We start from the raw sequence: 143,021 nt of genomic DNA on the forward strand, positions 1-143,021 counted from the left end.
GTGTTCGCTTGGTCGCCTAATTCAAACTGACTGGAGAGCGAGGAGCTCCCCGTGACGGGTGCTGTGGCTGCTGTGGCTGGCCGGAGCGTTCAGTGCGGCTGCTGCTCACCCCGACGCTGGGGCTGGGCTCCGCCGCTGCGGGGGAGGGTGTCGCCTGAATTAGCTGGCTGCGCAGCGGCTCGTGCTGACCCAGCGGGTGACGCTGTCCAGTGACCCGGGGCCTGTGCAGCACGCCTGACCTGGAGAACGCCTGGCTGGCTGGTGTTTCTTCGTGGCTGTGACTGACCGGCCACAGACGGCTGCCGCCTGGATGGAGTTTCACAGACAGAAACTCAGAAACTGACATTGCCCGGCCGCCTGGGCCGACGGGGGCGGATGATCTGCGTAATCGTTGAAAAGGACGGCCTGAGGTCGCCCAGGGCTCGGTGCACCCGGCCGGCTGGTGTGGATGGGCTGACCGACCTGCCTGCCTGCCTGGCTGCGGACACACTGAGTGGCCGTGTGTGACCCTGCAGCCCCGGCGTGGCGCTGAGTGTGACTGCGGCAGTGACTGGCTGGGTGGCGGAGAGCCGCCATGACTGGTATGAGCGGGTCCCACTGACAATCAGTCCCTGGCTGCCTGGCCAGCTTCTGTGGGAGCGGCCCCGCCTCCCGGTGTGGCCCTGACCCCTAACGGCGCGCTGGGCCCTGACGGTGACCGATGACAGGCTGCCTCGGGGGCACGTCACTGAGCTATGGGGGGTAAGGCTGGAGGGGAGGGAAGCAGGTAAAACCTATAAGGATATTGAGCCAATAACTCCCCAACAGCACTCCAATCCAGCAGCTTCGTGGGGGGGCGGGGGGTGAAGGAAGCCCGTGGCGGGGAGGGCAAGGCCACTGGCAAGTCAGGCCTGCAAGCTGGGCCGGAAGGACAACATACGTGTCAGCTCCCCGTTACCTGCGCCTCACGCAGCCCCAGGAGGCCGTGAGCTCCGCCTCCTTCGCTCCCCAGGAAGGCGCGGGGCTGGGCAGCGGGAAGCCTTTGGGAAGGCACGCGCCTCTCAGAGCCTCAGTTTCCTCTTTCGCCAGACAGATGTTTCTAACAGAAGGCTGGGGCAGAGCGCAGACAGTCACAGACGCCTCTGCCCAGGCAGCCCCGCTTCCTCCCCCACAGACGCGGCTCAGCTGTCGGCTTGTCAAGAGGAAAACCCCCGAATCCAGGTAAAGGCTTCCGCTTGGCGCAGGCAGCGAGCAAACAACCAAGAAATGTAGGCTCCCACGGTGAGCAGCGCGGTCTGGGGGGTGGGGGGGGCTGTGTCAGGTTAATGAAGGTGCTTGATGCAAATGCACCTGGGAAGCCACGAACCCCGCCCTGAAAGGGGAGGGAGGGGCGGCAGAGACTCCTTCTCTGAGCCTGGCCAGCCCCCCTGAAATGCTTACCTGTCCCCCCACAGGCTCCACAGGCTCTCTGGGGACACCAGCTGCTCCAGACACCACAGCGATGGGCTCTGGCCCCCAGGGACAGGGAGGCCCAGGAGGAGGGGTGTCTCTGGGTCCCCCTGGGAGGAGCGGGAGCCGGTTGTCAGGAACAGGCCTGCTGGGCGGGCCCTCTTTCCCGAGGCCGGCGCGCTTCAGGGCCAGGAGGAAGGCCATGCGGTCCTCTGAGTCGTGGGTGGGGCGGACTCTCCCCACAAGGCTGAGGACCCAGTGTGAGCCCAGGACACCCCTCCGCACTAACGCTGCCGCATGTCCCCGGCTCCGGAGGCCCTGAGCCTCACGGCCACCAGAGTGTAAACCACGGGACCAGGCGGGCACCCCGTCCACGGCCGGGGGCGGCGGGGAGCCTCCTGGGCCCCCTTTGCAGGAACTCCTTCCTGAGGCGGGGACTCAGCCCGGAGCTCAGCTGGCTGCTGGAGCTGTGACCTTGGGCAGTGACCGCCCCTTCGTTCCCATTGTAGCACCGTAAGGCCAGGACCTGACAGAATGCTCAGTCAGTGCTGAAGGATGTCGGGCTCGGCACTGGGCGTGTCCCGTCTGCCCCACAGCAGTCCTCCTCTGTGGCCTGCAGTCAGGAACCTCCAGCCGTGGCTCTGAGCCGCTGGCTGCCCGCCTGGCACAGCTCCGGGCGCGGCTCAGCCTGTTGGAGCAGCCGCCGCCGCAGCCCTGCTCACAGTGGCCTGCCCGGCACTCAACGAGGGCTGTTTGCGCGAAGAAGGAAGCCGGCACTTCAGCCCCAGGGTGAGCGAGGGCGCACGCAGTGCGGGGAGAGCGAGGGCGCGTGGGAAGTTTGCCTCGCGTGTCTGCAGGTTCCCTTGCAATCGCTCGCCCCCACGAGGCCGGCTGGGCCCCTGTGCTGCCATCGCCTGCCCTGGCGGGGCTATGGGTCTTCGCCGAGGGGCTACAGCACAGGCCTGTTGGCACCAGGCCTGCGGTCTCCCAGCCCTTCCTCACGCCTGCTCCCGCCACTGCCCTCACGGCGGGCAGAGAGGAGCCTGGGAGTCGGTGGCCACAGGACCCCTGCAGAGTGGCCGCACACCCCCTCAGCCTCCCCTTCAGGCATTCATCAGCCGGAGGGGGAAGCCATGTGCCTGGAGGATCCCTCCCCCCAGGAGCCCTGCTCGCTCAGGCCCCACCAAACGTCCCCCAGGTCCCTCCCCGGAGGCCGCAGAGCCCAGCGTGGAGGCGCAGGGAGCCCGGGAGAAGGCGTGTCCAGGCCCTGCCCTGGAGCCTGTGGCTGTGTTTAAACTGGGGGGTGCAGTGGCTGTGGCTGTTAGACCCTCAGTTCTGGGTGACCCGGTAGGTGGGCCCTGAATCCAAGGCACATGTGCTTTTAAGACACAGACGGAGGACAAGCCGCGTGGAGAGGGCGGAGAGGAGCACGGAGCAGCAGGAGCGGGAGGGAGCGGGAAGGCCTCTCCCTCGGACGCGGGGAGGCCCTGCCACTGGTCAGACTGGACTGGAAATGCGCCGGGACTGGAAACGCACTCCGTGGCCACAGCCCTCCGTGCGGGCAATCCTTGCAGCCGCCGCAGAAAAGGCTCACCCCGGATGGGACGGCGGCCACAGGACGCGCTGTGGGGACCACAGACCTGCCGGGAGGGACCCCCGCTGCACACACCACCTGCTGTCCCCCAGCGCTGCCTTCCAGCGGGCCTCTTCCTGCCGCACGAGTTTCCGAGAGAACTTTCTCTGGAGAAGGGAGAGCCAGCGCCTGGGGTTCCCCCGCCCTCCCCCTGGACTCACGGACAGGACGCCAGGGCAGCGCCCGTGTGGCCCACCAGGCTCTGGAGACCAGGAGGAAGCAGCGAGTCCCTGTCTTGGGGGCTGGCATTCTCATGTGAAAGGCCTGGAGGATAGCTGACCAGATAAATACAAAGCTGTGACCATCGAAAGCACCCATTAGCGTGTCCTCTAACATTGTCTGTAACCCACAGGGCAGCGGGGGAGGCAGCGACCAGGTGTGAATTCTGGGGGCGCCACTGATGAGCTCTGAGAGCCTCAGTGTACCCCACCCCGGCTCCTCGGCCCTCCTGCAAGCCTGGGGCGCTGGCGGCAGGGACGTCCGCGACTGGGAGCTGTGGGCAGACAGGCGGTGGGCCGGGCTCCCGGGAGCAGGAAGGCCCTGGCGCCTGGCCGCCCCGACCGCAGCGCCGCAGGGAGGAACCAGCATGGCGGCGAGGGGACGGCTCAGCAGGCCGCAGCTCCCCGCGGAGCCCGGTCTGAACCCAGGGCTGATCGTAGCATCTCGCTTCACCGCCTTCAGCTCTAGTTCTGAGTTTGTAAGGTGCTTATGGTACAAGGAGCAATATCCAGTTCAAACTGGCTGAGGCACACCTCCGTCCCCGAAAAGAATTTACTGTGAAGTTCAGGGCCTTCAGCACAGCTGACCGGATGTCAGCGCCGCCACAGCCCCTCCCACCCTCTGGCCCTCTGTCCTCACTCGGCGTTGCTCTGGGTCCCAGAGGTGGCCCGGCTGCTGCCTCCGTCACAGACTCACTGGAAACGTGACCCTCCGTCCAGCAGTTCTACCCAAGTCCCGAGTATCATCATCATCATCATCATCATCATCATCATCATCATCGGCCCAGCGTGGGTCACATGACCAGCCTCTAACCAACCATTTGGCCAAGGGGATGCAGTATTCCCATTGGCCGGAAATGGATCCGGTGTCACTGCTGAAGTCGCCAGTGAGGACAGCACTCACCCCCACATCACAGAGCCTGGGAGTGGGGCGAGGCGACTCCTCAGAGCGAAATCGAGACCGCTTCCTGCCGAACGGGCTCTGGGCAGCGGACCCGCGACAGCCTGGCTGCCTCTTCCTTCCGTCTGCGGTTCCTTCGCAAACTCTCAGCGTGCCGTCAGGGAAGGAAGAGACAAGCCCTTGCCAGGCAGCCGGCTGGTGCCCCGCGTGGCCTGGGCAGGAGTCGGCCGCAGCGAAGCGGATTGTCCATCATCCCACACCGGCGGACGCTGGCCGTTTGGCTGCGTGTGGCCAGCAGGTGGGTGGGTGTGCGGCAGAAGCGTCCAGCATGTCTGCTTCCTCTGTCCTGGTCTCTGTGCCCCTTCCCTTCATCATCATTCTCGGGGTGACCACTGGTCCCCAGTGAAGAAATACACGGGACAGGCCTGGTCACAGGCCCCAAGCCTAATGCAGACCTTCCCCGATGACCCACAGCCCAGAGCAAGACACCTGGGCCGCGGCTCTTGTGAGTGCCGCCACGTGGGGAGTGTTTGCCGTGTGGCTATATCCCAGCAGGCCTGCCCCACACACCGTGCCAGAGGGCCACTCCAGAGGGCCACGCCAGAGGGCCACATCAGGAGGGCCACGCCAGAGGGCCACATCAGGAGGGCCACGCCAGAGGGCCACGCCAGAGGGCCACGCCAGGAGGGCAACGCCAGGAGGGCCACGCCAGGAGGGCCACGTTGTGGAGTCACCAGTGTTCCCAGGGGGTCGGCGCTCAGGCCGCACCATCTGCGTTCGGGGAGACGCTGTGGTGAGCAGGAAGGCACCCGCGGTCCAGCTCCCAGCACCTTCTCTGGAGCCTGCAGTCCCTGCCTCCACTGGCCCCTCGGTCCGCCGCCGTGCCTGGCCTCCTCACCCAGTGTCCTCGCTGCCAAAGGGCGTCAGAACCATCCCGGGCTGGGACGAGTTCCGAGAAAACACACGAGCAGTCCCAGGGCCGGGCGACGCGCTGGCTGCACACGTCGCTGGACGCTCACGCGCCCTCCAAGCCCCGGAGGAGTGACGCTCCTGGGCGGCCTCTGCTCCTTGGGCCTCGGGGACGGAAGCAGCAGGCGTGTCCCTTGGGGAAGACGCCCGGGCTGGCCCGGGAGAAGGGGAACCGAACCGGGCAGCTTGCCTTCTCTGTTTTCTGTTTAGTTCCTAGAAACCACACGGCCAGTTCACGTGTTTGATTGTTCATCACACGAGTAAAGTAAACAGAGACGTGCGAACAGCGCCAGCATTCGCTACAGCTTAACCCGCGCCAGCGCAGCGGGAAGAAAGGGCGCGATTCCGTCCGGTGGGAAGCACCGGGCGCCCACTTCGCTTCCGTCGGAAATGCTCTGCGGGTGGAGACGTTAATGCCGATGGACAGGCAGGCCCAGGCCAGGCTGCAGGCTCTGCTCTCTCAGACGCGAGGGCCGTGGACGCAGGGATAAGCCTTGTTCCATGGGAGCAGCAGAGCAACAACTGAACAGGCCTGGTGCCAGGCCCTGTGGTGCATGCATGTGTGCAGCCAGGCCCTGTTACACGTGTGTGTGCAGCCAGGCCCTGTGGTGCATGCATGTGTGCAGCCAGGCCCTGTTACACACACGTGTGTGCAGCCAGGCCCTGTGGTGCATGTGTGTGTGCAGCCAGGCCCTGTTACACGTGTGTGTGCAGCCAGGCCCTGTTACACACGTGTGTACAGCCAGGCCCTGTTACACGTGTGTGTGCAGCCAGGCCCTGTTACACGTGTGTGTGCAGCCAGGCCCTGCTACACACGTGTGTACAGCCAGGCCCTGCTACACACGTGTGTACAGCCAGGCCCTGTTACACGTGTGTGTGCAGCCAGGCCCTGTTACACACGTGTGTGCAGCCAGGCCCTGTTACACACGTGTGTGCAGCCAGGCCCTGTTACACACGTGTGTGCAGCCAGGCCCTGTGGTGCACGCGTGTGTGCAGAGTCGCACTTGGTTCTCCCAGGCTCCTATGGGGCTGCACTCGTCCTTCCTGAGATGAGGAAATGAGGCTCAGAGATTCCCAGGCGTGTGCCCACATCCCACCTTGCATGAGAGGCAGATTCAGGACCTGAACTCAGACCTGACGACCAAGCTTGTGCCCCCAGTTCCTCTGCCTCATGGTCCTGGGCACTGCCAGCCCCAGGGGATGCTGGGTCGGGGAAGTCACCTTGGACTTGTGTGGAGCCCCAGAAAGAAGCTCGACAGGCCTTGGGCCCTGCCTCCAGCCCCAGCCTGCGAGTGCTGGGACGGGCGGGCGTGCTCGACTCAGACGCCCAGCGCACTGGCAGCCCAGGCCTGGGGGAGGCAGCCTTCTTCCCTCAGGGCCGTGGAGTGAGGGCTGCACACCCACCACCGCCCTGGGGGGGCCTCTTCCCAGCTGTGTGGCTCTCAGGCATCGCCCCAGGCTCAGTTTCCCCATCTGTAAAAGAGGGGCCCGCACTCAGCTCTGGGGTTCCCAAACAGTGACCTCCAGTGAAGGTCACCAGACCTCCCCTGCGGCTGTGCCGAGCGCGGGGCCTGGGCCCTGCTCCCCGGGGGGCGGGCGGTGCTGGCTGTGCCCCGCCCTGGGCCCCCCGCAGCCACAGCTGCCTGTGCCTCGTGGATCTTAGTGATCCCAGACAAGCTTTTCTTCCCCAGCGTGTTAATCGGACACTTGGTGGCAAAACTCAATTGAAACCAAGTTAAGCACAAAGGGGACCATGTGGACAGAGGCCCCAGCGTTCCACCTGGTTTTCAGCGTCGCGCTCCTGCGTCAGGCCTTCGTGAGCGGCTTCTCCCGGCCCAGCAGGGGGCGCCCTTCATCTGCCCGGCCGGCCTCGTTCTGAGCCTCACTCCGCTTCCTGGGGGCCTTTGCGCGCTCTGATCTAGCTCATGCTCCCCATGCAGCTTCCACTCAGATGCCACCTTCAGAGCCCCTTCCTGTCTGCTCCCCCGAGGCACCTGCAGCCACTCCCTCCGCCTCGTCTGGCCCCGTTTCCTCCCCGTGGCAGACACTCACCTGCATGCCCGGGGTGTGGTCCATCCCCCCACGGAGTGCCCCTCGCACAGGCGCTCTGCCGTGTGCCCTGCGGGCCTGGCGCCTGCGGGTGTGTGCGTGCACAACTCCTCAGGCACCCGTGCAATGAGCAGAGAGATGACCGCCACTCAGTCTTCGTGTTTGACCGAGTCTGGACTCCTCTGCCTCAAGTTCAACATCACCGGCTGTAGCTTCCCAGGGCTCCCCGTCCACTCCAGCCTGACCCCTCGGTGCCATCCGCTCCTGTGCCCTCGGCTCCACCAGCGGGAGCCCAGTGCCGTCTCGTGCTTCCTGCCTCTTCCTCTGGCCGCTCAGCCAGCTCCGGCCCAGCCCGGCCCACAGGTGGCGCACCGCCCGCTATGGCGAGGCGCGGGCCTGGCTCTGCCCCGCCGGCTCCTGGCACTTACACATGGGAAGTGAAGAGATGATTAAAGTGGTTGAACACTGACCATGTGGCAGACATTAAGCTAACGTGAACATACCTTATCCCATTTTCTCAGCAACCTCGCGATGGAGGCACGTTTATGTTAGACGCATTGAACACATGAGTGAGAAATGGACTTAAATGCGGGCAGAGCCCAGGCCAAGGGCAGCAGAGGCCGGGCAGTGCTGTGGGAGGCGCCAGGGAGGCCCAGAGAGGGAGGACACACAGCGAGTTGCAGGTTGACGTGTCCCTCAAAAAGTGCCTGTTGGAGCCTTAATGCTCAGCACCCCGGAACGCGACCTTCCTGGGAGAGTCCTCCCAGAAGGTGGGTGCAGACGAGGCACTAGGTGGCCCCGAGCCGGACGCCTTGTTCTTACGGGAAGGGGGGACTTGGACCGAGGAGGACGCGGCGTGCCCTGCGGTGGCTCCGTCTGGCGGCGCCTGGTCCCGGCACCACAAAAGTTGCGGGTTTGAGTCCCGGTCCGGGCACAGCCGAGGTTGCAGGTTCCGTCCCTGGTTGGTGCAGGTGAAGAGGGAAGACGATTGAGGGCTGCGTCTCTCTGATGTTGATGTTGTCTCCCTCCCTCCCCCGCTCTGTGAATCAGTAAAACAGCGTGTCCTCGGTGAGGGTTTTCTTCAGAGACAGAGGGAAGTGGCCTCCTGCGAGCCAGCGGAGCCGGCCCGCGAGCTGCTCGCCCAGCTGCAGAAGAAGCATCTCCACCTTCACCTTGACTTCTGGCCCCCGGACTGCGACTCCGTGAGTTCTTTGACGCCGCCAGGCTGGTGCTTCCTGAGGGCGGGCGCCTTGGCAGGCCCCGCAGCCCCAAAGGCGCTCACGCCCCGCGTTTCCCACGCAGCGGCGGCGGGCTCTGGGCAGCGGAGGGCAGACGGACCGAAGGGGCATTCGGTTGCCGCTTGGAGACAAGTCCGTGCGGCACGGACTGCATGAGGGCGGGCCGGAGCGGCCCGAAGCGGCGCTGCCCTCTCAGCTGGTGCCCCAGAGCGGAGGGATGGGCCGTTCAGACGTGACGGCCGCGAACACCCGCACTCGCCCTCCGTAACGCCGTGGGACTGCCGCTTCCGAGCACCTGCTGATGACTAAAGGGGAACCTACTTTTCCGGCTCCTTTTAGCCGAGAAACTTCATGTGACACAGAAGGCTCCCCCGGACCAGCCTCGAGCCCCCTTTGTTGGAAGTGTCTGTTCCAGTTTCTCCAAGAGGAGCCCTCGATCTCCACGCCGGGGAGTGCGGGCTCGCTGGCTAAGCAGACCCCGGCCCCCACACCCCCCTGCAGTGCCCCCGGCCCCTCTGGCCCCCACGGCCCCCACGGCCCGGAGCCGCCTCTCCAGGGGCCCGAGGGAGCTGGGTGAGCCAGAGGCTGCGCCGTGCCTCCCAAACCATCGAAAATGTAGGTTTTCTCGTTTTTCCATTTAGACTGAAGACCACTGTCCTTTTCAACCTGCTGGTCTGTTTGCAAAAGTAAGGGGTCTCCAGTCCTGGGCCCCAGGGAGAACCCGGGCACGCTCCGTCTTCTTGCTCCGACTGTGGGAAGGGAAATGGTGCGTCGCTGGTGGGGACACGTGCCACCTAGCCTTCCTCCGCCTCCGGGGAGCGCCAGGCCTCTCTTCCTGTGGTCGCTGGACGGCAAGCACAGAGCAGCCAAGCCCTTCCCCATCACAGCCTTCCCAGAATCCACTCCTCTGCTGCCAAGTGTCCTTGAAGATGGGGCAATGCTGGTTTCTGCCTGCGTCCTCTGCCCCTCCTCACCTCAGTGTCCACATGTGGTCACAGGCGGTCAGCACGGTCCCTGTCCTGGGCTTCGGGCGGCCGAGCCTCGGGTCCCAGCCCGGTCGGGTCAGGAAGGACACAGGCCCAGGCTCCCTCGAGCTGACAGCAGTGTGCGCAGACGGGCCTCCTGGTGGGAAACAGATTCCGTTCTCTGCTGTCAGGATCATGCCCAGCTTCCAGGACCAGCTTTCTTGCCGGATGGAATGGTTCTGGCTCTGCTGGCTAATGACAGAGATGATGATGATGATGAAGAAGAAAACAGTTAAGTATTGTACAGTGTTCCTGTTCCAAGCAGTACTCTAAGCACACTGCATACACTACCTCAGCGGATCCCACAGCTCTCCTCTTCCACCATCACCGGCCACAAGGCCGGAAGCCGAGGCACAGAAGGTGATGGAACTTGCAAAAGGCCCCATGACGAGCAAGAGTGAAATCCCGGCACCAGTCCTCACTCCCAACGCTCCGCCTCGCGAACAGGCAAGGAGGCAGCGACCCGGGGAAGCCCCGACCCCCGCGGCCGGAGCGGTATTTCCCAGTGACACAGCCAGTCCACTCCCTTCGCCCAGCGCATTCTTTGTCCGTCCCTGCAGCCAAAGGAGTCCTGCCTGGCCGGTCCCTGCCGGCATTCCCCCTGTGGCAGCCGGCGTCTCCTGGAGTCCATGCACAGAGTGCTGCCTTGAACATAAAGTCCTCTCTATTGATCTTGTTCCACAGACGGCAACTGAGAGGCGTTGTGATTCATCCAAGAGCACCTCAGGTCTGCCGGGCCCACTGTCCAGGACCGGGCCTCCGAACCTGCAGGGCATTCTGCCGATTCACAGCTCAGCCCAACCACTTCCTCTGCCACCCAAGGCTCACGTAGACCTGCAACGCCAGATACCCACGTGTTCTTAACACAGATTGATTTATATGTTACCTACTAGAGGCCTGGTGCACGAAATTTGTGCACTGGGGGGGGGGGGGGTGGGGGTGTGTGCCCCTCGGCCCAATCTGCACCCTCTTCAATCTGGGACCCCTCAGGGGATGTCCAACTTCCAGCAGTCGGACATCCCTCTCACAATCCAGAACCGCTGGCTCCTAACCACTCACCTGCCTGCCTGCCTGATTGTCCCTAACCCCACTGCCTGCCTGCCTGCTCGCCCCTACCTTGATCTCCTGCCAGCCTGATTGCCCCTACCTTGCCCTCCCCTATCAGCCTGATCACCCCAAACTGCCTGTGCCTTGGCCCCCAGTCTGGCCTCCCTCTGGAGGCACCACCCCCATAACCCCAATGCTGCTGCCACTGCAGCTGGTTATGGCTGCCTGAGCCTTGGCCTTTGTAGCCACTGCGGCTTTGTCTAGAAAGATGTCCGGAAGACAACCACTCTAATTAGCATACTACCCTTTTATTAGTATAGATTTGGGGACCATTACAACCACGCAGAACTTGAAGAAAACACATGGCCGTGGTCAGTTTGGCTTAATGGAGAGAGCATCGGCCTGTGGACTGAAGAGTCCAGGTTTTATTCTGATCAGGGGCACACATGCCTGGGTTTCGGGCTCAATCCCCAGTAGGGGGCCTGTGGGCGGCAGCTGATCAGTGATTCTTTTTTTTAAATATATTTTATTGATTTTTCACAGAGAGGAAGGGAGAGGGATAGAGAGCTAGAAACATCGATGAGAGAGAAACATCGACCAGCTGCTTCCTGCACACCCCCCACCGGGGTATGTGCCCGCAACCAATGTACCTGCCCTTAACCGGAATCGAACCTGGGACCTTCCAGTCCGCAGACCGACGCTCTATCCACTGAGCCAAACCGGTTTAGGCTGATCAGTGATTCTTATCATTGATGTTTCTATCTCTCTCTCCCTCTCCCTTTCTGAAATTTTAAAAATATATATATTTTAAAGAAAACACATGATCTTCACTTTGGGCTTTGTCATCTTACAATATCCTTTGTGCAGTGTTTTAACTTCCCTCAACTTTCCTTTACCCACCTTTAAAGTGCAATCTATTTTGGGGAAGATGATCAGGAAAGTGATTCCAGTGGGTAGAAGTTTTTTTTGGAGGGGATGGGTCATGAAGATATTTAAAAATTGAGCATGGTGATGGTTGTACCACTCTGAATTTACTTTAAAAAACCAGTTCATTGTACACTTTAGGTGACATGTACAGTATATGGGTTATATCTCAACAAAGCTGTTCTTTTATTTCTTTTTAAATAAAGACCAGTCTTATAATCAATTGCAGATGTTTTCAGAGGCCCCTCAAGATTTGCTTACCATGTCCCAAATCACGGCTGTGATTCCCAGTTGCCTCCAGTCCTGGTGGATCTGGATGGTGTGGTTTGCAAAGGAGAAGGTGGCAAGAGGCTTATGGAATTTCGGCAACCCCATTCCCCCGGTCTCCTCATAGGGCACCAGGGCCATTCCCACTGTGCCAGCTCTGCTCCCTTTAACCTGTTGGGCAAAAGAATCCTGCATGCTCTGGCCAGAAAGTGCATTCTTTCTTAGGTGGCCCGAATGCTTTTTTTAAGGTCGTTTTATGGATTCAAAAGAATAAACAGAGATGTGGAAAGCTTTTGTCAAAATCCTTTTACATGGTTCTTCCAGTCTCATGGGAAATGAGATGTGGCTCTGAATTCATCCCAAAGTGTGTCTTTGGGCAAAAGCACCCAGAACGGCACAACTCCTGCAGAATGCCCCACACACTTTGCTGTCAGGACTCAGGGGGGCTTGAGGGTGAGCGAGGTGGCGGTGCCAGCACAGGACCTGGGAGAAGGTAGCGCTTTCTACACTGCCCAGGCCACGTGGACTACAGCAGTACCCGCCCAGGTGGGCAGGGTGTTTCTGCTGTTTTGTTTTGGTCTGGCCTCCACCCCGTCAGCCATGGACCTGTGCCTGCACTGAGACTGAATGGTTTGATGGCCCTACTTTTTGGTGGACAGTGGATGCACTCCCAGAGACTGGCAGTTAGACTCTGGCGGCTTCTGAGTCCCTTGCGGGGAGAGCCCGGCCCTAGGTCAAGAACAGACTCAGGCGTCCTCGGCCAGGAGGCCTCCTTGGGCTAGGGGCCGCCACAGTTTGAAGGCTGGCCATGACCCCAATCCTGGCAGGGGTCTCCTCTGGGGTGCTGGCAGGCCTGGGCTAATGGCCGCCCTGGTTTGGAGACTGGTCACGCCCCGATCCTGGTGGGGATCTCCTCTGGGGCGCTGGCAGGCCTGGGTTAGGGTCACTGGCGGTTTGGAGGCCGGTCACATCCCCGATCCTGGTGGGGGTCTCCTCTGGGGTGCTGGCAGGCCTGGGCTAATGGCCGCCCTGGTTTGGAGGCCGGTCACGCCCCCGATCCTGGCGGGGGTCTCCTCTGGGGCGCTGGCAGGCCTGGGCTAGGGCTGCGGGCGGTTTGGAGGCCGGTCACGCCCCCGATCCTGGCGGGGGTCTCCTCTGGGGCGCTGGCAGGCCTGGGCTAATGGCCACCCTGGTTTAGAGACTGGTCACGCCCCCGATCCTGGTGGGGGTCTCCTCTGGGGCGCTGGCAGGCCTGGGCTCTGGCGCCGCAAAGGGAGAGGTTCCTGAACCTGCTTCCCACACACGTAGGCTAGGATACATCTTGTAGGAGGCGGCTTCAATGCCGGGGGTCGGTGACCAGATCCTCCGGAGCCTCGCTTTCTGGGCTGCAGTCCCACGTCTCCCAGTGCCCCAGCCTCGGATGCGCCCCCGCAGTTGCCCCCACCACAAGCCACCTCAGCGCAGGCCACAGCAGCTGAAGCCAGCCTCTTGGAAGCCAGGCCACCACACCCACCACCTCTAGTAGCTCTCTGCTGCTCGCTCGCTGTGCCCTGTCCACTGGGGTGGGGGAGTGCTCCCAGCCCAGAGGCCCTCCCTCCCTCCGCAGCCTGGCTTGGGAAGTTGGCCTCGTGCTGGGGCTACGATGCCAGCGTCCCCACTCGGCCACTATGGGTGCGACGCGGACCCCACAGAGGCCAACCTGGAGAACGCGGACCCGAGCTCTGCATCCGGCTGCTGCAGATGCCCTCGGTGGTCAACTACCTCCTGCTCCTTCCACTGGCCCCATTGATCCCTCTCAGCACCAGCCATTTAGGCCAATGTGGCCATCGCCCAGGGACCCCCAGCCCTGGAGCAGCTGGCTGGGCCCGGCCACGCCCCCCCAGGGTGGCGATTGCCCCCAGGACCCCCGGGGAGCGCCTGGCTGGGCACGGCCACACACCCCCAGGGTGGCGATCGCCCCCGGGACCCCCGGGGAGCGCCTGGCTGGGCGCGGCCACGCCCCCCCGGGTGGCGATCGCCCTGGGACCCCTGGAACTAAGAGGATTGTGTGCAGCCATCTTGGTCTTCCCAACGGCTGGATAGGCCACCCGGAGTCCCGCCTCCAGCCTCTGGCAGGCCCAATCATGGGCATAGCGGAGGTGCGGTCAATTTGCATGGTTCTCTATTATAAGGTAGGATAGTTCATACCACACAGCCCACCATGTGAAGTGTAAGTCATGGTCTTTCAGCATATTTATAGAGCTGTGTAAGCATTGCCGAAATAACCTTCAGATCATTTCCTCACTCCCCAATACACCCTGTATCAGTTGTTACCCATTTTTCTCCAACCCTCTCCCCAGTCCTAGGCCACCACTACTCTGCTCTGTCTCTATAGATTTGCCAGTTCTGGACATTACATAGCAATAGAATCATACAATATATGTAACAGAGTTAGGGCTTCCACCTATGAATTCTGGGAAATAATTCAATCATAACATTTAGCATTCCTTGTTGATCTAGGACAGTGGTCGGCAAACTCATTAGTCAACAGAGCCAAATACCAGCAGTACAACGATTGAAATTTCTTTTGAGAGCCACATTTTTTAAACTTAAACTTCTTCTAACGCCACTTCTTCAAAATAGACTTGCCCAGGCCGTGGTATTTTGTGGAAGAGCCACACTCAAGGGGCCAAAGAGCCGCATGTGGCTTGTGAGCCTTGGTTTGCCGACCACGGACCTAGGAGATTCTCTAGACCCGGGTGTTTTGAACAGGGTGTGTCTGGAGCATGGCCACGCGTCAAGCATCTGCTTTACAGCCAGGACGGGGCCTGGAGAGCCGGCTGACCATGGACGCTGTTAGGCAGACACCATGAGTCCTCGGGTCATCAGAGTCCCCGTCAAGAGCTACAAAGAGGGCCAGATTCACACGGAGCTCTGCCAGAGCAGAAGCCAGGGGTAAGCCTGTGGCTAAAAGCACATCTCTTCCCACCCCGAGCTCAGACCACAAGCCTCCCATCGCTGGTGACGGTTCTCCGTCTTGGCTTTAGAGAAGCTGAGGAGAAGCCGAATGGGAGCGGGGACCGCGGAGCTCTCCCCGCAGCATGGCCCTTCCTAAAGCCGCCGGCAGCCGCTGGCTTCGCCTTTCCTCCAGCGAGAACGGAGAAACAGGGCCCTGGCTGGGGTGGCTCAGTGGATAGAGCGTCGGCCTGTGGACCGAAGGGTCCCAGGTTCGATAATGGTCAAGGGCACATATCTTGGTTGCAGGCTCCTCCCCGGCCCAGGCCCTGGTCAGGGGTCGTGCAGGAGGCAACCAATCGATGTGTTTCTCTCACATCGATCTTTCTCTCTGTCCCTCTCTCTAAAACTCAATGAGCGGACACACGAGTAACCTGTCAGAGGCTTGACGGCCCGAGCATGGGTCGCTGCCCCTTCTGCCTGAACACTGACTATGACATCCGAGAGAGGCTGCTCCATCGGCCGGTTTCCAGAGCAAAGGCGACACGAGATGGAGCTGTGAGAGGTTGTCAGGGTGAGTGACAACCAACCTTTGTGTTGTCAGCTCTGGAGCTTTAAGGGCATTTGTTATAGCAGCAAAATATAGCTTGAGCTGACTAAGGTGAGGATTTCTTCCATTTGAAGCTGCCTCAACAGGTCCCCATTAACTCATACAGGCATCACATTCTCTGAATAATATAGATTCTTCCTTTTCATGGAGGACATCATTTAGAAGGAGAAGAGAGAGCCGTACCAAAATCATCTGGATCCTTCTTAGCCTGTAGTGGTACTTCAATTTAGGACCATGGAACCATTCTAGAATCCAATAAAACCTCTAAACACTGCCCTCTGCAGAAATGCATAATTGCAGTAAAAGACACACATTTTTAGTAAATAAATTCAAGGACTTCACCACACCTCTGAATCACCTCTGATTTAAGGTCTAACTTCAGTCTTTCTTCAAAAATCCCCAGCAGCAGAAGCTAAGTTGGAGAGCTGAGACCTGACACGGCACGTCAGAGCCCTCCGCTGGAGGATGCCTCCCCTCGCTGCAGGTCACCGTGTCGGCACAAGCAGACCATCTAGACAAGTGTGTTGAACTAAACACAACAGTGTATTGGGAGGCATTCATTGTACAGGAAAACTCCGGGCCCTCCAGCTGGCAAGTGAGAAGTGGATCTTACCCTAAATCCACCGGCTGCAGACCTGGCAGTGCCCACGGCCCGCCACTCAGACGCAGGGACAGGCCCCTGCGTGAGAAATGCAGCACATTTCGCTGAAGCACCATTTTCACTAGGAATATTTTTAGCATCTGCATATAACAGAAAACCCCAACAACAGTGTGTGATGGTCAGTTCTACTTGTCAACTTGCCTGGGCCCAGGGACACTCGGACAGCCGGTTAAATTATTTCTGGGCGTGTCTGTGCGGCGTGTCTGGAAGAGAGCAGTGGGATCAGTGACCGGGAAGATCTGCCCTCAGCCCCCAGAGGCCCAGCAGCACAGGAAGTGGGGGAAGGGTGCATTCCCCGTCCCTGCCTGAGCTGGGACACCGCCGTCTCCGCCCTCAGACACCAGCGTTTCTGGTTCTTGAGATTATGGACTCAGACTGACGTTCCTATCATCGGCCTCAGAGTCTCCCGCAAACTCAGACTGAGTAACCCACCGTTTCTCCTGGGTCTCCAGCTGGAAGATGGCAGATTGGGGGACTTCTCAGCCTTGTGAGCCAATTTCTATTACCCCCTCCCCCCAGGATGCAGCTTCCATCTAAGGTCACCTCATAGTCCAAGATGACTGATAAGAGTGTCAACCCTCAAGGCCGAGTTCTAAGATGCAGGCATGAGGAATCAGGCACAGCAACGGATGCTGCCCTCCTCCCACCTTCCAGAAGTGCGTGGATGAACTGCTAAGCCTTCCCACACCCCCCCACCCCGCGCCTCCTCCCCAAGCCTGCTGCCCTTGGGACGCAGCTCCCTGCAGGACGGGCTGGAGTGGGCGAGCCTGGGGCCCGATGAAGGTGGGTCTTCAGTACGGGCGGAGTCGAGGGAAGGGACGAGGGTATCAGCAAGGTCACTGCCTTGAAACACAGCCATTTTAACATCAAACGGTCAATGTGGTCTTCCTGAGGGGGGTCAGCTTCCTGGGGGACAAACCACAGAGGGCGGGAGGGCCAGCCTCCCTTTCTGGGGTGTTCCCGAGTTTCTGAGGCAGTCGGGTGGGAGTGTGCGAGGGCTGGGCGCGGCGATGCACCCGCAGGGCGGTGACCCGCCCTTCCTTCAATCACGTCCAGCCAGCTCGAGTTCGGCTCCGTGGGCAGGAAAGAGAAGGGTGCCCCTGCAGCTGCAGCACCCGCCAGGCAGGAGCGTACCGAGGTCTGTGCTTTATTTCTAAACCCAGTGGGTGGTCCCCCCCCCCCCCACTGCCAGGCCGGGAAGGACGGCCGCTCCCAGGCCCTGGCTCCAGCCCCTCCCCTCGGCTGGGCGGGTGGGGAGGGGGTCTTGAAGGCGCTGAAGTGTGGCTGCCACCGGGCTGAGCTGCCCCTGCTGTCCGGAGAAAGGCCTTGGGGTCCGGGAAGTGCCGTGGCTCTGGCGCCCGCAGCTGCCGGATCGCAGAGGCCGGGCCGGCACGCCGCGCTGTGGCAGCCTTGCCGGGCGCTCCTGTCCGCAGGGAGAAGCAGGCCTTCCTGCTGGTGGGTGTTGTCTTAGCTCCGACGGTCCTGCCTGCCAGGAACGGGCACCCGGGCTGAGCAGCAGCGGGCAGGGCTGGCGGGTGTGTGAGCCGTGTCCGCAGCGGCGGCGGCCACGCTTTCCTGGCGCAGGGCTGCCGGCTTCCCAGGGACGCGGTTTGGAACAAGCTCCCCTTCAGCCTCTGGGCAGAGAGGGCGGACTCCGCTTCCCGCCACAGCCAGCGGGGCGCCGCCACCCCTCCCGCGGCCCCTCCCCCGGCCCCTCCCGGCAGCGTGCAGCGCACTCCCAGGCCAGAGGTGCGTCTTACTTCGGGGCCAGGTAACAACCCAGCTGCGAGGGCCAGTCCGCCTCCAGGACGCGGGAAGCGCCCTAGACCATCAGTGTGTGAGGCGGGCGCGGGCCCACTGACAGACGCCCGTCTCCTCTGACCGCAGTCACGGGCCCGCCGCCGCTGAGGCCCCTCACAGGCCCCCGCCTCGCAGCGGGTACAAGGGGTGCCGCAGGGCCCACCCCACTCACGTGCCTCCAGGCCCGCGTTGGTGGATCTGTCAGCTTCTGCAGAAACGCGGGGAACCGGGCCAGATGCCCACCAGAGCGGTCCTCGCCTCCTGCCACCTCGTGGGGAGGTCGGCACAGGGGGACAGGTGGTGGTCGCCTGTTAGCTCACCGCCTGTCCGCCTGTCAGGATGACTCTGCAAGTGCCACTCGTCAGAGGGCCCAGCCGCTCGGGATGCCTCGCCGGCACCGATGGCAGGCGCTACCATCCCAGCCCCGTCCACTTCCCCACACGGTACCAGGCCCCTCGCCGTGAGGCAGAGAGCGCAATGCAGGTCTGCCTTGCCCACGCACGCAGCTCCTCCTGGGAGGCTGCTGGTGGCGGGGGCTCCGGCTGTGCATCGGCGCTCACCTGGGGCCACCGCGGGCACTGTGGCCGTCCAGCGGGTCTGCAGCCCAGACTTCTCTGTGCTAGCAGCTCGCGCCATTCACGCCTGAATTAACAAACCCACTGTGTGCCCTGAGACTCCTCGGGGTGACCACATTGTAAGGGGTATCAGTGTGCACCACTGCTGTACACCTGAATCTAACAGAACATCGTATGTCAACTGTAATTGAAAAACCAATTTTAAAACTCCCATTCTTAACTGATATGCCGCTCCCGTGTGTGTACACAAGCGCGTACATGTGACCCAGCACCCACTCACTACGCGCCTACTGTGCAGGGTGCCAGGCTCTCTGCAGGCCTCTCCTCTCCCTCTCCTTTACTCACACCAGGTCAGCAAGCACCATAACACACTCTCAGTGGAGAAAAGCCGTGTTCATTGTGAACATTATTTGCAGACAGACACACACCGGGCAGCTGTCAACAGTACCAGGGGCTTTATTTCCATGTGACCGACTGCCCCTCCCTCTGGGCCAAGAAAACAAATACGTAAATAAATAAATGACATTTGACCTTTGAAAACAGGATAAAACAATCGCAAAACAAAGTAAGCTCTTTCGTTCAAGCCTGGTGTTGACACCAGTTAAGCATTAGAAAACGTGTCCAGAAAAAATCGCCGCTTCCCGTTAAAAACCCAGCATTATTATAAGCAAGCACTGGGCACGCGCAGGGCCCCGGCGCAGGGAGGGCACGGGGAGGTGTTTCCGAGAGGAGCCAGTGAGCCGGCTGCGTCCCGCGCCCAGGCCAGCGGGTGTGGCTGGCGCCACAGGCCTGGTGCCGAGAGCCCCGGGGCTGACAGAACCAGCGTGCCGCTGGGGCAGGTCCCGTCGGGCCTGCATGGCTGGCAGGCCACGGGTCTGGCTTTTCGAGCTGCACCAGCCGCTTGGTCCGGTCCACTTTTGAAGGGGGGCCGAGCCTTCGGAAGAGTTGGGTGTTGGATACCGAGTTCTCTTCTTCCTGACCCTCCAAGCCGCTCGCCAGCTCCCTCCAGGGAAGAGCTGAGTAAACACAGCCGACCAGGTCCCAGGTGCTTTGGGTGGGTGTCCAGGGCAGGTAGGACACGAGTTGTGACTCACAGGAACATGGGGTCGTGGCACCAGAGCAGGTGGAGGGAGACACGCAGTGAATCCGCTGACCAGGAGTGCTGTGATTGATTGGTGCTGCCTGGCACAGCCCAGGAGGGCAGCCGGGGTGGCTTCCAGAGCACCTGCACCTGCCCTGGGAGTGGCCTGCCCCGTGTCCCCTCTGCACCCTGGCTGCCTCACAGCGAGCCCGCCCGGCCCGGGCTCCTGCCAGCACAGGCGGCTCTACCCCGCACATCTGGATGTCTCCTTTCAGCCCAGGCTCTGAGCCCACCCCGTCTTCCCAGATGTGCCCGAGGAACTCTCTGATGAAAGTCAGAGCTCGCAGGGGCTCGCCGAGTGTGCTTAACAGCCCTTCCTGACAAACGCCGTGACGGCGGCCGGCCCGGACTGGCTCCTTTAGACCCTCAGCGAACAGGAGTCTGAGCAGACGCTCCTTTCCAATCCCCACAGGGCGGCCCTACCCTTTCCTGGCCATGGTGTCCAGGTGTCAGCGTAGCCCCTCGGCACTGCTGGCGTCAGGGACCAAAGGCCCCGGCCGCTCTCCTCTCTTCGCGCCCGGGAAGATGCCGAGAGCAGAGCACAATAAGCTTGGGCACGTTCCAGCTGAAAACCTCTTCCGACCCTTGACCAAGACTAACCCAGCAAGAGCTTCCCCCCATGGAGCCCATCCAGCCAGGCACCCCGCAGGGCAGCTAAACGTGCCGGCGCTGGGGAGCCTCGCCTCGCCTCCCCCGGCACTGACCGTCGGCACCCACCCTGCGGCACGCTGTCCGGTGCGGGGACAGCTCCCGTCCTCCCCAAAGTTGAAGCCAGTGCCCAGCAAGCACCGACCCTCGGGACTCCCCAGGTGGCACAGAAAGCCTGCACCCACAACGCCCCTGGGAGACACCAGACACCTCCGATTTCTGAGGGGCTGGCCTTGGTTTGACTCCGGGAAATTAGGACAAGGACAAAGGAACGTGCCCACCTTCTGTTACCAGGACAAACTGCTTTCACATGAGGGTCCTGAGCCATTTCTAGTCCCTTCTCTTCAGTGCCGGTGGGGCTCTGGAGGCAGCCGCCGGGCCCCCGGCAGGGAGCCAGCTCTGCCTGTGGGGCGCCAGGTCTGACGCGGTCTTCTGCTTCAGCCGAGCGTTTACCTAACTGCAGGGCCAGAACCAGGCTGCCTTCTGAACTAACCACTGTGGCGCCCTCCCCACCGCCTCCTTCAGCTCACTGCGCCCCTTCCAAAGGATGTGCGCGACACATCGCTCGTTTCCTTCCAAAACTCGGCCATCCCTTGCCCAAGCACTTCCTGCAGCCACGTGCCACGCCAGCTCCCCAAACGCCCTTGCCTTCTGCTCCCAATGGGCATACTCCACCAGTTAACAAACTTAAGTTCGAAAAGGAATCATTTCCCACACAAAACTAAGATTTCAATGTAAATTTTACTATTTTATTTGTGAAAAAACTACAAGCAGAATTCATAAATAGACATTTCTATTTAAAGCAGGAAAATGATAAAGTGGCTTCTAATAACACAGTCGTGCACATGCCAGCAACAGGAATATATTAACATCTTTATTTGCTAGACGAAGAGCAGTGTCCAATATAAATTCCCCCAAACACTTAAGACCTGTGAATTTCTGACCAGTTCACAAAACCACCAACTGACACTTGCGCATGAAGAAAAATCAGACCTAAGACTCGGCTATCAAGACGGACAGAGCAGAAACCTCCGAAGCGAGACAAGCTGTCTTCCTGGGAAAATGAAAAATATAGCTCGTATAATACAGTAACAAAAATTCACAAGATTATGTTTGACATACTTAACAAGCATTCTCTATTTGTCTCCAACAAACAAAGCTAAGGAAATAATGTAACCATCTTTACACAGTAAATTAAGGTTACAAGTCATACACAAGAACAGAACTGCTTGCGCATTAAAAACTGTTCAGCTCCATTGTCATACTCTAAATGTTGGCTCTTAAACCATTTTCGGTTACATACAAGCAAAGGTTATTATATATTCGGCAATTAATAAATTTTCAATAATTTACGATATGGTAGCTTAGAAAAGGAGGCTGAGAATGGTCTTGATAAGGCAGGTGAGACGTCTTTGTGGAACGCAACTCCCAGAAGCTTCTGCCATTGTTTTCAAATATCCAGACTGGAACAGAAGGGCTTAGATGAAATGCTCTGTGGGTGTCAGGACACTTCACCTTTCAACGGCTCCAACAGAGCGTGTCAGGTAAGCCGTGTGCTCGCGCTGAAGACCGGGTGGTTAAAACCAACGGAGACTTGCAGGGTAACACTGTGCTTTTTGTTTTGGCTTTATGACCTGCTGACTGTGCTACCGGATACCAGGTTTCCGACCCTTTATATGTTCCTCTCTAATCTACACTAATGTTTGTACACACTGCCCACCCTGTAGGGCAAACTGCAAATGCAGGAGGTTCCACGGATTCTCCGTCTCCAGAGCACATGCCTGAGGGATCTCAATGTCAGTATTAAGCCTCAAGTGCCCGCCACCTCGGGCCTCAGCAGCCTGCAGGTGCAGGGGCCGGCCCAGGCCCAGGACACGGGCCCAGGAGGCTCCTGTCACTTGCAGTTCCACCAAAACGGCCACGCCATCCCACCGGTCCTAAAGCACCCTTCCATCCGTCACCTCCCGTTCTCTGCTCATCACGGAGGCAAAGCCAAAACACCAAGACATTGGCCATCACTAATTAGCAGCCGAGTAGCTGGTTCATCAGCTTCCCCACTAATGTAGGAGTCCAATCACTTTACAGGAGACCAATTCTGAAAAGTTACACAGTGTTTCTGAAATGCACACCAACACTTTATGGTTCGGAAAGCAGTGCAACCCACGAGTTTGGTGACATCTAATTTTTCTTATTAAAAAGGTAATTTTCAAACTTAGCAATTCCTTAAATCTCTGGAAAATAAATATGGCTGACTAATTTACCCTCCCTGAGACCCTTAATAAAAGGAATATTAAAACTTTAGAAGGAATGTCTTTGCAATATCCCACGAATATTAAATTGTGGATTTAAAATTCATAGTCAAATCACTATGTATTATATATTCTGATACTTACAGAAAGCATTTGATTTCCTTTGGTTCATTAATAAATACTTGAAAAAGGTGTCTAAAAAGGTGAGCACAGCCTGCATCCCAGATGCAGGCATCATTGTGAAGAGGGGACACGTCCGAGCGTTTGCGAGCAGGACCCCGGCCACCACGGCACTGCCTTGGACCCTGTGCTTGGAGGACAGACGGAGCTCACGCGCAGCAGTGCCGGGAGGGACCTAATGTCACTGGGAAGGAGCCTTAACTGTCGGCTACTCAATCAGGCTGTTGCTGTTTCCTTGGCCCTGTGGCCTCCAGACAGAAGTGACTTCTACTCTTCAGCATACCAGGCTCCTCACACCCACACGGGGGCTTCCTCACAGCAGCGGCCCTCCCAGGCACCCTCCAGGTGTGACCAAATAAAGGAAGGCGGCATCAAGTCCCCGACAGGACCCAAGTCTGGGACTCTGGACACGCGCGGCGGGAGTTACACCGAAGAGAGACCCTAATCCAAAGGACAAAACACAACATTGTAAAACGCTGGCGGGAGGAAACCTCAGTGGTCTTTGTTTTCGTCGTCCTCCCCCGCCCCCCCACCCCCCCAGTTAGTAAAAACGGGTGAAAAGAAACGTTCCAACAGCATTTACTCGTTTCCCTCAGGCCCAGGAAGGAGCCGCCAGCCCCCACAGGTGATCTTCCCAGCAGGGAGGTGAGCGCCTGCAGCTCCTCAGGACAAGAAAGGAGTGGGTTTAGGGAGAAAAACAATTCCCTCCACTGAATAAAGGAACACAGGAGGGAAAGGAGGGCAGGAGGCAAACCAATTTCAATGACAAAACCACCAGGGCAAGGCCCCATGCGGAGTGGAGTCAGGGATTTGCTTCTTGTATGGACCAAAAATGCAGTTTAGTCAGTTTTAATCCTAAAACTAAGCGACAATTTATAGACTGACCTCAGCCCCGAGCAGAGGCCTGGGAAGTGGTGGAATCGCGGACAGAATACCGTGTTTTCACGAGCGAGCGCCATGTAAGAACAGCACTGTGAACACTACCGCGTTCCGCATGTGAACACTAGCTCGCTGGGTGCTGCTGATGGACAGAGCCTCCCAGCCAGCACCTGGGTGGCAGCTATTCCGCTGCAAGTGCAGGCTATCGGGAGCAGTCCTGAAACGGGAGGTCACATTGTCTAAAATGTGTTTTCCTATCATCCAGTCCTCTTTAGAAGGAGAGAGCCAAGCTGCCCGCGGGCCGGAACACAGCTCGTGTAAGACCGATTTTAATGCCATGTCAGCGCTCCCGTAGAAGGGACTGTCCCGGGTCTGTAACTGTTCAAGGTTGTACTCACTTCACAGTGTATCAAGCACCAGCGTTGCCATGGATTGGTTTCAAATAACCCTTTATATATAATTTTATATTTATATATAGTTATATCAAAACTGATAGTACATAGTGTAACTGGAAGAAAGAAATAAACTTAGAAGGATATGCTGAGAGGATGGAGCTTGTGAACATAATAAATAAAAGTTCCCTCCCCCTCCCAGGCCACCCCCCAACAAAACAAAAACAAAAACCAGTTGTAATGTACATGGGAAATTGTGCACAGCAGATTTTTTTTTTTATATATAAAAAGTAGATTCAGGAGCACATCCAATTATAAATGATTGTTAGGAAAATCATATAAAACAATGGAATACATAAAAGTGTCAAGAGTAATCGTCAGGGTGCGAAATTCCTTGGTGGCCAAATGCCCACGGCAAGCAGAAATGATCCTGGCAGCATGCCCTGTAGGTCGATGTCCACAGAAGGCTCTCCAGGTGCAAGCAGCATGGGCAGGTGGGGATCTGAATTTCAGACCCTGATCCAGTTTTCACAATCCCATGTGCAATTTCAGAAGGACTCGTCGTTCACTGCGGACAGGTCGCCCTTGGGAGTGGAGGAGCGGGAAGAGCCCTTGTCTGTGCTCTCCGACCCCGAGCTGCTCTGGTGCTGCTGTTCGGACCCTGCACTGGAGGTCACTGTGGAGGAGGACGTGGAGGAGGAGCGAGTCTTTTCCTTAAAGTCTGTGATGATGACGGTGACGTTGCCCACAGTCACTGCCAGCTGCTGTGCGGTGCTCCTGTCCACGTTTTTCAGTCGGGGCCTGCAAGCACCACCACGGGGAACAGTTACATAAGCTACGGACTGGAAGCGGTTCTGGCAGACATCAACACACAGACTCCATGACACGCACCACATGCCACAGCGGACCACACAACCTGCAGCTTAACCTCAGCAGTAACAGAAACCACCGCCCTTAGCAAAGCTCTGGAACACTCAAAAATGATCATCAATGCATCTGTCTCCTGTTTGGCCACAGTGGTCTAAAGCAGCACGCACACGCATGGACACACACGCACGCAGCTGGCAGTCTCGGACCTAGTTCCCCACCCTGCCCCTCAGCCCATAAACCCATCTGGGTCCTGAGTAGGACTCGGGACACCAGAGCAGCACTTGAGCTTTGCATTCTAGTTTCGGTACCTTGAGGTGTGATTTGACTCGCTGGTCTTGGTTGTAGCATTTGCAGACTGTATACTGTTTGCTTCACTGGGAGGATCTTTCAGGACATCGGACTTTGGTCTAAAGGGGCGGGGGGACCAAGAGAGACATTTAAAAGGTATCTTCGATTCACCTGTAAAACAACATATCATGCCGAGTTACCCAGGAACTTACTTTGTTTTCTTGTTGGTATTTTTCTTGGTAACACTGGGACTAATTTCCTTATCTTTCTCGGGTTTCTCTTTGTCTTGCTTTTCAACTTTCTCCTTCTTCTCCTTCTTCGGGGGTGGTGGGGTGGCATACTGCTGTGCCACCTGCTGTGCCACCAGCTGAGAATTGATTCGAGGTTTTCTAAAACATTCAAGGAAAGACACACCATTACTTGCTTTATAAATACCAGTCTTTATTTTGGTCTTCTAATTTCTCAGGTATTTTATTATTAGTATCTGGCATCTCAGAACTCAATTAGATGGTGCTATTTCTACATTACTACTTCCCTGTAGCATAGGGGAGTCCATAAACCTTCTTCTCTTTCAAACTCACTACCTTTAAGGGCACGTACAGGTGCTTACACGAGCAGCGAAGTGTCTCTCAGCCATGAGGGCCCTGCGTTGGCTCTGGGAGTGCTGAGAGCTACTTCTTTTGAGCTGTCAGGATCACACAAATGCCCCCCCCCCCCGCCCCCGCAGAGAGTTCACCTCTCTTCATTACACGGACACTGGTAACCCCTTGAGAAGGGGATAAAATCACAAGTGTGACATTTCTCCTCAATGATCCCGACGTGGTCTGCTGCCTGCAGCTCTGTGATTGGCACGGACAACAGACAACACAGAGCAATAAAGGGGGTGAAGACGGAAAGTCACTATAAAAACGCTTAGATGATGACACGTCCATTGTGAGAGCAACCATCATGTCCTCACCAACCTGCAGCTGACGCTGGCTCTCAGCACGATTGTTTACCAATTGTAAGTGGTGCCAAACCCTTCTCACTCTGCACGACCATGCAGGCCCACGTGGAAGGCAGAGGGGAAGGAAGCCTGTACAGTACTCATCTTCAGAGACAGTCCACCGGACGGCCATGTCCAGCGTAATAAACTCTCCGAGCACAAGGCAGGGAACAAACAGAAAATGGATCCACTCTTGAGGTGAAACAACTAGCTGCCACCATTAATGATGCCCTCAGACCTACAGCTCCCTCTGTGCTCACCAGGATGGAGGTCTGGACAAGAGAAAAGCAACCAAAACGAGAGTTTGCTGGATCCATGGCTGCTCCGCGCTAGGCACGGTCTGCTCCGGACGGCCAGCGCTCAGTGGCATGTGCCTTCGCCAGAAACATGCCAACAAAGAGGCACGCTCCGAGCCGGTTCCTGGGGCTCCGGCAGCACAGGCCTTGGTACCATGGAAGCCAGTCGGGTACACCTCAGACTGGATCGCAGAGGGCCACACTTGTCACTGGGCCAGGGCTTCAAACACAGGTGGGAGCACCCCTAGAAAGGGAGGGAGGGACTTACCCTAAGCCACGCCCCCAGCAGGAGCCTCCTCCATCTCCGGCTCTAACCAAGGCAGCAGTAGCCACTTGGAGCCGCTCCTCCTTCCAGCAGAAGTGGGATACGGGCACCCTCATGAAGAAGGCCATGCATCTCACAGACGCTAGCTGGGGACACAACAGCTCGCTGTCCACAGGGATCACCAACCATTTCCGTCTGCGTGCCATCCACACTAACCAGACTCAGCCAGTGTCAAACCTGTGAACAATCCATTAAAACTCAGAGGAGCTCACCTTGAGAACTCCCACTACGCCAGTACGTGTGCTGTGCTCCAGGGAAATCTCACCCGAGAACAAGAAGACCTGTGGACACCAGTCCAGGAGTATCTTCAACCGAGTCACCAGGCGCTTGGCCACTCCAGGACGCCTGCCCCATCTATGATGTCACTACCACTGGACACTGTAATTGCCAATCAACTGTATACTCCTCAGTGGCAAAACTGCATCCTAATCATCTTTGTTAGTAAAATTATCTACTGGGTAAATAACGAATAAACAAACATTGCAGAGAAAAACAAAGCAGAATGAGGACTGAGGAGAGGGCCTGAACTCTGGTGGTGCAGGAAGTCACTGCTGACTTTTAGAGCAGGCCACATGGGAGCAGGCGGCAGAGGCCAGGGCACCGGGGACCACCAGGGGGTAACTCAGAGCCTTCTGTGAGAACCTACTAGAGAGAAGGGTGAGCAGGTTGGAGATTTCTATAGGAAAGGGAGACACACTGTGTTGTGCACTGAAAGAGGGAGAAAGACCGACGGCCATCGAGTTAATTCCGGGGACAGAGGAGAGAAAGAACACACTCAAGAAGTCCTGGGGAAGAAGTGGGGCCACTTCCTCTGAGACAGGAGAGGGATCGAGGTAAGGGGCTGTAGCGGAACATGGAAATGAAAAGGCAGAGAGGAGATTCAGAAGCCATGGGCACTAGACATAGTGCTGGTCTGGTGGGCAGCAGCCAGAGCAGCAGCAAGAGAGCTGGTGATGAGCAGAGAGAAGGGCGTCCTGCATCTCACTCACGGCCTGAATGGCCGAGGGCGGTGTGCTTTAGGGACGCGCTAAGCTGCCCGACAAGCTTATCCAGGATGGGCCATCCCCTACTCAGGCACTCCACTCGGCTATGGGCATCCTGGGCACCAGGGAGCTGCCCATCGCCATGGCTCTGCCACGGGCAATCCTCTAACATGCCGGCAAACACACCCCCAACATTCTTCAGCCCAGCACCACAATCCAGGATCGGTAGCGCAAACTTACACACGCAACAGGTGAGATGAGCTTCACCCCTTCACAGGCAGCACGCATGCCAGCCACGTGCATGCTCTCCCGTGCTCCTAAGAACATGACCAGAATGGCAGAATAGTCCAGTGCCCCTCTCCTCTAATGCTCAGCCAAACAAAATTTCACAAGTGAGGAGGAGCCAAGGCTATCTGGGATCTGCCTGTTATCAAGAAACTAGAGGCCCGGTGCACAGATTTGTGCACACTGAAAGGAAATTAATTAGAAGGTGGCTGGGGAGCAGGACTGGGTGAGATGGGCCAGACACACCCTGGAGCCAGCCTCCCGCGGTCCCTGCCAGGCTGGCCGCACCTGGGGCAGCACCGCAGCTTGAGGAGCATCTGCGGCCACCGCAGCTCAGCAGTAAACCAGACTGGGGGCTGACAGTGCCCCAGCAACAACATAACCCATGGCCAGAGGTGGAATCGCACGGCCCTGTGAGGAATCGGGCTCCCTCATCTCGGTTCTGGGTGCGTTACCCGAGAACCACTGATGCCAAGTCACTGCAGTTCAGCAGCTCCTGCATTGAGCATCTGCCCCCTGGTGGTCAGTGTTCATCATACCTACCGGACGGTCGAAGGGTCACTTAGCCTTTTATATACACTAGAGGCCCGCTGCACAGATTTGAACACATTGAAAGGAAATTAATTAGATGGTGGCCAGGCGGGGCAGGGCTGGGTGAGACGGGCTTGATATGCCCTAGAGCCAACCTCCTGCAGTCCCTCCCCAGTTGGCCTCACCTGAGGCAGTGCTGGGGCTTGAAGTGTGTCTGTGGAGTGAGCGGGGTTCCTCTGTCAGGTGGGGGGGTCCCTCGAGCTGGCCTGTGAGGATCGGGCCAAAACCGGCAGTCTGACACCCCCCGAGGGGTTCCAGAGTGCGAGAGGGCACTCTGCAAAGCTGCTGTCACGTGGCAGCTCCTGTGTTGAGCAGCTGCCCCTGGTGGTCAGTGTGTGCTCATAGCTACTGGCTGGGCACCCGGTCGCTTAGGCTCTTATATAGATTACAGCTGCTATTTCAAGTGAATTCTCCAGGACCGAGGGATGTGGGTGAGGTAGAAAAATACACCCGACTTGTTTGGAAAAGGCCCACAATGCTTCTGAGCAAAGAGCTACTAGCACTTCCTAGCTAAAAAGCAGCACAGCCCCTTGGAAGGGGAAGGTGAGGAGACCCCCTGCTCTTGCAATGAAGGTGCTACGTACCCCAACGCTCCGGCAGCTCCTGCCATGTGCCCCTCCGTGTTTCTAGGCTAGTGTGCTCTGACTACGTGCGACAGAATGGAGATGGCCAGCCCCCAGGAACAGAGCTGCACACACTTCACTCCTGCGCAGCCCAAAGCCGGCTAGCTTCCAGGTCAGGCATTCCCAGCTGCGCCTGGAGTCAAAGAGGCGGGGTGGTCCAGGCAGCCCAGACAGGCCCCCCACGCAGCTGGATGTGGCACAACAGCCTCTAGAGGAGGAAGTCACTTCCCCTTTCACAATGAAGACAGAAAGATTAAGAAACATAGCTAAGGGTTAGTTAAGTGGCTGAAGTGGGATTTTAAACCCAAATCCATCTGGAATTCCCATGGGTTCCTCTTATGAAGGAATTGAAAATGAGTCTCTCTACTTTGGAAGAGCCCAGACTTGATTTTAGGGGTGTGTGTGTGTGTGTGGGGGGGGGGGGGGGGGGGTACTCCGGCAGAAGGCACTAGGGATGAAAAGCCCAGGTCAACCCCAGGCTATGGTTCAGACACCTCCCGAGAGTTCCACTGCCCTCACTCGTCTCACCAGCTTTACTCTGACAAGAAGAGACCACTGGGGTGTCCTTCAGAGAAGGGAAAGGGGCAGGAGAAGCTGGCAAGAATGTCTCCCCTGTCTGTAAGGAATGAACCCCGATCCGATGGTGAACACTGCTGACCCTGACAGAGTCCTTCCCACAGATCAGCTGCTCAGTGAAGTCTTCCCCGCGTCACACAACAAACTGCCAACAGCTCGTCTGTAACGTGTTGTAGGGAAGTCAAGGCTCCACGGTGGGTCTCCACAATGACCCAAGTTTCCCAACTAACAAACCTTAAACAAGCAATTAACAGCCGCCACCGCAGAGTGGGAAACATTAGACGACAGCACATGGCTTACAGCTTTTGGTGCCTAAGCCTCCAATGAAAGCTCACCAACCACCACCACCAAACAAGTAAAAAGCCTATTTGACCAGAAATGCTATCAACAGGGGTCTGGTTTCCTGTATGAAGCAGTTTGGCACCAAACGAGTTTCTGTATCTTCTTCTTCAAAACCATACATTTTTAAACAAAATAAGCAGACAAGCAGAACAGAAACAGACTTACAGACACAGAAACCATTTTGACAGTTGCCAGAGAGAGGGGGTTGGGAGGATGGGTGCAAAGGCGAAGGAAGTAAGGAAGCTACAGAGCAGTCACGGGATGTCAGGCACAGCACCGGGAGTGTCCTCATGACACAGCGCCAACATGCAAATGGTCGTCACACCCCTGGGCCGGGGCTGGAGGACCTGAGGCTGCACCCCCACCCGGCGCGGGGCCAGGGGAACCGAGGCTGCACCCCCACCCGGCGCGGGGCCAGGGGAACCGAGGCTGCACCCCCCCCACCCGGCGCGGGGCCAGGGGAACTGAGGCTGCGCCCCCACCCGGCGCGGGGCCAGGGGAACTGAGGCTGCGCCCCCACCCGGCGCGGGGCCAGGGAGACTGAGGCTGCGCCCCCACCCGGCGCGGGGCCAGGGGGACTGAGGCTGCGCCCCCACCCGGCGCGGGGCCAGGGGGACTGAGGCTGCGCCCCCACCCGGCGCGGGGCCAGGGGGACTGAGGCTGCGCCCCCACCCGGCGCGGGGCCAGGGGGACTGAGGCTGCGCCCCCACCCGGCGCGGGGCCAGGGGGACTGAGGCTGCGCCCCCACCCGGCGCGGGGCCAGGGGGACTGAGGCTGCGCCCCCACCCGGCGCGGGGCCAGGGGGACTGAGGCTGCGCCCCCACCCGGCGCGGGGCCAGGGGGACTGAGGCTGCGCCCCCACCCGGCGCGGGGCCAGGGGGACTGAGGCTGCGCCCCCACCCGGCGCGGGGCCAGGGGGACTGAGGCTGCGCCCCCACCCGGCGCGGGGCCAGGGGGACTGAGGCTGCGCCCCCACCCGGCGCGGGGCTGGGGGACCTGAGGCTACGCCCCCACCCGGCGCGGGGCCAGGGGAACTGAGGCTGCGCCCCCACCCGGCGCGGGGCCAGGGGAACTGAGGCTGCGCCCCCACCCGGCGCGGGGCCAGGGGAACTGAGGCTGCGCCCCCACCCGGCGCGGGGCCAGGGGAACTGAGGCTGCGCCCCCACCCGGCGCGGGGCCAGGGGGACTGAGGCTGCGCCCCCACCCGGCGCGGGGCCAGGGGAACTGAGGCTGCGCCCTTTGCCCTGTGGGGCTTGATGGCGGTGGGGCCGGCTGCATCTGGGTCTCATACGATTTCGAGGCGCGCGTGGGGCGGGGGAGGGGGACGGGACTTGACTCTGGGTCCTGCAGCGTGCCCAGACTCTGAGAGGAGGGAGATTTTCATATACATTTCACTAATTTTCTTTCATCGCTGACACTTCTATTATAGAGAAAGGGCAAGTAGCAATATTAAAATATTTTCTCTAATTAATTCCCCTTTTAACGTGCATGAATTTCGTGCACCGGGCTACTAGTACTCAGTAATATTGTAATAACTGTATGGTGTCAGGTGGATACTAGACTTACTGGGGTGGATCCCTTTATAAGTTATATAAATGTCTAATCGCTATGTTGTACACCTGAAACTAATATAATATTGTACATCAAGTGTGGAAAAATGTGCCTTCTTAAAATTATTTTATAAGATCTATTTTTATTTCAATAGAGTTTACAAGTGAAAATCTGTTGTGAAATTGCAATAAACAGTCATCATCAGGAAAACGTCTATTTGCATTTAAACAGCTAATACTTCAGAAAAGTCTATTCCATAAAAAGGGAAGTAAATCTTTATCTGGAGACATCAATTTGAAAAGGCAAACTTTCAGAGCTCAAGCATATCTGAGTGGGATCACAAACAAGACACCTTCAGGTTGTTTTGATTTGTGTACCTGTCCACTGGGGAACACGGGCAAACCCTCCCTTTTAAAGAGACAGGTCTACCATATACCGTACTTTCCGGCGTAGAAGACGACTGGGCGTATAAGATTTTCCTGGGTTAAAAAGTCATTTTATATGCCGGAAAATACAGTAGTCCAATATATCTAATCCCATCAGTATAGTCCAATATACCGTATTTTCCGGTGTATAAAATGACTTTTTAACCCAGGAAAATCTTATACGCCCAGTCGTCTTATACGCCGGAAAGTACGGTACCTTTCCTCTCCCTCTTGAGCACTTGCCACTCGTTTCTCACTGTGATTCTCCATACCTCAGTGACCACAACAAGCAACAGGCATCCAAGCCCTGTGGCTCAGGCAGCCAAGAGCAACAGGTATCTCCAACAAATCCTGGCTTTTCCTCATGTTCAGCTCTTCCTAAATGATCACTTGTGCCTTTTTCATTTAAAATACACCAAAGGCGTTAAAATCAGACAATTCATCCATCAAGAAGGAGGGGGGCCCTAACCGGTTTGGACTGAAGGGTCCCAGGTTCCTGGTCAAGGGCATGTACCTTGGTTGCAGGCACATCCCCAGTGGGACTGAGCAGGAGACAGCTGATCGATGTTTCTCTCTCATTGATGTTTCTGGCTCTCTATCCCTTTCCCTTTCTCTCTGTAAAAAAAAAAAAAATCGATGAAATGTATTTGAAAAAAAAAAGAAAGAAAGGAGGGGGTTACAAACGGTGTTCAAGTTGCCCTAGCTGGTTTGGCTCAGTGGATAGAGCATCAGCCCGTGGACTGAAGGGCTGTGGGTTCGATTCCGGTCAACATCATGTGCCTCAGTTGCAGGCTCAATCACTGGCCCTGGTAGTTGGGGTATGTGCAGGAGGCAATCAATCGATGTGTCTCACATCACCGTATCTCTCTCTGTCTCTCTCCCTCCCTCCCACTCACTCTAAGAATCCGTGGGAAAATATCCTTGGGTGAAGATCAACAACAAACACTGCCCTGGAGTTCTCTGGACATGGTCTATACAAGGCCCCCAACCCCTCCCTGCCCCAGTCCCTGTCTGCTGAGGGGAGGAATGAACAACGTCAGGAGTTTAACGACGCCGTGAACGCCTTCCCACTGAGCGCTCTGTCAGGAGCCCGTGGTCCTTCATGCCACCCTGAAGCACAGGGAGCCTCTCCACGTGACCCTTTTCCTGTCCCCACTCCTATCCCTACGCTCAACAGATCGTCCTAAACATGTGCATTGGCGGGCTGGGACAGGGATGAATTTTGCATTATTGATATCCCAGAACATAAGTACTAGCTTGGGGGGGGGGGGGGGGGGGCAAAGTAGTCTGTGCATGGCCGTTATTTAGTAATACCCACTAAAACATCTACTCTAATATGCAAATTAACTGTCACTCCACCACAAAGATGGCGGCGTCCCGCGCCGCGGCTGCAGAGGGAGGGCGTGCGTCTGGGCAGGCAGCATGCCCCACCCCAGCAGACACAATGCAGGGGGGCCTCTGCGCGTGAGCTGCAGAGGAAACACCTTTTCTGACCGCTCATTGGCTAAGCTCCCGGTACACTCCTCACAGTGTTCTTGGTAACTTGGGTGATAAGAATCCAAGAAGGTGATCAGGGTTTCTGCACCACACTCCTGGAGGAAAAAACTAAGGTCCGCTGCTGGAGAGCTAAGAAACGTCATATCCTGCCCTAGCTGGTTTGGCTCAGTGGACAGAGCCTCAGCCTGTGGACCGCAGGGTCCGGGTTCGATTCTGATCAAGGGCATGTACCTAGGTTGCAGGCTCCTCCATGTTGATGAAAAGACCCGGAGGGAGCGGGCCTAAGCCGTCAGTAGGACATCCCCTGAGGACTCCCAGTCTGTGAGAGGGGGCAGGCTGGGCTGAGGGGACCGCCGCCAAGTGCACAAATTTCATGCACCGGGCCCCTAGTTCTAAAAATAAAATAGGAATAACAGTAAATTCAACCTCTGGAAACTGGGTAGGCCAAATGTGTAAAAATGCTTTATTAAGGAAACAAAATTTTTCTTTGCAAAAGTATCTTGTTAAACCACAATGAGGTTAATAAATCTGATCTTTGAACTAGTCTGCATACAATAATGCATTCCAAGTTGTAAACAACCAAATTGCAAATACATTTGTAGACTACAATCCACTTTTAACTTGGGTAAAGCCTGCATTTCTCTCTAAGGCAGTGTGAGTGTTAAACATGGAGGGTCTGTCCCAACAATCCCTTCCCCTGAACAGCATGCTCCAGGCTCGGATGACTAGTACAGGAACTGCTTGTTCTCTGTCCATTTACCCCGCTCCCAAGTCATTCAATTGTGGAAAATGTCAACGATAACGGAGAGGTGGGAGGAGAAATGCTGCGAGTGGAACCCAGAAGAGTTCTAACTCCAACATTAACAACCACAAGACCTTATGTCGAATGAATCCGAGATTTATCGAATGACCACTTAGTAAATTATGTAAGGTCAACCACTAGGGTGTATACCGGAAACTAATATAATATTGTATGTCATCTGCAACTGAAAAGTAAAAAATGATTTAAATTTAAAAAGTAAATCACACACACACTATGAGACCTTTAAAGGTGATACAAGACTTTTTAAAAATCTAGAAATGCATAGGACAGATTTAAAGTAAGCAGGCTACTTTTTGGGGTCTTTCCCCTCCACCTGTATTTTTTGTTAAATGACTAATGCCCCACTTTAGCCTCAGCAATTCTAAAAGATAAGTTAGACAGCTGCTAAAAAAAGAGAGGGTTAACTACCAGACCAAAGAGAATCAGAATTTCTAGACTATTAGTCTGATATCCTTTCAGCTACACCATGCTAGCTGAATGCTTCTTTTAAATAAAATCTTTTAATACCTTAAAGTTTTCTGTACCTTTTTCATATTTCACATGTTGTGGTGTTATAGTTCAGTATTACTAAGAATCACCAATGTGATCCCAATGAAGAATAACACATGAGGAAATACGGTACATAATTTGGTTTATAAGTAAATTCCCAGGGAGTTTCCAGGTAAGTGCTTTCTTTTTAGAGGGAGAGGGAGAGGGAGAGGGAGGGAGAGGGAGAAAGGGAGAGGGAGAGGGAGAGGGAGGGAGGGAGAAATATCAATAATGAGAAAGAATCATTGATCACCTGCCTCCTGCATGTCCCCTACTGGGGATCAAGTCCGCAACCTGGGCATGTGCCCTGACCAGGAATCGAACTATGATCTCCTGGTTCATAGGTCGATGCTCAACCACTGAGCCACGCCGGCCGGGCCTTTGCAATCATTTTAAAGGACTGAAACTTTGAGAACATTGGACAGATATTCATCTGTTCAGCTGTGGGGAGAGGAAACCACACCACAGCTCCAGCCTCAGTCTCCCCGATGCAGGAGAGAAGACCTCGTACTAGTGGTCAGCCCCCGTTCGGCGGCCGGTTCAGGCCCATGTCTCCTTGACTCGTCTCCTTGACTCACAGCACAATGCTCCTGCCATAGTGTCAGGCCACGAAGCCAACACCAAACAAGGATCACTCGGAGGTTCCCTGTCACCGTGCTGGGTCATCATGGCACGGCACGGCATTAGTATTTCCCTCTGCTCCCCAGTCTCTCGTGTGTGTGTGTGTGTGTGTGTGTGTGTGTGTGTGTGTGTGTGTCCTAAACAGTTCTTTCCCCTCTCATGTAAGCACTTGTCTTCAGGACATTTCTCAATCCTTTAGTTCGTCTTCTAGAATGAGCCAGTGGGTGATAGGAAGGGGTCTTAGTTTGTCTTCCAGGTCATTCTTCCCCATCAGTACATATCCTTCACTCAGGAGAACTGCTGCTCAGACAACGAGTTGTTTTCCCTCAAACTGACTACAAATTATTCAATAAAACAACAAGGTGGGGGAGGAGACAAGCCGTCCCCTTTCTCCCACCTATCCTTCCTTCCGCCACCTTCACATGCGAGGCAGGTATGGACTTTGAGTATGACAGCCTTTGGATTTTATCCAGACCTAGCTAACTAAGCGCAGGTAAATTACTCAAAATGGGGACACACCTAATTTAACAGTGTTGAAGTAGATTAAATAAGGTCAAGTTCACTTAGTTGTTGCAATAATGTGTGTACATACAGCATGTAGATATTCAACAAAATAATTCCCTTAAAAATAATGTACACATTTCCAAGCAGCACCTCCCACCGGCCTCAGCGCTGGGCTCCGCGGGAAGCTGCCCAAGCAGAAGGCGGGCCGGGCCGCGCAGGGCAGTCTTCCTCCCGGCCGTGGCTCTAGGTCAGAGCCCTCACATTAGCCAGGCTGTCCACAGCAACAGCAGCACTAAGCATGCTCACTAACTTAACCTGCTTTTCCTGCATGTTTCAGATAGAATTTTGGTTTTGCAGATATTCCTTTTAAAAAAGGATGCCTTTAGGAGGCCACCAGACTTCAACTGTACAATATACATGGTACCACATGCACACTCACCACATACAACTTGGTTAGGAACAACCGGCTCCAACAGAACTAACATATCATTCTTAACGTAATAGACAGCAGAATCAGAAATGTTCTACTCTAGGTTCACAATTATCATTTTGAATATTCAGATGTGTCTGTGTCCTGAAAAGCACACTTAGTTAACATACAACTGAGCACTACTAAGTGTGGGCACTTGACTTTTCTGCAACTCAGGATTATACATTCAGTAAGTAAAAGGAGCTACAAGTAGCTTAGATTCTTAAAAACAAAACATCTATTTCATAAGCCAACCTGGCAGCAACAGATAGGTGTCTTAGCCTCCTAGGGGTCCTCAAAACCCTCGGGGAGGGGGGTGGGGGGGGGAGAAGGGGAGGCAACGAGGCCACAACTACTTCCATAGTGATTTTGTTTTCTATAATAATTGTAAGACATTACTAGCCAGGGCTGAAAATAACAATTTTAAGCTTACTAAACACCCGAACAACATTCAAGAAGTGGGCTTCAGGTATTTCTTTTCTTTTTTAAAAAAACATTTTATTGATTTTTTACAGAGAGGAAGGGAGAGGGATAGAGAGTTAGAAACATCGATGAGAGAGAAACATCGATCAGCTGCCTCCTGCACACCCCCTACTGGGGATGTGCCCGCCACCAAGGTACATGCCCTTGACCGGAATCGAACCTGGGACCCTTGAGTCGGCAGGCCGACGCTCTTATACACTGAGTGAAACTGGTTAGGGCTGGGCTTAAGGTATTTCAACCAGAGTATAGATTTGGCTTCCTCTCTCCTGTGGTGCCTAAAAATAATTGTATTGTGGTCATTCGAATAGTTTCAGTAAATGTCCCATAATAAACACGCCCTTTGGATCTCACACAGCATTTCCCCAGAAGCCAGCCCACTGAAAAAGGACGTACAACGTGGGCCAAATCCTCAGAGCAAGGCCAGACCTCTGCTGAGGACTGGGTCTGGGCTGCAGTGCAAGGTCACTGGCAAACTGAGCCGGTGTGCGTGTCCCAGCAGCTACTTTCCTCACCTGCCATGTTTCCGAGGAGGAAAGCCATGGAGGCCTCCAATGTCTGCTCTGTCTGGGCCACGTCCCGTGCTTCTCAAACCCTGCTTGGGTAAAGAGGCCGAGATGTAACTGCCTTCTGCTGCCTCCTCTCCGTTTCACCTTTGGCATTCTGGCTTATGGTTCCAAATTCTTTAAAGAGACTTTTCCTGGGACCTAGTGTATGCTGAGACAGGTGCTGCTTATGGTGTGCTTATGAGCGCATGGTGTGGACATGTGCTCATTCTCCATGAAGTTGCTAAGACATGACACGATAGACATCAGTGGCCTCGGTCTCTGGTGAAGGGCCTTGTGTTTATGGGGTGCAGACTGCACACAAGCTGGACCATAGGACTTCACAGGCGAGGTGCCCGAGCTCTCCCCTCTACTTTCTGTCTTTCTTTGGGAATCTTACTCGGTGACCTCGGATGAGTTTTATGCTCTCCAACACTTGTGTTTCCTCACTAGTAGAGAGACTAGAGTAAGCCATTCCTACCGTTCCTTTAACTCAGACACTTGTATTCAACATTTAATAAAGACAACTAAATAGAGCATTTGTTCTTAAGGCACAACAGGCAAGCTTGCAGTTTATGCTGTTAGTAACTCATTTAGTCCTTTTTTTTTTTTAAGTCAGAAATAAGCATCATGAGGCACATTCTACAAACTAGAACTATAGTGTTGGTTTAGTGACTTTGATAGGACCTCTCCCTTGCCCCCCAAAAGATAATACAAAATCCATTTTTAAATCATGTCAATGATTTAGGAGGACTCACAGAAACTACAAATCTCTAAGCAAACCATATCTTCAAATAAACATGATAATGAGTCAGCTCTTTCTCCAAGAAACACTACACTAAAGCAATCCAATATGCTCTACAAATTACTTCATAGTTGTCAAAATCCCATTTAAAATGCATTTAACCATTTTGAAATAACAGCTCATGTCAAAAAAACTGGGCACTTGCAAAACACACAAAAGAATTAGTAATTCCTCAAGGAATAAAAAGCTCTGAGGTAATTCAAAGAAACCCAACGACTGAAATCAGCTGCTCTCTTCAGGTCCGGGTTTCCTCACCAGTAAAATGTAAAGAGTTCGACTCTAAAGAAGCCCTTCAATTCTACTGCCCCCAGTAGAAACATGCACACTAGAAAATGGCAGTTCTACCCCACACCTCGTTCATGGTCAAGGTATGTTATAATGGGCCCCCTAAATCACTGGGAATCAAAGCTTTCTTAAAGCCCATCACCACGTCAGAAGGATGTCTAGTTTAGGGGTTCTCACCCACCGTGCTGCTGCTGGAGGGACCCCACAGTCTTTGCTACGGGGCTGTGCTGACGCACTGCAGGGTGTTTCGTGGCAGCCTGGCTTCTACTCACTAGAAGACAGTAGCCCAACCAACCCCTAGTGGTGACAGGTAAGAATCTCTCCAGCCTGACCGGTTTGGCTCAGTGGACAGAGCGTCAGCCTGCGGAGTGAAGGGTCCCAGGTTCGATTCCAGACAAGGGCATGTACCTTGGTTGCGGGCACATTCCCGGCAGGTGGTGTGTAGGAGGCGGCTGATTGATGTTTCTCTCTCATCGATGTTTCTGACTCTCTGTCCCTCTCCCTTCCTCTCTATAAAAAAATCAATAAAATATATTTAAAAATAATAAAAAAAAGAATCTCTCCAGACATTACCACATGTTCGCTGGGTGGGAACATTGCTTCCGAGAGAGAACCACTTGTCTACACAGGCTACAGGAGAATGGGAATATTCACGAAAGTGTGAAGGCATCCCAGGAAAAACAGCACTTCAAACATTAACCCTGTAAGGCGTTCATCACTCTTACAGAGAGTAGGGTTTAGGAGGAGAATCCTAGAACTCTGAATATACTGAGATTGTGGGGGTGTTTTTTAAACACATATTAAGTTGTAAGATCATGCTTCTCAAAAATGTTGCAGTAGTTTGGAAGATGGCGGTGTGGGTAAGTAAAGGCTTGTACTTGCCGCCTCCCACAACCACATAAAAATTACAACTAAGACACAGAACCACCATCACCCAGACCCAGACGTCCTGCAACCAGAGAGGTAAAGAAAGAGGCGCACTGAGATGGTGGGAGGTGCAGAGGCGGAACGCCTGGCCCAGCACCCACGTGTGCGGCTTTCTCAATCGAGATGGAGACTGTCTCTGTGGAGGCCGCCCAGAGGAGTGAGGGGTCCCAGTCCCACACCAGACCCCAGCCCAGGGTCCAAGAGCTGGGACAAGAAGTCCCTATGGAAAGTAGGATCTACGGGCTGTACAAACCAGTGCAGATTGGGGCTCTGTGACACACAGGCTGCTGGAGACCCAGCTGTTCGTCTTAAAAGGCCAGTACCACAAACTGAACTTAGAAGGCCCCACTTCCTCTGAGCTCCCGCACCAGGACAAGGCTCTGGGGGACAGAGACACATATGAAGAGGTTTCAGGGCTGACTGGCAACCATTTCTGTTTGCTCCACCCTGGTGATTCCCTGAGACCCCGCCTCATCCAATTTACAGCCCTACCCAAGCGGTGCACAGTGGCTTTTGCATCTGAATGGTCTGTCCTGGCTGAGGGTAAAAAAGCTCAAACAAGCTGCAGCTGGGTCAGGGAACACCAAACCTATCAATAAAAGGCGCAAGGCCCGGCACCAGCACCAGCCTGTCTTGCTTCACAGCTGAGCCCTGTCTGAGCCCTTCCAAACTGATACAAAGAGGAGGAATCTGCAGATCTCTCTGTAGCTCCTGCTGGGTGGCCCCAGGCAGTGGCTGACTTTGCACCTCCCTGGAGACCCAAGAGCCAGTGTACCCAGTGGTCAGAGTGAGACCATCCAGATTACAACTCTTTACATCCATAAGCGACACACTCATGGGGTAGACTCAGTGAGCACCAAAGCCCCACTGAACCAAGTCCTGCCCCATAAGGGTGTCTCCTGCACAGCAGCTCTCCTACTGTAGTCACAGCTGGTCCCCACAGCCAACTGGCCCAGAGGTCAATTCCTCCCAGTGACACCAACAGCAATAAAGGCTCAACTGCGACAAGACTGTGTTCACAGCCCACAAAGGGGTGCATCTGGAGTGCCCAGTTCAGGTGACTGGGGAGGCTGAGCCACTGGGCACTATATGACACCTACTACAAAAGGACACTCTACCAACTCAAGGAGACATAGCAACTCTACCCAATACATAGAAGCAAACACAGGGAAGCAGCCAAAACGCAGAGTCAAAGAAACATGTCACAAATGAAAGAAATGGAAGAAAGCAAACTATTGGATATAGAGTTCAAAATCACAGTTATAAGGTTACTCAAGAATATTCCAGAAACCTCCCCCCCCCCACAAAAAAATAGAAAAGGACCAGTCAGAAATTAAGCATACACTGACTGAAATAAAGAATAATAAACAGGGATTCAACAGTAGAGTAGAGGATTCTGAGAATCAAATCAACGTTGTGAAATATGAGGAAGCAAAAAACACCCAAACAGAAGAGCAAAAATAAAGAAGAATCCAAAAATATGAAGATAGTGTAAGGAGCCTCTGGGACAACTTCAAGCATACCAACATTCGCATTATGGGGGTGCCAGAAGGAGAAGAAAGAGAGCAAGATGTTGAAAACCTATTTGAAGAAAAAATGACAGAAAACTTCCCCTACCTGGTGAAAGAAATAGACTTACAAATCCAGGAAGCACAGAGAGTCCCAAACAAGAGGAACCAAAAGAGGCTCACACCAAGACACATCATAATTAAAATGCCAAGGGCAAAAGAAAAAGAGAGAATCTTAAAAGCAGCAAGAGAAAAGCAGTTAGTTACCTCCAATGAAGTGCCCATACGACTGTCAGCTGATTTCTCAACAGAAACTATGCAGGCCAGAAGGGAGTGACAAGAAATATTCAAAGTGATGAAGCAAGGACCTACATCCAAGATTACTCTGCCCAGCACAGCTATTATTTAGAATTGAAGGTATGATAAAGAGCTTCACAGACAAGAAAAAGCTAAGGAGTTCATTCACCACAAAATCAGTATTATATGAAATGTTGAAGGGTATTCTTTAAGAAGAGAAAGAAGAAGAAAATGATAAAAAAAAAAAATGAACAGCAAAATGGCAACAAATACATACCACCTATCAACAACTGAATCTAAAAATAAACAAATAAGAAATCTAATGAACAGAATAAACTGGTGAATAAAATAGACTCAGAGGCATGGAAATGGAACAGACTGATGATTCTCAGAGGGAAGAAGGATGGGAAGAGATTAAACAAAGATCTTACTAGTCAGCACGCTCTTTCCTGGCCGGCCTCGCAGACCAGCTCCTGTGCGAACCCAGGGGGAGCCCAACAGGCCCCTGCTGTCCCAGCAGCTGCAGCCCGGCTCACCCGGAAGAGGCCATGCGGGTGCGGGGCGGGCTCCTCACGGGCGCCTAGCACCTGAGCATGGGGCTTCCCCAGCGCACAAGCCCTGGTGTCCTGGGGGAAGGTAGCAGGGAGAGTGAGAGCGAGCTCGGCAGACACCACGCATTATCACCCCACCTCCATCCCCTGTCACCCCCAGGTAGTTGGTGAGAGGTCGCAGCCCCCCGCCCAGGTGCCATGGGAGGCTGGTTGCCACCACCCACCCAGTTTCTCATCCCGGCCTGGGGCCCAGCCCAATCGGCTGATCAGGGCCTGCCAGCCACCCTCTGCGGGGCGATCAGTCGAGGCCAGGCCCCCCACCTGGCTCCCTCAGCACCTGGGAGCCGGGTGGCGACCCCACCCCATGCCACTGGTCGCTATCTGCGAGGCAGTCGGGCCCCTGCTCTTGTTGGGGCCCATTGGGGCTGGCAGCGCCTCCACTGCCGCCTGCTGCCAGCATCACGTCGCCAATGCCCATCATGTTCCGCGCTGCCCCCTGGTGGTCAGTGCGCATCAAAGCGAGCAGTCGAACTCCCAGTTGAACAATCTGCATATTAGGCTTTTATTGTATAGGACTAGCTTTCCCGTTGCAGGAAAAATCCTGCAATAGGATTTCCTGCTGCACTCTACCCCGCCTCCGTTCCTCCCTTGTTCGCCCGCCTCACCTTTTCCTCCAGCCCGCCCGCGTTTCCCTTCGCCCCCGGCCCCGCCTCTGCTCTGCCTTTATCACCCGCCTCACCTTTTCCTCCAGCCCGCCCGCGTTTCCCTTCGCCCTTGTCCCCCGCCTCCGCCCCGCCCTTGTCCCCCGCCCCGTCCTCTCCTCCCCCCCCCCCCCCGGCTTGCTTGCTTCTTTGAAGCTTTACTCCCTTCTGCAGCTGTTGGCTTCTTTGGACGCTGTCTTGATATGCAAATTAGCCGCCATCTTTGTTGGGGCAACTTGCATACCCATCCTGATTGGTTGATGGGCGTGGCTTGGCTGGTGGGCGTGGCTTAGGTGTAGCGAAGGTGCGGTCAATTTGCATATTTGTCTATTATTAGATTAGATATGCATTACCTATGGACACACTCAATAGGATGGCGAAGGCCTGGGGCAGGAACTGGGTGAAGGGGAGCAATAAAGGAGAAAAAGAGGGACATCTGTAATAATCTCAACAATAAAAATTAAAAATAATTTTTGACAGTAGTTTTATTAAATAAAGTCCTGTACTGCATAGCAGCACACAGACTCACTCATCGTAAGATATACCATTTACACTTTTTAAAAATGATGTCTTTGGTTCTTCTAAGCATCACACTTGGTCAGGAACCTATCAGCTGCTTAGATCTAAGGAACATTATTTTCATGTGCAGCACCTATTCTAGGGGAACCCAGGACAATGTGAGGAGAACCTCTGTGAATAAGACCTGAGACCAGCTGGGCCAATCACCAGACAGAGGCTTGAGGGAAGACTACTTTGATGATCTCTACACAATTACAAACTCTGACAGTTCATATCATCTATACCTCAGGCATTTCGGGTTAATCGTGTTCTTTATTTCCAGGAAGGGAAGGGGATTTTAAGGTGTCTTGCTACTTCAGATAGTTAAAAATTAGAAACTTGAGTAAACAGGAGAGATTTTGAGATTACTGTTAATAGTCATATCTAACATCCTAACAAATCACCATATCTCAGTGCCTGGAAAATCAGTCCTGCTAACATCAAAAGCCACGTTAGCTAAAGAAAACATCTGTGGGAAAAACTCGATAACAAACTTGGTGTGTACCTTTAATTCTGAAGGACCTACACAAACGGTGGTCCGGACTTGGCAGCCCCTGCCCAGTACTTTTCTTACCTCCGCAAACACGGAAGTGTGGCGAGGCAAGTGTGTCCTACTGCCGTGTCCCAGCACTTCCTGGGAATACTCTGGAGTTCGCGCTCTCCTCTTCCTCATTCTCCACCAGCCACGAGGTCTCCGAACACTGCCCCCCACCTCTATCGGTAAGTCTTCGTCGCCCTTTCCCGTTAGTCCAGGACCGACACACCTTTCTCCACGATGTCCTGGTCACTGTTGCTTTCCCTCTAGTTACCTTAGATGATACTACTGAGACTACAGGTCCAAAAAAGAAAGTGCAGCTTATTTCTATGCTTGGAACGCCTGCCACACCTGTGCTTACGGAAGTAAATCTTACCTCTCTAGCTGGGTATCACAGGGCTCCTACAATTCAGTTCCAACATTCCCTACCAGCTCACCTTTCCTCTTCCTCCACTTGCCACCCCACATTGCTTCTGAGTTCTCGCTCAAGCCACACAAGCCTGTATCTTTTCAGAAGGTAACCCGGCCACTTTCACCTGCGGACCCTACGTTTCTGAAACGTCCTTCTGCATACGGCACCTGCAGAACCCACACCTGCTTTAAAATCCCGTTCAAAGGCCAGCAGTTGCTCCATTTCTCCGGCCAGATAACAGTGTGTGCCCGGATCTGCAGGGTTCCCACACTACCCTGACATGCCTCTGCTACTTAATGCTCTTAGAACATCATTCGGCTTCTGTCTCTCCCTCTAGAGATGATGCACATCTCTGAGGCGACAGCGGCCTCTAAATGCTATGCTATACTCCCCAAAACCTGCTTCAAAATAACTGTTTCCTGACAGTAGCTCCTTTAATGCAGCTGCAAAAACGTGCGTCCTCTGGAGAGCAGTGCACGGCAGGGAACACCACACTGCACTGTAATGTCAGACTTCACAGTCTCTCTGGGCCTCAGAACGGAGGGACTTGGAGTAACGCATCTGTCATACTGCCATCCCCGAGCAAAAAGCCTAGGACACAGGAGGCTCTCAATGAACATAGCTATCTACCGCAGCGACAGAGGAACGCCCAGTCTGGAAGGGAGGAAAGAGGAACCCTCACAGGTAATGATGGTGCTCCTTCCTGGAAGGAGGCACTGGGATGGACAGTCTACCTTCTCGTAACTTTCTGAAGTTGCTGAAGGAACCAAAGCCTAAAGACGCCGCAGTAAAAAGACAACTAAGCAAGCGTTTAAGTCAAGCTTATGCTCTTTACACTAATCCACACTGCCCGCCCAATGAAGTGCGACAAGAACTGCTCACTTCACCCTAGACCACCACATCGCCACAGAATGGCCTCAAGGGAGATGCGCAGGACCCCAAGCTCCCCACTCCACGGATGTGGACACCCTGGGAAGGTGGTGCAGTGCAGACATGCAGACAGTTGCCATCGCTCTCATGCGAGGCTTTCAAGTTGGGATTCCACAATTATCTCTGGTGTCAAAGTAAGCCAATGCGCATGCCTTCCCAGAAGGCTGCACTCAGGTGAGGGTCCTATTGTGTCTCATGAACAACTCTGACATGTGTGTCTGAAAAAGACTGCTTTCCTCGTACGCTAAGTTGCTGCAAGCGCACTGTCTTCAAAGACTCACCGAAAGTATAATTCACTAAGTCGCAAGGATAACGCAGATGTCTCTAATGCCTTTTGTAAGTCTGAAGTTTTAGTCTTTTCCTTTTAACTGATGTCAGAGTTGCAAACAAAGTACAGAGTTCCTGTACCTCCTCACCCAGCTTCTAATGTTCACCTCTCATACAAACAGTATAATTATCAAAACCAGAAAATGAGCCCTGGTTTAGTTAGTTTACAACACTGCTAACTAAACACCAGCTTTCCCATGAACTTCCTGTTCTGTTTCAGCATTGTGACCAGGTTCCCATGTCACTTTCTGCTGTTCTCATTTTTGTCTCCCGTTTTTAATGGCCTTGACACTTTTGAAGACATTAGTTATTTTGTAGAAATGTCCCTCAATTTGGGTCTGATGTTTTCTTTTTTTAAAACTTCACCTGAAGATGTGTTTTTCTTGATTTTAGAGAGAGGAAGGGAGGCAGGGCATAGAGAGACGTTGATATGACAGAGAAACATGGATCGGCTGACTCCCGTAGGTACCCTGACCAAGGATCCAAGCCCATAACCCTTTGGTGTGCAGGACGCTCAAACCAACGGAGCCTGCTGGCCAGGCTGTGTGGTGTTTGCTTAGGGTCGAGAATGAGGTCATGCGTTCTGACAACACCACAGCAAAGATGTGTGTCCTCCTGGTGCTTTTAATTAAGGGGCTCATGATATTTCTGTCTTATTACGGGCGATATTAACCACGATCTTGGGCTATGGTGGTGTCTACCAGGTTCCTTCACTTTACAGTTACTATCCTATCTAATAAAGGAGTACTATGCAAATTAGCCATCACTCCACGACAAAATGGCGGCCCCCATAGCCACAAGATGGCGGCACCCAGTCCCCTCAGCCTCGCTGCTGGAGTGTCTGGGCCTGTCCGCTGGAGGGGTCAGATCCAGCCTTCCCGCTCCACCGGTGCTGCAGCGGTTGGGCCCGTCAGCCCTGCGGGGGTTCGCGCAGACCAAGCGGCGAAGCTGGATCTGCCCCCAGACATGGCAGACAGAGCCCAGACAGCAGGGTTTGGGGGCTTCTTTCACAGGGTGATGGCTGTGAAGCCCCAGGCCCGGCAGACAGAATCCGGACAGCAGGGCTTGGGGGCTTCCTTAGTGCAGAGGCTGTGGGAACACCCCCAGGCCCCGCAGACAGAATCCGGACAGCAGGGCTTGGGGGCTTCCTTAGCAAGGTGGTGGTGGGAACACCCCCAGGCCCTGCAGACAGAGCCAGGACAGCAGGGCTTGGGAACTTCCTTAGTGCAGAGGCTGCGGGAACACCCCCAGGCCCCACAGACAGAGCCCAGACAGCAGGGCATGGGGGCTTCCTTAGTGTGTCCCTGTCGGAGAAGCCCCCAGGCCTGGCAGACAGAGCACACTGCAGGGCATTGGGGCTTCTTTCGCATGGCGCATGGGGAGGCAGGCAGAGAGCGACAGCAGGGCATGGGGGCTTCATCTCCATGGCTGCAGCGAAACCCCCAGGCCCCGCAGAGAGCAGAGAACCACGGGAGTGGGCCTGAGCCATCAGTAGGACATCCCCTGAGAGCTCCTGGATTGTAGAGGGTGCAGGTTGAGCTGAGGGACCCCCATGCATGAATTTCGTGCACCGGGCCTCCAGTCTTTTAAATAAATATCTTAGAAGAGACATTTTGAGATTAGGATCCAAATGTAGATTCTGCAAACATTACTATTTGTTTGTTTTGTTTTGGCCTAATGGGGAACCCTTTCCCTCTGCATCTACTGACTGAAATTCTTGTGTAAATGTCTCTTCTTTCCCACTTACTTACTCATGAAGTGACTGACATGTACAAGATCACAAATATTCATTTTATCCCCTGGGTCTGAATCCAGCGCTACATGCTTGCTGCTCAAGGGGCCCAGCTTTTGGAGCTGCCACTTGGAGCTCTTCCTTCAGGTCAAGATCTTTTGATGACTCCCATCCTTGAGCCCTTAGAATCAAGAAGCTTTTAGGAACAAATAAATGTTTCTTAGAATATTTTACAGTCCTCAGCACTGTACTAAAAAAACAACAACAAAAAACCACCACCACCACAGCAAATACACTGCAGACCAGCTAGAGAAAGAATATTATAACTTGTCAGTCGTGAAAAATGATAAACCCTTACATCCTATCCTAATGGCATGACATCCCATTAACAGAAGCTGGGTGGTGTGGAAGACAGTGGGAGTCTGATCAAATGAGAGCATTTTCTCAGAATGCACACACTCATCTAATGCCCTTTACACACAGGAAACTACAGACATCATATTCAGCAGCCAGAGGTCAAAGTGCCAGGAGGAATGAGACAGAGGTCAGAGTAGCGGGATCCCGACAATTACTCCCTGCTTGCTTATGGCTGCGTGGTCTCCTGCCATACACACAAACAAACAAAAAAGAGGACTAGGAAGAGGAACAAACAAGTGCTGAGGTTTGCTGACTTGGCCAATTTTTGTCTAGGATAAATTTTAATGAAGTAGAATTCAGACATAAAAAACCACGCATTATTTGGTTAATACTCACCCAGGATATTTTTTTCACTGGTTTTCAGAGAATGCAAGGGGGGCTGGGGAGAGTAAGAAACATGATGCCACATCGGCTGGCTGCCCCCACACTTGCCAATCAGGGCTGGGGATCAAGCCTGCAACCAAGGCAGATGCTCTTGACTGGAATCGAACCTGGGACCCTTCAGTCCTGGGGCCTATGTTCTAGCCACTGAGCCAAACTGGCTATGGCAAGGACGCACTTCTATACTTGCATAGTTGATGGCTTTTACAATATTTGTGTAGACCCGTGGTCGGCAAACTGCGGCTCGCGAGCCACATTCGGCTCTTTGGCCCCTTGAGTGTGGCTCTTCCACAAAATACCACGGCCTGGGCTTGTCTATTTTGAAGAAGTGGCGTTAGAAGAAGTTTAAGTTTAAAAAATGTGGCTCTCAAAAGAAATTTCAATCGTTGTACTGTTGATATTTGGCTCTGTTGACTAATGACTTTGCCGACCACTGGAGTAGACCAACAAGCTTGTCGATATGATAACTGACAAAGCTGGATGACTGACAGAGAGACTGTTGTCTCTATTGTGTGTTAAACTGTGTTCATTATTTGTTTGTTTGTTTAATATATTTTATTGATTTTTCACAAAGAGGAAGGGAGAGGGATAGAGAGCTAGAAACATCGATGAGAGAGAGACATCGGCCAGCTGCCTCCTGCACACCCCCCCACCGGGGGATGTGCCCGCAACCAATGTACATGCCCTTGACCGGAATCGAACCTGGGACCTTCCAGTCCGCAGACCGACGCTCTATCCACTGAGCCAAACCGGTTTCGGCATAAAAAAACAAAAACAAAAACAAACTAAAAATAAATATGCATACCCAGGGGCTGTCTTAATGTCTGAACTGAGGTACAAGGGCCCAGGAAGGAGACCCAATCAGCAAGGTTTTTAGAAATCAGTGGACAGGCCCTGGGAAAGGGTGGCTTGGGGGCTGCCTGGCACTTCAGACAGCAGAAGGGAAATCTGAAGGGGTTCAGTGAATTGCAATGGCAACTTTGAGATGGCTACTGGCTTTACAGGATAGCAGTATTTAAGGAGATAACCTGCTTGCTGTGTTTCTTCATCTGAATGTAACTGGCCCCGTGAAGAGTGACGATGTCCAGAAAGCAGACACACAGCCCTAGTTCTTTTCATCCACCTGCAGGATGACTTGTAACAAGAACCACAGGCTGCAGCCGCAGGGTTCCCCGCTGATAAAAGAGAGCGAGTATCTGTCCTACGTGTGGTTGAGGATAAAACGCTGGGACCAGCCAAATACTTGGGGGCAAAGTATAGGAAGTTATTTTGGTTTTCACATTCACACATATACACATTCATAAGCAAACTAAAGTTTTAAAAACTTCGGTTTTAGTAAAAACAGAAGAATATTTTTCCAAGTTTTACACCAATATGGGTTGACACTACGTAAACACTCCAACAAGAAAAGGACAGACCTCACTGGCCGTCTTGTGATTCATGAGCGAATTTCCTGGAAAGGGCACTCTGCCCAGTGCCAACAGTGTTTTTAAACTGGTTTAAAAACCGGTTCTGCGTATTTCTCATATAACTGAGCACAACATGGAAAACGTCTAACCTCTGACTGCGTTAGGCTGCGATCACAGCGCGATTCTCTGGAGGAGCATGCAGAGCTACTGCAGCCCGTGGCGTGGGCACCGCTGCCATGGTAGGCACCAATGACACGGGCATCTATGATGCCCTCCTTACCCTAGAACAGGGGTGGGGGGCCTTTTTTCTGCCAAGGGACGTTTGGTTATTTATACAATGTCATTTGTGGCCCATACAAAATTATCAACTTAGAAATTAGCCTGCTCTATTTATTCAAACATTGAATTAACTCACCCAGACCAAACGATTTCTCATGGCCAGATGTTCCAAACCCTGCCCAGGAGCTATCCACTGCTCCTGCAGGTAATGTAGAATATCCACACCCACTCTCATTTTGGGAGACTAAAATTCACTTAAAATAATATGCTAGAATTGAGAATATAATTTTTCAGAAGCAGATTACAATGCTTCTGACCACTAATTCGGCATCGTTTAAAGAAAATTGTTCTTGCAAATGAGTTATTGCATTGAATCAATCATAAAAATATATTTTAACCTTTTGCACTCGGATGTCGAGTGTGACTCGACACGGTTAGCATTAGAATAAAGGAATCGAGAAAAAAGCAAGCGAGTGCAAAAGGTTAAACTTCCTCCATACTTAACTATTCTTAACAAATAAGCTACAACCATGCTTTCTCAATATGTATGCACATCCAAAACTGAAAATCCAGTAAGGAAAATTTCAAGACACAAACACATTAATAATCATATTCATTCTATAAGTATGAAATATTATCTCATGGGAATGACAAATACAGTAATTTAAGACCAAAGTCCTTCACTTCAAACACCAGCTAGGAAATATACAGTATTTCTGATCGACAGGGATATGGGTGAAGACGTATCAGACTAACCATTAAAATCTTAATCATAGAAGAGGTGTTTCCTACCTAGCAAATGACACATCTTCTGAAAGAATTAGAAAACTCAATCCCTAATTTTTACACAAGTACAAAGCTCTAAATAATATTATCATTTAAACTGATTTGTTGTGAATAATAACAGAATTAGTTTCATTCAACCTTTTTAGCTGCTGAAGAACATTATGAACCTCTGATGACTAAGCTTTGGCAAAACTGAACAAACTATCCCACAGAATTAAGAAAATAGAAATGTGTTTAAAACAGAGAATAAGGAGAGTAAGGGGTAACTGTGGGGGGCGGGGCAGCACGAAGCAATTTCCCACTCCAGCCTGTTGGGGTGTGAGTGGTTATCCACAGTCCAAGGTCCACAGGTGGCAGTGACTAGCCTGGACCAGGGGCTGACAGTCAAGCTTCCATATGGCACCAAGCTCCTGAAAAGCCCTTCTGTGGGCCAACAGGATCTGGCCAGAAGCCCCGACCCTGTCCCTGCACAGCTGCACTGCGGGGAGGGATGTAAGCAGTGCTTCAGAAAAAGCCAGAGAGATGCCTGTCTGTGTCTTGTGCTGTTTATCGGGAGGACAGGGTTTCACACCTACACACAGGAAGGGCCTCCTCTTAATGTACTGAATGCACAAGTGACCCCTACTAGATGCTGTAAGAAAATGACAAGACAGGACCATAGCTACAGCAGGATAAATACTAAAAAGCCAAAAAGTGTATCCGAATTTCATGTAAAGAGGAAAGTAAGTGTAGTTGGTGTGACGAAAAAAACACACAAAACCTTACAAGGGAAGGCTTCAAGTGGGTTTTAGGGAATAAACAAGATTTCAAACCCTTCAAGATTTAGCTTGGCCCTGCAGTCCTACTATGACTTACAGAAACCCAGAGCATTTGTCAAGCAGTGTTTGGCAAAGTGCAAACAGACGCTTCCTGAAGAAATCCGTTTGAGAAACACACCTCACAGAGGCCTCTTTAAGGTTCACAACAGACTTAGGTAAGCCTTTAAGACCAAGATCGATAGTAAACGTGTGCGGCTTTGTTTTACCCAGCGGTTCCACATTTGATCGCAGAACCTTCTGTGCTTCGGTTGTTTTCCGGTCCCGCTCACGGACTTTCCAGCTTTTGCCCCCTCGGTGTCGCTATCGAGCTAATCTATAGGACGTGCTTTTCTTCTGAGGGGTGGGATGGGAGAGGTTCTCAAGTTGTGATTCATTCTTTTCCTTTTTTCTAGTAACTCCAAAATGTGCTAAGTGTTTGTGATGAAAAGGCTGAGTTAGTAACCAAGAGGGTAATGAGTTTATGCGTTTTACTCATTACAATTCCAAGGGCAATCTCATTGCAGGTGCGTGATTATCACTGCTGTCCAGCAACGCTGAGTGCTGGCACCCTTCAGTTTTTGAAAGTTTGCATATGCCACTTGCTTTTAGGAGAGACCTACATCAGCACCTGTATTTCACAACTAACACCCCTTGTGAAGAAAGGCAAAAGGAAGTCTGTTTTGCAGCAGCCACTACAGAGGCAGCGTGCCCCCAGGGCTGCCCAGCTCCTCCCTGGGAACCACACTCAGCATCGCAGCCTCCAGCCGCCAGAGCCTCCAGCCGCCAGAGCGTGGGCCTGTGGGTGAGACGTGGGCTTTTCTCCCCTTACTCAGAGCACTGTCCTCACTATCACAAAGCCGGAGAGCTGGCAGGGGTGCCGTGCTTGGTGTAGAACTGCACGTAATTAGGTATTTTGATCTTGGTGTACGAAATGGACATTGTGTGTGCTTAAAGTGGTGTGCATCCACCATTCGCACTATTTATATTCAGAGAGAAAACTCTTGAAGGCTGCGGAAATTGCGGTTGGTTATGCTGGTAGCAAAGTGGTCTCTTTAATGGGCAACCAGTAGTGGGAAAATAGGAAGTAGTGTTTGACTAGGTTGATGGGTGTGCAAAGTATGTTGTTCCAGGAAGTTATCACTCAAAAATTTTTCCATATAGGCTAATGCAGTGATGGCGAACCTATGACACGCGGCCATTTCTGATGACACGCGGCCGCTGAGGCGGCCCATGCCGAGGATGAAACATCTGCTGCTCCTGAGGATGAAACATTTGCGACTATAGAGTCTTGGAGTTAGAGCCTAGTCGCAAATGTTTCATCCTCCCCTGTTAGACACTCTGTGCCGGAGGTCTGTAGGCCAAAACAACAGAAGTCCGGCACAGAGCGTCTAGTTCTGGGACTTCCGGTTAAGCCGGGATCTTTGCCCTCACTTCCGCCGGCAGAGCAGGGAGCAGCGGAATGCAGCGGGGGACGCATCTCTGGGGGCCCTGCCATTACCAGTAACCAAATAACAGTTAACCACAGCAACCATTATCTACTGTTCTGGGGTGTCATGGATTTCTAATCCATCATTACTGAGATAAGTGAGGGGGAGGCTGGGAGAGGCGAGGGTTTGTGGCATGCTATGGGTGCCGTTTCCCATTAGAAATAGCGGCAGGCAGCCATTTTTATTCACATAAGGAACACCATCTTGCTCCATAGTGCAGACTCCATTTCACCACTATTACTGTTGTGCATCCTTATTAACCCCTATTTCTGCTTATTAACCCTGCCCTTTCCTAAAAGACAGTTACATGCACCATTTTGTGGTTAGCTAGGCTAGTTAACCCCTAATTGCCTGCAGGCCTAACAAGCTATCTATAATTCTATCTTCTGCCACTGCCCCCCTGATGGAGAACCTAAAAAATAAAAAACTAAGGTTAAGTAAAGGAAGTGGTAGTAGCAGTGGCCGACCCTTTCAAGAGACATGGACCAAGATGTATGGCTTTATAGAAAAAAATGACAGATCATATTGCGTTCTATGTACTGAAATGGTAGTAAGCAGAACGTGGAATATAAATAGACATTTTGAAACTAATCATTCCCAGCTCTTGGAAAAAAGTGAGGATGAAAGGAAGGAATACATTTCCAGGCAGCTACACCTTTATAAGAGCCAATCTAATTCCATCCTTAAATTTATGAAAGGCTCTACAAATTTAACATCTGCAAGTTTGAGCATTGCTCACTCTATAGCTCAGCATGGAAAAGCGCTCAGTGAGGGAGAATTTATTAAAGAAACTCTCCTAAGATGTCCATCAGTTCTATTTCAAGATATGCAGAATAAAGATGCAATTATTAAGAGAATATAGAGTTACCACTCGGTAGAAATATCATAAAAGACCGAATAATGAGACTGAACACAAACATACAACATCAATTAAAGAGAGACAAGGAAGTGTAAATATTTTTGGATCTCTCTTGATGAAACAAACTACTGATGTCACATCACATGCTCAGTTGGCCATTATTGGTCGATATTCTGATGGTCTCACAATGAGAGAAGAGTTGATAAAGTTAGTATCAGCGTCAACAAGTAAATCAGGAAGCGAAATATGTAAGGTTGTTATACAAACATTTCGTGACCTAAGCACTGATATCTCTAAAGTTGTGTCAGTGACGACAGATGGGACACCCAATATGGTGGGGGGAAAAGTCAGATTTGTCAAATTGTTTACAGAAGCTATTGGACATCCGATTGTGCCTTTTCATTGTATTATCCATCAGTAGGCTTTATGTGCCAAGGCAGGATTCACCGACTTAAACGACTTAATGTCAGTTGTTACAAAAATAATTAATTTAATAGCTGCTCACCCCCTTCACTAGCGAGAATTTTCGGCACTTTTACTGGAGGTTGATTCCACCTACAGTGGACTGCTGATGTACAATAATGTAAGATGGCTGAGCCAAGGCAAAGTTCTTGAGCGCTTTGTGGAGTGCTTTGAAGAAATTAAGGTATTTCTTGACGATAAGGATCTGGGAAACTTTCCTCAGCTTAATGAGGATAAGAGGGTCAACACCCTGATGTTTTTTTTTTTACAGATCTCTCTGTTCATATTAATGAACTGAACTTAAAAGTTACAAGGTTTTGGCAAAAGTATTGACGTTATGTTTGGATACATAAAAGCTTTTGAAAGTAAAGTTAAAATTTTCAAGCGAGATGTAGAAACTAAAACTTATAAGTATTTTCCTCGAGTAACAAAGTATTTTGAGAAGGCCAGTGCAGCTGTACAAAATGAAATGGAACTCTTGCATATGAAGTACCAGCATGTTTTAGACTCGTTACTTGACCAGTTTAGTGATAGATTTAGTCAATTTAGAAGTCTAGAACAGACCATGAAAATAATTAAGTATCCTGATGTAGTAGTCTACAGTAGTTTGGAATTAAATGGTTTCCAATGGATGCAAATTGATGAATTGGAGATGCAACTTGCAGAATTTCAAGACAGTATCTGGGCTCAGGTGTTTGTCGAGGTCAAAGCTTGAGAATCTGGCAAGGTGCCGCTTGGAGAATCAAGAGGAGTGCCACTACAAACAGGAAATTTGGAGTGCCTGGAACCGACTACCAGACACTTTTAGCACCCTGAAAAATATAGCAATGGCTTTACTCACAATTTTTCCCTCTACATACTTTTGTGAGGCCTTATTCTCAGCGTTAAGTAATATCAAAACCAACAAAAGAAACAGATTGACAGATGAAGTTAGTAGCGCTTGCTTGGGCCTGAAGGGTACAAAATACCAACCTTCAATTGAAGATTTAGCCAATGAAACTCAGCAACAAAAAAGTCACTAATTGGCAGGTTAGTTAAAGAATTCCCCCTCCCCCTCACTTATCTTAGTTCACGGCACCCCACACAAGCTAAATAATATCAAGACCAACAAAAGAAACCGACTGACGGATGAACAAAGAAGTCACTAAGCCGGTAAGTTAAATATTTAGTTTTTGGTTTATTAAATACAATTATACATAACAATTATACATTTATGTTATTTAAACTATAAATATCGCAAAATAATGTTTTTTCCTCAAAGTGACACAGTACCCGAGTTATGCTCAGTTTTTTGGCGAAGTTTGACACACCAAGCTCAAAAGGTTGCCCATCACTGCGCTAATGGTTAGCTGCTTCTTTGTCTTACACCATTTATGCCATTGAGAAAGGTTTTGTCCTGGCTGGTTTGCTCAGTGGTTAGAACGTTGGCACGGGTTCAAATCTGGTCAAGGGCATGTACCTCAGTAGCAGGATGGATCTGATCCCTGGCCCTAGTTGGGGCACATCCAGGAGGCAGCCAATCAATGTGTCCCTCTCATACTGATATCTCCCCCCCCCCCCCCTCTCTCTCTCTCTCTCTCTCTCTCTCTCTCCCCCCCCCCCATCCTCTCACCCTCCCTCCCTCCCACTGTCTCTAAAAATCAATGAATCAATGGGAAAAAATATCCTCGGGTGAGGATTAACAACAACAAAAATGGGAGGGAGAAAGAAAAAAAGATGAGGGAGGGGAGGTTTCATAAGAACACTCTACTTTCAGATACTGGGAAAACTTCCTACACCCCTCAAGCCACCCCCAAATCCACCCCACACGGGCCGATAGATTCCTCAAATGCACATGCTCTTCAAACACACACCCTGACACCAACAAAATACACACAGAGATATACCACCCAAGGGACACATACCCACACACCTTCACTGTCACTTACCTAGAAAAGCTGCCAACACTTGATGTACTATATGTAATACATTCACACAAGAACGGATCCCATTCACACCTCCCAAAGCATATACCACCCCCATTTCTACCACTATCACCACTGAAATAGACGGTGCTGGTTTCAAAATCTGTCCAAATGCTTTGATACTTCTCACTTTACAAACACAAAACACCCAAAACTAGGGAGCCTAATTTTCTTCTTGGCTGTGAGCCGCCCTTAATGACATACACCTAACAAACAGAATATGACTTAGGTGATTTCTGAGCTTAAGTATAAAGGAATGAGGCTTTCTCCTGGCACTTCTTGGACCACAGGGGAAGCCAGCAGTCCTGTCATGAGGACACTTGGAAAGCCTTCAGAAGGGTTCAGATGGTGAGCAACTAAGAACGCCTGCCTTGCCTGCCAACAGCCAGCAAGGAACTGGAAGTCTCGGCAAAGTCCTGTAAGTCGTCTTGAAAATCCAGCCCTAGCCAAGCCTTCAGATGACTGCAGCCCATTCCAACATCTTGCTACAACCTCATTGGGGACCCTGAGCCCAAACCACTTGTAAAATCCTAACTCTTAAAAAAGGTGTAAGAATTAGATAAAGGTGGTCAAAAGGTACAAACTTCTAGATGTAAGACTAAGTAATTACTGGAGATGTTATGTAAAGCATGACAATGGTTAAACACTGTTGAATGGTACATTGGAATGCTGCTAAGAGAGTAAATCCTAAACATTCCCAGCACAAAGAAAAATAAAACTTGTTTTTCTGTACCTAATGAAGTGATGTGTTTAACTAAACCTACTGTGATAACCATTTCACAATGTATATGATGCTACACACCTTAAACGTATACAGTGCTGACTGTCAATCGTGTCTCAATAAAACGGAAAGAAAAAAGGTGTATGAGATAATATATGTTTTAATGGTTATTTGGGGGACTTGTTACACAGCAATAGATAACACATAACAGACACAAGTCTCCCACATTAATTTTTAAATAAAATATAGAAAAATGCCTAGAAAATGCTCCAGGTTATGATACATCTACTATTTTCTACAAAACATTCTGATCAGATCTACTATTGAGGGAGTAATGGTTAACTTGAGGAAGCCAGAAGTGAAACAATGTAAGTAATCCAGCTCTGACCTCACAGCCAACTCTTCAGACATTAAATCAAATATTGTCAATATTTATTGTATTCCTTTAGACTAGGGGTCAGCAAACTATTTCATCTTTATAGGCTAGAAGTCAAAATAAGATGATTATGTAGACACAGTAACGACCGTTTAAAAATACAAGTGTTGAGCCATAGTTTGACAACTAGAGTCTAGGCCATAAAAAGTATATGGTTTCTCATACTAAAGCAAATCTGAAACTTTCAGTGTCTATATTTCAAAGAACTATAGGTTGCATAGTATGCAAATCTTAATAAAACAGCAACAAAACTTGTAACTAGAATAGCTGCTTTTTCATGAGAGCAACAGCTGCCATTCCAAAGTTAATAGTATCTCAACACCAGAGTCCTAAGAACAAAGACCTATTGTATCAAACTGCAAAAATGCAAATTTGTTTCCGTCAGAATATTCAGGGCGAAATGGTGATGGTCATAATGTTCCAGCAAACAAATTTATCATAAGCAAGTAAGGGGTTTGAATAGCAAGCATGATATACTGGTTAGCCAACACAGCACGGAGTCATGCAGCTGACCATCAATTACTGCCATTATCACATGCTCTGGCTTTAAAACCCCACAAGTTACAGATTATTTTTTTTAAGGTACACACAACTCTATAAATTCAGCTGATTTGGACGAATGGATGGTTGGAATGAGAGTAATCGTTACATAAGCCCTCGTAGCGCTAAGAGCCAGGAGACCCCAGTGCCTAGGCCTTCCCCACGGGCACTAGCTGCTCAACCTCTGCTCAGTCGCTTTCTCTTGGTGTACAGACTTCACCTGGTGGAGCTAAAATGTTTATCTGAACGGCCAAAGTCCATGATTTATACTTAAAACAAACATGAACAAGCCTAAGATACTTTAATTCTGCCTACTTAAGTGACATTAGCAGTGCTCTTATACTAAAAGAGGCAATGAAAATAAACTAACGTCTGGAGAATATTTCATTTGCTTAGGTTCTCTAGCAAGAAAATTCTCTAAGAAGCCAATGAAATGTTTTCTGAAGGGGATGCAATTTCCTTGATTAATCTGCCTTAAAGGACAGTGTTTTGCCTCTGTCTCTAAATTATAGACCCACTAATCTTCCCAAAATTCATCCCTTCCACCCCCGAATAAAACCTTGTTAAATGTACTCTCTTCAAGTGAAAGTAAAGCACTTAAAATCAGTCCGTTGGGCCGAAACCGGTTTGGCTCAGTGGATAGAGCATCGGCCTGCGGACTCAAAGGTCCTGGGTTCGATTCCGGTCAAGGGCATGTACCTTGGTTTCGGGCACATCCCCAGTAGGGGGTGTGCAAGAGGCAGCTGATCGATGTATCTCTCTCATCGATGTTTCTAACTCTCTATCCCTCTCTCTTCCTCTCTGTAAAAGATCAATAAAATAAAATAAAATAAAATAAAAATCAGTCCGTTGGGCCAATCAATGACCCTGAAGAAGCTCCAGCTACCCCTGCCACAAATGAAGATCTGGATACTCCCTGAGCCGTACGAAGGCCTGCACTCACCTGGCGACATGGCCTCCTGTGTGCTGGCTGAGAGCATTAGTGAAGCCTCATTATCCTACCCGGGCATCTGGTGACAGGTACAGATCTGGTTGCAATGGAGGTACAAGCAGCGGTCGCCAACCTTTCGGACTTCAAGGACCACCAGGGGTCTGCAGACCACCGGTTGGTGATCACTGGTTTAAAGTCTTCAATATTTTAGACACACTTAGCATGAAGATGTGACTGTACATACTTAAGTGAAATTCTTTAAAAATGAAAATATTAAGAACCTTAAGAAAACTCAATGTTCTAAGAAAACTTACATTTTCTTAAATTTATTTAATAAATTTAGTGCTATGCCATGGCTAATCATCTCCTTGACAATAAATGCATTCCGTATATTACTTCAATGGGGTTGAAAAGAATAGGAAAGGTCTAAATGTTTCAAAGTATAGGGTGGACATGAAAGTAATATTTAATGGGCTGATTTGGTACATAAAAATATATAACCATTATTTTATTCTCCTTTCACTGTGTTCCACAAAGGGTGAGGCAGTTTGAAAATTTTTTAATTGCATGTACATATTTAATCAATGCTAATGAAAAATGCAAAAAATTAAGACCAGGGGAAAAGAATATGCATTGTTGCTACAGTTTAGCAAATTTAACCTTTTTCGTTCCATGGCACACATAAATAATTCTACAGCGCACCAAAAAATACATTTTTTGCCAATCTGACAAAAAATAAATAGTTGTAATTTCGATTCACTCACACTGGACAGCTATTGTTGTGTTGGCTGCTGTCATTTTCTAGTCTGACAATCTAAAGGGGAAGAGGTCAGTGCCTCAGACTAAACAGTCAGGTACTGCATGTTTTAAACATTCTTGCAGCACACTGCTGCAAATCGCTGCCCCAACCACAGAGGTCTGGCAGTAAAGGCGGACCCCACCCTTAGGGTTCCTTTCCTCCCTACTTCTCTACCTAAAATCCCTGCCGCACTGCTGCTGTCGGCCCTGGCAGCCACAGCAGTCTTCTTCTGTGAGCTCTCCTATTCATTCGGTTCTATAGACACGTGTTAGCTAGTGCAATTTTTATCCAGTTGCCCTGCACTCTTTTTCATTCATTCATTCATTCATTCATTCATTCATTCATTCATTCCACATATGCTGTATGTCAAGCTTTGTGCTAGATGCTAGGAATGCAATGGTGTGTGAAAACAGGCAATCCCTGCTCTTAAAGAACTTGGTCTAAACAGGGAGAGAGAGCAGCAAATCAGCACACACCTCAATGAAATACTACCACTGAGGGGAGGGTTCTCAAGTACAGGAACATCAGGGGCATATTCAAAGAAAGTGGCTGTGGGGTGAGGAAGCTACCCAGGGAGGGGCGAGTCTCAGGCACCGCCAAGATGGAAGGAAGACCATGTCGCTGTTAAGACCACATCACAGGTGAGGCAGGAAGGCGGGCAGGGAGCCGGTAGGCACTCTCATTTAGGACCATGTATTCAGGACTACAAATCCCCTCTACTGTCTACTATAGGACTATAGAGACGGAAACTTAAAACTCACTGGCCACATCGATAGGAATATGCTGAAATGCTGAACAAAATACACACAAATTGCCAAAGAAATAAGCAGCCTGGCAGACAGATTGCTGATTCTCATCTATGCCTACCCTTAAGTCAGTGATTCTCCAATCTGCTGATTTGAATCAACAGCGGTCTGGCTCCAGCAACAGTTATTCCTTTAATGGATCGGAGAAAGTGTTTTAAATGGAGCCCCACAAGACTCTCATGTGAAGTCTGGGTAGCGAACCGCTGTCTTAGGCAGAGCGTCCTAACGTTTCAGAAATGGCTGTTTCTCAGAGCCCTGCCCCACACCTAGGCATTCCCGCCGGCCCCCGAGTTAACCCCCTGTGCTGCCTCCAAGCACCTCGGAGCAGCCAAATCCCAGGGAAGAACACCCATTCTCCCCACACCCTCTCAAACGAGCACGTTGGTATAAAAAAATGAAGTGGGGGTGGAGTGAGGTGTTGAGTTGGACAGTAAGCAGTTCAATCTTGAATATTCTAGTAAAAACTCTAGTTTGTAGAAGAGGGTAAAATTCATAAGGTGGCTGACTTCTGTCCAAGAGAAACAGGCGCACCTCGATCACCAGCAGAAGGGAAAGAACAAGGAAAGGGAAGCTACTTGAACGGTGCTCACCTGTGTCCCAGGCAAAAAGCTTTGAGAAGCTGAGAACATTAGTCAGCAGTGTCTCAAGAAACGAGGAGAGGAGTGCCTTCAAATTGGCTCCTGAAGTTACAGGCAAGTGACAGTTATAACTCCAGTATAGGTCAACTCTTAAACTATTAAAACTGCCTGAATGTAAGTAGGCAGACTTTGGCTATAGCTTGTATTTTGTTACATAACAAAACTGCTCCTCAATGTGACGTTCATGGACCCGAGAAAGGAGGTACCTACCAACTAGAGCTCCGGGTGGACAGCTAGACTCAAACGGTAAAGAGACAGAGCTTACCAGCCAGCAGAGCTGGTGTTTGAGCGGTGACCTATGAACCAGGAGGTCAGGGTTCGATTCCCAGTCAGGGCACAGGCCCTGGTTGCAGGCTCAATTCCCAGTGTGGGGCGTGCAGGAAGCAGCCTATCAATGATTCTCTCTCATCATTAATGTTTCTATCTCTCTCCCTCTCCCTTTCTCTCTGTAACCAATAAAAATATATATTAAAAAAAAAAAAAAACAAAACAAAACAAACACACAGAGCCTAGCAGCCATCTAATCTAATAATAGACAAATATGCAAATTGACCGCACCTTTGCTACACCAAGCCACGCCCAGCAGCCAAGCCACGCCCACCAACCAATCAGGACGAGCATGCAAATTACCCCAACAAAGATGGCGGCTAATTTGCATATCAAGACAGTGTCGAAAGAAGCCAAGAGCTGCAAAAGGGAGTAAAGCTTCGAAGAAGCAAGCAAGCCAGGGGGGCGGGGGGAAGGAGAAGGGAGGAGCGAAGTCAGGGCCGGGGGCAAAAGGAAACGCAGGCGGGCTGGAGGAGAAGGCGGGGCGGGTGACAAGTGCGGAGTGGAGGCGGGGCCGGGGGCGAAGGGAAACTCGGGCGGGCTGGAGGAGAAGGCGGGGCGGGCGACAAGTGCGGAGTGGAGGCGGGGTAGAGTGCAGCAGGAAATCCTATTGCAGGATTTTTCCTGCAACGGGAACGCTAGTTTCTAAATAAGGGCCTCTCATGCACACAGCAGACCTGCTCTAAGCTGCAGGTCTCCCAGCCTGTCCCGCCTGCCTGCACTGTGCTCCTGCCCTCTGAGCCAGCCTTTATGAAGGAGTCCCTAGAACCCTATTTCAGCCAAAAGGACTGAAGCTTTCCCCATCCACTCAGACCTATATTCCCATCAGCTTCTTCACTGACCAATCAGAGCAGCTCCATTCTGACCAACCAGGACCGTGTCTTCTGGACCAATCAAACTGTGAGGACTTGATGTCCTCATCTGCATGAGGACACACCAATCTGCTTATAAGTCAGCTCCCCTCCAGCTCTGAGAGTCCTGTCCCTTCCCACTGAAGACTGCTTTACCCCCCATATGTTTTGCCACAGCAGACCAGTGCAGACCAGAATAAGAATAAGACACCATGAGAAAAAATTGCTCTTTCCAGGAACTTTCCATCCTAAAATGAACCTGGGGAAATTGTAAATCACACCACACAGGCACCATTATTTGAAGTCATTTTCCACTTAAAGAGTCTCACATCCATGGCAGAAGTGCCTTTTCTTACCCATCCCACTTAATACCTAAAATCTCTCCCCAGTCCCACTGACCACAGTACAGAGCTGATTTGAGAATGGATTATTGGGCTCCTGAATGCCTTTCCTTCCTGTTAGCTACAGGTTGAACACTTGACCTTGTGCCTGAACTATATAACCTATATGGGATTGTCAGCTCAACATAAAATGTCTTTAAAGAGAGTCTTGAACGAATGAATGAAAATAATGCCTGCTCAGGAAATGCCTTTAGCCTCCAAACTTCTGTAACTTTCAAACATAGGTTAAATTTTTTCTCTTTAAATCCAGGAAACAAGAACATTCCCATTCCAACTTTTGATGACATAGTTTAAAACACATTTCATTCCAATTTTTATTTCCTTCTTGAAACACAGTTACACTTTGGGGAAAAAGATGACTTGAAATGTTATCCAGTCCTTTTAACAATGTTGCATTCTTGTAAATGTGTACTCTATTCCATTATCACCTAAGGCAACAGTATATGTCTTTGTGTTTTACAAAACTTAACATGTTATAAAAGTTAGAACTAAATAGTGAGAAATTACTGTATCATACATCAGGCATCTTGTTCAAACACATTTCTTGACCTTTAGTTTTTAATCTAATTAAAGTAGCTTAAAACACACACACACTTACTAAAACTCTGTTTAAAGTTATGAGACTGTTTATACTGGGCTAAGCTCAATACTAAACAAATGAAAGACATTACAATTCCCTTTTAGAGATTATGACCTAACCTATAAACAACACAAAATATTCAGGGAACACAAAGTAAAAATAATAATAAAATAAAATGTTTAATGCAAGCTAAATAGTGCACTCAGTGAACTGGTGAAAAAAGCAAAGGACAAATGGCAGTATGTTGCAATAAATCATCACAACTCCTATAGGTGAACACTTCCTGATATTATAGAAAGCTACATAATTCACATTTCTGAGGTTACCGAGGGGAGAAATATGACAAACTGATATAAGGCACACTTCAAAAATAAATGCAATTAGAAAGAAGGCTGGCGTGCAGGAATAGAAAACGTAAACGAAGTGACTCACTGTGGATAAATCTATAGGGTCTACAGAAGGCAAATCAGTGTGAACACACGGGAGGAAAATGAAGTACCTGCTGGAGAGGGGGCGGTGAAGCCACCACCAGTGCATGTGCACAGACAAGGCGGGAGGCTAAAAACTTTGTTTTCCTCTCTTCTTCGGGTGGTCAATGTGATTAAGTTGGTGAAGTGAAAAATTAATTACTGAACAGTCCTTAGCTTTACTTTCAAAAGTATGTAACTTATTTTTCTCCCAAACTCAGAATTTTAATACATCACCACCAGTCAATCATCAGAAAATCTTTTAAAAATAATATACATTCTCAAAGTGGTTAAAGATCCTTCCTCACAGTAAGATTAATGTTCACCATAACAGAACAAACTTAAAGGTCTGACTTATTTAAATAATAATTTAAGTAATAATTAGTAAATAATTTGAACAAAACCAAGTACCATTTCCAAAGAAATCAAAACTAGCTTCACCTGAGTTCTCCATCAAATCTGTAAAGGCAAAGCCTCAACAGGCTGGAGGCAATCCTTCACACCACCCCTACTTCCCCCCACTTTGATGTACCTCCTTCCTCTGCAACTCAAGTTAGTATGTCATCCAATCCTATACAATAAAAGGCTAATAAGCAAATAGACCGAATAGCAGAACAACCGGTGGCTATGACATGCACTGACCACCAGGAGGTGTGTGTGGAACATGGCGGGCGGTGGCCACAGCGGGATGGCAGAGCAGGTGAGCAGAGGCACCAGACCAAGGCAGGGCGCTGGTTGCTGTCATCGGGGCAAGCCTCTGGTGGTTACTGAAAATTCTTTGCTCCCGCACGCCGCGATCCTGCCTGGCACGTGCACCTGCTGCCGGCGCCAGCCCCACTCACACCCGCTGCCAGAACTGGAGCCGCCGCTCGCACCCACTGCTAGCGCCAGCCCCGCTCACTCCTGCAGCCAGTGCCTCCGCTCGCACCCGCTGCCAGTGACGGGCGCTGGTCCCAATCACTCAGTGCCGTCAGTGCACGGGAGCAGCAGTGGCGGGAGCGGGGCTGCCAGCAGACAGGGGTCCGGGCCCACAGTGGGAGGGGCTGGGCCGCGCGCGGTGCAGAGGATGGGCCGAGACCCACCCTGTGCCTACTGTAGCCTTGAGGCCCACAGTTCCTTTTAAGGTGCGCGAATTCGTGCACTGGGCCCCTAGTACTACTGTATGCATGCTGTGGATGGGTTTTGTCTATCCTCATTAAAACTGGAATAATACTAGGTATCGTCATAGCTGCTGTACTGATTGAAGTCATCTACAACAGCAGTCACCAACCGTGGTCCGTGAGGTCCGAAAGGTTGGTGACCACTGACCTAGAATATGCCTTGTATCAGGCCTGATACATAATAGTCACTCAATAAAAGATTATTATCTCATCTTCTGCTACTCACTACAAACCTCCTCTTTGTTGAGTTTATCACCAAGAACGGAAAAATTCGTTCTACTGCTGTCACAAATTAATTATTCCACTCCCCTTCCTCAAAAGTATCAGCATGCACTTCCAAATGCACTATGGGCCAGATCTGGGCTCTTACCTTCACCATCCATTCCCAAGAATGCACGGTGCTTCTAGACATTCGCAAGAGGTACCTTTAGCAGGACTACTCTTTCTGCACCCCAATTCAACTTAGTCATTCTTGTTCATTATATCCTGAAGCCTCACTTTTTCCAGTTCACTCAAGAAATCTCTCATAAACATCCACTATATTTATTAACCTGACTGAATGACAAGAGAGCTAGAAACCTAGAATTTGTTTCGTTTCCTTACACTTCAAAGTTCTATTTTGTTGCCTTCTCCTTTCAACACAGTTGCTCATACACTCATAAGCAATTCTCTCAAAACAAGGATTTCCCAAATAAGAAAACTATGAGAGGCCCAGAGGTGGGTATTGACCTTTTAAAACCTTCTAACTAATGACAATGAAGGCAATCTCATTTTTGTCTTCTGGGTACATACTTCCTTTGAAGCTCTATCTATCACCCATCTTATCTAATCTAAGTCAATCATCCCATCCATCCATTTGTTAAAAGACTCCATTGACTTGTTCTCTGCCATTAAATATATACCAGTATTTGGTCATTGTCTTACATCACTCAGGACATGTCTTATTTCATTTACTTATTTATTTATTTACTTACTTAATTACTAGAGGCCCAATGCACAAGATTCGTGCACAGGGGGAGGGGTGTCCCTCAACCAGACCTGCACCCTCTCCAATCTAGGACCCCCTGGTGGGATGTCCGACTGCCAGTTTAGGCCCGATCCCTAAACTGGCAGTTGGACATCCCTCTTGCAATCCGGGACCTCTGGCTCCTAACCGCTCACCTGCCTGCCTGCCTGCCTGCCTGATCCCCCTAACCACCTCTGCCTGCCTGATCGCCCCCTAACTGCTCCCCTGCCGGCCTGATCGCCCCTAACTGCCCTTCCCCTGCCAGCCTGATTCCCTCCCCCCAACTGCCCTCCCCTGCCAACTGATTGCCCCCTAGCTGCTCCACCCTGCCAACCTGATCACCCCCTAACTGCTCCCCTCTGCTGGCCTGATCGCTCCTAACTGCCTCTGCCTCGGCCCCCGTCACCGTGGCTTTGTCCGGAAGGACGTCCAGAAGATGTCTGGTCTAATTAGCATATTACCCTTTTATTAGTATAGATTGTTGACACCATTACAGATGTCTCCCATTTCCCCTCCTTTTGCCCACCTCCACCCCAGCCAGTCCTTCACCACCCTACTGTCTGTGTCCATGGGCTATGCATACATGCATATATGTTCTTTGGCCAATCTCTTCCTGTCACCTCCCTTCTTCCCCTCTGAAATCTGTCAGTTCCATGTATCCATACCTCTGGTGCTATTTCGTCCATCAGTTTATGTTGTTCATTTAGATTCCACTTATAGGTGAAATCATATGGTACTTGTCTTTCTCTGACTGACTTATTTCACTTAGCATAATAAGCTCCAGGTACATCCATGCTGTTGCAAAATGTAAGAGTTCCTTTTTACAACTGCATAGTATTCCACTGTGTATCATTGTTTTAATTCACTCATCTACTACTGATGGGCACTTGGCCGTTTCCAGATCTTGGGTATTGTAAATAATGCTGCTATGAACATAGGGGTGCATATATCTAAAAAACCTTCTACACAGCAAAAGAAACCATCAACAAAATGAAAAGCGAATCCACTGTGTGGGAGAACATATTCAGCAATGATACATTTGATAAGGGGTTAATTTCCAAAATACATAAAGAACTCATACAACTCAACAAAAGAAAGACAATCCAATTAATAAGTGGGCAAAGGACCTGAATAGACTCTTCTCCAAAGCGGACATACAGATGGTCAACAGACATATGAAAAAATGCTTAATCACTGATCATGAGAGATGCAAATTAAAACTACAATGAAGTATCATTTCACACTGTCAGAATGACCACCATCAACAAATAACAATTTTGGCAAGGAGGTGGAGAAAAGGGGCCCTCGTGCACTGCTGGTGGGAACGCAGACTGGAGCAGCCACTGTGGAGAACAGTGTGGAGTTTCCTCAAAAAATTAAAATTGGAACTGCCATTGGACCAGCAATCCCACTTCTGGGAATATATTCTAAGAATCCCGAAACACCAACCAGAAAGAATGTATGCACTCAGGACATGTTTAAATGTCTTTATCCCAGCAGTAGTGGTTATGGGTTCAGCTCACTTGAGTGTTCGGTTAATGAAACCAAGACTGTATTTCTATCTCCATGCAGACCAATGTGTTCTGCTATTTGGTGCCCAGATTCACTGCTGCTGTGACTAGTGGAAACCTTTACTATAAATGTCTACCATTACACAGCAAGAGCGTATAAATGAATCATTCAATATTCAACCAACATACAGTGGACAGTGACAAGTCTTACAGTCCCTGCTCTCTGGGGACAAGTAAGGTCAGGAGTGGTGAGACGATTTTAAATGTGGAAGATGGTGGTCATGAAGCCAGGTATGTGGCACAAAAGAGTGAATACCAACTTGGCCCTGAGGGGTGAGTAAGCAAGAGGGCTGAGGGCGTTGTCAATCAATCAGGTGAACAAAGGGAACATGGCTAGAGAGGAGGATACCTGTAAGGTGCAGTATCACTAGTGACAGGAAGGACTGTAGGAGTTCACAAGGATTTGGGTTGGAGTGTGTGTATGGGGGAGGGGGTGTCAAGTACAAAGAACATCCATGTTGCCAGTCTGTTCTGCATTTCTAAATTCACAGGAGAATGGACTAGGTCCACAGAGGGAAGGTAGTTCCCTATCTCCGATGGAAACCTTAGAGCAATAGAGCTTAATTCTCTCAAAACCGGTTAAGAAAGGCTTCGGGTTGAAGAAGAAGACGGTCTTTGCAGTTGTCTCAGTACTGAACACGAAGCATCATACTGATCCCAGGAATAAATGCACTCTCGAGGAGGGCTCCTGCCAGCTAACTGGGCTCAAATATATCAACAGCCCAGAGGCCTCTCACAGAACCTGCACTTGCGGAGGAGCCTCCTGCACCGTGCTCTCGCCATCTGAGCCAACCTAGGCGAGTTCCTGGAACCCTATTTCAACCAGCAGGCTGACGACTTTCCTGTCCAATGGGCGATGTGCAGCTATTCCCCACCCCATTACTTATTCACTGACCAATCTGGACAGTGATGTCTGGACCAAAACCAACTATGAAGACTTGGACCAATCAGGGAGCAGGGGCAGGACACTCCCTTTCCACCTCAGACGAGGCCTGCATTTCCCTGGCAGCAGAGCAGGAAGGAAGCAGAGCTGTCTAGCCCAGGGCCACCTCGGACCCAGCTGTCCCCTACCCCTGCAGTGTTAATCTAGCTGTTTGAACTGCAGAATCTTTCCTCCTTTACCACACCCGATTAGGGATTCCTATTGGCATTGAATTGGCCCTAATGACCATCTGTTGACAATATATATAACTCAATGTGAGCTCTGCACCCTTACATGAAAGCTAGTAAATAAGGAATTTCCATCGCTGTTATATTTTTCTCAAAGAGGTGAAAGGAGAAAAGGCAGTGAGATGTGTGCTAATTCTCTCAGATGGTGTATTTATTTAAAACAAACCTTGATTAAAAAAAAGTCCAGCCCACACATTAGAGGATTTAAGCGGGAGGCACTAGCAAGTATGAGCCTTTCGTTGTGTTGATTAGAAAGCAGAAGCAGGGGTGGTTTAGGTCAGTGATGGTGAACCTGTGACACACGTGTCAGCACTGACACGCGTAGCCATTTCTGATGACACGTGGCCGCTGAGGCGGCCGCATGCCGAGGATGAAACATTTGCGAAATCATGTTTTTTCCTCAAAGTGACACACTACCCGCGTTATGCTCAGTTTTTTGGCGAAGTCTGACACACCGAGCTCAAAAGGTTGCCCATCACTGGGTTAGGTGACTGCCTCAGTCCACGTGGTGCTCAGGCACAGGCAGCACCGAGCTCCAGAGGCTCCCACTCTCCCCTCAGTCCTCCTGCTGGTCCTCTTTTCAACTGGCCCACCCTCCAGACAAAAGGACTTGATGCTGGAGGAATCGTGAGCAACAGCAACGACGGGAGCAAGAGCTCTACAGTGCCTGCTGCGCAGACTCCGCATTTACACTCCCTGACCGTGCACTACAAGAACTAGGCACATCTGGTTGTGCTTCCAGGTTGGCTTTAAGGTCTGAAATACCTCTGAATTCGCTCACTCTGGTACTGATGTGCATGTTCTAGGCAGTGAGGAACTGATGATTTAGTCAGGAGAAATGTCCTCTAATGTGCTAAGAACATCTAACTTACATGCAGGCAATTTTATAGCAGGTTTTAATTAAAGCTTAAAATACAAATTCCATCTTTGAGGTTCTGTAACAAGATATTTTACAAATTCACCCTTAACAGCACCTTTGCTTTGCCAGAAGGAATAAATGAAGTTTGAATTTACGTGGCTCAAGCCAAAGTAACTTACTTTCACTGGGCTGCAGGCTCCAACAGTGGTTATCACTTAGCTTTTGCTGTGATCTACTCAAAAACTTCAAAACATATAGACACCTCAGAATATATAAACCAAGTACGTTCTGTACCTAAGGAAAATGACAAATTCTAGACTAACAAATAGCAAAAATTAAGGATGATGCAGCCCATTTGTAAGCTGTGATGAGACGCTATCTCCATATATGTGAAAAGATGATCTCCTAGGTCCCATGGAACCATTTCTTAGGTGATGTTTTTTGTTTTGTTTTGTGCTTTAAAGGCCAAGATGGGGGGAGGGAGGGATTGAGGTTGGTTTACCTTTACTCTCAAAAGATTCAGAAGGGTTCCTACCAATCAGTCCTTGGGCAGGCATACTAATGATGTGAATAAGAGATGACATAATCTAACAAATTTTCCTATATTGCACCAAATGAGATTATTTGTTGGCACATTTACCTTTTTATACATATTTATTAGTGGCCTGGTGCACGAGATTTGTGCACATTAAAAGGGGATTAATTAGAGGAAATATTTTAATATTGCTATTTGGCCTATCTCTATAATAGAAGTGTCAGAGATGAAAGAAAACTAGTAAAATGTATAGGAAAATCTTCCTCCTGTCAGAGTCTGGGGCGCTCCCCAGGACCCAGAGGCAAGTCCCGCCCATCCACGGTGCTTCAAATTTGCGCAAGACCCAGCCCCAGCCAGCCCCACCCTTGTCAAGCCCCGCTGGGTAGGGTTGCAGCCTCAGGTCCCCCGTGAAGCCCCGCAGGGTAGGGGGCGCAGCCTCAGGTCCCCTGTCAAGCCCCGCCGGGCGGGAGGCACAGCTTCGGGTCCCTCTGCATGGCACCAGGGCAGGTGGCACCGGGGCGCGCCTTTGAGGTCCCCCGTCAAGCTGGAGGCGTGGCCTGAGATCCCAGTCAAGCCCCACCGGGGGGGGGGGGGGGGCCACACAGCCTCAGGTCCCCTGGCCTGGCACCAGGGCTGAGGGCGTGGCCTGAGGTCCCCCGTCAAGCCCTGCAAGGCGGGGGGTGCGGCCTGAGGTCCCCAGCCCGGCACCGAGGCGGGGGCATGGCCTAAGGTCCCCCAGCCCAGTCTGGGGTAGGGGGCACACCTTGAGGTCCCTTGTCCAGCCCCGCCAGGTGGGGGACGTGGTCTGAGGACTCCTGTCAAGCCCCACTGGGAGGGGGGGGGTGGGCGCAGCCATCTTGTGTTATGGAAAACCTCCCCCCACCTCCGCTGTGGGTGCCGCCATCTTTGTGACAGTGTGATGGTCAATTTGCATATTCCCTCTTTATTAGATAGGACTAGAGGCCCAGTGCATGGAATTCATGCACTGGAGGGGGGAGGGTCCCTCAGCCCAGCCTGCCCCCTCTCACAGTCCGGGAACCCTCAGGGGCGGGAGGAGACCCGGCAATCAGGGGAAGGCGATGCCCCATCACACCTCTGCTGCTGCCACTACCAGCCGCGCAAGCCTCGGCCGGACCTGGTTACCTGACCCTTGGGCCGCCCTGGACCGCTGGGGGCCTGGGGAAACTGAGGGACTCCGGACGCAGGCACACGGGGTGGCCCAGCCCACCTGCCACCCTGGTGGGGCTGAGGGTACTGGGCGCCGCCATCTTGTGGCTGTGGGCACCGCCATCTTTGAGGGGAAGCAGTCAATTAGCATATTACCTCCTTATTGGCTGTGGGTGCCGCCATATTTTAGGGTGGGACAGTCAATTAGCATATTCCCTCTTTATTAGATAGGATGCTTAACCCTTTGCACTCGCTTGCTTTTTTCTCGATTCCTTTATTCTAATGCTAACCGTATCGAGTCACACTCGACATCCGAGTGCAAAAGGTTAAATGGAGTAGAACAGCCTAGAGATCAGGTCAAGTTTCCTGGTAAATTCAAAATTCCTTCCCCAAACAACCTCCTCCCAAAGATATGAACATAATTAAATCATACAGTAAAAATGTGGCCAGTGAGAAAAATCATCAATTACATCCAGTCACCTGCTTGTTGAATACCCGCATTTCTTCAAAACATGCTTTCTGGTGTGTGACTGAGGGGAAGCATTACGTCAGCTCGACGGCTATCCACTCAGCTGCCTAGTGTGGTTGGTAGGAGGACAGGACCAGACTGCCTGAACCTGCAGCGCAACAAAAGCTCATGGTTAACTCCGCAGGACCCCTCCAAGAAGGCTGCAAGCCCTTACTGAAATCCGTTTCTGACAAAACTCGAGAGGAGATGTTTAAAAGATTATAGCATGCAGATGACAACAGTTTCCCATATTTTCATTTCCAGCTATGATGTAAAAAAAAAAAAAAAAAAAAACACTGTACGAAGTAAAATGTCTGCACCAGCAGGCGTTCCCACGGAGAAGCCTCCACATAATTGTGCTCGACGAAGAACAAAGGAGACACCTTACAAAAAGGCACAGCTATTCTCTGATGGGAATGCCACATGCCACACACACTGTCTCCCTCACAGAATTCTCTCACATAAGCAGCTTTTCAGTGAAGCAACACCACAATTCCTCTTACCAGCCCCCGCAGCCCCAATCTTGTCACCAAGCTTAGACATGTCCTTTGACTTCTTAGTAAGAAACAGGTGGAGCTTCTGCAGGACACAACGCGCACACGGATTAGGAAGTTCACACTGCTTGGTCCACGCCACTGCGTCTGACCTGAGAGCTGACCTCAGGCCCCTCTCCTTTCTGACCCTCCTGATCAGCAGTCACTGAGTTGGCCTGCAGTCCATACATGGCGGCACACTGCCCAGAGCCAGGACTGTACTGCGCAGGGGAGACTCATCAGAGATGGCTGCTGCAGAGCAGGGTTAAGCCTATGGGGGGAAAAGCTCTCCATCTCGTAACATGTACTCACCTTAGATGCTCACATTCAATTAACTGTTATCACTGTGCTGCCTTTTGCATACAAAGATGCCTGGGTAAGAAATCTAACCCTGATGCCATAACTAAGTGTCCAGTTGGCATTTCTTCCTTTATCAGTTTCTCCATTTTTTTAAAAAGTTTTACTCAAGATCTACCTTGCACTTTGATAATCCTATATAATAAAGAGGTAATAGGCAAATTAACCCTCATACCCTCACAAGATGGCTGCCTACAACCAGGCCGGAGGGGCGTAGTGAGGGATGACTGAAAAGCAGGCTGTGTGGGGCAACCAGGCTGGCGGGGTGGGGGCGCAGTTGGGGGCGACTAGGCTGGCAGAGGGGGACAGTTGGGGGGCAATCAGGCCAGCACACAGAGGCAGTGAGGGGCAATCAGGCCAGCAGGGGGGGTAGTCGGACATTCCCCAGAGGAGTCCCGGATTGAAGAGGATACAGACTGGGCTGAGGGGACCCCCCCCCCCCACGATGCACGAATTTCGTGCACCGCGTCTCTAGTCTAGTAATAGTGAGCCAATGACAAATAAAGACAGAACTGAGATATATAGGTATGAAGGAAGGAAAAATCACCGCAAAATTTTGACATCTCTCACCCCACCAGTACGGCTTAGTGGTTAACATGCACCTATGAACCAGGAGGTTATGGTTCAATTCACAGTCAGGGCACATGCCTGGGTTGCGGGTTGGACCCCCAGTGAGGGGAGTGCAGGAGGCAGCTGACCAATGATTCTCTCTCATCATTAATGTTTCTATTTCTCCCTCTCCCTCTCTGAAATCAATAAAAAATACATATTAAAAATTATTTTTGACATCTCTCAAGCCAGAATTAGTGCTGTAATTGACCTCCAGATGGCAATTTTTAAAAAGTTTGCTGCAACAATCAAGTCTACATTAAAAAGTTACAAAAGGAAAAATTAGTCTTTTTATTCTTCTGCTCTGAGTTCTAAACAGAATGACGACAACAAAGCTCCAATAGAGACACTTGTTCCCAACTGGCCTGAACTTCTCATAATGACCTGACGGCACTCCGTGTTAGCTTTCTCACACACACATGCACACACAGACAAATACATTGCATCTCAATCAACTTTCTTACTTGCTCAAGAAAATGTCCTGAACAGGTCTGATGAAAGTATTTCTTGCTATTTCTTGCTTTTTCAATATAAAGTAATATGATGAAAACCAAAACATTTCACACAAGATTTATAATACATTAAGAAGTTTGGGGACAAAAAAAAAAATAGATACTATTACCTGTTTTTTCATTTGGGGGGTAAGAACACTAAAAAACAAGAATTAAGGCAGTAACCCAATAACATTTTAGAAACAAACTAATAAAGGCTCAGCTCATAAGACATATGCATCATTCTCTCACAGGTATAGCAGCCTTCTTAAAAAAAAATTTTCTTTTATAAGAACAAAAGGATAAATTGAAGTTTATCAAAATTTAAAACTTTTGCTCTTCAAAACACATCAATAAGAAAATTAAAAGACACAAATACTTGATAAAGGGCATAGAGCCAGAATATAGAAGGAACTCTTGCAACTCTTAAAAGACAGACAACCCAATTTTAAAAATAGATGAAATAATGAACAATTGACTAAAGATATACAGATGGCTAATAAGCACAAGAGATGCTCGACATCATTCGTCACTTGAGAAATGCAAATTACAGCCACAAAGAGGCTCCACAGTAACCCACCAACAGGGCTGAACCACAAAGACAATGCCAGGTGTTGGAGAGGAACCCTCCGGTATTGCTGGTGGTTAATATAAAGTCATAAAACCACTTTGGAAACAGTTGGACTTTTTTTACAGAATTAACCATATAAATCAGCAATCCACACCTATGTTATCTACCTAAGAACAAATGTGCCACACAAACGTTTACAGCAGCATTATTCATAACACCCACAAATTAGAAACAATCCTAATCCACTATCAGGCAAATACAGAAAATGTGCTTTACCCATGCAAGGAAACACTACACAGAAATAATGTAACAAGGTGGACAGACCTCGAAAACAGTCATGTTAACTGAGAGAAGCCAGACACAAAAGCCTACCCACCGAATGATCCCACTGCCATGAGATTTCTAGAGACTCCACGGAGATCAAGGGTTGGTGCCCGAAGAGTGAGTGAGGACTGACTGCACACAGGCACAAAGGAATGTTTTGAGGTGAATTTTCCATTGAAAAACTCCTGTTTCATCATGCACTTCTAAGAACCTTCTGAGAACCTCATATAACCAGCTTCAAATGCATAGAAATGTACAACCAACCAGATAAGCTTCAAAAAGGATAAAGACAAGTAAAGCATTCCAGTCTGCCAAAGCACCCACACCCCCTCTCTCCCACTGAGAGAATTAGGTGGGAAGAAAAACATAAATATATCAAGAGAAAGCAAGTTCACACCCAAGGCCTCTTGTATCAATAAGAAGTTTACTTACCAAGCAAACCAAGTCATAGACTGGGAAACATTACACTATGAAAGAAGCCAATCACAAAAGACCACATTTTATGATTCCATTTCTATGGAATATCCAGAATAGGCAGATCTTTAGAGACAAAAATTATATTAGTGGTTTCTTAGGACTGGGGATGGGTGTGTGGAGAAGGAGTTGGAGTACCTTGAGGGTCACAGCTAAAAAGTATGGATTTCTTTTGGGTTGATGGAATGTGGTGATGTCACAATTCTGAATACACCAAACACCAGTGAATTACACACTCTAAATAGATGAACTAAATAATATGTGAATTGTATCTTAATAAAGCTGTTAAGTGAAGAGCAAAATAAAAACGTGTTAGTCATAAAACACAGACACAACATAATCACTGACCACAGGGAAATCTGGGTCCACAACAAAGGAATGAAGAACACAAAAAATGGCAAGTGAATATGTGGGAAAATGTAAAAGCTTCTTCCATTATACGTTGAAATCCCTTTAAAAGGTAACTGAGCCCTAATCAGTTTGGCTCAGTGGATAGAGCGTCAGCCTGTGGACTGAAAGGTCCCTGGTTCAATTCCGGTCAAGGGCATGTACCTTGGTTGCAGGCACATCCCCAGTAGGGGGTGTGCAGGAGGCAGCTGATCGATGTTTCTCTCTCATCGATGTTTCTGACTCTCTATCCCTCTCCCTTCCTCTCGGTAAAAAATCAATAAAATATTTTAAAAAATAAAAAATAAAAGATAATAGATTACTCAAAGGAAAAGTTAATTTGTGGGGGACTACAACATGTGTGTGAGTCAGTACATGCCAATAATACCACAAAGGCTTTGGTGTAGCTCTGCTGGGGGTTCAGAGGCTGAGTATCCACCCGGAACCAAGACTCGGGTCAGGGCACATGCCCTGGTTGCGGGCTCGATCCTCAGTAGGGGCGTGCTGAAGGCAGACAGTCAGTGATGTCTCTATTTCTCTCTCTCCCTTCCTCTCTAAAAATCAATAAAAATATTCTTAAAATTTTGTAAAGGCTTGGTGTAGGAAAGGTGCAGTATACTATTATAAGGTTCTTATGCTATGTGTAAAGAAGTAGAATATCACTTGAAGGAAAATTGTGGTAAGTTAAAGATGTATACAAAAGCAACAACTAAAACAACCAAGAGTTATAGCTAAGAAGTTAAGAAAAAACATATATGGGATTAAAAAAAATACTCAATCCAAAAGAAAGTAGAAAAGAGGGAACAAAGAATGGGAGGGAAAAATAGAAAATAGCAAAAGAGTAGCTTTAAAACCAATCATATCAGTAATCACATTAAATGTAAATAGTCCTACCACAATTTAAATGCAAAGATTATGATGTGATTAGAAAAACAAAATCCAACTTATCTGTAGTCTATGTAAACTATACTATATAAGACACCCATTTCAAACATAGACACAAAAAATGGGAAAAGGTAAGCCATGCTAACCCAAGTCAAACAAACAAGCAAAAAAAGCTGGAGTGGCTATATTATTTTATGACAAAGTAGGTATCAGAGCAATAAAATTACCAGGGACATTTCACAATGACGAAAGACTCCACTGAGGAATTCTAAATGTTTATGCACCTAATAACAAAACTGACATAATTAAATTAGATGTCAAAACAGAAAGTTATCTGGAAAATCCACACATACTCTGAAACATGATTCTAAATACAGTCATGCACCACATAATGACATCTTGGTCAAGGTCAGGCCACATATATGATGGTGATCCCTTAAGACTGTAAGAGAGCTGCAAATTCCTATCGCTTAGTGATGTCACAGGAGTCTTAATGTTGCAGCCCAACACATTACACGTGTGTTTTTTGGTGATGCTGGTATCAACACACCTACTCCATTGCCAGTTGCCTAACAGTGTATACAGTTACAGAAGTAGCTACACCACTTAGGTTTGAGTAAGCGCACTCTATGATGTTTGCATAATGAGGAAATCACCAGACACATTTCTCAGACTGAATCCTGGTCATTAGGCAGCACGTGACCGTAATGTATGAGTCAAAAAAAATTAAAGGGAAAATTAGGAAGTATTTTGAATCGAATGAAAATGAAAACACAAAATTACTTAACTTTATGGGTTGTAACAAAAGTAGTACTTGAGAGGGAAATTACCAAATACATAACCTGAAAAACAAAGTTCCCAAATCAGTGCCCTCAATTTATACCTTAACTATGGAGAGAAGAACAAATAACATTTAAGCAAAAGAAAGTAAATAGTAAAGATCAGACAAGAAATCAATAAAATCAAAGGTGAAACGAAGAAAACTCGGTGAAATCAAAAGCTTGTTGAGATCAATAAAATCCTAGTAAAAGCCAAACTCATCAGGAAAAAGAGAAGAAATAAATTATCATAGAGAAATAAGAGAGGTGACATTTCTATAGATACTAAAAAGGATGATATGAGCATATTAAGAATAACTTTATTTCAATGAATGGAAAAAGTACTACATTCCTTGAGAAGCACAAACTGCCAAAGTTCACTCAAAAAGAAAAGGGTAATCTGAGTATTCATATACATTTTAAAGAGATTTAATTTACAGTTAAAATCTATCTAGGGCCAGATGGCCCCACTGGTGAATTCTGCCCAACATATCCAACATGGATTACTGCTATGAGAATACATCATGACAAGTGAGATTTACCCCAGAAATACGAGGTTGGTTTATAATTCTAAAAATCAACCAATGTAATTCAGCACTTAATATGAAAAACCATAAAATTATCTTAATGTAGGAGGAAAAATGTATTTTACAAAGTCCAACATCTATTCCTTAATAAAAAGTCTCAGCAAACCAGGATAGAAAGGAACTTCCTCAATCTACCAAAAACAAAACAAAACAAAACAAAACAAAACAAACAAAACAAAACAAAAACACCCTATAGCTTATACCAGTGGTCGGCAAACTCATTAGTCAACAGAGTCCAATATCAACAGTACAATGATTGAAATTTCTTTTGAGAGTCGAAAACTGACTTCTGCGCATGGGCCACGAAGTTTCAATTGCACTGTACGTGCACGCCCGCACATGGCATTTTGTGGAAGAGCCACACTCAAGGGGCCAAAGAGCCGCATGTGGCTCGCGAGCCGCGGTTTGCCGACCACTGGCTTATACCATACTTAATAATAGTAAGCCCTCCCTGAAAATCAGAAACATAAGGATGTTCACTCTTACAACTTCCATTCAACACTGTAATGAAAGTGTTAGCCAGTGCAATAGGCAAGTAAAAAAAAAGAAAAGCGTCCAAATTAGAAAAGTAAAACTACCTTCATTCACATACAAGATCATCTATGAGAAAAACTACAAAGAAAAAAACACCTACTTAGAATAGCTAAGTTTAGCAAAGTTGCAGTATATACAAAATTAACGATTTCTATACATCAGCTACAACCAGAAATTGTGAAACTTAAAGCAGTAACATTTACTTAGCATAAAAAGTGTTAAGCACTTTGTGATAAATTTTATAGAAGATATGCAAGGCTTGAAAACCACAAAACAATGCTGAGAGAAGACTTACATAAATGGAGAGCTATACCATGTTCAGGGATTAGAATACTGAATTCAATATTGTTGAAATGTCAGTTTACCCCAAGTTTACCTATAGATCCAATACATCCCAATAAAAATTATAGCAGGCTTTTTGTAGAAATTGACAAGATGATTCTAAAATTTACATAGAAACACAAAGGATCTAGAATTGCCAAAATAACTTTGTGAATGCACAAAGTCAGAAGTGTTATACTCTCTGATTTTTCAAGACCTTATAAATCTACATTAAGATAGTAGTACCCATGTAAAAAAAAGACAAATAGGTCAATAGAAAAAAACGGTCCAGAAACAGAATGACATACATACAGTTCACATCAATTTTCAAAAGAAATGCCAAGGCAGCTCGGTGAGGAGAGAATCATCTTTTCCATAAATGGTGCTGGAACACCTAAATAGCCGAAAGTAATAAAAAATTGCCTCACCCTTACAAATTGGTATACAGGTATTAACTCAAAATAGACTAAAGAACTGTAGAAGGTAAAACTATAAAACTGAAGTAAAGATCGAGAAAACCTTAGTAATGTTGGACTTGGCAAAGATTTCTTAAATATGACACAAAAAGTGAAACTTATTTAAAAAAATAATTGGGCTTCATCAAAATTAGTAAGTCTGCTCTTCAAAAGACTTTGAAAACATACCTGAATCCAGAATAATGAGCCCTCACAATTCAATAAATTAAACAATGAAATTTAAAAATGGTTTGCAAAAATTATGAAAAGAAAACAACTTAAAAGAAAAATATACAAAAAAAGGTGAAGGGAGTAAGCAAAAAAAAAAAACCAAAACAAAACAAAAAAGATCAGATGGTAAATAAGCGCATGAAAACATGTCAACATAATTTAGTTATTAGGAAACACAAATTAAAACCATAAAGAGCTACCATTAGATACCCACTATCAGTCTAAAATGAAAAAGACTAACCATATCAAGGCTAGCTAGGATGCGGAGCAATCAGAATGCTTAGCAAAGATACAATCTATCTACCTAATAAAAGAGTAACATGCTAATTGACTGTACCTTTGCGATGCCCACCAGCCAATAAGGAGCGAGTATGCAAATTAACCCAACAAAAATGGCAGGTTAATTTGCATACACAGGTGCCAAGCAGCTGGGGGCGGGGTGGTATGCTTGCCAGGCAATCTGCACCACCCCAGCCACTCAGGGCCTCTGGGCAGCATGGGAAGGCGGAAAGGTGGCTCCAGCCAGAGCGAAGGCGCTGCCAGCAGCCAGGAGAAGGAAGGCCCATTCTTGCACGAATCTTCATGCATTGGGCCTCTATTATATATATAAAAAGCCAGCGACCAGAAAGCCATAATGACCTAAATGCCATAATGACCATGACCAGTTGCTATGACGCCCACTGCGGCCAGAGAACCACCCGGGGGGGTGGGGGGGGGGGCGGCTCCCAGTCAACCTCCTGTAGCTCCCCCCCCCCCAATGTGCCCCCACCACCCGGATTGGCCTGCAGCCCCTCCATCCAGCCGGGCCCACCCCTGATCGCCTCCCTACCCCAACCTCCTGCAGTCACTACCCCCACCTGGGCCCACCCCAGATTGTCCCCCCACCTCAATCAGGGGCAGGGCCAGCCCGCCCACCGCCTGCAGCCCTTCCCCATGGCCTGTCCCACCCCCAATCGACCCCCACCACCCCAATCAGCCTGCAGCCCCTCCCCACAGCCAGCTCCACCCCCGCATATACCAATCGGGGGTGGGGTTGGCCAGCCAACCCCCACGCCCCCTACCGTGACCACTGAGTCCCAAATGGCTCCCCTACCCCATTTGGGGTGGGGCCAGCCGGCTCACCACAGCCCCTCCCCACAGCTGGCCCAGCCCTGATTGGGCCCTGATCAGGGCGGACTGGCCAGCCAACCTCCTGCCGTCTCCGCCCTGATTGGGGCTGGGCTGGCCGGACCCCACCCGTGCACGAATTCGTGCACTGGGCCTCTATAGTCACTTTAAAAACAGTTTGGCAGTTAAGCTAAAACTTACCCACTAATTCCCTCCTAGATCTTTAAGCTGAGAAATGAGAGCATATGTCCACAGAGAGGTGTTCAGGAATGGACAAAGGAGCTTTAGAATAGCCAGAACATGGAAACTCAAATGTCTGCCCACAGGTGAATGGATAAACAAATAGCAGAATATGCACACAATGAAATATTATTCAGCAATAAAAAGGGATGTACATGGATGAATCTCATGAGCAGGCCAACCACAAGACAATAGACCCGCCCCCCAGAAGACTACATACATGATTACATTTCTATAAAACTAGAGGCCCGGTGCATGAAAATTTATGCACTGGAGGGGGGTCCCTCAGCCCGGCCTGCCCCCTCTCAACAGTCCGGGAGCCCTCAGGGATGGGAAGTGACCCAGTGATCAGAGGAAGGAGACACCCCATCGCACCTCTGCTGCTGCCGCTGCTGGCAGCCCAAGCCTCGGCCGGCCCTGGGCGGCTGGGCAGCCGCCATCCAAGGCTTGCTTGTGCCTCGGCCGGCCCTGGGCAGCTGAGGGAACTGGGGACTCCAGAGGCAGGCGCATGGAGCGGCCGGGTCCGCCTGGGGGCAGGCCCAGCCTTGCTGCGCACCTGCAGCCCAGCAGGGCTGAGGGGACCGGGCACCACCATCTTGTGGCTGTGGGCACCACCATCTTTGAGGGTGTGGCAGTCAATTAGCATATTTTCTCCTTATTGGCTGTGGGCGCAGCCATCTTTGAGGGCGGGGAAGCCAATTAGAATATTCCCTCCTTATTGGCTGTGGGTGCCGCCATCTTTGCAAAGGGATGAGGGTCAAAACTAACCTACAGTGACAAAGCAGATCAGTGTTGCCTGAGGACATAAAAGAAGGAATGACTAAGAGGAAGAGAAATGTTTTAGAGGTGACAGATGTGATCACTACAGAAATACAGAAACTATACACTAGTGCACAAGATTTATTTTATATAAGGGTTGCTGTTTATCACCTTTTAAAATCAAGATAAAATCTAGTTGTTTATAATTATTTGAGGATGTATTCTAGAAATGCTACAAAATAGAGCATATTTTTATAGAGAAACGAGTAGCCCTGCGCACGAATCCCTGCGCCAGTCGGCCGCTACCACCCTCCTGTAGCTCCCCCTGCCTCCCCATTCATAGCTTGCTGCCCTGCCCCCTCCTGTAGCTCCCTGCCGCCCGCTTGTAGTTCGCTGCCCCACCCTCCTGCTGATCCGTGATCCAGTCGTTACTCAATCGGTCGTTACTAAATAGCATATTCCTCTCTTATTATATATGTCAGTGATGGTGAACCTATGACACACGTGTCAGCACTGACACGCGTAGCCATTTCTGATGACACGCGGCCGCGGCCGCATGCCGAGGATAAAACACTTGCAGCTCCTGAGGATGAAACATTTGCAAAATAATGTTTTTTCCTCAAAGTGACACACTACCCGAGTTATGCTCAGTTTTTTGGCGAAGTTTGACACACCAAGCTCAAAAGGTTGCCCATCACTGATATAGGAGGTATTTTCAAAATGTTGTATCTTCATTCCTAGTTATTATCATAGAGCCTAACATTTTAGCTGTAAATTTATTATCAACTAGAGGCCCAATGCACGAAATTCTTGCAAGGGGCTTGGCACTCGCAGCTCCAGCTTCGACCAGATGGTCATCTGGAAGGACATCCGAAAGGTCGTTCGGCTGTCCAGTCTAATTAGCATATTACACCTTTATTATTATAGATACCATGAATACCATCACACACACACCCCACAAATGTGTCTCTTCAGAAACAATCTGTTCAGCCAGGATTCCACCAAGGCATCGAGTGGCTTTCCTGATGCCGGGAAGAGATCATAAATCCAGCCTGTTTACAACTTCACCTACTTGAGGTCACTGCGCTATTTCTCCTATTGCCTAGAGCAGAGTAATCCCACTCTTTTCCTCATCTCCACACGGTACTGGGCCAAACATTTTTAGGGACAGCACAAGAAAACATGTGCAAGGAAAGACACAACCAGGCTGAGTTTACTCAAAAGTCAGTCACCTAGTTAGCTCTTTCCTGCTTCCTGCTGTCTGTTTTCCTGCAGCTCTAGATGGTTTGGCTCAGTGGCTCGAGTGCAGGCCCGTGGACTGAAGATGCCAGTCAAGGGCATGTACCTCGGCTGCAGGCTCGATCCTGGCACTGGTCGAGGCACGTGCAGGAGGCAACCAATCAATGTGTCTCTCTCATATTGATGTTTCGCACTCTTGGTCTCTCCTCCTCACTTCTACTCTCTAAAAATTCACTGGAAAAATATCCTTGGGTGACGATTAACCGTTTCTTGCAGCTGGACAATGGGAGAGGTGGCACTTCTTTCACTACTTTTGAATCCCTGAACCTTAAAAAGCAAAAGGTAAAGAAAAGAAGAAAAAAACACAGTAAATCAATTTTCATTTGCCAGAAGCCTTCTTTTCTTTAATTCCAGGATTTGGGTTTTTTGGGAGGTAGTGGTAGTGATGAAAAGGTCCAAAGGTAATGATTAAAATAAATTTTAGGGTTACATGAGAAAACTCTAAATCATAAAACAACTGGAAACAACTGGGCTAACTGCTCTGCATTCATCATTGTTATGTTGCTTTCTGCTGTACAGCAGAAGAGGCCAGCAGGATTGCTGTTTCTGATTCTAAATATAAATAGCCCGTGGCAAGAATTTAAAATGTGTTCAATCATATACAATAAAAAGTACTCCACAACTTAATGCAAATACTTGCTAAACTTAAGATCAAATTATATACTCAAGAACAGAACTATAAAAAGTCTGATTTATCTGCACGCTACACATATCCTGATTCTTATTAAAGAAAAATCCACAGTATGGAGTTTCCTCAAAATATTAAAAATGGAACTCCCATTTGACCCAGGGATCCCACTTCTAGGACTATAACCTAAGAAACCTGAAACTCCAATCAGAAAGGATATATGCACCCCTATGTTCACAGCAGCACAATTTACAACAGCTAAGATGTGGAAACAGCCCAAGTGCCCATCAGCAGATGAGTGGATAATAAAGCTGTGGTACATCTGCACAATGGAATACTAGGCAGCAGTCAAAAAGAAAGAACGTTTACCCTTTGGTGCAGCATGGATGGACGTGGAGCATATTATGCTAAGCGAAATAAGCCAGTCAGAGAAAGACCAGTATCACACTGTCTCACTCATATGCGGAATCTAATGAACAAAATAAACTGTAGAACAAAATAGACCCAGAGACATAGAAGCATGGAACAGACTGTGAAATCTCAGAGGGAAGAGAAGATAGGGGTGGGGTGGGCCGGGTGGGTGGGAAGAGATCAACCAAAGAACTTGTATGGAGATGCATGAACCATGGACACAGACAACAGGGTGGGTGGGGAAGGCCTGGGGCAGGGGCAGGCTAGAAGGGGTCCTTGGGAGGAAAAGTGGACACATGTAATACTTTCAATAATAAAGATTTTAAAAAAACAATCCATCAGTCCGCATCTATTCTTTAAAGAACATACCATAAAGAACACAAGAAAACAACATACTGTATATTACTTCCTAAAATTCAAATACATGTATTATTATATAGACAAAAGTTTTAAAGTGAAAATCTAAGTAGTGGACACCACCATAAAATCAAAGTTAGAAGTTTTAGCTCTTTCTTATCACTTTCCTGGAAAATCAGTTCATTATCGCTAGAAGCAGAAGTTAAAATGGCACAAAAATGCCCAAGATATGGGACACTGCATATTACTAAGAAGTTGGAGAATAAAAACTACGGTGAATTTGAATTTCACTTTATAGACATGACAGTTGTGACTAAAGATTTACTAATAAAAAGTCTCATTTTGCCCTACCCGGTTTGACTCAGTGGATAGAGCATCGGCCTTCAGACTGAAGGGTCCCAGGTTCGATTCCAGTCAAGGGCACATGCCCGGGTTGTGGGCTCAATCTCCAGTGGGGTCGTGCAGGAGGCAGCCAATCAATGACTCTCTCTCTCATCATTGATGCTTCTCTCTCTCTCTCCCTCTTCCTTCCTCTCTGAAATCAATAAAAATATATATTTTTTTTAAAGTCTCATTTCTAAAGCATTATTTCATACAAAACTATAGAGCCTGGATAAAGGACAGGGAAGTAGGAAGAGATAATCAGAACATATTTACATGACAAAATCACAACTGGAAGCAAAACAAACTGCTGGTGACAACAAAACAATGCTTAAAAGTGCATTTTAAAGATGATACTGTCACTGAGACAAAATAATATCCTTATGCTAATTTTCCATGATCATGTTATCAACAAAATTAATTCTGAAAATACTGCACACCTTTCAAAATGACCCAAGTTACCATTACTTGGTTTAACTATTGGGATTAAGTAAATTTTGTGAAAATTCCCCCATCTAGGGAACAACCTGGTTGCTCTGTACTAAATGTATTTATTTTTGTATAGGACATTTTCAGTTGTAGCTATTTTTTAAAACTAGGTCTTGACTTAACAAAAGCTTTCATATAACATCTATTTAGAGACCAACTATGAGGTCTTAGGTCACTATTAATCTCTATTTTCACTGAGAATTTATCTATTCTCAAAGTTCATGTTCCAGTAAGTGATTAATGTAACAAATCCTCTTTTTAACAAAACATCCCAATTCATCCTGAGAAATACCTTCTCTCATAAAATTCATTATTAGGCCAGAGTTCTGAAAATGCTAACATGCAATCCTAACACTTCATTTATAAAATGGAACCAGCTGAGAGGTAAAGACCATCCAGAACTTCACTCCTGAAGAATCCTATATAATAATCATCCTATATAATAAAAGCCTAAAATGCAAATTGACCAGTCGCTATGATGTCCACTGACCACCAGGGGGCAGATGTTCAATGCAGGAGCCGCCCCCTGGTGGTCAGTGTGCTCCCACAGGGGGAGCGCTGCTCAGCCAGAAGCCAAGCTCACGCTGGTGAGCGCAGCAGCAATGGCAGGAACCGGTCCAGCCTACGCATATCTTGGGCATTTTTGTGCCATTTTAACTTCTGCTTCCAGCACTAAGGAGCACCGAGCCAAGTGGTCAGGAGCAGCGAGCAGGCGGGCAATAAGGAGCAAGGGGTCCCAGACTGCGAGAGGGCGCAGGCCAGGCTGAGGGGGTGCCTCTCCCCGCCTCCCCCGGCAGTGTACAGATTTTGTGCACTGGGCCTGTAGTCTATAATAATAAAAGCGTAATATGCGAATTAGACCAGACGTCTTTCTGGACATCCTTCCAGACAACCTTCTGGACGAAGCTGAGGCTGTGAGGGAAGTCCGGGTCCTGGGTGCCGGAGGGAAGCCAGTGCCAGCAGCCGGGGGAAGGAAGGCCTACCTACTCTTGCATGAATTTCATGTATCGGGCCTCTAGTATATAATAAAAGGCTAATATGTCATTCGACCCAATAGTGGATCGACCAGTCGCTATGACATGGACTGACCACCAGGGGCCAGACGCTCAATGCAGGAGCTGCCCTCTTGTGGTCAGTATGCTCCCACAGGGGGAGCACCGCTCAGCCAGAAGCCCTGAGCCAGGCTCACAGCTGGCGAGCGCAGTGGCGATGTCGGGAGCCTCTCCCGCCTCCACGGCAGACTGCAAGAGGGAGCAGGCTGGGCTGGGGGACACCTCCCCCAGCCCCAAATGCACCAATTTCGTGCACCAGGCCTCTATAACAGATAAAATTCTGGTATGTAGGAAGCGGTTAGAGGGTTAAGCCTCGGACTGACCTGCTGGCAAAGTCACAAACAAGTCCCAGCTTGGAGGGCACAGCCCTCTAAGCATAATTAAGCTTGATCCTGTAACTGATCCCTGGATCTTTCCTGGGTAGCTAGTGGGCTGTGGAAGGGGCAGCAAGTGCTGCCAAAACAAGTGAAACTTACAACAACATTGTAGATTACCTTGTTTGTCCCTGATTATAAATAAAGCACCAGATTTGCAGTCTAGATCTGTTCCGTGGCCTCAGCAAGGCACAGAAAGATCCACCCAGGCTCCCAGCTTCATGAATCTATTTCTGCGTCTTGTTTTCTTTACTTCTAATTATTTCTCAATCCCTGGCCGCCTCCATTTAGAACTGGTTTGTTCATCTCGCTTTCCACACGGGACGTGGAAAAGGGAGATCCCCGCCATGTCTGGCCCCGGCCGCATCAGGCCCCCGCACTGGTATTTAAATTATTCATCAGTTCAAAAGAGTCTGTAGTCGACCTCTTGAAAATCCTCTCCCAAGAGAATTAACAACCATTTTGAGTCCTAATTCAGCTACAATATTTCTAAGTAAAACATAGACTTCGTGATCTTGCCGATTTTAACCCACTTTTAACTCCTGAGGCATATTCTTCGTCTTGAAAGGCCCTCTCTAGCAGCGGTCACCAACCTTTCAGACTCGGTCTGAAAGGTCACAGTCACCAGTTGGTGACTGCTGCTCTTTAGTCACTGCTTTACAAAACCTTTCTGAGATACCTGTTTCCAAAGCCTTAAGCGACGCACAGAACAGAATGCAATTCCAGAGGAAGACATTCTTTGGTTCTCCTGAGAGGTCACCTTTTTTAAACAGACAGTGCTTCAGAATATTTTTTTAATTGATTTCAGAGAGGGAGTGAGAGAAACATCAATAATGAGAGAGAATCATTGATTAGCCACTTCCCACACACCCCACACCAGGATCCTGCCAGCAACCCGGGCATGTGACCTCCTGGTTCATCGGCCAGGCATGTTATATTGCAGTATCATTGACATACATTATATTATCACAATTATTAGTTTCAGGTGTACAACATAACAATTCACTATTCATATATACAGTATTGTGAAATGATCATCACTATACTGTATATAGTTAACATGTCATCATACATAGTTATCAATTTTTTTTATGGTGATGAGAATGCTTAAGATTTCTTGGCAACATATGAATATGCAAGGGTCCCCTTTTGTGATTGCTATGAATGGATGTCTAGGTTGAGTCTATAGATTGGGTGGCTATGGGTAGATTGATGATAGTGCCATAACTAGAGAAAAAAAAACTAAAGAGAAACAACAGAGAATACTGTGACACTGGGAAAGACCAGAGTCCAGGGCAGCTCTGCTATGTAGACTTGGGTTAGGAATGGAGCTTTAGGCCTGTTTGTTACCTGTAAATGGGACTATATCTACGTATACATCATAGACTCTTAGGTTAAATGAGACCATGCATGAAATGGATTTAACATAGTAACTGCACTATGTAACACCTATTAAATGTTGGCCCTTGCAAGCATTCTTACTGGAGTGGATGAAGATCACCAATAAAGCCTTTGATGAGCCAAGGTCTTGGTGTTATCTAATGAAATTCCTTCTGGGCCTGCGATACCCTTACAGCACCTAGCTAACTCAGTTAAAGTTGTTAACAAATGCTAAGCATGAAAAATGTCCAAGATACACCTGTTCTATTAGAACCAAGCATTGCCTTAGGGCATGACCCAAGTACTATTTCAGTAATATAAATACCCCCCCCCCCAAAAAAAAGATGGACCAAAGTCATTCTTTTTTTTTTAATCCTCACCAGAGGATATGTTTTCCATTCGTTTTTAGAGAGAGTGGAAGGGAGAGGGAGAGACAGAAACACCTATGTGAGAGAGACACATCGACTGGTTGCCTCCCGCATGCCCCCGACCATGGCCGGGAGGCTGCAACCAAGGTCTGTGCCCTTAACCGGAATCAAACCTGGGACCCTTCAGCCTGCAGGCCGACGCTCTATCCACTGAACCAAGCTGGCTAGGGCCAAAGTAATTCTGTAAGTGACGTAACAAAGACCACGTAGGAATATCCCGAGGGCTGTAGTACACCTGTAGCAAATCTCACGCACTGCTGCATCCCCGCGCCCCGCCCGGACACCCTGCCACCATCGCCATCATGCCCAAGAGAAAGGCTGAAGGGGATGCTAAAGGAGATAAAGCCAAGGTGAAGGATGAACCACAGAGAAGATCCGCCAGGTTATCAGCTAAACCTGCTCCTCCAGAGCCAGAGCCCAAGCCTGAAAAGGCCCCTGCAAAGGGAGAGAAGGTGCCGAAGGGAAAGGGGCAAGCTGGTGCTGGCCCGGGTGGGAATAACCCGGCAGAAAACGGAGCTGCCAAGCGGACCAGGCGCAGAGAGCTGAAGGTGCTGCAGGTGCCAGGGGAAGTGCGGGCCTTTTTGATAACTGTGTATTTCCGGTGACTGTACAGTCTGAAATACTATTTTTTATCAAGTTTTATAAAAATGCAGAACTTTGTTTTACTTTTGTTTTAAGCTATGTTGTTAGCACACAGAACACTTTGTGGTTATTTTGGGGGAAGGACATATAGTACTGATAGAATGTCTCCGAAGCCGACTGACATGGGGAAGCACCTTTCCCTCTACTTTGGAGAAACTTCCTCTTAATTCCTAGGAGGAGGGATCTCTGGCTATTGACACACATTAGCCATCTTGGCACAAACACTTGTCGTGTGGGAAATCTAAAATTCGTTTTTATGTCCTTTCCTCCCTCTCCACTTTAAGCATAGACTTTGGCTGTCCTAAGCCCAGAAACCTATGGGGACCTGACCCAAAAATTTGGTTTGCAGTATGCTGGGCAATCTGGACTTTCCAGTGTCACCACTGCAATGGCATTCCTCAAAGAGCAGCAGCTCCATTTTAGATTGTGGATCTACAGATTGATATTCTCTGCCATTTCATTTCATTTCCTGAAAGTCAGGGTCGGCTTGTGAAAAGCTGTTAAACAACATGCTCAATGTGAAATGTCAATGCTCACTCTAAACTTCCCCGTTCAGAGCATCAGATGAAGACTTTATTGGGTTTTACAGCGGCTTTCTTTCCGATTTTGGTAGTTCATTGAGGAAGGGAGTTTGAAAGTTGTTGTATACTGTGAACAATCAGCTGCCCTGTCCTGTCTGAAATACCATGATTGTTTATGAAAAGTATCCTACCTTATAATAGAGAAACATGCAAATTGACCGAACCTCCACTATGCCCACAGCCAATCAGAGCAAACAAGATGGCGGTTAATTTGCATATGCGGGAGCTGAGCGGTCTGGGTCCAGGAAACATCCTCCGGACCCAGGCCGCTCCTAGCCTGTAGGCCTGTGCTTAGGTCCTGAGCGGCAGGGGTCCCAGAACGCCCCCTGGCCACTCAGAGCCTATGGGTGTAGGCGCCAAGCAACCTCGACGCGGGGATGTTCCGCCCCGCCCCAGTGGCTTGCAAAGGCTCCTGCACAAAGTGGCGGTTTGGGGCCACGCCCCCAGCCAGGCGCCCAGGACTGGGGGCTGCCACTGGCCTCTGGGGTGTGCCGAGACCCTGGTGGCCACTGCTGTGTGCTGCCGGGGGTCCCTGCAAGCCCCCAGCCTGAGCGCCTGGCTGGGGGCGTGGCCCCAAACCGCTGCTTTGTGCAGGAGCCTTTGCAAGCGGTTTGGGGCCACGCCCCCAGCCAGGCGCCCAGGACCGGGGGCTGCCGCTGGCCTCTGGGGTGTGCCAAGACTCTGGCGGCCACTGCTGTGTGCTGCCCAGGGTCCCTGCAAGCCCCAAGCCTGAGGCCCATGGTCAGGCTGGCTGCTGGCCTCCCCAAGCCACTTGCAAAGGCTCCCGAACGAAGTGGCGGTTTGGGGCCACACCCCCAGCCAGGCGCCCAGGACCAGGGGCTGCTGCTGGCCTCCTGGGTTTGCCGAGACCCTGGCGGCCACCGCTGCGTGCTGCCCAGGGTCCCTGCAAGCCTCGAGCCTGGGGCCCATAGTAGGGCTGGCTGCTGGCCTTGGGGCATTTGGAGACGGGGATGTTCCCACCCCGCCCCAGAGGCTTTCCAAGCTCCAGCACCAAGTGGCAGATTGTGTCCATGCCCCAAGCCTAGCGCCCTCCACAGGGGGATGGCTGCTGGCCTCTGGGGTGTGCGGAGACCCCGGCAGCCACCACCGGGTGGCAGGGACACGCCCCTAGCCCAGTGGACACAACCCAGGGGCTGCATGAGCTGCAGAGGATATACCTTTTTTTAAAAATTTTTTATTGATTTCTTTTTTTTTACAGAGAAGAGGGGAGAGGGATAGACAGTCAGAAATATCAATGAGACAGAAACATCCATTAGCTGCCTCCTGCACACTCCCCACTGGGGATATGCCTCCAACCAAGGTACATGCCCTTAACAGGAATCAAACCTGGGACCCTTCAGTCTGCAGGCCCACAGTCTATCCACTGAGCCAAACCATTTTGAGAGTAAATACCTTTTCTGACAACTCATTGGCTAAGCTCCCTGTAGGCCACCAATTGCAGTGTTCTTGGTAATTTGGGTTATAAGAATCCAAGAAGGTAATGTAGGGTTTTTCCACCACACTATTGAAGGAAAAAACGAAGGTTCCTTGAGGGGTCCCAGATTGGAGAGACTGCAGGCTGGGCTGAGGGACAACACCCCCCGCTACCCCTCCCCCCCGCCGTGCACGAATTTCGTGCACCGGGCCTCTAGTCTTTAATAAAGCTGGATACAGTTTGGAAAAACACACACAGATAAACAAAAAAGAACCCTCATCTCCCACACTAGGTGTTCTAAGAGGACATCCTTAACAGGAAATTAACGTTCTTAACAGGAGATTAACTGAATCTAGTATTTTGGTCAGCTGCAATGAATTTCTTAGACTGGGATATAAGGCACAAGGATACCCATACATGAAGGATTGCAAAATAAAAAACATTAACTATAACTTAAATAAGGATGCTCAGCTACACATAAACTCTACAATGCCAAAACATTTTAAAAGATAAAGCTTTCCTATTCAGATACTCTGAAATATATAAATATTTCTGAATATATATTGGGAAGTGAGACATTACAAATAAATTATTTTCTATGTATTTTTAGACAATTTGGCACTGTGATAGCTAAGGGTCATTTTATTATTTATTATAAATTGCCAAAGCTACACAAATCACAGTATTTTAGAACCAAAGAAGACATAGAAATCATGTAGTTCCAGAAATTTCAGAAAATTTCAAATATCAATTGCAATGCACATTTTAAAATTCAAACTCAGCATAGATACCTATCTGCACATATTTAGTGTCTTACAATGTGGTTATTTTTAAAGTTTTTATTCACAATATAACTGCAGTAGCAGAGACTGGGTACGATTACACTTTTCAGAAATCCTAGGCACCGAGATTCCCCCTGCCAAAACAGAAATATTTGAAACACGATTGTGTTACACAAAACTTCATCCCAAAATTCAATTGGGATAGCTACATTCCACAACCCTCCAATAAAGAAAACACCAATGAAGAATTTTATGTTGCTAAGATTCACCAAGATCAGGAGTGATCAGTTCTTAGCATAAGATTCTGGTGGTTTTTGTGTAAGATTTACAGTCCTAGATCTATAGTAAAGGTTAGGTAGACAAGAAGAGAGGCATTGCATTCTCAAGCAAATAACGTGAAGCCAAAGGGGAAAAAAATCTGAAAAGGTAGGAAACCAAGGGGCAAAGAATACACCACCTACTCCCCAATTCTGAGCACCAGTACAAAATCACCCGTTATAAACACACTAGAGGCCGGTGCACAGACTGTGTGAAGGGGCGCGGCCCTCGCAGCCCCAGCTGCCTCTGCCGGCTGTTGTCCGGACGGTCATCCAGACAGTTGTTCTGCTATTTGGTCTAATTAGCATATTAGCTCTTTATCATATAGGACTAGCAGCCCTGCACACGAATCTGGGTGCCAGTAGCTCGCTGCCGCCCTCCAGTAGCTCTCCACCCGCTGCCCCACCCTCCTGTAGCTCCCCCCGCCCTCCCTCATAGCTTGCTGCCCTGCCCCCTCCTATAGCTCTCCACTGCCCTACCCTCCTGCTGATCCGTAATCCACCATTTGCATATTACATCTTTATTATATAGAATACCGTTGATGCATACCAAAAATACTTGTCAAAATGAGCTGATAGCTTACTATCATACATTTTGTCCCAGAGCACCCAACAACAAATGGACATCATGTGACTTCCTTAATTTCCTAACTGGAGAAGAAACGTGAAATAAATGAAAGCAGAATCTATACGTTAGAACATGAACACTGAACATCTAACGACATATCTTATACTGACTCTATCCAGGGAACAAGTGCCTTTCACTGCACTCCTGCCTTGGGAGAGTCAATCATTCACAAACTGACTTTAAAGATGGCATGCAATGTTCTTTCAAAGAACTGTGCAGCCCTGGCCAGTGTGGCTCCATGGTTAGAGTGCCATCCTGTTCACCAAAAGTTTGCAAGTTCCATCCCAGGTCAGGGGCGTGCGTGAGGCAACCAATCAATGTTTCTCTTTGTCCCCCTCTCCCTTCCTTTCCTTCTAGACTCAATAAAAAAGCATATCCTCTGGTGAGGATAAAACAAAAAAAGCAAGAACTGTTAATTTTCTGAATAAATCAAGCGATGAACAGCACTTCAAAGAATATGATTTTAAGGCAGTCAGTATATATTGCATATTCTCAGCCTATTTTTATGGATATATTATCCAAGAGACAGAATGATAAACATTCTAGAAAGAGAAACATCACAACAAGCAAAATAAGCCAAGTAATCTACATAGGCATATGTTAACTTGTACATCATAGCTGCTCTGATCAGGCTAGTAATCTCAGGATAATTATCATCCCCTCTTCTAATTCATATGGCCCTGGAGCCGGAGGAGGATGCCCTCTCCAAGACAGCCCAGGTGCAAGGGAAAGATCAAAAGAATGCAGTGAATAATGTGTCCATAATAAGCCACCTTTCTGTTTCTTCTCTTCCACTGAATGTGAAGTCAACTAAGTCACTAGGCTTGTCGGAGCCCGGGCTTCTTCATCGGGGAGATGAGTAACGAGTCTCTCTCAGGATTCTGAGTGTTACAGTGGGAATGTGCATATAAAATGGGCATGCAAAATGTAAAATACTGGGCTAATATATGGTATTGGAGGACATCATCTCAAAATTTAAGTATAAATATTCAAATGGCTGGTGCTCAAGTATCTGTCCATTCACTAGTCATAACGTAAAGATTACCTCATGTACTAATTATAGATTTATTCACTAGTAAATTAAAAGAAATCAGTCATGTCTTTAGAATGATCAGTCATTCAATCTAATACACACTCCATTGGAATAACGATAACATTACCAAAAGGTGAATGAATACTGCTTACACCATGTATCCGTACCAGGTCCTATGCCTAGTATGCTACACTCATTTAACCCTTACAATGCCCACCTCCTGTGGAGAAGTTATTATCCATCATGAAGAATGAAAGCACGAGCTCCAGCAGCATGCCCAAGGTCACAGGTTAGCGAAGGACAGAGCGGGCTGGCGTGACACCAAAGCCCTGCTCTCACCTCCTCTCCAACACGGCCATAACTGTGAAATGCACACCAAATTCTGAAGACTTATGAAAAAAAGAATGTGAGATATCTCACTGCAAGTTTATAATGATTACATGTTTAAATATTTTTTAAAAAATGTATTCTTAAAAGTTATTTCACCTGCTTCTTTTTACATTCTTACGGTGGCTACTAGAAAGTTTAAATTTACATGTGGCCTGCAATGCATTTACTTACATTGGACAGCACTGATTTAGAACATCATACAGGATATTGTGCAAATACAAAGAGCACAAAGCAATTTTAAATTTACAAACAACATGTTTAGAGCACAGATACTTTCCAATCTTAATAGCTGTTCTAATATCAAGTTAATGTAACCAATATAAACAAGACTTTAAAATCCCTTAGTGTAAAAATATAGTTCCAGTTATTTAAATGTCAATACTGCAGAATTTTTTTAAATGCCCTATTATGAAAATTAGTCTTTCCAACTACAAAAGTAATACCAACTCATCCACACTATAGAAATTATAGAAAAACACACACAAGGATAACCCTACCAATCAGAATATTCTGATCAGTAATTACTTCTAGGTGTGTACTAGTATATTAAATGGTATGAATACTACTTAAAGTGGAATCACACTGCTTATCATTTTGTAACTTGCTTCTTTCTATTATGACATTATCTTTTATTACATAGTCTTCCTGAAATTTTTATCTTTTATTTTGAAATGATAGATTCACAAGAAGTTGCAAAAATAGTACAAGGCCCCATAAACCCATCATCCAGTTTCCTGGAAATGGTTGCATCTTCTTGATTACAGAACAGTATCAAAACCAGAAAGTTGACATTGGTACACTGTGTGTGTACATAGGTCTTTGCCATCTTATCACACACATAGATGCACGTAACCATGATCACAATTAAGACACAGATTGATTCACAACCACAAAGATCTCTCTTGTTACCCTTCATAGTCAACCCGTCTCCCTGCTGCTCCCCACAAGCCCTAAACCCTGGTGACCACTAACCAGTTCTCTCCAGGTGCTTTGTCATTTCAAGAATGTTAACGGGACCCTCGAGCACGTGCCCCTTAGAGACTGGCTTTTCCACTCAGAATGTTGCCCGGGTCAACAGTGCGCTCCTTTGCCATGGCGGAGAGTGCTCCACGGCAGGAAGGTGCCCTGCACCTGCTGAAGGACTTGGGTTGTTTCCAGTTTTAGGCTACTACACACACAGATGCCACAAACAGGTTTTACGTGAAAGTAAGTTTTTACTTCTCTGGGATAAACACCACGAGTGCAAACCCTAGTCATATGATAGGTATATGTTTAGTTTTGTAAGAAACTGCCAAACTATTTTCCAGAGTAGTTGTGCTATTTTACAGCCCATTCCCAATGTATGAGCGATCTCAAAACATTTTCAAGAGATGCAAAATATTCATGGCTATTCCCTACTTTTTTAAACAACTCCCTGCTGATTCCTATATAGGTAATTTTCATTTTGTTATAATAAGGGCACAATTAATATACCTGTATGTACACAAAAATTTTTACATGCAGATCACACAAATTCCTAGAATTGGGTCACAGGGTACAAATATTTTAAAGAAATTTGATGCCAACCACCATATATAATAGCCTTCAGAAAACAAAGTCAACTTACCCACCTGTCAAAGGTCTGTGAGAGAATGCCCATTTTCCAACTTCATCAAAAAAAATTTTTTAATATTTGACTTGCTAAAAAGTATTAGCTTTTTTTTTGTATTCGAGAAATGGGAAGGTTATACATTTCTCATCTTTTCTAACAATTTGTTGTTCTCTTATGAATTACCTGTTCATGTTCTTTGCCAACATTATTGGAATGTGGATTTACTGATTATAAAGACCTAGTTCTGTTTCTCTTGCATATGATACAAAAAAAATGTTTTTAAAATACATATACCTGAAATCCAATGCAAGTGCTAGTAATGGGAGACAACCGCTGACTTTAGGATGTAAATGAGGTACAGGGTTAGCTACGTCTCCCAACTGGTAAGCATCCCTACACTTCCCACGAGGTATTGCTGAGTAAGGCATCTCCTCTGGTGCCAGCTCCATGATGGTTCCCAGAATGCTGGTCCCTTATTTCTCTAAGTTCACTGTGAATGTCAAGGCATCATTTGCCACAGCAAACACCAAATACTATCCACCAGCTTCAGTAGGAAGCCTGGCTGGCCACCTAAACCAGCAGTTCTCAAAGTGTGCTCCCCAGACAAGCAGCATCACCGTCACCCAGAACTTATAAAAATGCAAATTCTCAGGCACCCTAGACCTACTTCATCAAACGTTCTGGGTTCAACAGCCCTCCAGGTGATTCTGATGCATACTAGTTTGAGAACCGCCAATCCAAACAAACTTAACATAAAAACATTAAATCAAGGTTGCCTTATGTACATAATTGTTCTTTGATAAAAGATTTGGGAGACGTAAATTATGCTACAGAAATATTAATTCAATGACATTTTTGTTCTTCCTCAAATTAAATTAAGAAAACACCTGCAAACTGGATTTTAGCCTTATTTTCTACAAGTAGGAATCCTAAAGCCATTAAGTGTTCACAAAAATTTTCCTTAGAATCCAAAATGAACATATAAACTAATCAGCTATTACACATAAAGATGCCACATACAAGTTTTATGTGAATGTAAGTTTTTTACTTCTCTGGGATAAATACCATGAGTGCAAATGCTAGGTCATATGATGTTTTGTAAGAAACTGCCAAACTATTTTTAAAAAAATTAAAAAATGAATTTACTACCTATTTTTCAAATCAAGAGACTTGATTTGTTTATCACATACTGCCTGATTTCCCAACTCCCACAGTGGACTATCATCAACATCATTTTGAAAATTCAATGAACTAGCATATGAATACACGGCATGTGAAAAACTATAGTTTCTTAAATATTTGTGGTTTCGTGAATAAATTGCTTAATAAGTAAAAATAATTCTGGCCCTGCCTGGTATGGCTCAGTGGATAGAACATCGGCCTTCAGACTGAAGGGTCCCAGGTCCAATTCCAGTCAAGGGCACATGCCCAGGTTGTGGGCTTGATCCCCAGTGGGGTCATGCAGGAGGCAGCCAATCAATGACTCTCTCTCATCATTGATGTTTCTATCTCTCTCTCCCTCTTCCTTCCTCTCAGAAATCAATGAAAATATATTAAAAAATAATAATAATAATTCTGGATAGCAGAATTATGAGTGACCTTTGTTTACGTTTTTAGTTGTTTTCCCCAAAATTTTCTGTAATGAGAAAGTATTACCTTCATTAACTAAAATAAAGGACAAAGAACCAGTGCCCATACATAATGATAAAGGAAATTAACCTATAGAACATCACTGACAATTTTTATTTTAACTATGTGATAAAAATTAAGGTGCTGGGGTAAGAAATTATAGTTGGAATTTAGAACGGAGCCTATCAGGAGTACTAGCCCAGTAACAAACTGAAATGGAGTACTAAACTATGGCAGCGCTTTCCTGTCCACCTGGCTAAGTGTCCCTTCACGTAGCATCTCCTGCAGATGTGTTAGTGCTGGCCAATCTCAGTATCCCACCCGCCAGACAACTACAAATGGTCCAGGAACTGGGCAAGTGACAGGAGTCCTGATTCCTGCAGTTACTGCTTTGATTCTGAGTTCAAATGGTATCCTTGTCTTTGCTGTGTTATGTGGGCCAGTAAATTCTTTTTCCCCCTTGAATTAATGTTGTTTAAGTTAAATTCCCATTTCTTGCAACCCTGAATGTTCTTGCAGCTTTTAAGAAATTAAACAACTTTTAATTTTGTAAAAGGACGAAGAGAACAGTGCATAAACCTCACATCCTCCATACATGGAAGTGAAATTATAACTAAACTAGAGGCCCGGTGCACAGATTCATGCACCAGTGGGGTCCTTCGGCCTGCCCAGTGGGGATCCAGCCTAAACTGGCAGCCCGACATCCCCCAAGGGGTCCCAGAGTGTGAGAGGGTACTCTGCAAAGTTGCTGTCGTTCAGCAGCTCCTGCGTTGAGCATCTGCCCCCTGGTGGTCAGTGCACAACATAGCTACCAGCCAGTCGGCTGGTGGCTTAGGCTTTTATATATATAGATAAAGCAAATGAGTCAAGATTTCAACCTAACAGAAGTAATTTATCCAAATTACTTAACAGAATAGTAACGTACACCATGTACATGGTACAATGCCCAAGTTATGAGTAAGTGGACAGCATAACATTTCTATAACCCAAAATAATCTGTAGCTATTTTGTATTTTTTTCAAATATATTTTGTTGATTTTTTACACAGAGGAAGGGAGAGGGATAGAGACAGAAAACATCGATTAGAGAGAAACATCGACCAGCTGCCTCCTACACACCCCCCACTGGGGATGTGCCTGAAACCAGGGTATATGCCCTTGACGGGAATTGAACCCAGGACCCTTCAGTCTGCAGGCCGACGCTCTACCCACTGAGCCAAACCGACCAGGGCATGTAGCCATTTTAAAACTATCTTTAGGTGCCAACTTACCAGCACACCCATCCAGTTCCTTATCAGACCTCAAAATTGGTTTTGCACACCAAAATGGGCCTCTGCTTTATTACCAGCAAATGAGCAGCCAGAGAGGATTAAGAAGCACCGGGTACTGCAACGTAGGCCACTGAGGCACTCCTGGAAGCACTTAAGGGCACTGGCTACGCCTCCGAAGCGCTAATTCTGTTGAATTTCTAATACACGTTTAGGAAACAAAGCCGAAAAGCAGGCATACTACTTTCAGGGACATACTTCTAAAGACAACTTCACCCTAATCCAGTGACATTAACATACACAAGACAGATGCCCTAATATGAAAGAATATTTATTGGAACTCTTAACTAGAACTGTTTTAAAGGGGACTCCAGTTGAAACCCCGGGTCTTCATCTATTCTATACATATTTACTGAACCCCTGCCCAGTGCCAGGCACTGTGACAGACATAGGAAAATAAAGCTATGGAAAGAAAGGTCCCGCCCAAAACAAAGATGAAAACAGCAAAAGTGATCCATGACAACACAGTTCAACTGTCCTGAGGAGGGCTATGCCAATGGAGGGCGATGGCAACATCCAGAAGCACAGACGAGAGTCAGCCACGACAAAAGGAAAGGAAAGCATTCCGAAGACAATCCAGAGGAACACCTGCATGAAGGTATGGAAACAAGACAGCATAATCCTTGCTTGGAAAACACCAAGCAATTTGGTATGAAACGCACAAGCTGTTTATGATGGCAGGCTGCTTCCAGACAGTCTAAAGCAGGGGTCCTCACACTTTTTAAACAGGGGCCAGTTCACTGTCCCTCAGACCGTTGGAGGGCCGGACTATAGTTTAAAAAAACTATGAACAAATTCCTATGCACACTGCACATATCTTATTTTGAAGTAAAATCACAAAACGGCAAAAACACCCGCGTGTGGCCCGGGGCCGCAGTGTGAGGACGCCTGGTCTACAGAAAGGAACAGCCAGGCTCCGTCCATGCAACTTTTTTTCCCCTTTGCTCTTTTGCTTTTATGTTTTTACTGTAATAAACCATAGCCATGAAAACAAACAAAAAAGACACGTCAAAAAGACAAAAATAAAGAAAAAACAGTAAAGAACCAACTAAAAAGTCCCTTGTGATGCTCAGGATCTGGACTGTACCCTAGTGGCAGTGGGAACCAGGAGGAGAGGCCCAAGCACCAGCTGGACGTTGTGTCCCGTGTCCTCTATGTGCGCATGGGGCGGTGCCAGGGGCCCGTCAATAGAACGTGGGGATTTCCAGCCTGTGGGAGCAGTGGACGGGGCGGATGCCATCTGAAGAGCACAGTTCGTAAGGAGGCAGGAGGAAACCAAGAACTACTTAACGTGCACAAGTCAGCCTGTAGAGCATACCCTACCCCCACGAGTCATAAAGGCCGAGTTTCCAGCCCAGACTGAGCGAGGCACCCTCAATGCACCCCCTCAGACTGAGGGGCTGCCTCCTCTGAAAAGCACTGTGTTCTCTGCCAGGTACCATCCACCCCACGCCTGCCGTGAAGTCACTCACTCCCTGGCTGCTGCACACCACTGGTTATCTTCCCATGGGCTTAACTTTTCAACAAGTTTGTTAGGTTCCCTGAATGCAGAAATTTTCTGTCCATTTAACCAATATCTTGAAATACAAGTGACTGATGAACAACACTACCGATGAGAGACAAAGTTTACTTCCACTTACGTCCTCTAGAAAGTTCCACACACCAGGTTTTGTCCCTTTCACCTTATGATGTGGGGACTTATGCTACTGTTGGGAGGAGACAACTCTAGTTGAGAAAGATCCCATCTCTAGAATGCATAAGGGTCTGCATGCCCAGTTGAGCTCTCGGATATCCTCAGGATTCAACAACCCTGGTAAAATAAGCAAACCACACCCAACGGGATGGGTCTCACAACCCAGATGTGTACATCCGTGCGATCCACTTAGCATAACCTTCAAAAAGAAGCAAAACTCATCTCAGGTGTTGGGCGGGGGGCGGCGACAACAGCGTACCAGGGGCTTCTGGGGTTCTCGTACTGTTCTGCTTCTTAACCTGGGTGCTGGTTACACAGGTGTGCTCACTTTGTGAAAGTTCATCAAGTCTTATCATTGACTGCACAATTCTTCGTATGTATGCTGCAGTTCAAAACATTTACTGAAATCAACAGGCAAAAACAACAAGAGGAAGCACCAGTGATGAGGAGTATAAAGGAAGATGCCACAAAGAAAAGGCCCTGGTGATGGGGCAAAAGAGAAAAGAGCCAGAAGACTGTAGAATGTTTAGTTCAAGTGGGAAAGCAGACATTTAGAGACCTACTGTCACCTAAAGTACTAATTAATGAATTAGTGCTGAGAACTATTTTGGTAAATTATAGCCACTTAAGGAACTTTTTATTAATCTTAAAATTCCTTCAGCATCTACGGAAGCACATTGTAAATGTATGCCACATTAACAAATACACAACTGAATCCATTCTGAACCTCCCACCCAGTAGCTAATAAGATATCCTGGCAGTCTGGCCAATGTGGTTTGATGGTTGAGCATCAACCCATGAACCAAAAGGTCACTGGTTCAATTCCCCATCAGGGCACATGCCCAGGTTGCAGACTTGATCCCCAGAAAGGGGCATGCAGGAGGCAGCCAATCCATGTTTCTCTCTCATCGATGTTTCTATCTCTCTATCCCTCTTCCTTCCTTTCTCTCTTAAAAAAAAAAAAAATCAATAAAAACATTTTAAAAAAAAGATATACTGGCAAGTTAGCTGCCTAGATTTAGTATGCAACAAGCAACTAAAAAACGTTGAGTAGCTTGTACACCAAGGTTCCAACTCTACTGTTCCAAACAAATGAACTAAATGGCACTAGTCAACCTACAGGAATAACTATCTCCTTTCCCAAAAGAAAGCGTTATTGTTTCCTAGAAAGTTTCAGAAAGGGGGGGTGCAGGAGGCAGCCTATCAGTGATATTTCTCGGTGCTGTTTCTATCTCTCTATCCTTCTCCCTTCCTCTCTCAAATCAATAAAAACATATTTTAAAAAAGAGAAAAGCATTGGTAAGCAAAGGCTTTGTAAAGTAAGGTATTATTTCTGCCCTCCTTTTTGGCCTGAAAATTTTATTAAAGTAATAAATTCCTGATTATAAAGTTCCTGATCCTGCTCTAAATTCTTTGTAGCACTTGCCACTCGCTGAAATTATCTTGTTTACTTGTTTATTTTCTTTCTCTCCATAGCATTTTAAGCTCCGTGAGAACATGGACCTTATCTGTCTTTATACCACTGTAGCCAGAGCCCAGATGGCTGTGTGCTCAACAAAAACTTGTTAAATAACCACAGCTACCCAGGTAATTTACTTTAAGGTCCCCAAGAACTAGTACCATCCATAAGATCATGTCAGTACCAAGAAATCGGTAGGTTCAAGGTCACCTATTTCTGGGTGAAAATAACTGACCCGGCTTTTGTACCAGGTTAGAGGTTAGACAAGGTTTGAAAATTTGGAAGACAGGTAATTTTCTATGTATTTTTTGAAGCAGTTTTATGAAAGACAAACACTGTAATAAAATCAATCTGACCTAAGGTGACTGAGCCCCTGGAGAAGAGGCTTGCCCTGCTCCAGATCAGGTACCTACTCCCTCTGCTTTCTTGGCGTTTTCCTCTCTGAAACGTATTACAGGATGATGCACTTTTGAAGCTTCAGCAAAGATCAAAATTTTGACATTATCACTAATTATGTATGTGACCCCCTATAACTTCTAACGTACTTCATGTCTACTTAAGAGATTCTGAGTTGTCAGCGTATTGGAATTTAATGGGAGAAAAAGTCCAGTTACAACTGCAAAGAATCAGGGAACAAGGAAAACATTTTACACACAAAACAACTGAGTACCAACTTCCAATTTCATATCCTAAAGCACCAACTTTTTATTAAGCTACACAATCTTATTACACATCTAAAGTAAATGCCTCACTTTTACTTGTCTGTAAAATCTCTAGAAACAGTACTATTTTCAGAGAGGTAGCATTAAAATAAACAGGGATTAAATAAAACATGATTACAACTCAACATGGTGATAAAATCTGGAGTTGAAGACCAATAAAGTTCTAAATCTCTGGTAATTACACAAAGCAAAAAATTTCTAATTTTTCAAGTGAGTGTGATTTAAGCAGTAGCTCCAAGTAAAAACTCATTCATCAGCAAGACTTGCAAACCATCTTGGTAATTCTTATTTTACAGTAAAGACATCACTGCATTCACAGAAACAAGACTAAAAGTAAAATACACTTACTCTGCCCAACACTCAAGAAAGGCAGCTTAACAATGGTTAGATAAATCTGCCAATTTGTGGGGTGTTTTTTTTTTTTTTCTTCCTCTTAAAAGCTGGTGTCCTCTCTTTCAAGAAACTGGCGAAGTGGGCTGGGAAATACTAGCCATCACCTAGGAAGGAATGGTGTTTCTTCCCCACCACCATCGCCTTACACACACACTCCCTCCCTTTCCAGCTTGCAAGGCTGAGTCTGTCAGCAGGGTGGGTGATGGGTGCAGAAGCAACTTCCCCACTGCAGTGGCCCCTCAGGTGCAGGTGCCAAGACTTAACAGTGAGTCACACCACAGGCAGGGGGAGACCCAGGAGGGAAATGTTCTGACCTGGTCCCACTGAGTCATTACAATTGGTGAATGCTATGGTGTGTATACGATACCTCGATAAGGCTACAAAAAACAACCAGCAAGGGGTAGACCCAACACATAACTGATAATACATCCAAAATGTAAGACCTCTTCTAACCCCTGAACTCCAAGGAGTCTATTAAGTATTCCCTCCTTCTTCCCGTAACATATTCCGTAGAAGTTTCTAAACTTCCTTTCATTCTGCTCTATGCTGCTCCGAAAAGGAAGAATAAATACCTTCTGAATCACTTTCATGACTCCACCTGCAGAATTAAATATATTTGGCATATATGGCACTAATAGTGAAGAGTGGGCAGGTAATTTTGTAGAAATCAATTCTCCTGTTCTGAAGAAGGGAGGGGGGACTCCTCCTAATTGATCCCCAAGCCAGACTGCTCCAACCTCCCATAGCTTTTTATACCTCTCTTAGGGCCTTTATAACTTGGAGTATGGTCATTCCGGTACATGTCTTACCAACCTTTAACACCCTCCTCCTCTCCCCAATGTCTTGAGCAGTATCTTTCACATCCCTCCCGAGAATATAAAAATGTTCTCTAGATAAGGGGCAGTATTTTCCTAACCAAACTGAGAAATATCAATTCTATTCTCTGAGGATAAATACAGTTCTGAGTCCTACTGCACTACCGATAATTCAAAGCTGACTTCTTTGGTTGGCTGGTCAATGATGGCAACAATGATGACAAGAAGGATGAACTACTCAAAAGTCACCTTGGGCTGGCCAACCAGCTGCTGTTCTAAAACCAAACACTAGCTCAGAACACAAAACCCAATTTCTATGCCAGTCAACAGGTTAGAAAAACCCTTTTATTATTTAAAATTACAAATTTTTACGTATTGCCCAGCATCCAAAAACTGAGCAACAAGTTTTCTACTACCATCACTACCAAGTCTGACTAAAACATTATGCAAGGCAGAAAAATGTCAAACCTTTGAAGTACAGAGAAAATTACAAGAAAAAGTCCCAGGGAAAAAAATATGAAGTAACTAGAATCAGAAAAATTAATCAATACGCTAAGTAGGATAAGATGAAAACCTGTGAAATTTACCTTTCCACATGAAGTACAACTATTATTCGCCTTCCATTAGTGATGACTTCTAGAATAGCTCTAAAACACCAAAATACTGGCAATAACCAAAATGAAACAAAGTTAGATGGTAAGAGTATCTATCATGAGCAGATAAGACATTAAGTCCTCAGGCTCTGAAATCTGTGTTCAAAGCCTACTCAATAAAAAAACTACACAAAGATCCTTAAAGATACTAGGTGAGTATTCTATTCCTGAACAGACTCTAAAATATTTTAATAACTAATGTTTGCTTAAAACTGAATTTCACTGTCATCTGTGATTCTGAAAAAACTTTAAACATCCATATTTTTTCCTTTTTTTCCATACTGTTTTTAAAGTCAAAATCTTCCACGTGCTTCCAAAAAGTTACTGAGTCAGATTTTTAATACATGTAAAAACTGAAATGCATTTCATTATGTGAGATAAGTAGTCCCAGCAATATATCATATGCAAACTTTGAATTTGGTAATAAGTTTCTTTTCACCAGTAAAGTTCTCAAGTTCTTATGCGTTTCCTAGTCACTTACTTGAACATCACCTACGGTAAATCAAAACAAAACCACAATAAAGAGGTCTGGCCTCTGAGGGAGTCTCCATGTAAAAAAAGGACTCATAAGCACCTACCATCACAATTGCTTTAAACAGCCCGTCCGTCTCTAAGCTTCCATGCCATTTGATCACATTCCCTGTTCCGGATGGCAGAACAAACCTAGCCCTCGCTCGGTCTGGCTCAGGGAAGAGCACTGGCCCTCAGTGCTCTGAGTTGGGCTGAAGAGTTCTGGGTTCAGATTCGGTCAAGGGCACGGCACGTCCCTTGAGTGCAGGCTCGATTCTGGGTGCGAGCGTGCTGAAGGCAACCTCTCTCATCAATACTACTGTCTCTCCCTCTCCCTCCCACTCTCTTTAAAAATCAATGGAAAAATATCCTTGGTGGGATTAACAACAAAAGAGAAAAACCTATTAAGCTCACAATGAATTTTTTACTTTAATCTTCTATTTTATAATACAAAATAATTGACCTGAATTTACTTTAAAAACTACTTATGATGAAATACCTTCACTTTTTGAGTATTTTTACTCAAAGGTCTCATTTCTAACAGATGTAGTGGAATTCACATTAACTGTTTCATCAATATTAGGACCAATTGATCTGATATATTCTTTAGCCTGCCCAATATCCTATTTAATCCCAGGTATAAATAAAGCAATGATATCCTAACAGACACACTGAGTTAGTGGAAGAAAAATATCCAGTTAAGACCATGGAGTACTACTACAGTCACAGTGGAATACCACCCGTTCAAAGACAAGGACCTGATGAAATGAGACCTCGGGCAAATCAAAGTTGTCTTCCAGGACTTAGCAGAAACTCACTCATTCTGTCTCTTTCACACACATATCCCAATGTCTGCACGTTATATGACATCAAGAATAGTTTAACTTCAGACTAGAACATCGGTGGAAGAAATTCAAGATGTAAGTCAAAAGATGACTGGAAGGCTACAAAACCGACTCTGACCCCCAGTGCAGCGACATGTTACTCGTTTTGATGCCAGATGCAGTTTACTACCGTCACCAACACAACAAGAGATTCTTTCAGCGCTTTGCATTATCATAAAGTTTTAAACGCCAACTTCAATATGGTCACACAATTCATTTCACCATTTTGCAAAATCGTCTTCCATCAGCGCTCTGCGCCAAGATCAGGCAAAAACACACCAAACGGGCCGCTAGGCTTTCCAAAAAAAAGGACTTTCTTTATCAAAGCTCAAGCTTTATTTTCAAGTGCACAAAAATAACAAACATTTGCAGCTCAAGACAGGAAAAGCACAACCAGCATTACTGTATCACCACCACTGGATTTCTCAAAGAGAAAAGTAATTCAAGACAGGCAAATTAAAAACATTCTGCGCAAGCCAAAAATAAAAGCTCTTCTGTCCCACAATCCGTAGCCCAGTCCCGCTGCCTCTCCTGAGGGAGCCCGTACCGATGAGCCCACGGACACGAGTATAAAGGAAACTCGGTGTCTGTTTGGAAGAAGACAAAAACCACCGATCACTTATTCAACGTGAGGCTTTGCAGCCAAAATGAACTACAACCAAAGCCACCATCGCTGGCCCACCACGGGCAGAAGCCTCATCAACAAGTTGGGGGGAGGCGGGCCGAGCAGCACTGCGCTCCCCTCCGCGAACACAAACAGCCCCTCCAGCGGCAGGCCCGCCGGTACCTGGTGGAGGTGCCTTTCCTCACGTCGCAGATGCTGCACTTGAAGGCTTCGGCGCTGTTCCGGAAGGTGCAGACGCTACAGTCCCAAAAGCCTTCGTCCGCCGCAGGCTTCGCTTGTCTCTTCGGCCTGCAGAGGAGGGGCGAGGGCGGGGGGCGAGGGACGGGGAGCGGGACGGGAGGGCAGGAAAAGGGGGAGACAGCAAATCACAGGCGCCGGTGAGCCGTCGTAATTTCGCAGGAATCCTGGGCTGGAAACTTCGCTCCGGCGACCACCCACCCATCCTTTTCCGGAACCGGGAGAGGCCCCCGGCCCCCACCGGCGCCCTGCAACCCCGGGCCGCGTGGCCTCCCACGGCGGGCGGCGGGCGGCTCCGGAGCTGGGCCGCGGCCGCGCAGGAAGCTGGCGGACTCGGCGGCCCGAGCGTGGGGCCGGGGGCCGGGAGGAGCGGCGGCCGGGCCCGGGGCGCGCAGGGCCGCCCGCGACGGCGGCGGGGCAGGGCCGCCCCTCCTCTCCCGCCGGCCCGCTCCCTCCCGCCCACCTGGTTAAATCTCCCTTTGTCTGGGCGGAGCGGCGGCGGAGGCCCGGGAGGAGCCGCCATGGCTGCGGCGCGCACGGCCGCCGGCCCGAACGCAGCGACGCCGCCCCCGCCCCGATCTCCATCTTAGCGGCGCCTCCCCCGCCCGGGGGCTCCGGGCCTGGCCGCCGGCCCCCGCCCGTCCTCCCTCCCCTTCCGCCCCGGCTCCAAGCAGGTACCTGGTCGGGCTCTTCTTGTCGCCCATGGTCATGGATCGGCTGGACCGCCGCCCCCCGAAAGCCGACACCGGCGCGCCTCGGAGGAGAAACGCCGTCCGGGGAGTCGTCGCGGACCGACCCCCCTCCCTCCCCCGCGCGCACCCGCCCTCAGCCGCTGCGGCTCGAGCTCCCGCTGCCGCCGCCGCCGCCGCCAGTCTCCGGCCGAGACTAGTCCCTGCCAGCGCCGCCTCCGCCGAGTGACTGACGGGGGGCGGGGCCTGGCGCCGCGCGTCACGCCTCGTGCGGCCAATGGGAAGCCACGGCCTGCGCCGCGGGCGGGGAGCGGGGCGGGCGGACGTGGGCCGGCCGGCGGGGTGCGTGCGCTGCCGTGCGCTCCGGTGGCGCGCGTGCCTGCTGGCGGCCCCGCGGCGGAGCGGGCGTGCCCGGCGGGGCGTCCGTGGCCGCGCCGGGAGCCCGTGGCGGGCTTGGAACCGCGCGCGGTCGCCGAGTGCAGCCGCCCTCGGGCCCGCAGCCCCGACCGCGCCCCGGGGAAGTAGGTCCACGCAGAGGCTTGCAGCAGCCGCGCCGCTAGCAGCGCCTAGAGGCTGGCAGTGCCCGGGGCCGGCGGGCCTCTGGCCTGGGTTCGCCCGCGCCCTCGCGCGCCTCTGCCACGCAGAGCTGGCATCCGCTCCCCCCAGCCCACCTCCCGCCCCAGGACCCCGCGCAGGCCCCTGGCGCTGGGGCGCTGCAGGAAGGGCGTGGCGCCAGCTTCCCCAAGGCCGGCACGGCCGCGGCGCACGACTCCCCCGTAGCCCGCCCGGGACCTAAGTAGGGCGTTTCCCTGAGGAAGTAGCTGCTGGAATCCTGGCAGCCACGTGCCAGCGGTCACACCTTGGGCCTCAGCTCCTTTATCTCCAAAATGAGGCTCATAACCCGCCTCCTAGGAGCGTTCGGAAAACTCAGACCTATGCACAGTAAGCACGCAGGTCAACCTGGCACTTGGAAGGACCACACAAAACCTGGGTGAGAGCTACCAAAACGGGCCTGGGCTGTGCCCCCCGCCCCCCACTCTAGCCGCGCAGCACCACGGCCCTCTGCCCTCAGGCGCTCTGCAGTGCTGGCAGGGGAGGATCCCAGGAGATAAGATAAAAGGCCGGGCGGGCTGAAGCCCTGGGTGGGGTAGGACGGAGTCGAAGAATGCTGCTAGAGGTTGGAGGGTGTCCGCTCGGCACCCCTGCGATAGGCCCCATATATATGTAAACCAAGTGGGTCATTATCGGGACTGCCCCACGGAAGAGAAGTGCACTGAGGCCAGGGAGCAGGAAGTCCTAGGTCAGTCCAGGGATCAGAACCCAGAGAAGGAAGGAACGGGCCACTGGAAGCTTGACCAGCACATGCCGGCCTTTCTCGGCGGCACGGGAGGGATGGCCCTGTGCAGCGCGGCCAGCCCCGCAGGCCACTCTGCCACCTGCTCCTCAGACAGGAAAGGAGGAAGTGGAGGAGGGAGGCAGGGGCAGAGGGCCCAAGGGGACAGAGAAAGCCTGGCCCTGTGCCCGAAGCCTTGACCTCAGGTGTCAGCCTGGCGTGCTTCCAGGACCCCAGCCCTGGGGTGACGGTGCTGAGAGGAAACGGGTGGTAAAGTCCCAGGTGCAGATGGGGCCTCTGGGCAGGAGAACTGGGTAGTTGGGAGCCACAGGTATAGGAAGGAGACTTACTTTGTTATTATTATTATTACTATTATTATTATTAACGGGGAGTAAAATGCACAAATCATTTTGCAGCCCTGTGAATTAATAGATGATAGATAGACACTAAACCTTTGCATCCACCATCCAGATCAAGATAGAGAATATTTTCACCCTTTCATCCCTTCCCCCCAGGTAACCACTATTTCAACTTCTGTCACCAAAGACTCGCTCTCCTGTTTGTGGCTGTCATGTTCCTGGGTTTATGGTATGCACGCATATGTCTGGTACCTTTTTCTCAACGTAATAATTGTGGCATTTATCCATATTGTTGCCTATATCAGTAGTTCATTTTTGTTTGCTTGCTTAAGTGTGTAGAATTCCACTACAAATACAACATAGTTTAGTTGTCACCCACAGGAGACTGACGTTTTTAGTGTTGTTTTTTGTTTTGTGTGTGAATGCTTGTATTTTAAGCTGTTTTACCTTTCCAAAAAAAATACATAGTTTTAAACATGCTTTAAGGGGGAAAAGAGAAGTCCCAGTACAGAGAACTAATTTCTAGGAACAGATCAGACCCAACATCGCCATGTGGCTGGAACTGTAGAGGCTCTCGTTTCATTCGCGCCCCCGAAAGGCTCCTTGTAGTGACAGAGCCGGACAGGACTCTGAGGCAGGCGCTCGGGGAGCAGGCTCTGCAGGGAAGCCTGAGCCGGCGGCCTCCCTCTGCAGCGTTGCTGTGAACCATCGTGGTGTGACGTGTGGTGAGGAGCCAGCCCTCCCCTGCCCCTCTGTTTCCTATCTGGAACTTCCAGTTCATGTTTCACTTAAAGGGTGCTACTGCTGTAAAAATTATTTGAAACCCATGGTTTTAGAATAGATGTTGGTTAGAAGCATCTCCTGTAAATGATTCCACGGAGCATAGCACAGAGTAAAAGACCACCTTCTGCCTCCAGGTCCCTCCAGTCCAGTCACGCCCGCTTCTTGCCGTTCCTGGAACTGTCACCTCCCACCCAGGGCCTTCGCACCTGCTGCTCTGCCCCCCAGGTAACCACGTTTTCACCGCCTCCCTTCCTCCGGGTCTCTGCCCCAAAGTCAGGTTTTCAGTGAGAATCCCGGTCACCGAGTCTAAAAATCTTGAGCCGAATCTAGGTGCCATGCCTCATTCCAGGGACTAGAAGATCAGATAAACAAGAGAGACTTGATTCCTGACCTTTTGGAGTTCACATTCTAGTTGAGAAGCCAAACTTTTTACACTTAATTAATTATGATTGTGACAACTGCTGCAAAGGCAAAGTACAGGATGCGAGGCCAGAGGCGAGGGAGGGAGGGAGGGAGGGAGGGAGGGAGGGAAGGAGAGAGGGAGGGAGGGAGGGAGGGAGGGAGGAAGGGAGGGAGGGAGGCCCTGAAGAAGTTCAGGCTGCCTGGGGGAGAAGGAAAGCCAGTTCCGAGGGGAGGGAAGCTTTGGAGGAGCTGAAGGCCAGCTGCTGGGCTGGAGCCCAGTGTCCCCAGGGGAGAGGAGAGATGAGGCTGACGAGACAGGTTCTAGCTGGGTCCTGTGGGGAGGGCAGGCTTAGCTGGGAATGGGGTCTTCATCCTGAGTGCATGGAAGCCATTGTCTAAGTAAGGAACATCCTGCAGAAAATTTTTATGAGTATATTTGTGCCAAAAGTGACAATTGGTAAACTAAGGTCGCAAATGTTCTGGAGAATAACAATTTGCATTTTCTTTTGTGCGTTTGGAAATAAGGTGGGAACATGGGAATATTACATGGAGGTGAAAGAAAGCAAGGTGGGGATTAGATTACAGGCTAGTTAAAATTAGGTGCTCTCTCGAGGGATGTTAACCTGGCATTTCAAAGGTGCATTAACCTTGATGCTCAAGAACAATGGGCAGGGCTGGCTTAAAAGCCTTTCACTGAAGAAGTTATAGGCCTGAGGGTACTACCCACCATGAGCTGCCCAGTTAGGAATTTATGATTTTGTACAGCACCCCTTTTTATCCACACCATTGATAAGTTTGCCAAGAATATCTGTCTACCTGGGACTGCCTGCAGTCTCCCTCAGTGACTGAGATGCTGGGAGAAGGCAGAGCCCTGGAGGAGGAGGTCGAGGGGAAACCTTAGATTGGCCAGAGACATGGACCAGGACGGGCAGCTGGCGTGGGCCTCCTGCCTTTCTTTTATTCAAGAAAGAAGCAAAAACCACTGGTGCCTGCAAAGGCAGGATCTGGATTATTATCAACGCAGCATCCTCCTGTCTTTATTTGCAAACATTACTCCCAGGCAGAAAACGTAAATACTCACTGAGACCCAGACTTTGAACCTTAGGAACACCCAAAGAAGTTATCCTAAATAAGCGAAAGCAAAAGGCCTTTCTCCAAATAGCTCAGGGCTTACACCACCCCACCCTGTTACACCTTCTTAAGGTCTGAGTTCCAAATTGTGGTTTGGGGCGGGGTTTTCACCGATCTTCAGTGAAATGAGAAAACTAAGGGGTAAGTGTATAAATACTTGTCTACACCCAAGTAAATTACCAACAGTTGATTCTCAGGGAAAAACTTTTTTATTTGGAGATTATGTCTTTCCAAATAGTTTCTTAGAGGGTTGGGTACATTGTTTTCATTTTTTTCAAATACACGTGAAAGTTTATTTGGAAAGTCACAGAGGTAGAGGGAGCCAGCTGGGCTGCGTGGACCCAGGAACCAGTTACAGGGCCCAGGAAGGGCCTTGGAGCCACGGAGAGAGGAGAGGAAAGCGCCGGGCGGAGGAGGGGAAGATGCGGAAGCTCCGAAGGCCGGGTACCAGGCGCCCCTTTTCGAGGAGCGGTGGCAGTAGCAGAGGGTGGTGGCCTTTCTTCAAATGTCCTCAGTTGGTCAGATCACAAGTTGATGGTTTTGTGTTGGCTTCTCAACCTTCTCTCTTGTCACCAATTTTATCCTTGAAATGTTAATAACCAAGGTCTAAATGGTTCTAATGAAACATTCAGAGCTGGTGTTGAGGGGAAAGGAAGGTGAGAACAGTATCATTGGTGGCTGAAAAGGCCACCCAGAAAGACAGTAACTGGGAAGGCCTAAGGTTTTGATTCTATTTGCTAAGACTTAGTGTCCTACTTTGCACTGATGTTCCTCCAGTGGTTTTAAGAGAGAACATTGTTCCTGGAAGTAACCAAGTGCCCGGAGTGCCTCGGGAGCCGGGAGCGCCCAGCTCTCTCCCCTCGGAGGCTCGGCTTGTGCGGACCTCACTGGGGCCTGTCTCACGGAGATGCCCGAGGACGAGGACGAGGACGTTAACTTCTAAAGAAGCCGCAGGAGTCAGAGAGGTGGAGCCTCCGGACCACCTGGGTTTGAACCTCAGCCAGATTTGGCAATCAGCTGCAAAGCCACGGTGTGTGTTGATCAGAGAGGTGAGGTCTTATTGGTCTGCTTCTTGCATGGTGGGAAGTACCACTAGACACAACTGTCCTGGGTTATACCTTACACCGTTTATAACCATTAATTAATTAATCTTTTTAAAGAATTGATTATTTATTTATTTTATTTCTTTATTGACTAAGGTGTTACATATGTGTCCTCCTCCCCCCATAACCCCCCAACTCCCCCATCCATGCCCTCACCCCCCTGGTGTTCATGTCCATTGGTTAGGCTTATATTCATGCATACAAGTCCTTTGGTTGATCTCTCTCTTACCCCCACCTTCCCCTACCTTCCCTCTGAGGTTTGACAGTCTGATCGACGCTTCTCTGTCTCTGGATCTGTTTTGGTTCATCAGTTTATGTTGTTCATTATTTCACAAATGAGTGAGATCATGTGGTATTTTTCTTTCATTGACTGGCTTATTTCACTTAGCATAATGCTCTCCAGTTCCATCCATGCTGTTGCAAATGGTAAGAATTCCTTCTTTCTTACAGCAGCATAGTATTCCATTGTGTAGATGTACCACAGTTTCTTAATCCACTCATCTGCTGATGGGCACTTAGGCTGTTTCCAAATCTTAGCTATGGTAAATTGTGCTGCTATGAACATAGGGGTGCGTATGTCCTTTCTGATTGGTGTTTCTAGTTTCTTCGGATATATTCCTAGAAGTGGGATCACTGGGTCAAATGGGAGTTTCATTTTCAGTTTTTTGAGGAAACTCCATACTGTTCTCCACAGTGGCTGCACCAGTCTGCATTCCCACCAGCAGTGTATGGGGGTTCCTTTTTCTCTGCATCCTTTCCAGCACTTGTCGTTTGTTGATTTGTTGATAATAGCCATTCTGACAGGTGTGAAATGACAATGCGGTACAACAATTAATTTAAAGATTGGAAGAAAATACTTGCAAAGCACGTATTTGGTAAAGGAATCTAGAATATAAGAAGACAAGCAACTTAATGAAAACATGACCAAAATATTTAAATGGACATTTCACCCAAAAAGATGTAGGAATAGTTAATAAACACATGAAAAGATGCCCAACATCATTATTCATTAGGGAAATGCTGATGAAGACCACAGGAGATACCACTGTACCTTGAAACAACCCTGACAATCCGAGAGCTGGGAGGAGGCGGAGCGGCCCTCCCTCCGTGCTGGTGGGAGTGGTGCAGTTCCTCTGGGAAATGGTTTGGCAATTTCTTATAAAGAGCCAGAAATCCCACTTTGGAAGTTTACCAAGAGAAATAAAGACCTGTGTTCACAGTAAAATCTGTACTCAGATATTTATAGTTTTATTTATAATCACCAAAAGCTGGAAGCAGCCCGAATGCCCTTCAGCAAGTGGATCTGTCCGTCCACGCCAGGGGAGAAAAAGGAAGAAACGACCTCCACGTGCAGCACAGCGGAATCTCGACTTCATATCCTACGTGAAAGAAGCCAGTCTCCAAGGCCACACACTCTGTGATCCCACTCATGGGACGTTCTAGAAAAGGCAAAATTATAGGATGGAGAACAGATCAGTGGCTTCTGGGGTGAGCGGTGGAATAAGGGTTTGGATATAAAGGAAGAGCAGCAAAAGGGAATTTGGAGAGGTGATGGACGTAATTTACGTCTTGATTGTGGGGGTGGTTACAAGACAAAAATGCATTTGTCAAAGCTTGGACCTATATGCCAAAAAGAGTAAATTTTACTGTATACAAACTACACTTTAATAACCTGGTCATTCAGAATGGAGAGTTCTCCAAGCCTCTGCATTCCACACTGCCTGCTCCCTTCAAGTAACAGCCACACAGCTCGAGTGCTGCAGTTTAGCTGTGTACCTGCCCCGGGGGTAAGCCTGTCCTTTTCTGAGTGTTCTTTTCACTGCTGGGGCCATACGTCTTGGATCTCGTTCCCTACCCCCTACGTCAGCCCATCAGCAAACCCTTTGTGCTTGACCTTCAGTATAGATCCTGCATCCGACTCCTTTTTGTGCCATTGCCACAACAGCCTTTATTCCTCATTCATGTTCCAGTCGGTGGTGCCGGCGGCTGCTGCAGCTCTGCCCCACATGTCTTACCATTCTGGCGCCCAGGCTGAAGGAGCAGCCTCCATTTGGAAAATATGTTCTCGTGGCAAAGGGAAAAGAACATGAGTGTCCACACCATGGCTCTGCACGGAGTCCCCTCCTCCCGGGGAGGGCTGGGTGCTGCGGGAAGTCACCTGCCTGCAGTGAGGACACAGGAAGCCCTGCAGGTACATGAGGACAATGACTCCATGTGCCAAAAGGGTTTCCAGTTTAAAAGGCACAGAATTCTAAAATGTGGAAACTGGGGAAGACTACAGAGTCCACTGCCAAGTGTATCATAGTCCTCCTGTGGCAAAGATCGGGAAAACTGGCAAACCTTCTGGAGGGCCCCAGATTGTAGGTGTTTACAGATGCAGCAACAGGACCCAGCTTTCCTGGCCCCATCCTCCCCCTAGGCCCCCAGTATCCACAGAGCAGCCCTCCTGGCTCATGAGATAACTGGAGGCCAGTCTCAACTTCAGTGCCTTAAATTACATGCATGGCATGTGCAGTTTGAGGAGTAGCTTCTCCAAAGCCTCTACCTCCACCAAGGTTCAGAGCCAGGCCGCTGGATCCTGAGTCAGTCCAGGGAGTGCTTTGGGTCAGCTGCTGTGGTCACTGCAGCAGATGGTCCCTTCAGAGAGGGAGGCCGGGATAGCACAGCCCAGAGCCCAAGGATGTCATGACCAAGGCACAGAGCTCTGCATCAACAGAAGAGAGCGAGGACGCGCTGAGGCTCAGCACCTTGACCAGCGGCTACAGCTCTGGGAAGGCAGCAGCCCTTCCCCGCCCACAACGTGAGGAAGGACCGTGTCCAGGGTGACAGAGAGAAGGTGCTGGATTCCAGGACAATGTCCAGCTGATTCAGGAATGCTGTATTCCAGGCAGAGGAGGGTCTGGGAGGAGATGCAGGTAGCCTGGCTCATCAGCCTGGCTCAGTCGCTCTACCTGTTGCACCTTTCTCCCCCGGAGATAATGTCTACAAAAAGGAGAGAATCACACGGACCAAAAATGCTGGTGTCAGGGTTTTTACCAAGTGCCTGGGAGCTGCAGCACCTGCAGCTGGGTGCTCTTAGGGCACCTGGTACAGCTCTGTCCTGTCCTCATCCTCAAAGTAGACCTCTACATTATCAGGGCAGTATTTTTCTTAATTTTATTTGCGAGAGGGAGGGAGAGAAACATCAATGGCAAGAGAGCATCTCTGATTAGCCGCCTCCTGCACACCCCACACTGGGGATCGAGCCCCCCAACCCGGGCACGTGCCCTGACTGGGAATCAAACCATAACCTCCTGGTTCACAGGTCAACGCTCAACCACTGAGCCACGTCGGCCGGGCAGCAGGGCAGTGTGTTTGCTCTGAGTCCCAAGAGGGTGTTCCACCCAACATCTCCATCAGATGGTCGGTAACGCGGAGTCCTCGTGAAAGGCAGAGGGAGGCTGCCTGGCACTCTGGGTCCAGAAAGAGCACAGGCAGCTGAGTCTGCCCGGCTCACCTCCGCTCCGCCTGGCGCGTAGGGGCTCTCCCGCTGAGCCCCTGAGTGCACTCAGCCCCCCGAGGCAGCGCCGTCATCACCGCTGGCCCAGGCTCCTAGCCCCAGGGCCTGGGCTCTCCTCCTGGTTCTGCTCCCTCTTCTCTTCCAGCTTTGCTCTCCTTGTATCCCTCGGTTCAGTTCGCTTCAATGTATCTGCTTCAGTCCTCATTTCCAGAAGCTTCTTCTCTTTGGCATCTCTCTGCAGCCCGTCGTCACAGCAGCTCACAGCCTCAGCAGTGTTTCCCTGCAGATGGCAAAGGCACCTCTTACATTGCGGTGCGGTGGCGCGGTTTTCGTTTTCTGGCAGCCGTCATGTCACGGAGAGCAGCGCCCAGATCGCACGACGCTGCTGCCTGGTGGCCAAAGAACAACATTCAGACCAGGGTGTGCACGTCATTTAAGCTTCCGACTGCGAAACCACAGCTTTCCATCGCCTTTTCTCTAACGTGCTCATTGCCTTGGCCTGTTCTTCTGGAGGTCGCTCGTCACCACAAATAACTGACTGGAGACAAGCCAAGTCAGGATTCTCCTTGGGATCAATTCCTGACGGTGCTCCCTTCACAACGGGGATCTTTTCGAATTCCTCTTCCCCTCCGGTCCTCGCGGAGCGGCCCCAGGAAGGCTGGCTCGGGAACAAGTCCACGTGGTCGTCATCGGAGGCGGCGTCCAGCTCAGCCCTCCAGGGTAGCTCCTGGGCCCTCCTGCCTGGCGGCCCGGCGCCCGGCGCTGCTCCGCTCCTCCTCCTCATCGCGCTGCCACCCATTTTTAGACCCGTGATTGGCCTCCCTACTTCTGCTCTTGAACTGTCAGGTCATTCTAGACTGTGCTGTGGTGTGAGCCCACATCTTCTGACTTGTCCCTGCAGAGGGCAGGTGCTCACTCAAGTGGCCTCACAGTCGCTGCCGGGCCCACGGGCCTCCCCGGCGCTCGGGTGGGAGGGGCAGCGCCACCTGAGCAGTGCCGGCCACTGAGCCCAGGAGCAGGGCCTCCCCAGGGCAAGAACTGCCTGGCCTGGAAGTGACACTGTGACATCTGCTCACAAAGCCGCGTGGCCCGTCGGCAGCAGGGACAGCCCCCCGCATGCCGGGCGGTGAGAGCTGGGAACACTGGGCCAGCAGTTCTGTGGTTATCGTGATCCTTTAAACCCTCTCCTCCCAACAGCAGGCCCTTTAAGACGCATGTGACAGTCCCCCTGCCTGAAGCCCTCTAATGACTTCTCACGACACCGATTAAAATTCAGAATCTTGACCCTCAGCTTCAAGGCCGCTGGCCAGCTCCAGGTGCACTGACCTGGGACGGTGTCTGCCAAGTCCAGCCCCTCCTGGGGCCCTCCCAGCTGTCCTCCCAGAGCTCCAGGGCACATCTCTGCTCCCCGGGCCTGCTCACGGCCCCCTTCAGGAGGCCCGCGCTGACGAAGGCGTCCTGCGTGGCCTCCCGAGTCGGCGCCATCCCTGTCCTACCGCCTTTTTCTTTACAGCCTATGACTGAGCGCTTCATGATGTGTTGTTTGTTTTCGCCTGACTATTCCACTAGAATTTAATTTCTAGCAGGACAGTGACTTTGTCTTGTTTTATTCTGTGTCTCTAGTAAAAAGAGCAGTATGGTAAATGTTCCCACACATAGCAGGAACACAAAAATTATGTATAGAAAGAATGAAACACTTGTATTTGTTACCCCATTGAGACCCCAAATGACTCAGTGAGTAAGACCTATTGTTGCCCTAGTTGGTAATGAGGAAACAGCCAGAGAAGTGATTTGGCCAGAGTCAGGGTCAGAATCTGAATTCTTACTCAACAGCTGATCTCCCAGTCCACCCCTGACCTCCCTCTTCACCACGCTGCTTCTGAAGCCCACGCTGCTGAGAGGGCCGGAGGCTCTGGCGAGGCCGGGCAGGCGGGCAGGCAGGGAAGCTGGCCTGGTCCTTTCCGGCAGAGGGCCCAGGTCCCTGTGAATCGGGCGGTCCCCTGGCCTTGTACTCCCAGTTTGTTAGTCCTGTTCCTGTGAGTTCCTGCCAAAGCAGGCAGCCACACGTGCCAGACCCAGGGAATGTGTGGGCGCTCTCCTGTCTGGGCCTCAGGAATATGCAGAGGGGGTTCCCTGTAACGGCCGATTTCCTTCACTGAGTCAGTAATACCTATTGAGGCCTCGGGCCCAGAAACTGCTTCCCCAGCAGCTTGTCCTTGGTTCTTGAATTTCCACCCTTAGAATCAGAGTCACAGAATTCTGAGGGTGGAAGGAGAGGGAAGGCCACTCATCCAGGCCTGTCTTTGAGTTCAGAGGCGGAGACCGGAGCGCGGAGGCCACAGAAGCCCCCACACACTGTCCTGGACCCGGCTCCTCAGGATGAGGCTGCTCGCTGAGGCTCAGCAGGGCCGCGGCTGGCCCAAGGCCATAGGAGCGGAGCAGGTTTTGAGCTCAGTTTTAAAACCTGATCCCAAGTTCTTTCTACTGTGACCGCAAATGGAGTCCCTAGAACCCAAACAGCCCGGGATTCGTTAATTCCGAATTGGATTAGGAAAGAGGCTCACCATAGGCTCAGCACCTGGTGTTGTCTTGCACTGAACTCTTTCCCCCTTAAGTTCGTTAAGGCTTCCCTAGTGCCTCATACCGTGACTGTGTGAGGAGGCAGGGCTTTCACAGGGCCTTCAATTAGCATGAGCTGTCAGGGTGGCCCTGACCCCGCTCCCTGTGGCCTTACACACAGAGGAAGAAACCCAGGGCCACACGTGTTTAGGGGGAAGGCCACGTGCGGCACAGCAAGAAGGCAGCCCCTGCAGCCAAGGAGGGAGGCCCCAGGAGAAACGGCCTGCTGACACCTCGACCTTGCACTTCCAGCCGTTACCACTGTGAGGCAATAGAACTGTTATTTAAGTGCCAGTCTGGGTATGTGGTTATGGCTGCCGGGCAGACTGTGCACATGTTAGAATTTGTGTGTGGCTGAGGAAACATGGCCTGAGGGATAACAACCAAAGTCTATGGAGTGTTTACTTTAGGTGCTTTAACTCCCTGACTGCGAATGATGACCTGCAGGCAGGTTCTGTGATGAGGCCCCGTTCATAAATAAGGGGAGTAGGACCCAAAACAGTCACTCTCGCAGAGCCGCACATTCTGAAAGCAGCAGGGCTGGGCTTTGAACCCTGGGCTCCTGGGCTCCTGGGCTCCTGGGCTCTGGGCTCCTGGGCGCCTGGGCTCCTGAGCCCATTCTTTCAAGAACCTGGTAAGGTCAGATATCACTCCTGTTTTTCACATGAGGAAACTGATACTCACTTGTCCGACATCCCACAGTCAGGGCAGGCTGGAACCAGAATTGACGTTCTTTGTACTTAACTCACAAACAGAATCCCTGGACCTCCAGGCTCCTAAATATCGTTACTTAGAGGGATGGAGGGGTGGGGAAGTTTGCAGGGCCATCTGACATGGGAGGCTGGGCCACATGAGGGTCGGGAGAGATGGTAGAATTGAGCCAGGAAGGGGAGGAAGAGGGAAATGGGCCAAGGACAGAGCTGCAGGAGCGCTGGCCCCCTCGGCTCGGTCCTCTCCTCCCTGTCGCTGCTGCCGTGGACAGAGAGGCCCAGCAGTCTGCCCAGCTCACACCACCAGGAAGGCAGCTGGCAAGCCATTCTGATCTCCTTGACTCCAAAGTCCACGCGTCTCACTTTTATTGTAAGTTTGACAGCTATTTATGAGGCAACTGCTGTGCCCGAGCCAGGCGCTGAGCCACGGTGAAGGACGCAGCAGGCCTCGGCCTCGGGGAAGCGGGCACAGACACAGGTAACGATGTGCTGGGAGGGTCGTGAGCTCAGTGGCCGCCATCGCCCCTCTGTGCTCCTTTGTCTGCTGGTACCGTTCCCTTTCCCAGGCGTTCGTGGCCTCGTGTTCTCTGTCGTCAGGAAGAAATGTGATAGAGGAGAAGCAAAAGGCCTGTCAGTGCCCAGCCGTCTGGCTCGTTGGTTGAGCGCTGACCTATGAACCAGGAGGTCACAGTTCAATTCCCGGTCAGGGCACATGCCTGGGTTGCTGGCTCCATCCCCAGTGAGGGGGGTATAGGAGGCAGCCGATCCATGATTCTCTCTCATCATGGATGTTTCTCTCGCTCCCTCTCCCTTCCTCTCTGAAAGCAATAAGAATGTAGATATATTTTTTAAAAGGCCTGTCAGCTTCTGTCTCTGTGTTCCATCATCCTAACCTCTCCTCGCCCTGAATTCCCACCGGAGAACTCACTCGGGAAGGCGCAGGTCAGACGCGTGTTTGGGAGAAGGAAGTGGAGGGAGTGCTTTTTCCAGATGAGAAAAGCCTTCCAGCTGCCATGGGAGGGAGGGAGGGAGGCGGGAAGTGCTGGAAAGGAGGGGCTGAGGACATGGAGCAGAGTGGCCTGTCAGCAAACAGCTCCAGGAGAGTGGCATGGAGCAGGAGCGATGGGGATGGCATTGGTGCAGACAAAGCCGAGGCCTCCTGGCGGCGATTCTGGACCCGGAGGAGTGGGCGTTGTCAAGACGACTCCTGGACGTGAAGGCGCGGCGGAGAGGAAAGCATGCCGGTGGCACCACGATGAGCAGATGCTCTGAGACCGGCACCTGCACCAGGTCTGCCCCGAGGCACGCGCTGAGGAAACGGGAACCCCAAGCTGACTGGGGTCAACATGAAAATGAGGGTGCTGGTTATGCCAGAGCAGGAGCAGTGCTGGGTGCTGGTTATGCCAGAGGCAAAGCGAAGTGCAGGAGAAAGGAGACAAGGGGGGCGGGCGCCAGCCCAGGGCACAGCTGCGTGACAGTCGGAGCAGTGCCTGGACGCAGGACATCCATGTGCTGGAGCTCAGTGCATGTGGGGGGGTGGAGAGGCTGGAGCCAACCCATCCTGAAGCAGCTCACAACCATGCGGATCCGTTGGGTTGTACCTTGAAGACAAAGGTAGCCTATGCACACATTTCACCAGCTTGCAGGACTTGTCCTGAGTGTTTGGGATCTCTGGGAGCGGTGTAGATGGTGGTGGCTGAGTCAAAATGGGAAAGGGGGCAGAAGGCCAGTACAAATGGCGATAACTGAAAAGAATAAGCAGGGCAATGGGAAGAAAGAATGAGAGATTTCCAACAGTAGAATCTCCTGGACTTAATTCCTGATTGGACTTGGGGGCGGAGTGGAGGGGATGCAGAGGGAGGAGGCGAGGATGATGCCAGGATTGTAACTGGGCGGACGAGTCCATCGCAGGGACACGATCGAAGCTGGGAGCGTGGCCTCTCCAAGGAGACAGTGGGCTGGGGTGACGATGTGACAGTGAGGTCACTGAGGGGCTTTGGCTGCAGTGAGAACAACTGCAAAATAAACCCGGACGGCGGGGAAGTGCGTCAGGTCACCGAGCAGGAGGCCATTCCAGCGAAGATGCAGCTTGTGGCCACGCCGGCTCCTTCTCTAACTGGGTCCCACCCGCCCATGGGGTGCAGGTGTTTGCAGCCACCCCAATGCTCAGGCTCGGCATCCAGAGGGAGAAAGAAAACCATCTCTCAGTCTGGCTCAGCGGGACACAGCCTCTCCCAGCCTCCCCCAGCCTCTCCCATCAGTGTGATCGGCAGAATCAGGTCGAGTGCCCACTCCGTAAGCAGGCACGGGTTTGGACAATCACCGGTGGGACTGGCAGTGGGAGTGGTGACCGGCCCAGGTAAGTGGACAAGTCTTGGAAACAGTTGGCAATGAGGATCAGAGGCCAGCACTTGCCTGAAGACATCTGAGAGGAGCTGTGGGAGGAGGCAGAGAGAAGGGGGCCTCGCAAAACCCCGAGATGCCCTCCCTGTGAGGGGCTGCCTGGGGAAGAGACCAGACAGTGTTGCCGAGAGCCTGACTCTGACCTCAGAGCGACCTGGTGAGGGCCCCGCGCCCCTCGGAGCCTCACTGTTCTGTTTGTCAAGTGGAACCACTAAGTCCCCCCCGCAGGCTGCTGGGAAGAGCTGATGGGAGGTGAACACAAAGCCGCCCAGGACCTCAGCCACAGCAGCTTCTCACAGCTCTTGGCGGAGAGGAGACCAGACTGGAGGGTCGGAGAGAGACAGGGAAGGGGGGCGGGAGCCTCCCGCGGGGATCGCGTCGTGGAGGGGCAGCCGGGGGCCTTACAGAGGAGAGAGTGGACAACACTGTCATCTGCTGACCCGTCAGCTCAGAAGCGGATGAAAAGTGCCCGGGGACTTAGCCACCAGAAGGGCACGGGGCCCTTGGCGAGAGCGCTGAATGGAGCCAGGGCCCAGGGCCCACGTCAAGCCCCAACTCCAGTCGCCTGGCTGCCAGCTCAGGGCCCCTCGCCAGCCAGGAGCTGCTGCAGGCGGAACCCCCACTCCGCGCCTCCCTCAGCAAGGCTGGCCGGGCGCAGGGAGAGCGCTGGGGTTTTTCTGCGGATAAACCGCCGCTGGCTGTTTCCTTCCCTTAGAAATAGGCCTATCCTTTCGGGGAGGTGGGGGTTGCGCTACGTTACTTTGTTGCTCTGCGGTTCTTGTTTAATAGTACACATATTGCAACCATAAAAACAAACAAACAAAACCCAAACAACATACGTACTTTGCATTAAAAGTTCAAACTCCTCATTCTTGAGGCAAAGTGAGTGCACATTTTAGAGGCAAATTGTGAGACTAGGAAAGACTGGAATTCGGCAATTTGGCGTCACTAGCGAGAGCAGCTGCTTCGAGGCCAGTTTGCCACACAGACCCTGGCGTCGGGGCTGTCAATACAGCCTGACGCCGTCCCCTCTCAGTGCCTCCCCGCGGGCGCCTCTGTCCTGCCGCCTCCTGCCCCCGCCCACTGGCTCCCACCCGCGGACGATCCCTCAGCACCAGCGAGGCTGCCGCTGCTTCTGCCTCTGGGCTCGGCTCTCGGGCTCGGCCGGCCTGTGGCCAGAGCGCCCGCGGAGGGTGCGGGAGGAGAGCGCGGGCACCTGGCCTGCAGCCGGGTTCACAGGTCCCGCGTGCCCGCCTGGCCGGCCCTGCGGTGGAGCCCATTCAGACCACAGCCCGCCCGCTTAGGGGGAGGCTGATGCCAAATGTAAATGCGAACTCGCCATCTTCCCACAGGCCTTTGGGACGGAGGGGCACCTGACCCCCGCGGGCCCCCCGCTGCCCGCCCCCCCAGCCGGTTGGAGGCTGGCTTCCTTTAGCGGCACCTCCCGAACCTAAACAAAACCCTGTTCAATGTGAACTGCACTGGAAACGACCAGGTAAAGCTCTTGTCAAAAAGTTCAAGTCTCTGTCCCAGCTCTTTCCCCTGTGAGGCCCATGGAGCCTCCTGCCTGCCAGGTTGTCTGCGGGTGCTGGGGTGCTGCCGGGTGCTGGGGTGCTGCCGGGTGCTGGGTGTCTGCCGGGTGCTGGGGTGCTGCCGGGTGCTGAGGTGTCTGCCGGGTGCTGGGGTGCTGCCGGGTGCTGGGGTGCTGCCGGGTGCTGGGGTGCTGCCGGGTGCTAGGGTGTCTGCCGGGTGCTGGGGTGCTGCCGGGTGCTGGGGTGTGTGCCGGGTGCTGGGGTGCTGCCGGGTGGGCCTCCTGTCCTGGGAGGAGCCGTGCACACTCAGAGTTCAGTGGCAGGCTGGACCGGCACACAGCGAAGGAGCCTCAGTTCTCGGCAGCTCCGGGCCCTTCCCTCCGTGGCCGCTGTGGGCCCTTCCCTCCATGGCCGCTCTGGGCCCTTCTCTCCGTGGCCGCTCCGGGCCCTTCTCTCCGTGGCCGCTGTGGGCCCTTCCCTCCGTGGCCGCTGTGGGCCTTTCCCTCTGTGGCCGCTCCGGGCCTTTCTCTCTGTGGCCGCTGTGGGCCCTTCCCTCCGTGGCCGCTGTGGGCCCTTCCCTCCGTGGCCGCTCCGGGTCCTTCTCTCCGTGGCCGCTGTGGGCCCTTCCCTCCGTGGCCGCTGTGGGCCCTTCCCTCCGTGGCCGCTGTGGGCCCTTCCCTCCGTGGCCGCTGTGGGCCCTTCCCTCCGTGGCCGCTGTGGGCCCTTCCCTCCGTGGCCACTCCGGGCCCTTCCCTCCGTGGCCGCTCCGGGCCTTTCTCTCTGTGGCCGCTGTGGGCCCTTCCCTCCGTGGCCGCTGTGGGCCCTTCCCTCCGTGGCCACTCCGGGCCCTTCCCTCCGTGGCCGCTCCGGGCCTTTCTCTCTGTGGCCGCTGTGGGCCTTTCCCTCCGTGGCCGCTCCGGGCCTTTCTCTCTGTGGCCGCTGTGGGCCCTTCCCTCCGTGGCCGCTGTGGGCCCTTCCCTCCGTGGCCGCTCCGGGCCCTTCCCTCCGTGGCCGCTGTGGGCCCTTCCCTCCGTGGCCGCTCCGGGCCCTTCCCTCCGTGGCCGCTCCGGGCCTTTCTCTCTGTGGCCGCTGTGGGCCCTTCCCTCCGTGGCCGCTCCGGGCCCTTCCCTCCGTGGCCGCTCCGGGCCCTTCCCTCCGTGGCCGCTCCGGGCCCTTCCCTCCTAGGCCGCTGTGGGCCCTTCCCTCCGTGGCCGCTGTGGGCCCTTCCCTCCGTGGCCGCTCCGGGCCTTTCTCTCTGTGGCCGCTGTGGGCCCTTCCCTCCGTGGCCGCTCCGGGCCCTTCCCTCCGTGGCCGCTGTGGGCCCTTCCCTCCGTGGCCGCTGTGGGCCCTTCCCTCCATGGCCGCTCTGGGCCCTTCTCTCCGTGGCCGCTCCGGGCCCTTCTCTCCGTGGCCGCTGTGGGCCCTTCCCTCCGTGGCCGCTGTGGGCCCTTCTCTCCGTGGCCTCTCCGGGCCCTTCCCTCCGTGGCCGCTCCGGGCCCTTCCCTCCGTGGCCGCTGTGGGCCCTTCCCTCCGTGGCCACTCCGGGCCCTTCCCTCCGTGGCCGCTCCGGGCCTTTCTCTCTGTGGCCGCTGTGGGCCCTTCCCTCCGTGGCCGCTGTGGGCCCTTCCCTCCGTGGCCACTCCGGGCCCTTCCCTCCGTGGCCGCTCCGGGCCTTTCTCTCTGTGGCCGCTGTGGGCCTTTCCCTCCGTGGCCGCTCCGGGCCTTTCTCTCTGTGGCCGCTGTGGGCCCTTCCCTCCGTGGCCGCTGTGGGCCCTTCCCTCCGTGGCCGCTCCGGGCCCTTCCCTCCGTGGCCGCTGTGGGCCCTTCCCTCCGTGGCCGCTCCGGGCCCTTCCCTCCGTGGCCGCTCCGGGCCTTTCTCTCTGTGGCCGCTGTGGGCCCTTCCCTCCGTGGCCGCTCCGGGCCCTTCCCTCCGTGGCCGCTCCGGGCCCTTCCCTCCGTGGCCGCTCCGGGCCCTTCCCTCCTAGGCCGCTGTGGGCCCTTCCCTCCGTGGCCGCTGTGGGCCCTTCCCTCCGTGGCCGCTCCGGGCCTTTCTCTCTGTGGCCGCTGTGGGCCCTTCCCTCCGTGGCCGCTCCGGGCCCTTCCCTCCGTGGCCGCTCCGGGCCTTTCTCTCTGTGGCCGCTGTGGGCCTTTCCCTCCGTGGCCGCTCCGGGCCTTTCTCTCTGTGGCCGCTCCGGGCCTTTCTCTCTGTGGCCGCTGTGGGCCCTTCCCTCCGTGGCCGCTGTGGGCCCTTCCCTCCGTGGCCGCTCCGGGCCCTTCCCTCCGTGGCGCCGGGGAAGGGAGGGTGGTGGCTGCGTGTGGCGGGTGCGGGCTGAGAGCAGAGGAGCAGGCCCCGGAGAAGGAGCCGGTGAGGTCCCGGCTTCTGTTTCCAGAGAGGCGGGGTGGAGAGCAGACCGAGTCCCCACAGGCGTTCGTTCGAGATGGATGGTGGTCATTCCCCAGAAAGCAGGCGCTGAGAGCCCCGCGGTGAAGAGAAGGCTGGCCTTGATGAGACGCTGGGCACCGGCTCCTCAGAGAGCGTGGCCTGGCTCCCGCTCCTTCCTCAGCACGCGGTGCGGAGGCTCCCCGCGGGCAGCACCGGCCGGGGCGCGGGGCGGGCACATCGTCCCCCACGGAGCTCACTCAGCCGGGGCGCCTCTGGGAGAGAACAGTCTGGAAACCGATGAGCCAATCAGACAAGTCGTGCCGGGAGTGGCGGTCGTGGAGCAGGGCACGGGGAGGTGATTAGAGGGCCCCCCCCCCCCCCGCCCGCCCCCGGAGACACCCGGAAACATCTGGACACATTTTTGGTTGTTGCACCTGCGGGAGGAGGGCGATCAGCATCTAGTATGGAGAGAGAGGCCAGGGATGCCTCTAAGCACCTCCCTGCCCCCCCCCCCCCCGAATTACCCAGCCCCACGTGCCACATGCCCGGCTGAGAGTGTGCCGGGCGGGCGGGACTCAGGGCTTCGGGGAAGAAGTGCATTTTGATCTGAGAGGCGGAGGCCAGCTGCTCAGGATGCTGGGAGCAGGGGTGAAGCGCGGAGCAGTGGCGCTCAGGAGCCTGAGCTAAGGCGCAGGGAGGGTGGGAGGGTGGGAGCACACATTCCAGTGCGCACTCAGCTGCCCGGAGGGTCTTGGGCGCCAGTGATGGGCATGGTGGCTCCCGAAGCTCCTCACCACGCCCTCACACGCACCGCCTCCCTGGAAGGTTGTGACCTCAGTGGCATTCAGTTTGGTTGGGGCATTCGCTCTAGCACGTGCGGGTGGTCGGAGAGGGGAGAGGGGGTGCGGGTGATGGGAGAGGGGAGAGGGGGTGCGGGTGGTCAGAGAGGGGAGGGGGTGCGGGTGATGGGAGGGGAGAGGGGGTGGGAGTGATGGGAGAGGGGAGAGGGGGTGCGGGTGAGGGGAGAGGGGACGGGGTGCGGGTGGTCAGAGAGGGGAGGGGGTGCGGGTGATGGGAGAGGGGAGAGGGGGTGCGGGTGGTGGGAGAGGGGAGAGGGGGTGCGGGTGATGGAGAGGGGAGGGGGTGCGGGGGAGGGGGGAGGGGGTGCGGGTGGTCAGAGAGGGGAGAGGGTGCGGGTGATGGGAGAGGGGAGAGGGGGTGCGGGTGGTCAGAGAGGGGAGAGGGTGCGGGTGGTCGGAGAGGGGAGGGGGTGCGGGTGATGGGAGAGGAGAGGGGGTGCGGGTGGTCAGAGAGGGGAGAGGGGGTGCGGGTGATGGGAGATGGGAGAGGGTGTGCGGGTGGTCAGAGAGGGGAGGGGGAGTGGGTGATGGGAGATGGGAGAGGGGGTGCGGGTGGTCAGAGAGGGGAGAGGGTGCGGGTGATGGGAGAGGGGAGAGGGGGTGCGGGTGATGGGAGAGGGGAGGGGGAGTGGGTGATGGGAGATGGGAGAGGGGGTGCGGGTGGTCAGAGAGGGGAGGGGGTGCGGGTGATGGGAGAGGGGACAGGGGGTGCGGGTGATGGGAGAGGGGAGAGGGGGTGCGGGTGATGGGAGAGGGGAGAGGGGGTGCGGGTGATGGGAGATGGGAGAGGGGGTGCGGGTGGTCAGAGAGGGGAGGGGGAGTGGGTGATGGGAGATGGGAGAGGGGGTGCGGGTGATGGAGAGGGGAGGGGGTGCGGGTGATGGGAGAGGGGAGAGGGGGTGCGGGTGATGGAGAGGGAGGGGGTGCGGGTGATGGGAGATAGGAGAGGGGGTGCGGGTGATGGAGAGGGGAGGGGGTGCGGGTGAGGGGAGAGGGGGTGCGGGTGATGAGAGGGGAGGGGGTGCGGGTGATGGGAGATGGGAGAGGGGGTGCGGGTGTGTCAGAGAGGGGAGGGGGAGTGGGTGATGGGAGATGGGAGAGGGGGTGCGGGTGATGGAGAGGGGAGAGGGGGTGCGGGTGATGGGAGAGGGGAGGGGGCGTGGGTGATGGGAGATGGGAGAGGGGGCCGGGGTGATGGAGAGGGGAGGGGGTGCGGGTGAGGGGAGAGGGGGTGCGGGTGGTCAGAGAGGGGAGAGGGTGCGGGTGATGGGAGAGGGGAGAGGGGGTGCGGGTGGTCAGAGAGGGAGAGGGTCGGGGTGTCGGAGAGGGGAGGGGGTGCGGGTGAGATGGAGAGGAGAGGGGGTGCGGGTGGTCAGAGAGGGGAGAGGGTGCGGGTGATGGGAGAGGGGAGAGGGGGTGCGGGTGGTCGGAGAGGGGAGGGGGTGCGGGTGATGGGAGAGGGGAGAGGGGGTGCGGGTGATGGGAGAGGGGACAGGGGGTGCGGGTGATGGGAGAGGGGAGAGGGGGTGCGAGTGAGGGGAGAGGGGGTGCGGGTGATGGGAGAGGGGAGAGGGGGTGCGGGTGATGGGAGAGGGGAGAGGGGGTGCGGGTGATGGGAGAGGGGGTGCGGGTGATGGGAGAGGGGAGAGGGGGTGCGGGTGATGGGAGAGGGTACAGGGGGTGCGGGTCATGGGAGAGGGGAGAGGGGGTGCGGGTGATGGGAGAGGGGAGAGGGGGTTCGGGTGATGGGAGAGGGGAGAGGGGGTGCGGGTGATGGGAGAGGGGAGGGGGAGTGGGTGATGGGAGATGGGAGAGGGGGTGCGGGTGATGGGAGAGGGTACAGGGGGTGCGGGTCATGTGAGGGGAGAGGGGGTGCGGGTGATGGGAGAGGGGAGGGGGTGCGGGTGATGGGAGAGGGGAGAGGGGGTGCGGGTGATGGGAGAGGAGAGAGGGGGTGCGGGAGAGGGGAGGGGGAGTGGGTGATGGGAGAGGGGAGAGGGGGTGCGGGTGATGGGAGAGGGGAGGGGGTGTGGGTGGTCGGAGAGGGGAGGGGGGGTGGGTGAGGGGAGATGGGAGAGGGGGTGAGGGTGATGGGAGTGGGGAGGGGGTGCGGGTGGTCGGAGAGGGGAGGGGGTGCGGGTGAGGGGAGATGGGAGAGGGGGTGCGGGTGGTCGGAGAGGGGAGGGGGTGCGGGTGAGGGGAGATGGGAGAGGGGGTGCTGGTGGTCGGAGAGGGGAGAGGTGGGGAGCCTGCAGCAGACTCATGAGGAGAGAGGCATGTCGTTCCTTCACTGAGCATCTTTACATGTGCCCCGCCCCCCCCCCCCCCCCCCCCCCACACACAGTTTATACTGATGAGTACTTGGATCTTGGGGGAGAAGGGCTGTTGGGGTCTCTCTGAGGTTCCCAGCGGAGGGCTGGGTGGGGGTGGTGAGGAGTGTCACAGATAAGTGGTTTGGGGGGGACAGAGCCGGTGGTCCTGTGGGGACATCAGGGGACACATCCTGCTCCCGGGGAGGGTGGGGTCTGGTGCTGAGACGTGGGTGTGGGGTCGCCGTGGCCGTGCAGTCACCACAGTCTTGAAGGTGGAGAACCTGCTAGGGAAATGCCTGGGGCGGAGGGCAGGAAGCGGGCTCACCCCTAGTTCAGGGCAGAAAGAGGGAGGCCCCCCGAGGAGACAGAGACAGGAAGAGGCACTCGCTTTAGGAACAGGAGCGGGGTGGGGGGACTCTGTGGCACTTTCAACAATAAAGGTGAGTGATTTAAAGAAAGAAGGAGAAAAGGTCAAGCTGTCCGCAAGCAGAGGTCAGGCGGGAGGCGGGGGGCGGGCAGGAGACAGCCATCCCATTAGTGTGGGACACAGGGATGCCAGCTTCCCGCGGTGTGAGCGTGGGGTTTGCTTAAAGAGGCTGACCTCCCAGATGCGTTAACTACCCAGATGCGGGGAGGAACGCGGGAGGCACCCCTGTCCTTCGGGCAGGCTGGAACAGCCTTCCCAGGCTGGCAAACAGAAAGCCGGTGTCAGAGAAGAGGCAGGACGAGACGGACGGGGAGGCCCCAAGCACAGCTCCTCTGCTGGAACCAGAGTTCGGAGGGACCAGCCCATCGCGGAGTCAGCAGCCAGCACCCTCGTCCGGACCTGGACTCCCTCCACTTACTGGCTCTGCCTGCCTTGCACGGCCGACTTCTGTCCTTACCCTGGTGACCAGCCACCCACGGCCCCTGCAGCTCCCAGCACCACAGCCACCCCACGGAGCCTGCAGCTCCCAGCACCACAGCCACCCCACGGAGCCTGCAGCTCCCAGCACCACAGCCACCCCACGGAGCCTGCAGCTCCCAGCACCACAGCCACCCCACAGCGCCTGCAGCTCCCAGCACCGCGCTCCCCGCTCCCCGCTCCCCGCGGGCAGGAGCAGGCAGGGCCAGAAGGCGGTGCACTCATACTTTCCCAGAGACTGCGCCTTTAGATGCCCTTGGCCAGAAGGCAGCACATGCCTCCCCGCACGTGAAGGTCAGGTACGCGGCTTGCACCCTCCACTCCCCCCCTTCCCCTGCGGCTGAGCCAGGAGGAAGGGGGCTGGCTGCCGGCCAGCGGGGTGTCTGCCACAGGAAACGGCCCTTGCTCACCCTTTGGTAGCCATGGGCGGGGTGGGGAGGAAACAAGGACCTTGCAGAACGGGAGGAGCCCTTGAAGGGTTAGATTTTAGAGTTGATGTGCACGACCGAGACGTGATACGCCGCCGTTTACTGAGAGCCCACGTGGGGCAGGAGGCAGGCTGCTTTCCGGCTTCATTTCGTACCCTGAGCGCCACCAAGACGAGGTACAGCTCTGGTGGCGGAGCTGGTGGCAGGGTCCTGCACTCACCGAGCGCCCACTGTGCCAGGCCCTTCACACACACCTCCCAGCTCCTCCTCAGAGCAGGTGGGAGAGGTAGGTGCCAGGATAGCTCTGTTTTAGGAGGAGGAAGCAGAAGTGTGTGGAGATGGGTCATTTGCCTGAGCCGCTCAGCTAGCAGCAGCCAGCCCTGGGCCCGTCCCAGAGGTCACCCCCTGCCCCCCCCCCCCCCAACTCCGCAGGTGAGAAGAAGCTGCTGGCAAGCTCTGCTAGGTCCAGAGGGGGGCAGTTGCATGTTGGAGTGGGGAATGGGCTGCCGTAGCATCCTGCTCACCGTGCCCTGAGTCTTCAGCGTTTCACGTTCCACACAATTTTGCAACTAAAGCACATCCAGCAGACAGCACGCTCCTTCCACCTCGCCCTGTTCGCAGCTCACTGGTCTTCACGGCACCTCTGGGGCCGCAGAACGAGGCGGTTAGGCGTGCGCACGGGCTAAGGGCCGGCCTGGGACCAGGACTCCTTCCGGGGGACAGCAGTGACACAGGTGACGCTTGGGGCATGAGGGTCACATTCTGAGGGGGAAAGAGACGACACAGCTGTGGGGGTGGCACAGGCTCCCCACGCGGTTCGCTGAGGAGAAGCGGCATCGAGCCTCTGGCACAGCTGGGTGCTCAGCGCTTCACCTGCGGGTCTCCCTGCTCCTCGCCAGAGGCCTGGAGAGGCACCTGCATTATCTGTTTTGCAGCCAGAAAACGAGGCCTTGAATGTCTGCGCAGTTTGGTTAAGGCTATGCAGCTCGTGAGCGGCAGCGATGAACCCGGCGCCCGGCTCTGTCTCCGGACCACGGTGCTCAGCCTGTGCTCACGGCCCAGGCACCCTGGCAGAGCAAGCTGGGCCCAGGGAGAGGGGCAGAGAGAGGGGTCCTGAAACCCATAGTCCTTGTTTCTTTAAAATCCTATTTCTCTATATTCCAAGATGTACACATTTCAGGACAAGCACGCATGCACAGTCAGTCCTGGCAGGGCTGGGAAGGCATCTGTGACCATCAGAACAAATGCCGCTGAGAGGCTGCAAGTGCAAGTGACCCCACGCTGACCCAGCGTGGCCCAGGGGAGGGAGCGGGCGAGGCCGCCAGCCTTCCCTGGGATACATTGGCAGCTCCAGGCTGGGTCTTCAGACAGTCACTTTGCTAAGTTCAGTTTCTTTCCTCGCCATTCCCCAAGCTGCTGGCCTTGCCCCCTGGGGCTTGGATTAGGGCTTCGGGCAGAGGGGGAGAGGGAGGAGTGGGGACCCAGTTCCAACCACCACTGTCAGCCCCGCTCTCCCTTCAGGATGACTTACAGAATTCGGAGGTTAGAGGTATTCTCTAGAAATGGCATTATCACAAATCACAATCAGAACCCAAAGCAGGGGCCTGGAATGATGGGCTGTCTGTCCGAGGCTGCCCCGCTCACAGCCCCCTCCCACGCGGCTTCTCTTCCCACGAACCCCTTTTCCCTGAGCCAGCAGCGCCCGCCCCTCCGAAGGGCTGAGTGTGTGGGGCCCACGGACTGGATCTAAGAAGTTGCCAAAGGGCATTCAGATATGATTTCTTTAATCAAAATCACTGTCTCTAGAAAGCCTGATTGGCTTAACTTTTTCCTCCCAGTGCCACAGCTGTGCAGCCATGACACCTGGGGGGAAAGGACTGAAAACCAACAGGCATCCTCATATCAATACGTGTCTTCTGTTGCTACGGGACAAGTGACCCCACGCTGGGTGTCCTGAAGTAGCTCACACCTCCGTAGATCTCAAGTTTTGGTGGCTGGACCGGCTGCTCTGCTCTGGCTTTCATAAGGCCGAAATCAAGGAGTCATCAGGCTGTGTTCCTTTCTGGAGACTTCGGGTTGAGTTTCCAAGCTCATTCCGGTTTGGGGCTGAATTCAGTTCCTCACAGATGTAGACCTAGTCCCAGTCTCCTCCCCAGCTGCTGCTGCTGCTCTCCCCTCCAGAGGCGCCTGCATCCTCCTCACGCTCACACACTGCCCGCCCCTCAGTGATGGGGTTCCCCTCCCCCTTGGGCCCTCTCCTGGCCTGTGCTTTTAGGGTTCCTGTGATTAGGTTTGGGCCCAGGTGGATCACCCAGCTAATCTCTCTTCTTTAAAGTTTGTAATCTTAACTACATCTGCAAAGTCCCTTTTCCCAGGTGACATAGCATATTCACAGGTTCCAGGGATTATGGACATTGTGGCAGGGCACCCCTTAGGTGCCCTGCCACAATGTCCATACACTTTTATATCCTGAACTAGAGGCCCGGTGCACGAAATTCGTGCACGGAGGGGGGTTATCTCTCAGCCCAGCCTGTACCCTCTCCAATCTGGGACCCCTCGAGGGATGTCCGACTGCCCGTTTAGGCCCGATCCCACTGGGCAGTCGGACATCCCTCTCACAATCCAGGACTGCTGGCTCCCAAATGCTTGCCTGCCTGCCTTCCTGATTGCCCCTAACTGCTTCTGCCTGCCAGCCTGATCACCCCATAACCACTCTGCTGCCAGCCTGTTTGCCCCCAACTTCCCTCCTCTGCCGGCCTGGTCACTCCTAACTGCCCTCTCCTGCAGGGTTGATCACCTCCAACTGCCCTCCCTTGCAGTCCTGGTCCCTCTCAACTGCCCTCCCTTGCAGGCCTGGTCTCTCTCAACTGCCCTCCCTTGCAGGCCGGGTGCCTCCCAACTGCCCTCTCCTGCTGGCCATCTTGTAGTGGCCATCTTGTGTCCACATGGGAGCAGGATCTTTGACCACATGGGGGCAGCTATATTGTGTGTTGCAGTGATGATCAATCTTCATATTACTCTTTTATTAGTTAGGATAGAGGCCTGGTACAGGGGTGGGGGCCAGCTGGTTTGCCCTGAAGGGCGTCCCGGATCAGGTGGGGGTTCCCTTGGGGCGTGGGGCGGCCTGAGCGAGGGGCCTGTGGTGGTTTGCAGGCTGGCCATGCCCCCTGGCAACGCAAGCGGAGGCCCTGGTATCTGGAATTTATTTTTCTTCTACAATTGAAACTTTGTAGCCTGGAGCGGAGCCAAGCCTGGGGCTCCCTCCGAGGCTGGTAGCCATTTGTGTTGAGGTTATAATTGAAACTTTGTTGCCTTAAGCGGGTGGGCCCGGCCAGGGTGTGCGGAAAGCTTTGCTTCCCCTGTTGCCGGCGGCAACCCTGGCCTGCTCTCTCAAGCTCCATTCTGCTGCCATTTGTTTGAATTGTTTACCTTCTATAATTGAAACTTTGTAGCTTGAGTGGAGGCTTAGGCCTGGCAAGGGCAGGCGGAAAGCTTGGCTTCCTATGTTACCTAGGAAACCTTGCTCTCTGTGGCTGTAGCCATCTTGGTTTGGATTAATTTGCATACTCACTCTGATTGGATGGTGGGCGTGGCTTGTGGGCGTGGTTTGTGGGTGTGTCGGAGGTATGGTCAATTTGCATATTTGTCTATTATTAGATAGGATAGCATTGTAGCCGAGCCTGGTGGGGGTCTGCATTGCAATCTGACTGACTGAGTAACATTTAATTAATGTTTTATCAGTTACCTATTGCTGCATAACAAATTACCCCCAAATTTAGCAGCTTAAAACAACAAGCCTTCCAGGAGTCACCAGTCAGATGCAGCTAGTTGAGTGCCTCTAGTCCAAGGTCTCTCATGAGGCTACCCAGCTGCAGTTGAAATGAAGGGGCTTAGTTGATTTGGGGGCTGAAGATCTACTTCCAAGTTTGTCACCTGCTGGCAGCCTCAGAAAGCCCGCCTCCACGCTGAGTGTGCGATCTGAGAGAGCCAGACACGAGGGGAGCCTGCGTGGAGCCGCGTCTTCCTTCTTTTGCAACCTCCCTCCCATGTTTCAGTGCACACGTCAGTGGTGTGCGTGCACTCACAGAGTGGTGTGTGGCTCTCCAGGACTCTCCCATCTTGCAAGCCAGCACTCCATACTCACTGAGCACCTCTCCGCCCCTCCCCCAGCCCCTGGCCGCCACCACCTACTCCCTGTCTTTTGAATCTGACTACTCTAGGGATGTCACATAAATGGAATCTGACATTATCTACTTTTGTTTTGTTCCTGGATTATTTCACGTAGTGTAATGTCTTCAGGCTCATCCATAGTGCAGGTGGGATTTCCTACAGCCGTTAAAGCTGAATAATGCCCCATGGTATGTGCACCATCGTCTCTCTTTCCCCTGTCCCTTTGTTAATGGGCATCTGGGTGCCTCCATCCCTTGGGTGTTGTGAATAATGCTTCTGTGAGCACAGATGTGCCAATATCTTTGCAAGATCCTGCTTCTAATGCTTTTGAATATATGCCCAGGCCTGGGCTGCTGTCAGTTCTATTTTTAACTTTGGGGGACCTGCCATACCGTTTCCACAGCTGCTGCACCATTTTACATTCCAACCAACGGTGCCACTCTGTGCCTCATAGTTGCTCTGCATTGTCACCACCATTGTTATTTTCTGTCTTCTGTTTCCTTCAATAGTGGCGACGTAGCGGTGTGAGGTCATATCTTTGGTCTGCATCACTAATGATGAGGGATGTTGAGTGTCTCTCACAGGGCTATTAGCCATCTGTATAGTTTGTTCTTTAGATGGAAGCCACAGTCTTTCGAAAACTTGTATCAGAAGAAATATCCCATCACTTGTGTTGTATTCTGTTCGTTAGACGTGAGTCCGAAAGTGCAGCCCGTGGTCACCTGGAGCCAGGGCCAGGAGCAGCGCGCGAGGGGCGGTGGAGAGGCTGCTGGCCACAGCTGGCGTCCAGGCCCACGGGAAGGGGCTCAGCCGCAGGGGACCAAGGAGCTTTCATAACCTTCCCTTTGGAGTAGAATCACTTGGGAGGCTCCATTAAAAACAAAGTTTTGGGTTCCTCCCCTATAGGTGCCAAATCAGTCGGTCTTCCGTATGTCCCAGGTGTCTGTTTTTAAAAAAACCATCCTGGGATTCTTTCTTCTTATTAAGGCACTAGAGGCCTGGTGCACGAATTTGTGCATGGGGGGAGGGGGGAGAACCATGGGAGGTTGGCCGCAGGCCCCCAAGGAAGGAGCCGGCCCTTGGACCCCCTGGGAAAGGGGCTGCACCCGTCACCACCCATTCCCGGTTCCCTGTCTCAGCCCGGGCCCGCGGCCCTGGCGGGGTCAGGAGAGGAGGCGACGGTCGCCGGGCACGGAAGGAATGGATGCCGATGCCGCTGTCGGCACCCCACCACCGTGCAGTTCCCCGCCTCCCCCCTCCTCCTTCCCTCGCCACCGTGCCACCACTGCAGCGCGTGGGTGGCCCCCAGGGAAGGGAGAGGATGGGAGCAAGACGAACCCTTGTGTTGAGGGCTGACTTTCAATAGATTTCAGCAAGGGCGCTGCTCTGCTACATGCAAAACCCTGACCCAGAAGCAGGTCTCTACGAATGGTTTAGCACCAGGGGCCGATGGGGGCTGGCCGGCCGAGGGAAGGGCTATGGGAGGTTGGCTGTGGGAGTGCACTGACCACCTGGGGGCAGCTCCTGCATTGAGCATCTGCCCCCTGGAGGTCAGTGTGTGTTATAGTGACCGGTCGTTCCACTGTTTGGTCAATTTGCATATTAGGCTTTTATTATATAGGATAGATAAGTTATATACCAGAAAATCCACCCCTTTAAAGTATGCAAATCAGTGGTTTTTAATATATTCACAAAATTGTGCAAACATTCCCCCTTTCTGAGGACATTTCATCACCCTAAAGGAACCCTGCCCATGAGCAGTCCCTCTGCATTCCTGTCTCCCTCCAAACCCTAACAACCACTGATTGACTTTCTGTCTCCATGGATTTGCCAATTCTGGATATTTCATAAATGGAATAGTACAATCATGGCCTTTTGTGTCTGGATATTTTCAATTAGTCTAATCTTTTCAAGGTTCATCCCTGTAGTAGCCTGTGTCGATGCTTCATTTCTTGTTATGGCTGAGTAATGTTTCATTGTGTGGACAGACCATGTTGTTTATCCACTCATTTGCTGATGGGCCCAGCAGATTCTTATCATTAGGGAAACTTGAGAAAGGCTGCACACGAAGTTTACAGGGATAGCAAAAGCAGTTTGGATGCCTGTAAGAATGCAGCTTTTTAAGCCCAACCCAGACTCCTGAATTATAATCGGGTGAAGCTCAGGAGTCTGTGTTTCAAACAGGCTTCCTGGAAGACTCTCGCACCCGAAACCAGGCTTGGAACAGAATCGCAGTCAGGTGGGCAGCGGGAAGCGTCATGCCCTCCGTGAACGAGGGTCACCTCTCAACAGCTTTTTGTGGTGATGTGATGAGATGGCAGGTCCACGGTTAGCAACAAGACTCTGATGAAAAACCTGCAAAGTTTCATGAACACAAAATCTTGAGATACATGGAGAAGGTGGGCAAGGACAGTGCCTCTTCCTGTTTGTGTTCTGTTTGATCACTCTGTAGACCCTACCTGCTGGCCAGGCCCTGCCCCCCCTACCAGCTTCTTCTGATGTAAGAACATAACTAAGTAGATCCAGTGTCATAAATTCTTAGAGGGAAAAAGTACTTAGGAGCTTATCTTGTCCAATGGCTCCCAAACACAGCTCATCCTCAATCAACTTTCAGGATTCGCTTTTAAATCTTGCTTCCCAACACTCTCTCCCACAATCCTAGAAGTGTAGATTTGGTAGCTCTGGGACGCTGAAATCTGTGGCTTTGCAAAGCTCTCCAAGGACATCTGATGGTCGGCCAGACTCAATGACCACCTGTCCAACACCCTCATTTTCCAGAGCAGGAACTGACCCGAGGTCAGACAAGTCCGGGGAAGAATGTTGCCGGGAACTTAGTCTCCGAAATCCTCACCGATGTTCTGTGAAGCTTGTGTTATGAAAACGTTTCCCACGGGAGTAAGAAACAGAAGTGATTTGAGAATCTGCTTGGAACCCTGGGGGACTGGCCTGCGTGCAGACAGGGTCTCAGGCCACCCCACGGCGTGCCTGTTGGCTGGCCCTGTACACTGAGTGAGAGAACGATGAATGAAATTGTCATCCCCAGTTAATGCCATTTCGAACCAGCAGCCATTAATATTCCAATTCAGGCTGTATCTCCTGGTAGTTTATCATTAAGATTTAGAAATTAGAAAATTTGGGCTTTAGCCATTGCATAAATATGGCTAAAACGCTCAGTCACATATATTTACCCTAAACCTGGAAATAACAACTTTGCAGCTCAGTGGTTCTGGGTATTAGAATCACTTAGGAGTGTTTAAAAATATACCCTTACCCAGCCCTGACCCTCAAAACCTCAAGAAATAGAACCTATGACAAGAGCCCTAGACTCAGGTATCCTACCTAATAAAAATGTAATATGCAACTTGACTGCACCTTCGCTATGCCCAAGCCACGCCCACCAGCCCAAAGCCACGCCCACCAGCCAATCAGGGCGAGTATGCAAATAAACCCAACCAAGATGGCTACAGCCACAGAGAGCAAGGTTTCCCAGGCAACAGAGGAAGCCAAGCTTTCCACATGCCCTTGCCAGGCCTAAGCCTCCACTCAAGCTACAAACTTTCAATTATAGAAGGTAAACAAATTCAAACAGAATAGTGGCAGCCACGGAGCTGGAGAGAGCAGGCCAGGGTTGCCCGGGCAACCGAGAAAGCAAAGCTTTCCACACACCCTGGCTGGGCCCAGGCCTCCGCTTAAGGCTACAAAGTTTCAATTATAGAAGGTGAATTAACCCAAACAGAAATGGCTGCCGGCCATGGAGCAAGCAGGAGTCTTGGCTCCGCTCCAGGCTACAAAGTTTTAATTGTAGAAGGTAAATAAATTCCAGATACCAGGGCCTCCACTTGGGTCGCCAGGGGGCATGGCCAGCTTGCAAACCACCACAGGCCCCTTGCTCAGGCCGCCCCACGCCCCAAGAGAACCCCCACCCTGATCCAGGACACCCTTCAGGGCAAACCAGCTGGCCCCCACTCCTGCACCAGGCCTCTATCCTATCTAATAAAGAGTAATATGCAGATTGACCATCACTCCAACACACAATATGGCTTTCCCCATGTGGTCAAAGATCCTGCCCCCATGTGGACACAAGATGGCCACCACAAGATGGCCAGCAGGGGAGGGCAGTTGGGAGGCACCTGGCCTGCAAGGGAGGACAGTTGGAGACAATCAACCCTGCTGGGGAGGGCAGTTAGGGGTGACCGGGCCGGCAGAGGAAGGAAGTTGGGGGCAAACAGGCTGGCAGGGGAGCAGTTAGGCATCAATCAGACTGGCAGCAGAGTGGTTACGGGGTGATCAGGCTGGCAGGCAGAAGCGGTTGGGGCAATCAGGAAGGCAGGCTGGTGAGCAGTTTGGAGCCAGCAGTCCTGGATTGTGAGAGGGATGTCCGACTGCCCGTTTAGGCCCGATTCCACTAAACGGGCAGTCGGACATCCCTTGGGGGGTCCCAGATTGGAGAGGGTACAGGCTGGGCTGAGGGACACCCCCCCCCTCCGTGCACGAATTTCATGCACCAGGCCTCTAGTCCTATCTAATAAAAGGGTAATATGCAAATTGACCATCACTCCAACACACAAGATGGCTGCCCTCATGTGGTCAAGGATGGCTGCCCCCATGTGGACACAAGATGGCCAGCAGGGGAGGGCAGTTGGGAGGGACCAGGCCTGCAAGGGAGGGCAGTTGGGGGCAATCAGGCCTGCAGGGGAGGGCAGTTGGGAGGGACCAGGCCTGTAGGGGAAGGCAGTTGGGGGGGACCAGGCCTGCAGGGGAGGGCAGTTGGGGGGGACCAGGCTGGCAGGGGAGGGCAGTTATGGGCAATCAGGCTGGCAGGGGAGTGGTTAGGGGTGATCAGGCTATCAGGCAGAAGCAGTTAGGGGCAATCAGGCAGGCAGGCAGGTGAGAGGTTGGGATCCAGCAGTCCTGGATTGTGAGAGGGATGTCCAACTGCCCGTTTAGGCCCCATCCAAGTGGGACTGGGTCTAAACGGGCAGTCGGACACCCCTCAAGGGGTCCCAGATTGGAGAGGGTGCAGGCTGGGCTGAGGGACACCCACCCCCCATGCACGAATTTTGTGCACTGGGCCTCTAGTTTTAAAATAAAGCTCCCCAAGTTATTCCGATGTGTAGCCATGTTGATAATCACTATTCTAGCTCCTTAAGATGTCTAATAAAATGACAATAATTAGAAAACTGTGAGTTTTGTGTTATATTCCTGGAAAGGATTTTTACCCTGAATGGGCTCATGAGAACCTCGTCCTGTGGCCCCGGAGTGTGGAGTTGGAGGAGGTGACGTGTGTGCTGGGTTAGACCTGACCAAGTGCTTTCACACACACACCCCGCCCAGGGCCTACTTCCTATGTGTCTGTCTTACCTCTTCTGCCAAGCATTCAAGGTGCTGGGTTCTCCTGACCTTTACCAAAAGGACTCCACGAACGAGGACTTCTTTTTAGAATTTTAAATAAGGCAAAGAGAAAACTGTCGGAAATCAGGGCAGAAATATTTTCCACCAGAAATCTGTGATATAGGTAATGACTCCAGGACTTCTTGAACATTGTATGTTAAGACTGGGTTAAGGTCAGCCTCAGAGGGCCCGAGACCCTTGGGGCTGAAGCAATGATGACAAAGGAATCAGAAAAACATGGAAATTCTAGACCCGTGCTTTCAAATTCTAAAGTGCTCTGGAACCAGCTGGAGCTCCTGTTAGATGCAGGTTCTGCCTCAGCAGGGCAGGGCTGGTTATAAGATCCTGAGCCTTTGAAAGCTCCCAGGGACACAGGCTCCCAGGTCACATTCTGAGTAGAATGTTTCTACAGTCAGGGACAGGCCGTTGGAAAGACGTGAGGAGATCTGTTTTCCCCTGGGATTCTGCCACAAAGTCGCCATGAGACTTTAGAGAAGCCCTTCACCTTCAACTCTAAAATCTTCGGTTTCTCATCGCCCAAATGAGCTGGGCTTTGTCTAGATCCGAGACGACAAACAGCGAGCCTGTGACTGCTTCCCAGCTGCTGTGGGAAGATGGGGGACCCTGGAGGCAGAGAGGCACGACTTCCCGTCCTACAGCCCAGGAGACAGATGCGGGCAGCGTCTTCAGGAAACCCAGTTACCTGTCATTGTCACCTGTTCAGATGGTGACCTGCTACCTCTTCCTCCTGGACTGCCAAAGCAACTAGTTTTAGAGTCCCTCTGGGAATCGGTAAGTTTTGATGAAGAAAGAAGTTGCCATAGTGAAAGAGGCAGTGACAGAAGAGCCAGGTCCACAGAAAGATGCCCAGAGGGCAGCAAGGGTCCAGCAAGAGACTGGCCGGCAGCCCCAGAGGCCCCCTTGACCCACCTCGCCAGGCCTCGGTGATCTCTGAGGCCTTGGTCTTCTTGGGTTCAGCTTCAGTCCCTGGACCTACAGCAGAGCGCGCTGTCTGTCCCAACCAGCAGGAGAAAGAGGCCGCTGTCCTCCCTCGGGCCAGCCTGCTCTGAGCCCTGACTCCGCGGGTGGTGCTGGGCGTGAGCTCCCAGGACTTCTGGGTGGACCACTGGTCTCACTGCCTAGAGGTGTCCTTCAGCATCTCCTAGTCGCATGGAGAGGGTCTGTGTGGGGCATACAGGCGCTGCCCGTAGGAGGCCACCTGTGGGCAGGATTCATCAATGAGCTCCTCTTGCAGAAGCCTTGGGGTTTGTGTGGTGGGCAGTGCTTTCAGATTGTCAAGGTTAAGACAGATATTCCCTGAGGGGGGAAAAGTATGTTCTTAGGCACGGCCCTCATTTAAGCAGCATAACACTGCAACTTTCGTACCTTCGGTCTCATTTCACAGGTGAGGACAGGGAGGCTGACAGGTCAACAAAACTCACAGCTGGAGTTGGATGACCTGACATTCAGGTCCTGGCACCTGACCCAGGACGTGGCGCCCGCCGTCGGGCCCCTCAGGAGCGGAGCGCTCTGCCCTCCAGCCCCTGTGCGAGGGCACAGGAAGCACCTCCAGCGGTTCCTGGGAGAGAAGCCGGGGCCTGGCCCTGGTTCCCAGGTGGCAAGCTGACCTCGGGTCCTGAGTTACAAGCAGGTCACACAGAAGGTGCCTGCGGCTCGGACACGGACCCCTCGCGTGAGGCTGGTTCCTTCTGGATACAAATGCAGATGCCCTGCAGCTACCCGGCATGCACCCCAACCCTGCCGTCAGATCAGTGCAAGTGGGTTCAAGTGTTACACCTGCCAGGCAGCAAGGCAGGGGCCGAGAGGCAGACGTGGGCGGCAGGCAGTTCAGGCCCTGGCTCCAGGGCTGACCTGGCTGGGAAGGGGCCAGGGAGCCGGTAATAGGCCAGTATATGGCCTGTCCCTCACTGATTTGGGAGCTCTCACAAGCAAGACCTTTCATATTTAAGGGGAATGATGAAGAGGGCCTTGGAGTGCCCTGGCAGCAGGCACCGGCTCTCAGCAGGCGCTTAGAGGGCCAGGTGGATTGGGTGAAACTCAATCAACCTTCCCTCCCTAGAACCCTCCCCGAAGCCAACAGCTTTGCCCCTTGGAGCCCGGCTGCCCGGCCTCCCCCGTAAAGAAACACTCTCTCACTAGGCTTGTCATGAACTCCCCGCCACTCGCTAGCTGCTCCTGTGCTGAGCCCCTTTAGGTCTGGGCAGAAAAGCCGCAGGCATGCACACACGTGTGCACAGGAGCACACGCACAGCCTGCGCACCACAGCTCCCGCTCCACACCCTCCCCCAGGCCAAGCCCTGTGGCTGGGGTTTCCTTTGGAGCTGGCCCTGGAGATGCCGTTAATATCATGGATTTTAAAACCAGTCCCTTGTTCTTAGGGGAATACGCTTAGAGACTAACAGGGTGGGTCTGGGTGGTAGGACTGTGGGGCTATGTCTTTCCTTCTTTTTTAAAAATGTATTTTTATTTAGTAGCTTTTCCATAATGAGCATGAACCACCTGTGTAATAAGTTATTTTTTAACACGAAGATGAGACTGCCTTTTCCACACTACAACTGCTTCTAATTCTCCTTTATCCTAGAAGAGAAGGAGGCATGTGTTGTCTTTGAGGCTTGGTGGCAGGATGGTGTGATGGCAAGGGCACTAGCCTGGGAGCTACAGCAGCCTAGTTTAGATCCCAGCCTTCCAGAACTTTCTAATGTGGGGACATTGGACAAGTAGTCTCCCCTCGCTGAGCCTTCACTTCCTCGTCTGCAGCACGACGCAGCAATAGCACCTGGAAGATGGTGAAACTGGTGCACAAATGTCAAGTGGGATCATCACTGTGATTCACACAACTGAGCACTGGCCTTTGCCCTGGCCGGTGCGCAGTGGTTAGGGTGTGGGTTCAATTCCTGGGCAAGGGCATGTACTTCAGTTGCAGGTTCCCAGCCCTAGTCAGGGCTCGTGCGGGAAGCAACCAATCTGTTTCTCTCGCGTCGATGTCTCTCTCTCTCTTTCTCTCTCTCTCTCTCTCTCTCTCTCTCTCTCTCTCTCTCTCTCTCTCTCTCTCTCTCCCCCCCTTTCTCTCTCCCTTCCCTTCCTTTCACTCTCTCTCTAGAAATCAATGGAAAAATATCCTCAGGTGAGGATGAACAAAAAAGAAAGGAAATTGGCAACTTCATGTTCATGTAGAAAGAGAACACGGTGGTTCTGGGACTCGCTGGAGCCTGGGGTGCGGGCCAGGCTCGCACGGCCCCAGTGGTTCTCACGTTTTGATAGTCCTGCCCGTGGATGGCCTCCCCAGCTGACCTCTGTAACCAGGAGGTGTTGCAGAAATGACAGCTTAGAGTTCTGAGGCTGGGCCAGCAAGGACACGGGCTCTGCCTCCCTCTCTGGGATCACGCAATCTGGAGGAAGCCAGCTACCACGCCACGGCTGCTGTGACCTCGCGGGCACCAGCCCGCCAGCCCTGCGGGAGTCACCGGGAAGCCGTCTCCGCCAACTTCGGGAACTGCGTCCTCGGGCCACATCTTGACTGCAGACTCTTGAGCAAACCCAGGCGCAGCCGCCGCTAAGTCACTCCCTGCCTCCGGACCCACAGAGACCGTGGGAGAGCAGCGCTCCTTGTCACCTCCAGCTTCTCAGCTGGGAGATCTCCATGCAGCAGGAGGCTGGCAGGCCTGCTGCCGCAGCCGCGGGGGAGGTGAGGGATCCCCAGGGCTCTGGGAAGAGCCACTCACTCCGAGCCAATTCCCTTTCCTGTCCGATGAGGTCACCAGGCCTGCGGGTGGAGGAGGGGATGAGCAGGAAGCGGCCTCTCCCACCTCAGGAGGCCTTTAATTGAATACCGCAGGCCGCTCATCGGCGCGCGGAGGCCGGAGCTCGGCAGGGGTTCCTGGATTCGGTCTCTGGAGAAGGGATT

General features: G+C 51.1%; 1 protein-coding gene, 1 long non-coding RNA gene and 1 pseudogene across 5 annotated transcripts; 1 reads left to right on the plus strand and 2 right to left on the minus strand.

Annotated features, from left to right (window-relative positions):
• Nucleotides 1-24,003: 24,003 nt before the first annotated feature.
• RYBP (RING1 and YY1 binding protein) lies at nucleotides 24,004-106,954 on the minus strand. Of its 3 annotated transcripts, none has more exons than XM_054729511.1 (5): nucleotides 106,764-106,954; nucleotides 106,011-106,136; nucleotides 25,139-25,315; nucleotides 24,947-25,045; nucleotides 24,004-24,569 (listed from the first exon to the last, which is right to left on the minus strand). In XM_054729511.1, exons 1-5 carry the CDS (start codon nucleotides 106,793-106,795, stop codon nucleotides 24,317-24,319), a joined length of 687 nt encoding a protein of 228 aa, XP_054585486.1. In that variant the 5' UTR covers nucleotides 106,796-106,954; the 3' UTR covers nucleotides 24,004-24,316. The 3 variants fall into 3 exon arrangements, with proteins under 3 accessions (XP_054585486.1, XP_054585485.1, XP_054585488.1); XM_054729510.1 differs by lacking the exon at nucleotides 106,764-106,954 and adding an exon at nucleotides 26,476-26,709 and having other exon boundaries at nucleotides 106,011-106,074; XM_054729513.1 differs by lacking the exon at nucleotides 106,764-106,954 and adding an exon at nucleotides 32,423-32,523 and having other exon boundaries at nucleotides 106,011-106,062.
• Nucleotides 106,955-107,141: 187 nt separating this feature from the next.
• LOC129152173 (uncharacterized) lies at nucleotides 107,142-111,906 on the plus strand. Of its 2 annotated transcripts, none has more exons than XR_008558911.1 (4): nucleotides 107,142-107,765; nucleotides 108,623-108,695; nucleotides 109,384-109,474; nucleotides 111,560-111,906. It is a non-coding gene; the product is annotated as an uncharacterized LOC129152173 (long non-coding RNA). The 2 variants fall into 2 exon arrangements; XR_008558912.1 differs by having other exon boundaries at nucleotides 107,142-107,295.
• Nucleotides 111,907-115,457: 3,551 nt separating this feature from the next.
• Nucleotides 115,458-116,168, minus strand: LOC114227301 (tetratricopeptide repeat protein 4-like; annotated as a pseudogene).
• Between the last annotated feature and the right edge of the window lie 26,853 nt (nucleotides 116,169-143,021).

The sequence above is a fragment of the Eptesicus fuscus genome, chromosome 18, assembly GCF_027574615.1.
Source record: "Eptesicus fuscus isolate TK198812 chromosome 18, DD_ASM_mEF_20220401, whole genome shotgun sequence".
Classification (NCBI taxonomy): domain Eukaryota; kingdom Metazoa; phylum Chordata; class Mammalia; order Chiroptera; family Vespertilionidae; genus Eptesicus; species Eptesicus fuscus.

Bases quoted from the DNA above. Each gene is read 5' to 3' on its own strand.
- RYBP (XM_054729510.1), bottom strand. From the start codon at position 26,678: ATGGCACGCAGACGGAAATGGTTGGTGATCCCTGTGGACAGCGAGCTG. The intron at 25,316-26,475 runs GTAAGTCCCTCC...TGAATGTTTTAG, and splicing joins TGCTGGGGGCGTGGCTTAGG to AAAACCTCGAATCAATTCTC. The intron at 25,046-25,138 runs GTAAGTTCCTGG...CCGCCCCTTTAG, and splicing joins AATACCAACAAGAAAACAAA to ACCAAAGTCCGATGTCCTGA.